The sequence below is a fragment of the Amblyraja radiata genome, chromosome 5 (genome assembly GCF_010909765.2).
Source record: "Amblyraja radiata isolate CabotCenter1 chromosome 5, sAmbRad1.1.pri, whole genome shotgun sequence".
Classification (NCBI taxonomy): domain Eukaryota; kingdom Metazoa; phylum Chordata; class Chondrichthyes; order Rajiformes; family Rajidae; genus Amblyraja; species Amblyraja radiata.
Window position 1 is genome coordinate 108474694 of NC_045960.1, and position 114626 is coordinate 108589319.

The 114626-nt window shown below is 43.9% G+C and overlaps 3 protein-coding genes across 8 annotated transcripts; 2 read left to right on the top strand and 1 right to left on the bottom strand.

The window, feature by feature from the left end:
- Positions 1-51241: 51241 nt before the first annotated feature.
- LOC116973663 (BEN domain-containing protein 3-like) lies at positions 51242-64053 on the bottom strand. Of its 3 annotated transcripts, none has more exons than XM_033021933.1 (4): positions 63867-64053; positions 60947-61056; positions 59007-59215; positions 51242-53899 (listed from the first exon to the last, which is right to left on the bottom strand). In XM_033021933.1, exons 1-4 carry the CDS (start codon positions 64016-64018, stop codon positions 51674-51676), a joined length of 2697 nt encoding a protein of 898 aa, XP_032877824.1. In that variant the 5' UTR covers positions 64019-64053; the 3' UTR covers positions 51242-51673. The 3 variants fall into 3 exon arrangements, with proteins under 3 accessions (XP_032877824.1, XP_032877826.1, XP_032877825.1); XM_033021935.1 differs by having other exon boundaries at positions 51243-53899; positions 59007-59209; XM_033021934.1 differs by having other exon boundaries at positions 51243-53899; positions 59007-59212.
- A 10485-nt stretch (positions 64054-74538) lies between these two features.
- LOC116973669 (BEN domain-containing protein 3-like) lies at positions 74539-89090 on the top strand. The gene is made up of 4 exons (XM_033021949.1): positions 74539-74679; positions 77492-77598; positions 82987-83192; positions 86550-89090. The coding sequence occupies exons 2-4, from the start codon at positions 77499-77501 to the stop codon at positions 88779-88781; spliced, it is 2538 nt and encodes an 845-aa protein (XP_032877840.1). The 5' UTR covers positions 74539-74679; positions 77492-77498; the 3' UTR covers positions 88782-89090.
- LOC116973666 (BEN domain-containing protein 3-like) lies at positions 74594-112050 on the top strand. Of its 4 annotated transcripts, none has more exons than XM_033021946.1 (4): positions 74594-74679; positions 100817-100926; positions 107058-107266; positions 109097-111724. In XM_033021946.1, exons 2-4 carry the CDS (start codon positions 100824-100826, stop codon positions 111353-111355), a joined length of 2571 nt encoding a protein of 856 aa, XP_032877837.1. In that variant the 5' UTR covers positions 74594-74679; positions 100817-100823; the 3' UTR covers positions 111356-111724. The 4 variants fall into 4 exon arrangements, with proteins under 4 accessions (XP_032877837.1, XP_032877836.1, XP_032877838.1 ...); XM_033021945.1 differs by lacking the exon at positions 74594-74679 and adding an exon at positions 98133-98321 and having other exon boundaries at positions 109097-112049; XM_033021947.1 differs by lacking the exon at positions 74594-74679 and adding an exon at positions 98136-98321 and having other exon boundaries at positions 107061-107266; positions 109097-112047.
- The last annotated feature ends 2576 nt before the right edge of the window (positions 112051-114626 follow it).

Here is a 114626-nt window from a genome sequence, read left to right on the forward strand (position 1 = left end):
GCCCCCGCTGGCGGCAGGGGGAGGGACTATAAAACCCAGAAGTGTAGTGCATCACTCAGTCTCTGCCAGACCCAGGAAGCGAGAGGGTCACGGCTCTCTGAGCTGTGAATAACACTGAACGCACGTCTATACCACAGTGAATCCGCTCGATGCGGCTGGAAAGTGCATGCATCCAATTGATTGCCACGCTTTTTAAAAAAAGTTTGTGTTCACAAAATGAATTTTGGTTGTCAGGTGGCTGCAGCCCAATTGTTTGCCATGCCTTTTTAAATGTTTGAGTTCACAAAATGAAATTTGGTTGTCAGGTGGTTGCAGCCCAATTGTTTGCCACGCCTTTTAAAATGTTTGTGTTCACAAAATGAATTTTGGTTGTCAGGTGGCTGCAGCCCAATTGTTTGCCTCACCTTTTTAAAAATCTTGTGTTCACAAATGAATTTAGGTTGTCAGGTGGCTGCAGCCCAATTATTTGCCACACCTTTTTAAATGTTTGTGTTCACAAAAAGAATTTTGGTTTTCAGGTGGCTGCAGCCCAATTGTTTGCCTCGCCTTTTAAATAAGTTTGTGTTCACAAAATGAATTTTGGTTTTCAGGTGGCTGCAGCCCAATTGTTTGCCTCGCCTTTTTAACAAGCTTGTGTTCACAAAATGAATTTTGGTTGTCAGGTGTCTGCAGCCCAATTGTTTGCCTATCCTTTTTAAAAAGTTTGCGTTCACAAATGAATTTTGGGTGACAGGTGGCTGCAGCCCAATTGTTTGCCATGCCTTTTTTGTGTTCACAAAATGAATTTCGGTTGTCAGGTGGCTGCAGCCCAATTGTTTCCCTCGCCTTTTTAACAAGTTTGTGATCACAAATGAATTTTGGTTGTCAGGTGGCTGCAGCCCAATTGTTTGCCTTGCCTTTTTAACAAGTTTGTGTTCACAAAAATGAATTATGGTTGTCAGGTGGCTGCAGCCCAATTGTTTGCCTCTTCTTTTTTTTAAAGTTTGTGTTCACAAATGAATTTTGGTTGTGAGGTGGCTGCAGCCAAATTGTTTGCCACGCCTTTTTAAATGTTTGTGTACACAAAATGAATTTTAGATGTCAGGTGGCTGCAGCCCAATTGTTTGCCACGCCTTTTTAAAAAAGTTTGTGTTCACAAAATGAATTTTGGTTGTCAGGTGGCTGCAGCCCAATTGTTTGCCTTGCCTTTTTAACAGGTTTGTGTTCACAAAATGAATTTTGGTTGTCAGGTGGTTGCAGCCCAATTGTTGTGTCGCCTTTTTTAACAAGTTTGTGATCACAAAATGAATTTTGGTTGTCAGGTGACTGCAGCCCAATTGTTTGCCTCGCCTTTTTTTAACAAGTTTGTGTTCACAAAATGAATTTTGGTTGTCAGGTGCCTGCAGCCCAATTGTTTGCCTCTCCTTTATTTATATGTTTGTGTTCACAAATTAATTTTGGTTGTCAGGTGGCTGCAACCCAATTGTTTACCACGCCTTTTTTTTAACAAGTTTGTGTTCACAAAATGAATTTTGGTTGTCAGGTGGCTGCAGCCCAATTGTTTGCCACGCCTTTTGAAATGTTTGTGTTCACAAAAAGAATTTTGGTTTTCAGGTGGCTGCAGCCCAATTGTTTGCCTCGCCTTTTAAATAAGTTTGTGTTCACAAAATGAATTTTGGTTTTCAGGTGGCTGCAGCCCAATTGTTTCCCTCGCCTTTTTAACAAGTTTGTGATCACAAATGAATTTTGGGTGACAGGTGGCTGCAGCCCAATTGTTTGCCATGCCTTTTTTGTGTTCACAAAACGAATTTCGGTTGTCAGGTGGCTGCAGCCCAATTGTTTCCCTCGCCTTTTTAACAAGTTTGTGATCACAAATGAATTTTGGTTGTCAGGTGGCTGCAGCCCAATTGTTTGCCTTGCCTTTTTAACAAGTTTGTGTTCACAAAAATGAATTTTGGTTGTCAGGTGGCTGCAGCCCAATTGTTTGCATCTTCTTTTTTTTAAAGTTTGTGTTCACAAATGAATTTTGGTTGTGAGGTGGCTGCAGCCAAATTGTTTGCCACGCCTTTTTAAATGTTTGTGTACACAAAATGAATTTTAGATGTCAGGTGGCTGCAGCCCAATTGTTTGCCACGCCTTTTAAAAAAAGTTTGTGTTCACAAAATGAATTTTGGTTGTCAGGTGGCTGCAGCCCAATTGTTTGCCTTGCCTTTTTAACAGGTTTGTGTTCACAAAATGAATTTTGGTTGTCAGGTGCCTGCAGCCCAATTGTTTGCCTCTCCTTTATTTATATGTTTGTGTTCACAAATGAATTTTGGTTGTTAGGTGGCTGCAACCCAATTGTTTACCACGCCTTTTTAAATGTTTGAGTTCACTAAATGAACTTTGGTTGTCAGGTGGCTGCAGCCCAATTGTTTGCCATGCCTTTTGAAATGTTTGTGTTCACAAAATGAATTTTGGTTGTCAGGTGGCTGCAGCCCAATTGTTTGCCTCTCCTTTATTTATATGTTTGTGTTCACAAATGAATTTTGGTTGTCAGGTGGCTGCAGCCCAATTGTTTGCCACGCCTTTTTAAATGTTTGAGTTCACAAAATGAAATTTGGTTGTCAGGTGGCTGCAGCCCAATTGTTTGCCACGCCTTTTGAAATGTTTGTGTTCACAAAATGAATTTTGGTTGTCAGGTGGCTGCAGCCCAATTGTTTGACACACCTTTTTTTTAACAAGTTTGTGTTCACAAAATGAATTTTGGTTTTCAGTTGGCTGCAGCCCAATTGTTTGCCTCGCCTTTTTAACAAGCTTGTGTTCACAAAATGAATTTTGGTTGTCAGGTGTCTGCAGCCCAATTGTTTGCCTATCCTTTTTAAAAAGTTTGCGTTCACAAATGAATTTTGGGTGACAGGTGGGTGCAGCCCAATTGTTTGCCATGCCTTTTTAAATGTTTGTGTTCACAAAATGAATTTTGGTTGTCAGGTGGCTGCAGCCCAATTGTTTGCCTCGCGTTTTTAACAAGTTTGTGTTCACAAAATGAATTATGTTGTCATGTGGCTGTTGCCGAATTGTTTGCCTCGCCTTTTTAACAAGTTTGTGTTCACAAAAATGAATTTTGGTTGTCAGGTGGCTGCAGCCCAATTGTTTGCCACGCCTTTTTAAATGTTTGAGTTCACAAAATGAAATTTGGTTGTCAGGTGGCTGCAGCCCAATTGTTTGCCACGCCTTTTGAAATGTTTGTGTTCACAAAATGAATTTTGGTTGTCAGGTGGCTGCAGCCCAATTGTTTGACACACCTTTTTTTTAACAAGTTTGTGTTCACAAAATGAATTTTGGTTTTCAGTTGGCTGCAGCCCAATTGTTTGCCTCGCCTTTTTAACAAGCTTGTGTTCACAAAATGAATTTTGGTTGTCAGGTGTCTGCAGCCCAATTGTTTGCCTATCCTTTTTAAAAAGTTTGCGTTCACAAATGAATTTTGGGTGACAGGTGGGTGCAGCCCAATTGTTTGCCATGCCTTTTTAAATGTTTGTGTTCACAAAATGAATTTTGGTTGTCAGGTGGCTGCAGCCCAATTGTTTGACACACCTTTTTTTAAACAAGTTTATGTTCACAAAATGAATTTTGGTTGTCAGGTGGCTGCAGCCCAATTGTTTGCCTCGCCTTTTTAACAAGTTTGTGTTCACAAAATGAATTTTGATTGTCAGGTGGCTGCAGCCCAATTGTTTGCCTTGCCTTTTTAACAAGTTTGTGTTCACAAAATGAATTTTGGTTGTCAGGTGGCTGCAGCCCAATTGTTTGCCTCGCGTTTTTAACAAGTTTGTGTTCACAAAATGAATTATGTTGTCATGTGGCTGCAGCCGAATTGTTTGCCTCGCCTTTTTAACAAGTTTGTGTTCACAAAAATGAATTTTGGTTTGTCAGGTGGCTGCAGCTCAATTGTTTGCATCTTCTTTTTTTTAAATGTTTGTGTTCACTAAATGAACTTTGATTGTCAGGTGGCTGCAGCCCAATTGTTTGCCTCGCCTTTTTAACAAGTTTGTGTTCACAAAATGAATTTTGGTTGTCAGGTGTCTGCAGCCCAATTGTTTGCCTATCCTTTTTAAAAAGTTGTGTTCACAAATGAATTTTGGGTGTACAGGTGGCTGCAGCCCAATTGTTTGCCATCGCCTTTTAAGTTTGTGTTCACAAAATGAATTTCGGTTGTCAGGTGGCTGCAGCCCAATTGTTTCCCTCGCCTTTTTAACAAGTTTGTGATCACAAATGAATTTTAGTTGTCAGGTGGCTGCAGCCCAATTGTTTGCCTTGCCTTTTTAACAGGTTTGTGTTCACAAAATGAATTTTGGTTGTCAGGTGGCTGCAGCCCAATTGTTTGCCTCGCCTTTTTAACAAGTTTGTGTTCACAAAATGAATTATGTTGTCAGGTGGCTGCAGCCGAATTGTTTGCCTCGCCTTTTTAACAAGTTTGTGTTCACAAAAATGAATTTTGGTTGTCAGGTGGCTGCAGCCCAATTGTTTGCATCATCTTTTTTTTAAGGTTTGTGTTCACAAATGAATTTTGGTTGTGATGTGGCTGCAGCCAAATTGTTTGCCACGCCTTTTTAAATGTTTGTGTACACAAAATGAATTTTGGTTGTCAGGTGGCTGCAGCCCAATTGTTTGCCTCTCCTTTATTTATATGTTTGTGTTCACAAATGAATTTTGGTTGTCAGGTGGCTGCAGCCCAATTGTTTGCCACGCCTTTTTAAATGTTTGAGTTCACAAAATGAAATTTGGTTGTCAGGTGGCTGCAGCCCAATTGTTTGCCACGCCTTTTGAAATGTTTGTGTTCACAAAATGAATTTTGGTTGTCAGGTGGCTGCAGCCCAATTGTTTGACACACCTTTTTTTTAACAAGTTTGTGTTCACAAAATGAATTTTGGTTTTCAGGTGGCTGCAGCCCAATTGTTTGCCTCGCCTTTTTAACAAGTTTGTGTTCACAAAATGAATTTTGGTTGTCAGGTGGCTGCAGCCCAATTGTTTGCCTCGCCTTTTAACAAGTTTGTGTTCACAAAATGAATTTTGGTTGTCAGGTGGCTGCGCCAATTGTTTGCCTTCCCTTTTTAAATGTTTGTGTTCACAAAAAGAATTTTGGTTTTCAGGTGGCTGCAGCCCAATTGTTTGCCTCGTCTTTTAAATAAGCTTGTGTTCACAAAATGAATTTTGGTTGTCAGGTGGCTGCAGCCCAATTGTTTGCCTATCCTTTTAAAAAAGTTTGCATTCACAAATGAATTTTGGTTGTCAGGTGGCTGCAGCCCAATTGTTTGCCTCTCCTTTTTAAAAAGTTTGTGTTCACAAAATGAATTTTGGTTGTCAGGTGGCTGCAGCCCAATTGTTTGCCTCGCCTTTTAACAAGTTTGTGATCACAAAATGAATTTTGGTTGTCAGGTGGCTGCAGCCCAATTGTTTGCCTCGCTTTTTTAACAAGTTTGTATTCATAAAATGAATTTTGGTTGTCAGGTGGCTGCAGCCCAATTGTTTGCCTCGCTTTTTAACAAGTTTGTGTTCACAAAATGAATTTGGTTGTCAGGTGGCTGCAGCCCAATTGTTTGCCTCGCCTTTTTAACAAGTTTGTGTTCACAAAATGAATTTTGGTTGTCAGGTGGCTGCAGCCCAATTGTTTGCCTCGCCTTTTTAAAAGTTTGTGTTCACAAATGAATTTTGGTTGTCAGGTGGCTGCAGCCCAATTGTTTGCCTCGCCTTTTTAAAGTTTGTGTTCACAAAATGAATTTTGGTTGTCAGGTGGCTGCAGCCCAATTGTTTGCCTCGCCTTTTTAAAACGTTTGTGTTCACAAAATGAATTTTGGTTGTCAGGTGGCTGCAGCCCAATTGTTTGCCTTCGCCTTTTTAACAGGTTTGTGTTCACAAAATGAATTTTGGTTGTCAGGTGGCTGCAGCCCAATTGTTTGCCTTGCCTTTTTAACAAGATTGTGTTCACAAAATGAATTTTGGTTGTCGGGTGGCTGCAGCCCAATTGTTTGCCTCTCCTTTATTTATATGTTTGTGTTCACAAATGAATTTTGGTTGTCAGGTGGCTGCAGCCCAATTGTTTGCCACGCCTTTTCAAATGTTTGAGTTCACTAAATGAACTTTGGTTGTTAGGTGGCTGCAGCCCAATTGTTTGCCACGCCTTTTGAAATGTTTGTGTTCACAAAATGAATTTTGGTTGTCAGGTGGCTGCAGCCCAATTGTTTGCCTCACCTTTTTAAAAATTTTGTGTTCACAAATGAATTTAGGTTGTCAGGTGGCTGCAGCCCAATTATTTGCCACGCCTTTTTAAATGTTTGTGTTCACAAAATGAATTATGTTGTCATGTGGCTGCAGCCGAATTGTTTGCCTCGCCTTTTTAACCAGTTTGTGTTCACAAAAATGAATTTTGGTTGTCAGGTGGCTGCAGCCCAATTGTTTGCATCTTCTTTTTTTTAAAGTTTGTGTTCACAAATGAATTTTGGCTGTGAGGTGGCTGCAGCCCAATTGTTTGCCTCGCCTTTTTAACAAGCTTGTGTTCACAAAATGAATTTTGGTTGTCAGGTGTCTGCAGCCCAATTGTTTGCCTCTCCTTTTTAACAAGTTGCTGTTCACAAATGAATTTTGGTTGTCAGGTGGCTGCAGCCCAATTGTTTGCCTCGCCTTTCTAACAAGTTTGTGTTCACAAAATGAATTTTGGTTGTCAGGTGGCTGCAGCCCAATTGTTTGCCTCCCTTTTTAACAAGTTTGTGATCACAAATGAATTTTGGTTGTCAGGTGGCTGCAGCCCATTGTTTGCCTCGCCGTTTTAACAAGTTTGTGATCACAAATGAATTTTGGTTGTCAGGTGGCTGCAGCCCAATTGTTTGCCTTGCCTTTTTAACAAGTTTGTGTTCACAAAATGAATTTTGGTTGTCAGGTGGCTGCAGCCCAATTGTTTGCCTCGCCTTTTTAACAAGTTTGTGTTCACAAAAATGAATTTTGGTTGTCAGGTGGCTGCAGCCCAATTGTTTGCATCTTCTTTTTTTTAAAGTTTGTGTTCACAAATTAATTTTGGTTGTGAGGTGGCTGCAGCCAAATTGTTTGCCACGCTTTTTTAAATGTTTGTGTACACAAAATGAATTTTGGTTGTCAGGTGGTTGCAGCCCAATTGTTGTGTCACCTTTTTTTAACAAGTTTGTGATCACAAAATGAATTTTGGTTGTCAGGTGACTGCAGCCCAATTGTTTGCCTCGCCTTTTTAAATGTTTGTGTTCTCAAAATGAATTTTGGATGTCAGGTGGCTGCAGCCCAATTGTTTGCCACGCCTTTTAAAAAAAGTTTGTGTTCACAAAATGAATTTTGGTTGTCAGGTGGCTGCAGCCCAATTGTTATGTCGCCTTTTTTTTAACAGGTTTGTGTTCACAAAATGAATGTTGGTTGTCAGGTGGCTGCAGCCCAATTGTTTGCCTCTCCTTTATTTATTTGTTTGTGTTCACAAATGAACTTTGGTTGTCAGGTGGCTGCAGCCCAATTGTTTGCCACGCCTTTTGAAATGTTTGTGTTCACAAAATGAATTTTGCTTGTCAGGTGGCTGCAGCCAAATTGTTTGCCTCACCTTTTTAAAAATTTAGTGTTCACAAATGAATTTAGGTTGTCAGGTGGCTGCAGCCCAATTATTTGCCACGCCTTTTTAAATGTTTGTGTTCACAAAATGAATTATGATGTCATGTGGCTGCAGCCGAATTGTTTGCCTCGCCTTTTTAACAGGTTTGTGTTCGCAAAATGAATTTTGGTTGTCAGGTGGTTGCAGCCCAATTGTTGTGTCACCTTTTTTAACAAGTTTGTGATCACAAAATGAATTTTGGTTGTCAGGTGACTGCAGCCCAATTGATTGCCTCGCCTTTTTTTAACAAGTTTGCGTTCACAAAATGAATTTTGGTTGTCAGGTGGCTGCAGCCCAATTGTTTGCCATGCCTTTTTAAATGTTTGAGTTCACTAAATGAACTTTGGTTGTCAGGTGGCTGCAGCCCAATTGTTTGCCACGCCTTTTGAAATGTTTGTGTTCACAAAATGAATTTTGTTTGTCAGGTGGCTGCAGCCCAATTGTTTGCCTCGCCTTTTAAATAAGTTTGTGTTCAAAAAATGAATTTTGGTTTTCAGGTGGCTGCAGCCCAATTGTTTGCCTCGCCTTTTTAACAAGCTTGTGTTCACAAAATGAATTTTGGTTGTCAGGTGGCTGCAGCCCAATTGTTTGCCTATCCTTATTAAAAAGTTTGCGTTCACAAATGAATTTTGGGTGACAGGTGGCTGCAGTCCAATTGTTTGCCATGCCTTTTTATATGTTTGTGTTCACAAAATGAATTTTGGTTGTCAGGTGGCTGCAGCCCAATTGTTTGACATACCTTTTTTTTAACAAGTTTGTGTTCACAAAATGAATTTTGGTTGTCAGGTGGCTGCAGCCCAATTGTTTGCCTCTCCTTTATTTATATGTTTGTGTTCACAAATGAACTTTGGTTGTCTGGTGGCTGCAGCCCAATTGTTTGCCATGCCTTTTTAAATGTTTGAGTTCACTAAATGAATTTTGGTTGTCAGGTGGCTGCAGCCCAATTGTTTGCCACGCCTTTTAAAAAAAGGGTGTGTTCACAAAATGAATTTTGGTTGTCAGGTGGCTGCAGCCCAATTGTTTGCCTCACCTTTTAAAAAAATTTGTGTTCACAAATGAATTTAGGTTGTCAGGTGGCTGCAGCCCAATTATTTGCCACGCCTTTTTAAATGTTTGTGTTCACAAAATGAATTTTGGTTGTCAGGTGGCTGCAGCCCAATTGTTTGCCTCTCCTTTATTTATATGTTTGTGTTCACAAATGAATTTTGGTTGTCAGGTGGCTGCAGCCCAATTGTTTGCCACGCCTTTTAAAATGTTTGAGTTCACAAAATGAAATTTGGTTGTCACGTGGCTGCAGCCCAATTGTTTGCCACGCCTTTTGAAATGTTTGTGTTCACAAAATGAATTTTGGTTTTCAGGTGGCTGCAGCCCAATTGTTTGCCTCGCCTTTTTAACAAGCTTGTGTTCACAAAATGAATTTTGGTTGTCAGGTGTCTGCAGCCCAATTGTTTGCCATGCCTTTTTAAAAAGTTTGCGTTCACAAATGAATTTTGGGTGACAGGTGGCTGCAGCCCAATTGTTTGCCATGCCTTTTTAAATGTTTGTGTTCACAAAATGAATTTTGGTTGTCAGGTGGCTGGAACCCAATTGTTTGACAACCTTTTTTTTAACAAGTTTGTGTTCACAAAATGAATTTTGGTTGTCAGGTGGCTGCAGCCCAATTGTTTGCCTCGCCTTTTTAACAAGTTTGTGTTCACAAAATGAATTATGTTGTCATGTGGCTGCAGCCGAATTGTTTGCCTCGCCTTTTTAACAAGTTTGTGTTCACAAAAATGAATTTTGGTTGTCAGGTGGCTGCAGCCCAATTGTTGTGTCGCCCTTTTTAACAAGTTTGTGATCACAAAATGAATTTTGGTTGTCAGGTGACTGCAGCCCAATTGTTTGCCTCGCCTTTTTTTAACAAGTTTGTGTTCACAAAATGAATTTTGGTTGTCAGGTGGCTGCAGCCCAATTGTTTGCCTCTCCTTTATTTATATGTTTGTGTTCACAAATGAATTTTGGTTGTCAGGTGGCTGCAGCCCAATTGTTTGCCACGCATTTTTAAATGTTTGAGTTCACTAAATGAACTTTGGTTGTCAGGTAGCTGCAGCCCAATTGTTTGCCACGCCTTTTGAAATGTTTGTGTTCACAAAATGAATTTTGGTTGTCAGGTGGCTGCAGCCAAATTGTTTGCCTCACCTTTTTTAAAATTTTGTGTTCACAAATGAATTTAGGTTGTCAGGTGGCTGCAGCCCAATTATTTGCCACGCCTTTTTAAATGTTTGTGTTCACAAAATGAATTATGTTGTAATGTGGCTGCAGCCGAATTGTTTGCCTCGCGTTTTTAACAAGTTTGTGTTCACAAAATGAATTTTGGTTGTCAGGTGGTTGCAGCCCAATTGTTTGCCTCGCCTTTTTAACAGGTTTGTGTTCACAAAATGAATTTTGGTTGTCAGGTGGTTGCAGCCCAATTGTTGTGTCACCTTTTTTAACAAGTTTGTGATCACAAAATGAATTTTGGTTGTCAGGTGACTGCAGCCCAATTGTTTGCCACGCCTTTTGAAATGTTTGTGTTCACAAAATGAATTTTGTTTGTCAGGTGGCTGCAGCCCAATTGTTTGCCTCGCCTTTTAAATAACTTTGTGTTCACAAAATGAATTTTGGTTTTCAGGTGGCTGCAGCCCAATTGTTTGCCTCGCCTTTTTAACAAGCTTGTGTTCACAAAATGAATTTTGGTTGTCAGGTGTCTGCAGCCCAATTGTTTGCCTAACCTTTTTAAAAAGTTTGCGTTCACAAATGAATTTTGGGTGACAGGTGGCTGCAGCCCAATTGTTTGCCATGCCTTTTTAAATGTTTGTGTTCACAAAATGAATTTTGGTTGTCAGGTGGTTGCAGCCCAATTGTTTGCCTCGCCTTTTTAACAAGCTTGTGTTCACAAAATGAATTTTGGTTGTCAGGTGGTTGCAGCCCAATTGTTGTGTCACCTTTTTTTTAACAAGTTTGTGATCACAAAATGAATTTTGGTTGTCAGGTGGCTGCAGCCCAATTGTTTGCCACGCCTTTTTAAATGTTTGTGTTCACAAAATGAATTTTGTTTGTCAGGTGGCTGCAGCCCAATTGTTTGCCTCGCCTTTTAAATAACTTTGTGTTCACAAAATGAATTTTGGTTTTCAGGTGGCTGCAGCCCAATTGTTTGGCTCGCCTTTTTAAAAAGTTTGCGTTCACAAATGAATTTTGGGTGACAGGTGGCTGCAGCCCAATTGTTTGCCTCGCCTTTTTTAACAAGCTTGTGTTCACAAAATGAATTTTGGTTGTCAGGTGGCTGCAGCCCAATTGTTTGCCTATCCTTTTTTAAAAGTTTGCGTTCACAAATGAATTTTGGGTGACAGGTGGCTGCAGCCCAATTGTTTGCCATGCCTTTTTAAATGTTCGTGTTCACAAAATGAATTTTGGTTGTCAGGTGACTGCAGCCCAATTGTTTGCCTCGCCTTTTTTTAACAAGTTTGTGTTCACAAAATGAATTTTGGTTGTCAGGTGGCTGCAGCCCAATTGTTTGCCTCTCCTTTATTTATATGTTTGTGTTCACAAATGAATTTTGGTTGTCAGGTGGCTGCAGCCCAATTGTTTGCCACGCCTTTTTAAATGTTTGAGTTCACTAAATGAACTTTGGTTGTCAGGTGGCTGCAGCCCAATTGTTTGCCACGCCTTTTGAAATGTTTGTGTTCACAAAATGAATTTTGGTTGTCAGGTGACTGCAGCCCAATTGTTTGCCTTGCCTTTTTAACAAGTTTGTGTTCACAAAATGAATTTTGGTTGTCAGGTGGCTGCGGCCCAATTGTTTGCCTCGCGTTTTTAACAAGTTTGTGTTCACAAAATGAATTATGTTGTCATGTGGCTGCAGCCCAATTGTTTGCCTCGCCTTTTTTTAACAAGTTTGTGTTCACAAAATGAATTTTGGTTGTCAGGTGGCTGCAGCCCAATTGTTTGCCTCTCCTTTATTTATATGTTTGTGTTCACAAATGAATTTTGGTTGTCAGGTGGCTGCAGCCCAATTGTTTGCCACACCTTTTTAAATGTTTGAGTTCACTAAATGAACTTTGGTTGTCAGGTGACTGCAGCCCAATTGTTTGCCTCGCCTTTTTTTAACAAGTTTGTGTTCACAAAATAAATTTTGGTTGTCAGGTGGCTGCAGCCCAATTGTTTGCCTCTCCTTTATTTATATGTTTGTGTTCACAAATGAAATTTGGTTGTCAGGTGGCTGCAGCCCAATTGTTTGCCACGCCTTTTTAAATGTTTTAGTTCACTAAATGAACTTTGGTTGTCAGGTGGCTGCAGCCCAATTGTTTGCCACGCCTTTTAAAATGTTTGAGTTCACTAAATGAATTTTGGTTGTCAGGTGGCTGCAGCCCAATTGTTTGCCTATCCTTTTTTAAAAGTTTGCGTTCACAAATGAATTTTGGGTGACAGGTGGCTGCAGCCCAATTGTTTGCCATGCCTTTTTAAATGTTTGTGTTCACAAAATGAATTTTGGTTGTCAGGTGGCTGCAGCCCAATTGTTTGACACACCTTTTTTATAACAAGTTTGTGTTCACAAAATGAATTTTGGTTGTCAGGTGGCTGCAGCCCAATTGTTTGCCTCGCCTTTTTAACAAGTTTGTGATCACAAAATGAATTTTGGTTGTCAGATGACTGCAGCCCAATTGTTTGCCTCGCCTTTTTTTTAACAAGTTTGTGTTCACAAAATGAATTTTGGTTGTCAGGTGGCTGCAGCCCAATTGTTTGCCTCTCCTTTATTTATATGTTTGTGTTCACAAATGAATTTTGGTTGTCAGGTGGCTGCAGCCCAATTGTTTGCCACGCCTTTTTAAATGTTTGAGTTCACTAAATGAACTTTGGTTGTCAGGTGGCTGCAGCCCAATTGTTTGCCACGCCTTTTGAAATGTTTGTGTTCACAAAATGAATTTTGGTTGTCAGGTGACTGCAGCCCAATTGTTTGCCTATCCTTTTTAAAAAGTTTGCGTTCACAAATGAATTTTGATGTGATAGGTGGCTGCAGCCAAATTGTTTGCCATGCCTTTTTAAATGTTTGTGTTCATAAAAATGAATTTTGGTTGTCAGGTGGCTGCAGCCCAATTGTTTGACACACCTTTTTTTAACAAGTTTGTGTTCACAAAATGAATTTTGGTTGTCAGGTGGCTGCAGCCCAATTGTTTGCCTCGCCTTTTTAACAAGTTTGTGTTCACAAAATGAATTTTGATTGTCAGGTGGCTGCAGCCCAATTGTTTGCCTTGCCTTTTTAACAAGTTTGTGTTCACAAAATGAATTTTGGTTGTCAGGTGGCTGCGGCCCAATTGTTTGCCTCGCGTTTTTAACAAGTTTGTGTTCACAAAATGAATTATGTTGTCATGTGGCTGCAGCCCAATTGTTTGCCTCGCCTTTTTAAAAAGCTTGGATTCACAAATGAATTTTGGTTGTCAGGTGGCTGCAGCCCAATTGTTTGCCTCGCCTTTTTAACAAGTTTGTGTTCACAAAATGAATTTTGGTTGTCAGGTGGCTGCAGCCCAATTGTTTGCCTCTCCTTTTTAAAAAGTTTGTGTTCACAAAATGAATTTTGGTTGTCAGGTGGCTGCTGCCCAATTATTTGCCTCGCCTTTTTAACAGATTTGTGTTCACAAAATGATTTTTGGTTGTCAGGTGGCTGCTGCCCAATTGTTTGCCTCTCCTTTTTAAAAAGTTTGTGTTCACAAAATGAATTTTGGTTGTCAGGTGGCTGCAGCCCAATTGTTTGCCACGCCTTTTTAAATGTTTGTGTTCACAAAATGAATTTTGGTTGTCAGGTGGCTGCAGCCCAATTGTTTGCCACGCCTTTTTAAATGTTTGAGTTCACTAAATGAATTTTGGTTGTCAGGTGGCTGCAGCCCAATTGTTTGCATCTCCTTTTTTTCAAAGTTTGTGTTCACAAATTAATTTTGGTTGTGAGGTGGCTGCAGCCAAATTGTTTGCCACGCTTTTTTAAATGTTTGTGTACACAAAATGAATTTTGGATGTCAGGTGGCTGCAGCCCAATTGTTTGCCACGCCTTTTAAAAAAAGGGTGTGTTCACAAAATGAATTTTGGTTGTCAGGTGGCTGCAGCCCAATTGTTTCCCTTGCCTTTTTAACAGGTTTGTGTTCACAAAATGAATTTTGGTTGTCAGGTGGTTGCAGCCCAATTGTTGTGTCACCTTTTTTTAACAAGTTTGTGATCACAAAATGAATTTTGGTTGTCAGGTGACTGCAGCCCAATTGTTTGCCTATCCTTTTTAAAAAGCTTGGATTCACAAATGAATTTTGGGTGACAGGTGGCTGCAGCCCAATTGTTTGCCTCGCCTTTTTAAATGTTTGTGTTCACAAAATGAATTTTGGTTGTCAGGTGGCTGCAGCCCAATTGTTTGACACACCTTTTTTTTAACAAGTTTGTGTTCACAAAATGAATTTTGATTGTCAGGTGGCTGCAGCCCAATTGTTTGCATCTTCTTTTTTTTAAAGTTTGTGTTCACAAATGAATTTTGGTTGTCAGGTGACTGCAGCCCAATTGTTTGCCACGCCTTTTTAAATGTTTGTGTACACAAAATGAATTTTGGATGTCAGGTGGCTGCAGCCCAATTGTTTGCCACGCCTTTTTAAAAATGTTTGTGTTCACAAAATGAATTTTGGTTGTCAGGTGGCTGCAGCCCAATTGTTTGCCTTGCCTTTTTAACAGGTTTGTGTTCACAAAATGAATTTTGGTTGTCAGGTGGCTGCAGCCCAATTGTTTGCCATGCCTTTTTTAACAAGTTTGTGATCACAAAATGAATTTTGGTTGTCAGGTGGCTGCAGCCCAATTGTTTGACACACCTTTTTTTTAACAAGTTTGTGTTCACAAAATGAATTTTGGTTGTCAGGTGGCTGCAGCCCAATTGTTTGCCTCGCCTTTTTAACAAGTTTGTGTTCACAAAATGAATTTTGATTGTCAGGTGGCTGCAGCCCAATTGTTTGCCTTGCCTTTTTAACAAGTTTGTGTTCACAAAATGAATTTTGGTTGTCAGGTGGCTGCAGCCCAATTGTTTGCCTCGCGTTTTTAACAAGTTTGTGTTCACAAAATGAATTATGTTGTCATGTGGCTGCAGCCGAATTGTTTGCCTCGCCTTTTTAACAAGTTTGTGTTCACAAAAATGAATTTTGGTTGTCAGGTGGCTGCAGCCCAATTGTTTGCATCTTCTTTTTTTTAAAGTTTGTGTTCACAAATGAATTTTGGTTGTCAGGTGGCTGCAGCCCAATTGTTTGCCACGCCTTTTTAAATGTTTGTGTACACAAAATGAATTTTGGTTGTCAGGTGGCTGCAGCCCAATTGTTTGCCTCGCCTTTTTAAAAATGTTTGTGTTCACAAAATGAATTTTGTTGTCAGGTGGCTGCAGCCCAATTGTTGCCTCGCCTTTTAACAAGTTTGTGTTCACAAAATGAATTTCGGTTGTCAGGTGGCTGCAGCCCAATTGTTTGCCTCGCCTTTTAACAAGTTTGTGTTCACAAAATGAATTTTGGTTGTCAGGTGGCTGCAGCCCAATTGTTTGCCTCGCCTTTTTAACAAGTTTGTGTTCACAAAATGAATTTTGTTGTCAGGGTGGCTGCAGCCCAATTGTTTGCCTCGCCTTTTAAACAGTTTGTGTTCACAAAATGAATTTTGGTTGTCAGGTGGCTGCAGCCCAATTGTTTGCCTCGCCTTTTAACAAGTTTGTGTTCACAAATGAATTTTGGTTGTCAGGTGGCTGCAGCCCAATTGTTTGCCTCGCCTTTTTAACAAGTTTGTGTTCACAAAATGAATTTTGGTTGTCAGGTGGCTGCAGCCCAATTGTTTGCCTCGCCTTTTTAACAAGTTGTGTTCACAAAATGAATTTTGGTTGTCAGGTGGCTGCAGCCCAATTGTTTGCCTCGCCTTTTAACAAGTTTGTGTTCACAAAATGAATTTTGGTTGTCAGGTGGCTGCAGCCCAATTGTTTGCCTCGCCTTTTTAACAAGTTTGTGTTCACAAAATGAATTTTGGTTGTCAGGTGGCTGCAGCCCAATTGTTTGCCTCGCCTTTTTAACAAGTTTGTGTTCACAAAATGAATTTTGATTTTCAGGTGGCTGCAGCCCAATTGTTTGCCTTGCCTTTTTAACAAGTTTGTGTTCACAAAATGAATTTTGGTTGTCAGGTGGCTGCAGCCCAATTGTTTGCCTCGCCTTTTAACAAGTTTGTGTTAACAAAATGAATTTTGGTTGTCAGGTGGCTGCAGCCCAATTGTTTGCCTCGCCTTTTTAACAAGTTTGTGTTCACAAAATGAATTTTGATTGTCAGGTGGCTGCAGCCCAATTGTTTGCCTTGCCTTTTTAACAAGTTTATGTTCACAAAATGAATTTTGGTTGTCAGGTGGCTGCAGCCCAGTTATTTGCCTCGCGTTTTTAACAAGTTTGTGTTCACAAAATGAATTATGTTGTCATGTGGCTGCAGCCGAATTGTTTGCCTCGCCTTTTTAACAAGTTTGTGTTCACAAAAATGAATTTTGGTTGTCAGGTGGCTGCAGCCCAATTGTTTGCATCTTCTTTTTTTTAAAGTTTGTGTTCACAAATGAATTTTGGTTGTCAGGTGACTGCAGCCCAATTGTTTGCCACGCCTTTTTAAATGTTTGTGTACACAAAATGAATTTTGGATGTCAGGTGGCTGCAGCCCAATTGTTTGCCACGCCTTTTTAAAAATGTTTGTGTTCACAAAATGAATTTTGGTTGTCAGGTGGCTGCAGCCCAATTGTTTGCCTTGCCTTTTTAACAGGTTTGTGTTCACAATATGAATTTTGGTTTTCAGGTGGCTGCAGCCCAATTGTTTGCCTCGCCTTTTTAACAAGTTTGTGTTCACAAAATGAATTTTGGTTGTCAGGTGGCTGCAGCCCAATTGTTTGCCTCGCCTTTTAACAAGTTTGTGTTCACAAAATGAATTTTGGTTGTCAGGTGGCTGCAGCCCAATTGTTTGCCTCGCCTTTTTTAACAAGTTTGTGTTCACAAAATGAATTTTGGTTGTCAGGTGGCTGCAGCCCAATTGTTTGCCTCGCCTTTTTAACAAGTTTGTGTTCACAAAATGAATTTTGGTTGTCAGGTGGCTGCAGCCCAATTGTTTGCCTCGCCTTTTTAACAAGTTTGTGTTCACAAAATGAATTTTGGTTGTCAGGTGGCTGCAGCCCAATTGTTTGCCTCGCCTTTTTAACAAGTTTGTGTTCACAAAATGAATTTTGGTTGTCAGGTGGCTGCAGCCCAATTGTTTGCCTCGCCTTTTTTAACAGTTTGTGTTCACAAATTGAATTTTGTTGTCAGGTGACTGCAGCCCATTGTTTGCCCTCTCTTTTTAACAAGTTAGTGGTTCACAAAAAAATGAATTTTGGTTGTCAAGTGGCTGCAGCCAAATTGTTTTGCCTCGCCTTTTAAACAATTTGTGTTCACAAAATGAATTTTGTTGTCAGGTGGCTGCAGCCCAATTGTTTGCCTCGCCTTTTTAAACAAGTTTGTGTTCACAAAATGAATTTGTTGTCAGGTGGCTGGAAGCCCAATTGTTTGCCTCGCCTTTTTAACAAGTTTTGTGTTCACTAAATGAATTTCGGGTTGTCAGAGTGGCTGCAGCCCAATTGTTTGCCTCGCCTTTTTAACAAGTTTGTGTTCACAAATGATTTTGGGGTGTCAGGTGGCTGCAGCCCAATTGTTTGCCTGCTCTTTAACAAGTTCGTGTTCACAAAATGAATTTCTGGTTGTCAGGTGGCTGAAGCCCAATTGTTTGACCTCGCTTTTTTAACAAGTTTGTGTTCACAAAATGAATTTTGGTTGTCAGGTGGCTGCAGCCCAATTGTTTGCCTCGCCTTTTTAACAAGTTTGTGTTCACAAAATGAATTTTGGTTGTCAGGTGACTGCAGCCCAATTGTTTGCCTCGCCTTTTTAACAAGTTTGTGTTCACAAAATGAATTTTGGTTGTCAGGTGGCTGCAGCCCAATTGTTTGCCTCGCCTTTTTAACAAGTTTGTGTTCACAAATGAATTTTGGTTGTCAGGTGGCTGCAGCCCAATTGTTTGCCACGCCTTTTTAAATGTTTGAGTTCACTAAATGAAATTTGGTTGTCAGGTGGCTGCAGCCCAATTGTTTGCCACGCCTTTTGAAATGTTTGTGTTCACAAAATGAATTTTGGTTGTCAGGTGACTGCAGCCCAATTGTTTGCCTTGCCATTTTAACAAGGTTGTGTTCACAAAATGAATTTTGGTTGTCAGGTGGCTGCAGCCCAATTGTTTGCCTCGCCTTTTTAAAAAGTTTGTGCTCACAAAATGAATTTTGGTTGTCAGGTGGCTGCAGCCCAATTGTTTGCCTCGCCTTTTTTTAAAGTTTGTGTTCACAAAATGAATTTTGGTTGTCAGGTGGCCGCAGCCCAATTGTTTGCCTCGCCTTTTAACAGGTTTGTGTTCACAAAATAAACTTTGGTTGTCAGGTGGCCACAGCCCTATTGTTTGCCTCGCCTTTTTAACAAGTTTGAGTTCACAAAAGAATTTTGGTTGTCAGGTGGCCGCAGCCCAATTGTTTGCCTCGCCTTTTTTAAATGTTTGTGTTCACAAAATGAACTTTGGTTGTCAGGTGGCTGCAGCCCAATTGTTTGCCTCGCCTTTTTAACAAGTTTGTGTTCACAAAATGAATTTTGGTTGTCAGGTGGCTGCAGCCCAATTGTTTGCCTCGCCTTTTTAACAAGTTTGTGTTCACAAAATGAATTTTGGTTGTCAGGTGGCTGCTGCCCAATTGTTTGCCTCGCCTTTTCAAAAAGTTTGTGTTCACAAAATGAATTTTGGTTGTCAGGTGGCTGCTGCCCAATTGTTTGCCTCGCCTTTTTAAAAAACGTTTGTGTTCACAAAATGAATTTTGGTTGTCAGGTGGCTGCTGCCCAATTGATTGCCTCGCCTTTTTAGATAGTTTGTGTTCACAAAATGAATTTTGGTTGTCAGGTGGCTGCTGCCAAATTGTTTGCCTCACCTTTTTTAAAGTTTGTGTTCACAAAATGAATTTTGGTTGTCAGGTGGCTGCAGCCCAATTGTTTGGCTCACCTTTTTCCAAACTTTGTGTTCACAAAATGAATTTTGGTTGTCAGGTGGCTGCTGCCCAATTGTTTACCTCGCCGTTTAAAAAAGTTTGTGATCACAAATGAATTTTGGTTGTCAGGTGGCTGCAGCCCAATTGTTTGCCTTGCCTTTTTAACAGGTTTGTGTTCACAAAATGAATTTTGGTTGTCAGGTGGCTGCAGCCCAATTGTTTGCCACGCCTTTTTAAATGTTTGAGTTCACTAAATGAACTTTGGTTGTCAGGTGGCTGCAGCCCAATTGTTTGCCACGCCTTTTTAACAAGTTTGTGTTCACAAAATGAATTTTGGTTGTCAGGTGGCTGCAGCCCAATTGTTTGCCTATCCTTTTTAAAAAGTTTGCGTTCACAAATGAACTTTGGTTGTCAGGTGGCTGCAGCCCAATTGTTTGCCACGCCTTTTTAAATGTTTGAGTTCACTAAATGAACTTTGGTTGTCAGGTGGCTGCAGCCCAATTGTTTGACACACCTTTTTTTTAACAAGTTTGTGTTCACAAATGAATTTTGTTTGTCAGGTGGCTGCAGCACAATTGTTTGCCTCTCCTTTATTTATATGTTTGTGTTCACAAATGAATTTTGGTTGTCAGGTGGCTGCAGCCCAATTGTTTGCCTCACCTTTTTAAAAATCTTGTGTTCACAAATGAATTTTGGTTGTCAGGTGGCTGCAGCCCAATTATTTGCCACACCTTTTTAACAAGTTTGTGTTCACAAAATGAATTTTGGTTGTCAGGTGGCTGCAGCCCAATTGTTTGCCTCGCCTTTTTAACAAGTTTGTGTTCACAAAATGAATTTTGATTGTCAGGTGGCTGCAGCCCAATTGTTTGCCTCGCCTTTTTAACAAGTTTGTGTTCACAAAATGAATTTTGGTTGTCAGGTGGCTGCAGCCCAATTGTTTGCCTCGCCTTTTTAACAAGTTTGTGTTCACAAAATGAATTTTGGTTGTCAGGTGGCTGCAGCCCAATTGTTTGCCTCGCCTTTTTAAAAGTTTGTGTTCACAAAATGAATTTTGGTTGTCAGGTGGCTGCAGCCCAATTGTTTGCCTCGCCTTTTTAACAAGTTTGTGTTCACAAAATGAATTTTGGTTGTCAGGTGGCTGCAGCCCAATTGTTTGCCTCGCCTTTTTAACAAGTTTGTGTTCACAAAATGAATTATGGTGTCAGGTGGCAGCACCCCAATATTTTGCCTCGCCTTTTTAAATGTTTGTGTTCACAAAATGAATTTTGCTTGTCAGGTGGCTGCAGCCCAATTGCTTGCCTCGCCTTTTTAACAAGTTTGTGTTCACAAAATGAATTTTGGTTGTCAGGTGGCTGCAGCCCAATTGTTTGCCTCGCCTTTTTAAAAAGTTTGTGTTCACAAAATCAATTTTGGATGTCAGCTGGCTGCAGCCCAATTGTTTGCCTTGCCTTTTAACAAGTTTGTGTTCACAAAATGAATTTTGGTTGTCAGGTGGCTGCAGCCCAATTGTTTGCCTCGCCTTTTTAACAAGTTTGTGTTCACAAAATGAATTTTGGTTGTCAGGTGACTGCAGCCCAATTGTTTGCCTCTCCTTTTTTAAAAGTTGTGTTCACAAATGAATTTTGGTTGTCAGGTGGCTGCAGCCCAATTGTTTGCCTAGCCTTTTTAAATGTTTGTGTTCACAAAATGAATTTTGGTTGTCAGGTGGCTGCAGCCCAATTGTTTGCCATCCCTTTTTTAACAAGTTGTGTTCACAAAATGAATTTTGGTTGTCAGGTGGCTGCAGCCCAATTGTTTGCCTCGCCTTTTTAACAAGTTTGTGTTCACAAAATGAATTTTGGTTGTCAGGTGGCTGCAGCCCAATTGTTTGCCTCGCCTTTTTAACAAGTTTGTGTTCACAAAATGAATTTTGGTTGTCAGGTGGCTGCAGCCCAATTGTTTGCCTCGCCTTTTTAACAAGTTTGTGTTCACAAAATGAATTTTGGTTGTCAGGTGGCTGCAGCCCAATTGTTTGCCTCGCCTTTTTAACAAGTTTGTGTTCACAAAATGAATTTTGGTTGTCAGGTGGCTGCAGCCCAATTGTTTGCCTCGCCTTTTTAACAAGTTTGTGTTCACAAAATGAATTTTGGTTGTCAGGTGGCTGCAGCCCAATTGTTTGCCTCGCCTTTTTAACAAGTTTGTGTTCACAAAATGAATTTTGGTTGTCAGGTGGCTGCAGCCCAATTGTTTGCCATGCCTTTTAAAATGTTTGTGTTCACAAAATGAATTTTGATTGTCAGGTGGCTGCAGCCCAATTGTTTGCCTCGCCTTTTTAACAAGTTTGTGTTCACAAAATGAATTTTGATTGTCAGGTGGCTGCAGCCCAATTGTTTCCCTCGCCTTTTTAACAAGTTTGTGTTCACAAAATGCATTTTGGTTGTCAGGTGGCTGCAGCCCAATTGTTTGCCTTCGCCTTTTTAACAAGTTTGTGTTCACAAAATGAATTTTGGTTGTCAGGTGGCTGCAGCCCAATTGTTTGCCTCGCCTTTTTAACAAGTTTGTGTTCACAAAATGAATTTTGGTTGTCAGGTGGCTGCAGCCCAATTGTTTGCCTCACCTTTTTTAACAAGTTTGTGTTCACAAAATGAATTTTGGTTGTCAGGTGGCTGCAGCCCAATTGTTTGCCTCGCCTTTTTTAACAAGTTTGTGTTCACAAATGAATTTTGGTTGTCAGGTGGCTGCAGCCCAATTGTTTGCCACGCCTTTTTAAATGTTTGTGTTCACAAAATGAATTTTGGTTGTCAGGTGGCTGCAGCCCAATTGTTTGCCTCAGCTTTTTAAAAAATTTGTGTTCACAAATGAATTTTGGTTGTCAGGTGGCTGCAGCCCAATTGTTTGCCTCACCTTTTTAAAAATTTTGTGTTCACAAATGAATTTTGGTTGTCAGGTGGCTGCAGCCCAATTGTTTGCGTCTTCTTTTTTTTAAAGTTTGTGTTCACAAATGAATTTTGGTTGTGAGGTGGCTGCAGCCAAATTGTTTGCCACGCTTTTTTAAATGTTTGTGTACACAAAATGAATTTTGGATGTCAGGTGGCTGCAGCCCAATTGTTTGCCACGCCTTTTAAAAAAAGGTTGTGTTCACAAAATGAATTTTGGTTTTCAGGTGGCTGCAGCCCAATTGTTTGCCTTGCCTTTTTAACAGGTGTGTTCACAAAATGAATTTTGGTTGTCAGGTGGTTGCAGCCCAATTGTTGTGTCACCTTTTTTAACAAGTTTGTGATCACAAAATGAATTTTGGTTGTCAGGTGACTGCAGCCCAATTGTTTGCCTATCCTTTTTAAAAAGTTTGCGTTCACAAATTAATTTTGCGTGACAGGTGGCTGCAGCCCAATGGTTTGCCATGCCTTTTTAAATGTTTGTGTTCACAAAATGAATTTTGGTTGTCAGGTGGCTGCAGCCCAATTGTTTGACACACCTTTTTTTTAACAAGTTTGTGTTCACAAAATGAATTTTGGTTGTCAGGTGGCTGCAGCCCAATTGTTTGCCTCGCCTTGTTAACAAGTTTGTGTTCACAAAATGAATTTTGGTTGTCAGGTGGCTGCAGCCCAATTGTTTGCCTCGCGTTTTTAACAAGTTTGTGTTCACAAAATGAATAATGTTGTCATACCATATAACCATATAACAATTACAGCACGGAAACAGGCCATCTCGACCCTTCTAGTCCGTGCCGAACACATAATCTCCCCTAGTCCCATATACCTGCGCTCAGACCATAACCCTCCATTTCTTTCCCATCCATATAACTATCCAATTTATTTTTAAATGATAAAAACGAACCTGCCTCCACCACCTTCACTGGAAGCTCATTCCACACAGCTACCACTCTCTGAGTAAAGAAGTTCCCCCTCATGTTACCCCTAAACTTCAGTCCCTTAATTCTCAAGCCATGTCCCCTTGTTTGAATCTTCCCTACTCTCAGTGGGAAAAGCTTTTCCACGTCAACTCTGTCTATCCCTCTCATCATTTTAAAAACCTCTATTGTCCCCCCTTAACCTTCTGCGCTCCAAAGAATAAAGCCCTAACTTGTTCAACCTTTCTCTGTAACTTAGTTGCTGAAACCCAGGCAACATTCTAGTAAATCTCCTCTGTACTCGCTCTATTTTGTTGACATCCTTCCTATAATTAGGCGACCAAAATTGTACACCATACTCCAGAATTGGCCTCACCAATGCCTTGTACAATTTTAACATTACATCCCAACTTCTATACTCAATGCTCTGATTTATAAAGGCCAGCACACCAAAAGCTTTCTTTACCACCCTATCTACATGAGATTCCACTTTCAGGGAACTATGCACAGTTATTCCCAGATCCCTCTGTTCACCTACATTCTTCAATTCCCTACCATTTACCATGTACGTCCTATTTTGATTTGTCCTGCCAAGATGTAGCACCTCACACTTATCAGCATTAAACTCCATCTGCCATCTTTCAGCCCACTCTTCCAACTGGCATAAATCTCTCTGTAGACTTTGAAACTCTACTTCATTACCCGCAACCCCACCTATCTTAGTATCATCTGCATTCTTACTAATCCAATTTACCACACCATCGTCCAGATCATTGATGTACATGACAAACAACAGTGGACCCAACACAGATCCCTGTGGCACCCCACTCGTCACTGGCCTCCAACCTGACAAACAACCATCCACCATTACTCTCTGGCATCTCCCATTCAGCCACTGTTGAATCCATCTTGCTACTCCACCATGTGGCTGCAGCCCAATTGTTTGCCTCACCTTTTTAAATGTTTGTGTTCACAAAAATGAATTTAGGTTGTCAGGTGGCTGCAGCCCAATTATTTGCCTCGCCTTTTTAATAATAATAATAATAATATATCTTTTATTGTCATTGCACGTCAGTGCAACGAGATTTAGTGTGCAGCTCCACTGATGTCCAGGAAAGGTAAATAAATACAATACATAAATAAACAAGCTGAATTGATTGACGTGACCATCTGAGGGAGACTGTCCAAAGGGGGTGGGTGGGGGGGCACTCATTAGGGCCGGTTCAGAGCCGCTATAGCTCTTGGGATGAAACTGTTCCTGAGTCTGGAGGTTCGGGCGTAGAAGGCCTTGTAACGTCTGCCGGAGGGAAGTAGTTGAAACAGACCGTGGCAGGGGTGTGATGAGTCCTTATGGATGCTGAGGGCCTTCCTGAGGCACCGCGTGTGGTAGATGCCCTCCAAGGCTGGTAGCTCTGTCCCGATGATCCTCTGCGCTCTGTTGACGACGCGCTGAAGAGCTCTCCTCTCCGCCTCCGTGCAGCTGAGATACCACACAGAGATGCCATACGTTAGTATGCTCTCTGTGCTGCAGCGGTAGAACGTTGTCAGCAGCTGTTGGGGCAGACCAGTCTTTTTTAATGTCCTCAGGAAGAACAGTCGTTGCTGTGCCTTCTTGACCAGCGCGGCGGTGTTTGTGGACCATGTGAGGTCTTCTGAAATGTGAGTGCCCAGAAACTTAAAGCTGGACACTCTCTCCACACTTTCCCCATAAATGGAGATTGGGTCGTATTCTCCAGAATGGGACCTCCTGAAGTCAATGATCAGCTCCTTGGTCTTGGAGGTGTTTAGTGCCAAGTTGTTATTGGCGCACCAGTCCGCCAGGTTCTGCACCTCCGCTCTGTATTTTGTTTCATCACCGTTAGTGATCAGCCCAATCACTGTTGTGTTATAACAAGTTTGTGTTCACAAAAATGAATTTTGGTTGTCAGGTGGCTGCAGCCCAATTGTTTGCATCTTCTTTTTTTTAAAGTTTGTGTTCACAAATGATTTTGGTTGTGAGGTGGCTGCAGCCAAATAGTTTGCCACGCTTTTTTAAATGTTTGTGTACACAAAATGAATTTTGGATGTCAGGTGGCTGCAGCCCAATTGTTTGCCACGCCTTTTAAAAAAAGGTTGTGTTCACAAAATGAATTTTGGTTGTCAGGTGGCTGCAGCCCAAATGTTTGCCTTGCCTTTTTAACAGGTTTGTGTTCACAAAATGAATTTTGGTTGTCAGGTGGTTGCAGCCCAATTGTTGTGTCACCTTTTTTTAACAAGTTTGTGATCACAAAATGAATTTTGGTTGTCAGGTGACTGCAGCGCAATTGTTTGCCTCGCCTTTTTTTAACAAGTTTGTGTTCACAAAATGAATTTTGGTTGTCTGGTGGCTGCAGCCCAATTGTTTGCCTCTCCTTTATTTATATGTTTGTGTTCACAAATGAATTTTGGTTGTCAGGTGGCTGCAGCCCAATTGTTTGCCACGCCTTTTTAAATGTTTGAGTTCACTAAATGAACTTTGGTTGTCAGGTGGCTGCAGCCCAATTGTTTGCCACGCCTTTTGAAATGTTTGTGTTCACAAAATGAATTTTGTTTGTCAGGTGGCTGCAGCCCAATTGTTTGCCTCGCCTTTTAAATAAGCTTGTGTTCACAAAATGAATTTTGGTTTTCAGGTGGCTGCAGCCCAATTGTTTGCCTCTCCTTTATTTATATGTTTGTGTTCACAAATGAATTTTGGTTGTCAGGTGGCTGCAGCCCAATTGTTTGCCACGCCTTTTTAAATGTTTGAGTTCACAAAATGAAATTTGGTTGTCAGGTGGCTGCAGCCCAATTGTTTGCCACGCCTTTTGAAATGTTTGTGTTCACAAAATGAATTTTGTTTGTCAGGTGGCTGCAGCCCAATTGTTTTCCTCACCTTTATTTATATGTTTGTGTTCACAAATGAATTTAGGTTGTCAGGTGGCTGCAGCCCAATTGTTTGCCACGCCTTTTTAAATGTTTGAGTTCACAAAATGAAATTTGGTTGTCAGGTGGCTGCAGCCCAATTGTTTGCCACGCCTTTTGAAATGTTTGTGTTCACAAAATGAATTTTGTTTGTCAGGTGGCTGCAGCCCAATTGTTTGCCTCGCCTTTTAAATAAGTTTGTGTTCACAAAATGTATTTTGGTTTTCAGGTGGCTGCAGCCCAATTGTTTGCCTCTCCTTTATTTATATGTTTGTGTTCACAAATGAATTTTGGTTGTCAGGTGGCTGCAGCCCAATTGTTTGCCACGCCTTTTTAAATGTTTGAGTGCACAAAATGAAATTTGGTTGTCAGGTGGCTGCAGCCCAATTGTTTGCCACGCCTTTTGAAATGTTTGTGTTCACAAAATGAATTTTGTTTGTCAGGTGGCTGCAGCCCAATAGTTTGTCACTCCTTTTTAAATGTTTGTGTTCACAAAATGAATTTTGGTTTTCAGGTGGCTGCAGCCCAATTGTTTGCCTCTCCTTTATTTATATGTTTGTGTTCACAAATGAATTTTGGTTGTCAGGTGGCTGCAGCCCAATTGTTTGCCACGCCTTTTTAAATGTTTGAGTTCACAAAATGAAATTTGGTTGTCAGGTGGCTGCAGCCCAATTGTTTGCCACGCCTTTTGAAATGTTTGTGTTCACAAATGAATTTTGGTTGTCAGGTGGCTGCAGCCCAATTGTTTGCCACACCTTTTTAAATGTTTGAGTTCACAAAATGCAATTTGGTTGTCAAGTGGCTGCAGCCCAATTGTTTGCCACGCCTTTTGAAATGTTTGTGTTCACAAAATGAATTTTGTTTGTCAGGTGGCTGCAGCCCAATTGTTTGCCACGCCTTTTTAAATGTTTGAGTTCACTAAATGAACTTTGGTTGTCAGGTGGCTGCAGCCCAATTGTTTGCCTCTCCTTTATTTATATGTTTGTGTTCACAAATGAATTTTGGTTGTCAGGTGGCTGCAGCCCAATTGTTTGCCACGCCTTTTTAAATGTTTGAGTTCACAAAATGAAACTTGGTTGTCAGGTGGCTGCAGCCCAATTGTTTGCCACGCCTTTTGAAATGTTTGTGTTCACAAAATGAATTTTGTTTGTCAGGTGGCTGCAGCCCAATTGTTTGCCTCGCCTTTTAAATAAGTTTGTGTTCACAAAATGAATTTTGGTTGTGAGGTGGCTGCAGCCAAATTGTTTGCCACGCCTTTTTAAATGTTTGTGGACACAAAATGAATTTTGGATGGCAGGTGGCTGCAGCCCAATTGCTTGCCTCTCCTTTATTTATATGCTTGTGTTCACAAATGAATTTTGGTTGTCAGGTGGCTGCAGACCAATTGTTTGCAACTTCTTTTTTTTAAAGTTTGTGTTCACAAATGAATTTTGGTTGTGAGGTGGCTGCAGCCAAATTGTTTGCCACGCCTTTTTAAATGTTTGTGTACACAAAATGAATTTTGGTTGTCAGGTGGCTGCTGCCCCATTGTTTGCCTCCCCTTTTAAAAACGTTTGTGTGCACAGAATTAATTTTGGTTATCAGTTGGCTGCTGCCCAATTGTTTGCTTCGCTTTTAAAACACGTTAGTGTTCACAAAATGAATTTTGGTTGTCAGGTGGCTGCAGACCAATTGTTTGCCTCGCCTTTTAAAAAAGTTTGTGTTCACAAAATGAATTTTGGTTGTCAGGTGGCTGCAGCCCAATTGTTTGCCTCGCCTTTTTAAAAAGTTTGTGTTCACAAAATGAATTTTGGTTGTCAGGTGGCTGCTGCCCAATTGTTTGCCTCGCCTTTTTTTAAAGTTTGTGTTCTCAAGACGAATTTTGGTTGTCAGGTGGCTGCAGCCCAATTGTTTGTCTCGCCTTTTTCAAAACTTTGTGTTCACAAAATAATTTTTTTGTTGTCAGGTGGCTGCTGCCCAATTGTTTACCTCGCCTTTTTTAAATGTTTGTGTTCACAAAATGAATTTTGATTGTCAGGTGGCTGCAGACCAATTGTTTGCCTCACCTTTTAAAAAAGTTTATGTTCACAAATGAATTTAGGTTGTCAGGTGGCTGCAGCCCAATTAGTTTGCCACGCCTTTTTAAATGTTTGAGTTCACAAAATGAACTTTGGTTGTCAGGTGGCTGCATGCCCAATTGTTTGCCACGCCTTTTAGAAATGTTTGTGTTCACAAAATGAATTTTGGTTGTCAGGTGGCTGCAGCCCAATTGTTTGCCTCGCCTTTTAAATAAGTTTGTGTTCACAAAATGAATTTTGGTTGTCAGGTGTCTGCAGCCCAATTGTTTGCTTCGCCTTTTAAAAAGTTTGTGTTCACAAAATGAATTTTGGTTGTCAGGTGGCTGCTGCCCAATTGTTTGCCTCGCCTTTTTTAAAAGTTTGTGTTCACAAAATGAATTTTGGTTGTCAGGTGGCTGCAGCCCAATTGTTTGCCTCGCCTTTTTAAAAAGTTTGTGTTCACAAAATGAATTTTGGTTGTCAGGTGGCTGCAGCCCAATTGTTTGCCTCGCCTTTTAAAAAAGTTTGTGTTCACAAAATGAATTTTGGTTGTCAGGTGGCTGCAGCCCAATTGTTTGCCTCGCCTTTTTAAAAGTTTGTGTTCACAAAATGAATTTTGGTTGTCAGGTGGCTGCAGCCAATTGTTTGCCTCGCCTTTTTAAAAGTTTGTGTTCACAAAATGAATTTTGGTTGTCAGGTGGCTGCAGCCCAATTGTTTGCCTACGCCTTTTTAAAAAGGTTTGTGTTCACAAAATGAATTTTGGTTGTCAGGTGGCTGCAGCCCAATTGTTTGCCTTGCCTTTTTAAATGTTTGTGTTCACAAAATGAATTTTGGTTGTCAGGTGGGTGCAGCCCAATTTTTTGCCTCGCCTTTTTAAAATGTTTGTGTTCACAAAATGAATTTTGGTTGTCAGGTGGCTGCAGCCCAATTGTTTTCCACGCCTTTTTAAATGTTTGAGTTCACTAAATGAACTTTGGTTGTCAGGTGGCTGCAGCCCAATTGTTTGCCTCTCCTTTATTTATATGTTTGTGTTCACAAATGAATTTTGGTTGTCAGGTGGCTGCAGCCCAATTGTTTGCCACGCCTTTTTAAATGTTTGAGTTCACAAAATGAAACTTGGTTGTCAGGTGGCTGCAGCCCAATTGTTTGCCACGCCTTTTGAAATGTTTGTGTTCACAAAATGAATTTTGTTTGTCAGGTGGCTGCAGCCCAATTGTTTGCCTCGCCTTTTAAATAAGTTTGTGTTCACAAAATGAATTTTGGTTTTCAGGTGGCTGCAGCCCAATTGTTTGCCTCGCCTTTTAAAAAAGTTTGTGTTCACAAAATGAATTTTGGGTTGTCAGGTGTCTGCAGCCCAATTGTTTGCCATGCCTTTTTAAATGTTTGTGTTCACAAATGAATTTTGGTTGTCCGGTGGCTGCTGCCCAATTGTTTGCCTCGCCTTTTTAAAAAGTTTGTGTTCACAAAATGAATTTTGGTTGTCAGGTGGCTGCTGCCCAATTGTTTGCCTCGCCTTTTAAAAAGTTTGTGTTCACAAAATGAATTTTGGTTGTCAGGTGGCTGCTGCCCAATTGTTTGCCTCGCCTTTTTAAAAGTTTGTGTTCACAAAATGAATTTTGGTTGTCAGGTGGCTGCTGCCCAATTGTTTGCCTCGCCTTTTTAAAAAGTTTGTGTTCACAAAATGAATTTTGGTTGTCAGGTGGCTGCTGCCCAATTGTTTGCCTCGCCTTTTTAAAAAGTTTGTGTTCACAAAATGAATTTTGGTTGTCAGGTGGCTGCTGCCCAATTGTTTGCCTCGCCTTTTTAAAAGTTTGTGTTCACAAAATGAATTTTGGTTGTCAGGTGGCTGCTGCCCAATTGTTTGCCTCGCCTTTTAAAACGTTTGTGTTCACAAAATGAATTTTGGTTGTCAGGTGGCTGCAGCCCAATTGTTTGCCACGCCTTTTTAAAAAGTTTGTGTTCACAAAATGAATTTTGGTTGTCAGGTGGCTGCAGCCCAATTGTTTGCCTTGCCTTTTAACAGGTTTGTGTTCACAAAATGAATTTTGGTTGTCAGGTGGTTGCAGCCCAATTGTTTGCTCGCCTTTTTTAAAATGTTTGTGATCACAAAATGAATTTTGGTTGTCAGGTGACTGCAGCCCAATTGTTTGTCCTCGCCTTTTTTAACAAGTTTGTGTTCACAAAATGAATTTTGGTTGTCAGGTGGCTGCAGCCCAATTGTTTGCCTCGCCTTTATTTATAATGTTTGTGTTCACAAATGAATTTTGGTTGTCAGGTGGCTGCAGCCCAATTGTTTGCCACGCCTTTTTAAATGTTTGAGTTCACTAAATGAACTTTGGTTGTCAGGTGGCTGCAGCCCAATTGTTTGCCACGCCTTTTGAAATGTTTGTGTTCACAAAATGAATTTTGGTTGTCAGGTGGCTGCAGCCCAATTGTTTGCCTCACCTTTTTAAAAATTTTGTGTTCACAAATGAATTTAGGTTGTCAGGTGGCTGCAGCCCAATTATTTGCCACGCCTTTTTAAATGTTTGAGTTCACAAAATGAAACTTGGTTGTCAGGTGGCTGCAGCCCAATTGTTTGCCACGCCTTTTGAAATGTTTGTGTTCACAAAATGAATTTTGTTTGTCAGGTGGCTGCAGCCCAATTGTTTGCCTCGCCTTTTAAATAAGCTTGTGTTCACAAAATGAATTTTGGTTGTCAGGTGTCTGCAGCCCAATTGTTTGCCATGCCTTTTTAAATGTTTGTGTTCACAAAATGAATTTTGGTTGTCAGGTGGCTGCAGCCCAATTGTTTGACACACCTTTTTTTTAACAAGTTTGTGTTCACAAAATGAATTTTGGTTTTCAGGTGGCTGCAGCCCAATTGTTTCCCTCGCCTTTTTAACAAGTTTGTGATCACAAATGAATTTTGGTTGTCAGGTGGCTGCAGCCCAATTGTTTGCATCTTCTTTTTTTTAAAGTTTGTGTTCACAAATGAATTTTGGTTGTGAGGTGGCTGCAGCCAAATTGTTTGCCACGCCTTTTTAAATGTTTGTGTACACAAAATGAATTTTGGATGTCAGGTGGCTGCAGCCCAATTGTTTGCCACGCCTTTTTAAAAAGGTTTGTGTTCACAAAATGAATTTTGGTTGTCAGGTGGCTGCAGCCCAATTGTTTGCCTTGCCTTTTTAACAGGTTTGTGTTCACAAAATGAATTTTGTTTGTCAGGTGGCTGCAGCCCAATTGTTTGCCTCGCCTTTTAAATAAGTTTGTGTTCACAAAATGAATTTTGGTTTTCAGGTGGCTGCAGCCCAATTGTTTGCCTCGCCTTTTAAATAAGCTTGTGTTCACAAAATGAATTTTGGTTGTCAGGTGTCTGCAGCCCAATTGTTTGCCATGCCTTTTTAAATGTTTGTGTTCACAAATGAATTTTGGTTGTGAGGTGGCTGCAGCCAAATTGTTTGCCACGCCTTTTTAAATGTTTGTGGACACAAAATGAATTTTGGTTGTCAGGTGGCTGCAGCCCAATTGTTTGACACACCTTTTTTTTAACAAGTTTGTGTTCACAAAATGAATTTTGGTTTTCAGGTGGCTGCAGCCCAATTGTTTGCTTCGCCTTTTTAACAAGTTTGTGTTCACAAAATGAATTTTGATTGTCAGGTGGTTGCAGCCCAATTGTTGTGTCGCCTTTTTTAACAAGTTTGTGATCACAAAATGAATTTTGGTTGTCAGGTGACTGCAGCCCAATTGTTTGTCTCGCCTTTTTTTAACAAGTTTGTGTTCACAAAATGAATTTTGGTTGTCAGGTGGCTGCAGCCCAATTGTTTGCCTCTCCTTTATTTATATGTTTGTGTTCACAAATGAATTTTGGTTGTCAGGTGGCTGCAGCCCAATTGTTTGCCACGCCTTTTTAAATGTTTGAGTTCACTAAATGAACTTTGGTTGTCAGGTGGCTGCAGCCCAATTGTTTGCCACGCCTTTTGAAATGTTTGTGTTCACAAAATGAATTTTGGTTGTCAGGTGGCTGCAGCCCAATTGTTTGCCTCACCTTTTTTAAAATTTTGTGTTCACAAATGAATTTAGGTTGTCAGGTGGCTGCAGCCCAATTATTTGCCACGCCTTTTTAAATGTTTGAGTTCACAAAATGAAACTTGGTTGTCAGGTGGCTGCAGCCCAATTGTTTGCCACGCCTTTTGAAATGTTTGTGTTCACAAATGAATTTTGTTGTCAGGTGGCTGCAGCCCAATTGTTTGCCTCGCCTTTTAAATAAGCTTGTGTTCACAAAATGAATTTTGGTTGTCAGGTGTCTGCAGCCCAATTGTTTGCCATGCCTTTTTAAATGTTTGTGTTCACAAAATGAATTTTGGTTGTCAGGTGGCTGCAGCCCAATTGTTTGACACACCTTTTTTTTAAACAAGTTTGTGTTCACAAAATGAATTTTGGTTGTCAGGTGGCTGCAGCCCAATTGTTTGCCTCGCCTTTTTAACAAGTTTGTGTTCACAAAATGAATTTTGATTGTCAGGTGGCTGCAGCCCAATTGTTTCCCTCGCCTTTTTAACAAGTTTGTGATCACAAATGAATTTTGGTTGTCAGGTGGCTGCAGCCCAATTGTTTGCCTTGCCTTTTTAACAAGTTTGTGTTCACAAAATGAATTTTGGTTGTCAGGTGGCTGCAGCCCAATTGTTTGCCACGCCTTTTTAAATGTTTGAGTTCACAAAATGAAATTTGGTTGTCAGGTGGCTGCAGCCCAATTGTTTGCCACGCCTTTTGAAATGTTTGTGTTCACAAAATGAATTTTGGTTGTCAGGTGGCTGCAGCCCAATTGTTTGCCTCGCCTTTTAAATAAGTTTGTGTTCACAAAATGAATTTTGGTTGTCAGGTGGCTGCAGCCCAATTGTTTGCCTCGCCTTTTAAATAAGCTTGTGTTCACAAAATGAATTTTGGTTGTCAGGTGTCCGCAGCCCAATTGTTTGCCATGCCTTTTTAAATGTTTGTGTTCACAAAATGAATTTTGGTTGTCAGGTGGTTGCAGCCCAATTGTTGTGTCGCCTTTTTTAACATGTTTGTGATCACAAAATGAATTTTGGTTGTCAGGTGACTGCAGCCCAATTGTTTGTCTCGCCTTTTTTTAACAAGTTTGTGTTCACAAAATGAATTTTGGTTGTCAGGTGGCTGCAGCCCAATTGTTTGCCTCGCCTTATTTATAATGTTTGTGTTCACAAAATGAATTTTGGTTGTCAGGTGGCTGCAGCCCAATTGTTTGCCACGCCTTTTTAAAATGTTTGAGTTCACTAAATGAACTTTGGTTGTCAGGTGGCTGCAGCCCAATTGTTTGCCACGCCTTTTGAAAATGTTTGTGTTCACAAATGAATTTTGGTTGTCAGGTGGCTGCAGCCCAATTGTTTGCCTCACCTTTTTTAAAAGTTTGTGTTCACAAATGAATTTAGGTTGTCAGGTGGCTGCAGCCCAATTAGTTTGCCTCGCCTTTTTAAAATGTTTGTGTTCACAAAATGAATTTGGTTGTCAGGTGGCTGCAGCCCAATTGTTTGCCTCGCCTTTTTAAAAGTTTGTGTTCACAAAATGAATTTTGGTTGTCAGGTGGCTGCAGCCCAATTGTTTGCCTCGCCTTTTAAAAAGTTTGTGTTCACAAAATGAATTTTGGTTGTCAGGTGGCTGCAGCCCAATTGTTTGACTCACCTTTTTAAAATTTTGTGTTCACAAATGATTTTAGGTTGTCAGGTGGCTGCAGCCCAATTATTTGCCTCGCCTTTTTAACAAGTTTGTGTTCACAAAATGAATTTTGGTTTTCAGGTGGCTGCAGCCCAATTGTTTGCCTCGCCTTTTTAACAAGTTTGTGTTCACAAAATGAATTTTGGTTGTCAGGTGGCTGCAGCCCAATTGTTTGCCTCGCCTTTTTAACAAGTTTGTGATCACAAATGAATTTTGGTTGTCAGGTGGCTGCAGCCCAATTGTTTGCCTTGCCTTTTTAACAAGTTTGTGTTCACAAAATGAATTTTGGTTGTCAGGTGGCTGCAGCCCAATTATTTGCCACGCCTTTTTAAATGTTTGAGTTCACAAAATGAAACTTGGTTGTCAGGTGGCTGCAGCCCAATTGTTTGCCACGCCTTTTGAAATGTTTGTGTTCACAAAATGAATTTTGTTTGTCAGGTGGCTGCAGCCCAATTGTTTGCCTCGCCTTTTAAATAAGTTTGTGTTCACAAAATGAATTTTGGTTTTCAGGTGGCTGCAGCCCAATTGTTTGCCTCGCCTTTTAAATAAGCTTGTGTTCACAAAATGAATTTTGGTTGTCAGGTGTCCGCAGCCCAATTGTTTGCCATGCCTTTTTAAATGTTTGTGTTCACAAAATGAATTTTGGTTGTCAGGTGGCTGCAGCCCAATTGTTTGACACAAGCCTTTTTTAACAAGTTTGTGTTCACAAAATGAATTTTGGTTGTCAGGTGGCTGCTGCCCAATTGTTTGCCTCGCCTTTTTAAAAAGTTTGTGTTCACAAAATGAATTTTGGTTATCAGTTGGCTGCTGCCCAATTGTTGCTTCGCTTTTAAAAAACGTTAGTGTTCACAAAATGAATTTTGGTTGTCTGGTGGCTGCTGCCCAATTGTTTGCCTCGCCTTTTTTTAAAGTTTGTGTTCACAAAATGAATTTGGTTGTCAGGTGGCTGCTGCCAATTGTTTGCCTCGCCTTTTTAAAAAGTTTGTGTTCACAAAATGAATTTTGGTTGTCAGGTGGCTGCTGCCCAATTGTTTGCCTCGCCTTTTTTTAAAGTTTGTGTTCACAAAATGAATTTTGGTTGTCAGGTGGCTGCTGCCCAATTGTTTGCCTCGCCTTTTTAAAAAGTTTGTGTTCACAAAATGAATTTTGGTTGTCAGGTGGCTGCTGCCCAATTGTTTGCCTCGCCTTTTAAGAAAGTTTGTGTTCACAAAATGAATTTTGGTTGTCAGGTGGCTGCAGCCCAATTGTTTGCCTCGCCTTTTTCAAAAGTTTGTGTTCACAAAATGAATTTTGGTTGTCAGGTGGCTGCTGCCCAATTGTTTGCCTCGCCTTTTTAAAATGTTTGTGTTCACAAAATGAATTTTGGTTGTCAGGTGGCTGCAGACCAATTGTTTGCCTCGCCTTTTTAAAAATGTTTGTGTTCACAAAATGAATTTTGGTTGTCAGGTGGCTGCAGCCCAATTGTTTGCCTCGCCTTTTAAGAAAGTTTGTGTTCACAAAATGAATTTTGGTTGTCAGGTGGCTGCTGCTCAATTGTTTGCCTCGCCTTTTTAAAAAGTTTGTGTTCACAAAATGAATTTTGGTTGTCAGGTGGCGGCAGCCCAATTGTTTGCCTCGCCTTTTTAACAAGTTGGTGTTAACAAAATGAATTTCGGTTGACGGTGGCAGCAGCCCAATTGTTTGCCTCGCCTTTTCAACAAGTTTGTGTTCCCAAAATGAATTTTGGATTGTCAGGTGGCTGCAGCCCAATTAGTTTGCCTCACCTTTTTAAAAAGTTTGTGTTCACAAAAATGAATTTGGTTGTCAGGTGGCTGCAGCCCAATTGTTTGCACTTCCTTTTTTAAAAGTTTGTGTTCACAAATGAATTTTGGTTGTGAGGTGGCTGCAGCCAAATTGTTTGCCACGCCTTTTTAAATGTTTGTGTACACAAAATGAATTTTGGATGTCAGGTGGCTGCAGCCCAATTGTTTGCCACGCATTTTAAAAAAAGTTTGTGTTCACAAAATGAATTTTGGTTGTCAGGTGGCTGCAGCCCAATTGTTTGCCTTGCCTTTTTAACAGGTTTGTGTTCACAATATGAATTTTGGTTGTCAGGTGGTTGCAGCCCACTTGTTGTGTCACCTTTTTTAACAAGTTTGTGATCACAAAATGAATTTTGGTTGTCAGGTGACTGCAGCCCAATTGTTTGCCTCGCCTTTTTTTTAACAAGTTTGTGTTCACAAAATGAATTTTGGTTGTCAGGTGGCTGCAGCCCAATTGTTTGCCTCTCCTTTATTTATATGTTTGTGTTCACAAATGAATTTTGGTTGTCAGGTGGCTGCAGCCCAATTGTTTGCCACGCCTTTTTAAATGTTTGAGTTCACTAAATGAACTTTGGTTGTCAGGTGGCTGCAGCCCAATTGTTTGCCACGCCTTTTGAAATGTTTGTGTTCACAAAATGAATTTTGGTTGTCAGGTGGCTGCAGCCCAATTGTTTGCCTCACCTTTTTTTAAATTTTGTGTTCACAAATGAATTTAGGTTGTCAGGTGGCTGCAGCCCAATTATTTGCCACGCCTTTTTAAATGTTTGAGTTCACAAAATGAAACTTGGTTGTCAGGTGGCTGCAGCCCAATTGTTTGCCACGCCTTTTGAAATGTTTGTGTTCACAAAATGAATTTTGTTTGTCAGGTGGCTGCACACAAATATTGTTTGCCTCGCTTTTTAAAAAAAGTTTGTGTACACAAAATGAATTTTGGTTGTCAGGTGCCTGCAGCCTAATTGTCTGCCTCGCCTTAAAAAAAAAAGAATTGTGTTAAAACAATGAATTTTGGTTGTCAGGTGGCTGCAGACCAATTGTTTGCCTCGCCTTTTAAAAAGTTTGCGTTCACAAATGAATTTAGGTTGTCAGGTGGCTGCAGCCCAATTGTTTGCCTCTCCTTTTTAAAAAGTTTGTGTTCACAAAATGAATTTTGGTTGTCAGGTGGCTGCAGCCCAATTGTTTGCCTCGCCTTTTTAACAAGTTTGTGTTCACAAAATGAATTTTGGGTTGTCAGGTGGCTGCAGCCCAATTGTTTGCCTCGCCTTTTTAAACAAGTTTGTGTTCACAAAATGAATTTTGGTTGTCAGGTGGCTGCTAGCCCAATTGTTTGCCTCGCCTTTTAACAAGTTTGTGTTCACAAAATGAATTTTGGTTGTCAGGTGGCTGCATGCCAATTGTTTGCCTCGCCTTTTTAAAATGTTTGTGTTCACTAAATGAACTTTGGTTGTCAGGTGGCTGCAGCCCAATTGTTTGCCTACGCCTTTTGAAATGTTTGTGTTCACAAAATGAATTTTGGTTGTCAGGTGGCTGCAGCCCAATTGTTTGCCTCAGCCTTTTTAAATGTTTGTAGTTCACAAATGAATTTTGGTTGTCAGGTGGCTGCAGCCCAATTGTTTGCCATCGCCTTTTTAAAATGTTTGTGTTCACAAAATGAATTTTGGTTGTCAGGTGGCTGCAGCCCAATTGTTTGCCTCACCTTTTTTAAAATTTTGTGTTCACAAATGAATTTAGGTTGTCAGGTGGCTGCAGCCCAATTGTTTGCCATCACCTTTTTAAAATGTTTGTGTTCACAAAATGAATTTGGTTGTCAGGTGGCTGCTGCCCAATTGTTTGCCTCGCCTTTTAAAAAAGTTTAGTGTTCACAAAATGAATTTTGGTTGTCAGGTGGCTGCAGCCCAATTGTTTGCCTCGCCTTTTAAGAAAGTTTGTGTTCACAAAATGAATTTTGGTTGTCAGGTGGCTGCTGCCCAATTGTTTGCCTCGCCTTTTTAAAAAGTTTGTGTTCACAAAATGAATTTTGGTTGTCAGGTGGCTATGATCAATTGTTTGCCTCGCCTTTTTAAAAAGTTTGTGTTCACAAAATGAATTTTGGTTGTCAGGTGGCTGCTGCCCAATTGTTTGCCTCGCCTTTTTAAAAAGTTTGTGTTCACAAAATGAATTTTGGTTGTCAGGTGGCTGCTGCCCAATTGTTTGCCTCGCCTTTTTAAAAAGTTTGTGTTCACAAAATGAATTTTGGTTGTCAGGTGGCTGCTGCCCAATTGTTTGCCTCGCTTTTTTTAAAAGTTTGTGTTCACAAAATGAATTTTGGTTGTCAGGTGGCTGCTGCCCAATTGTTTGCCTCGCCTTTTTAACAGGTTTGTGTTCACAAAATGAATTTTGGTTGTCAGGTGGCTGCAGCCCAATTGTTTGCCACGCCTTTTTAAATGTTTGAGTTCACTAAATGAACTTTGGTTGTCAGGTGGCTGCAGCCCAATTGTTTGCCACGCCTTTTGAAATGTTTGTGTTCACAAAATGAATTTTGGTTGTCAGGTGGCTGCAGCCCAATTGTTTGACTCACCTTTTTTAAAAATTTTGTGTTCACAAATGAATTTAGGTTGTCAGGTGGCTGCAGCCCAATTATTTGCCACGCCTTTTTAAATGTTTGTGTTCACAAAATGAATTTTGGTTGTCAGGTGGCTGCAGCCCAATTGTTTGCCATGCCTTTTAAAATGTTTGTGTTCACAAAATGAATTTTGATTGTCAGGTGGCTGCAGCCCAATTGTTTGCCTCGCCTTTTAAATAAGCTTGTGTTCACAAAATGAATTTTGGTTGTCAGGTGTCTGCAGCCCAATTGTTTGCCATGCCTTTTTAAATGTTTGTGTTCACAAAATGAATTTTGGTTGTCAGGTGGCTGCAGCCCAATTGTTTGACTCGCCTTTTTTAAAAGTTTGTGTTCACAAAATGAATTTTGGTTGTCAGGTGGCTGCTGCCCAATTGTTTGCCTCGCCTTTTTAAAAAGTTTGTGTTCACAAAATGAATTTTGGTTGTCAGGTGGCTGCTGCCCAATTGTTTGCCTCGCCTTTTTAAAAAGTTTGTGTTCACAAAATGAATTTTGGTTGTCAGGTGGCTGCTGCCCAATTGTTTGCCTCGCCTTTTTAAAAAGTTTGTGTTCACAAAATGAATTTTGGTTGTCAGGTGGCTGCTGCCCAATTGTTTGCCTCGCCTTTTTAAAAGTTTGTGTTCACAAAATGAATTTTGGTTGTCAGGTGGCTGCAGCCCAATTGTTTGCCTCGCCTTTTTAAAAAGTTTGTGTTCACAAAATGAATTTTGGTTGTCAGGTGGCTGCTGCCCAATTGTTTGCCTCGCCTTTTAAAACAGTTTGTGTTCACAAAATGAATTTTGGTTTTCAGGTGGTTGCAGCCCAATTGTTTGCCTCGCCTTTTAAATAAGCTTGTGTTCACAAAATGAATTTTGGTTGTCAGGTGTCTGCAGCCCAATTGTTTGCCATGCCTTTTTAAATGTTTGTGTTCACAAAATGAATTTTGGTTGTCAGGTGGCTGCAGCCCAATTGTTTGACACACCTTTTTTTTAACAAGTTTGTGTTCACAAAATGAATTTTGGTTTTCAGGTGGCTGCAGCCCAATTGTTTGCTTCGTCTTTTTAACAAGTTTGTGTTCACAAAATGAATTTTGATTGTCAGGTGGCTGCAGCCCAATTGTTTCCCTCGCCTTTTTAACATGTTTGTGATCACAAATGAATTTTGGTTGTCAGGTGGCTGCAGCCCAATTGTTTGCATCTTCTTTTTTTTAAAGTTTGTGTTCACAAATGAATTTTGGTTGTGAGGTGGCTGCAGCCAAATTGTTTGCCACGCCTTTTTAAATGTTTGTGTACACAAAATGAATTTTGGATGGCAGGTGGCTGCAGCCCAATTGTTTGCCACGCCTTTTTAAAAAGGTTTGTGTTCACAAAATGAATTTTGGTTGTCAGGTGGCTGCAGCCCAATTGTTTGCCTTGCCTTTTTAACAGGTTTGTGTTCACAAAATGAATTTTGATTGTCAGGTGGCTGCAGCCCAATTGTTTGCTTCGCTTTTAAAAAAAGTTTGTGTTCACAAAATGAATTTTGTTTGTCAGGTGGCTGCAGCCCAATTGTTTGTCTCGCCTTTTTCAAAACTTTGTGTTCACAAATAAATTTTTTGTTGTCAGGTGGCTGCTGCCCAATTGTTTACCTCGCCTTTTTAAAATGTTTGTGTTCACAAAATGAATTTTGATTGTCAGGTGGCTGCAGACCAATTGTTTGCCTCACCTTTTAAAAAAGTTGGTGTTCACAAAATAAATTTTGGTTGTCTGGTGGCAGCTGCCCAATTGTTTGCTTCGCCTTTTTAAAATGTTTTTGTGCACAAAATGAATTTTGGTTGTCAGGTGGCTGCAGCCCAATTGTTTGCCTCTCCTTTATTTATATGTTTGTGTTCACAAATGAATTTTGGTTGTCAGGTGGCTGCAGCCCAATTGTTTGCCACGCCTTTTTAAATGTTTGAGTTCACAAAATGAAACTTGGTTGTCAGGTGGCTGCAGCCCAATTGTTTGCCACGCCTTTTGAAATGTTTGTGTTCACAAAATGAATTTTGTTTGTCAGGTGGCTGCAGCCCAATTGTTTGCCTCGCCTTTTAAATAAGTTTGTGTTCACAAAATGAATTTTGGTTTTCAGGTGGCTGCAGCCCAATTGTTTGCCTCGCCTTTTAAATAAGCTTGTGTTCACAAAATGAATTTTGGTTGTCAGGTGTCTGCAGCCCAATTGTTTGCCATGCCTTTTTAAATGTTTGTGTTCACAAATGAATTTTGGTTGTGAGGTGGCTGCAGCCAAATTGTTTGCCACGCCTTTTTAAATGTTTGTGGACACAAAATGAATTTTGGATGGCAGGTGGCTGCAGCCCAATTGCTTGCCTCTCCTTTATTTATATGTTTGTGTTCACAAATGAATTTTGGTTGTCAGGTGGCTGCAGACCAATTGTTTGCCACGCCTTTTGAAATGTTTGTGTTCACAAAATGAATTTTGGTTGTCAGGTGGCTGCTGCCTAATTGTTTGCCTCGCCTTTTTTTTAAAGTTTGTGTTCACAAAATGAATTTTGGTTGTCAGGTGGCTGCTGCCCAATTGTTTGCCTCGCCTTTTAAAAAAGTTTGTGTTCACAAAATGAATTTTGGTTGTCAGGTGGCTGCTGCCCAATTGTTTGCCTCGCCTTTTTAACAAGTTTGTGTTCACAAAATGAATTTTGGTTGTCAGGTGGTTGCAGCCCAATTGTTTGCCTCGCCTTTTTAACAAGTTTGTGTTCACAAAATGAATTTTGGTTGTCAGGTGTCTGCAGCCCAATTGTTTGCCTATCCTTTTTAAAAAGTTTGCGTTCACAAATGAATTTAGGTTGTCAGGTGGCTGCAGCCCAATTGTTTGCCTCTCCTTTTTAATAAGTTTGTGTTCACAAAATGAATTTTGGTTGTCAGATGGCTGCAGCCCAATTGTTTGCCACGCCTTTTGAAATGTTTGTGTTCACAAAATGAATTTTGGTTGTCAGGTGGCTGCTGCCCAATTGTTTGCCTCGCCTTTTAAAACAGTTTGTGTTCACAAAATGAATTTTGGTTGTCAGGTGGCTGCTGCCCAATTGTTTGCCTTGCCTTTTTTTAAAGTTTGTGTTCACAAAATGAATTTTGGTTGTCAGGTGGCTGCTGCCCAATTGTTTGCCTCGCCTTTTTTAAAAAGTTTGTGTTCACAAAATGAATTTTGGTTGTCAGGTGGCTGCTGCCCAATTGTTTGCCTCGCCTTTTTAAAAAGTTTGTGTTCACAAAATGAATTTTGGTTGTCAGGTGGCTGCAGCCCAATTGTTTCCCTCGCCTTTTTAAAAAGTTTGTGATCACAAATGAATTTTGGTTGTCAGGTGGCTGCAGCCCAATTGTTTGCCTTGCCTTTTTAACAAGTTTGTGTTCACAAAATGAATTTTGGTTGTCAGGTGGCTGCAGCCCAATTATTTGCCACGCCTTTTTAAATGTTTGAGTTCACAAAATGAAACTTGGTTGTCAGGTGGCTGCAGCCCAATTGTTTGCCACGCCTTTTGAAATGTTTGTGTTCACAAAATGAATTTTGTTTGTCAGGTGGCTGCAGCCCAATTGTTTGCCTCGCCTTTTAAATAAGTTTGTGTTCACAAAATGAATTTTGGTTTTCAGGTGGTTGCAGCCCAATTGTTTGCCTCGCCTTTTAAATAAGCTTGTGTTCACAAAATGAATTTTGGTTGTCAGGTGTCTGCAGCCCAATTGTTTGCCATGCCTTTTTAAATGTTTGTGTTCACAAAATGAATTTTGGTTGTCAGGTGGCTGCAGCCCAATTGTTTGACACACCTTTTTTTTTAACAAGTTTGTGTTCACAAAATGAATTTTGGTTTTCAGGTGGCTGCAGCCCAATTGTTTGCTTCGCCTTTTTAACAAGTTTGTGTTCACAAAATGAATTTTGATTGTCAGGTGGCTGCAGCCAATTGTTTGCCCTCGCCTTTTTAAAAGTTTGTGTCACAAATGAATTTTGGTTGTCAGGTGGCTGCAGCCCAATTGTTTGCCTTCGCCTTTTTAACAAGTTTGTGTTCACAAAATGAATTTGGTTGTCAGGTGGCTGCAGCCCAATTAGTTTGCCTCGCCTTTTTAAATGTTTGTGTTCACAAAATGAATTTTGGTTGTCAGGTGGCTGCAGCCCAATTGTTTGCCACGCCTTTTGAAATGTTTGTGTTCACAAAATGAATTTTGTTTGTCAGGTGGCTGCAGCCCAATAGTTTGTCACTCCTTTTTAAATGTTTGTGTTCACAAAAAGAATTTTGGTTTTCAGGTGGCTGCAGCCCAATTGTTTGCCTCGACTTTTAAATAAGCTTGTGTTCACAAAATGAATTTTGGTTGTCAGGTGGCTGCAGTCCAATTGTTTGCCTTGCCTTTTTAACAGGTTTGTGTTCACAAAATGAATTTTGGTTGTCAGGTGACTGCAGCCCAATTGTTTGCCACGCCTTTTAAAAAAAGTTTGTGTTCACAAAATGAATTTTGGTTGTCAGGTGGCTGCTAGCCCAATTGTTTGCCTCGCCTTTTAAAAAGTTGTGTTCACAAAATGAATTTTGGTTGTCAGGTGGCTGCATGCCCAATTGTTTGCCTCGCCTTTTTAAAAGTTTGTGTTCACAAAATGAATTTTGGTTGTCAGGTGGCTGCATGCCCAATTGTTTGCCTCGCCTTTTAAAAAGTTTGTGTTCACAAAATGAATTTTGGTTGTCAGGTGGCTGCATGCCCAATTGTTTGCCTCGCCTTTTTAAAAAGTTTGTGATTCACAAATGAATTTTGGTTGTCAGGTGGCTGCATGCCCAATTGTTTGCCTCTCCTTTTTTAAAAGTTTGTGTTCACAAATGAATTTTGGTTGTGAGGTGGCTGCAGCCAAATTGTTTGCCACGCCTTTTTAAATGTTTGTGTACACAAAATGAATTTTGGATGGAAGGTGGCTGCAGCCCAATTGTTTGCCACGCCTTTTTAAAAAGGTTTGTGTTCACAAAATGAATTTTGGTTGTCAGGTGGCTGCAGCCCAATTGTTTGCCTTGCCTTTTTAACAGGTTTGTGTTCACAAAATGAATTTTGATTGTCAGGTGGCTCAAGCCCAATTGTTTCCCTCGCCTTTTTAACAAGTTTGTGATCACAAATGAATTTTGGTTGTCAGGTGGCTGCAGCCCAATTGTTTGCCTTGCCTTTTTAACAAGTTTGTGTTCACAAATGAATTTTGGTTGTCAGGTGGCTGCAGCCCAATTGTTCGCCACACCTTTTTAAATGTTTGAGTTCACAAAATGAAATTTGGTTGTCTAGTGGCTGCAGCCCAATTGTTTGCCACGCCTTTTGAAATGTTTGTGTTCACAAAATGAATTTTGTTTGTCAGGTGGCTGCAGCCCAATTGTTTGCCACGCCTTTTTAAATGTTTGAGTTCACTAAATGAACTTTGGTTGTCAGGTGGCTGCAGCCCAATTGTTTGCCTCTCCTTTATTTATATGTTTGTGTTCACAAATGAATTTTGGTTGTCAGGTGGCTGCAGCCCAATTGTTTGCCACGCCGTTTTAAATGTTTGAGTTCACAAAATGAAACTTGGTTGTCAGGTGGCTGCAGCCCAATTGTTTGCCACGCCTTTTGAAATGTTTGTGTTCACAAAATGAATTTTGTTTGTCAGGTGGCTGCAGCCCAATTGTTTGCCTCGCCTTTTAAATAAGTTTGTGTTCACAAAATGAATTTTGGTTTTCAGGTGGCTGCAGCCCAATTGTTTGCCTCGCCTTTTAAATAAGCTTGTGTTCACAAAATGAATTTTGGTTGTCAGGTGTCTGCAGCCCAATTGTTTGCCATGCCTTTTTTAAATGTTTGTGTTCACAAAATGAATTTTGGTTGTCAGGTGGCTGCAGCCCAATTGTTTGACACACCTTTTTTTTAACAAGTTTGTGTTCACAAAATGAATTTTGGTTTTCAGGTGGCTGCAGCCCAATTGTTTGCCTCGCCTTTTTAACAAGTTTGTGTTCACAAAATGAATTTTGATTGTCAGGTGGCTGCAGCCCAATTATTTGCCTCGCCTTTTTAACAAGTTTGTGTTCACAAAAATGAATTTTGGTTGTCAGGTGGCTGAAGCCCAATTGTTTGCATCTTCTTTTTTTTAAAGTTTGTGTTCACAAATGAATTTTGGTTGTGAGGTGGCTGCAGCCAAATTGTTTGCCACGCCTTTTTAAATGTTTGTGTACACAAAATGAATTTTGGATGGGAGGTGGCTGCAGCCCAATTGTTTGCCACGCCTTTTTTAAAAAGTTTGTGTTCACAAAATGAATTTTGGTTGTCAGGTGGCTGCAGCCCAATTGTTTGCCTTGCCTTTTTAACAGGTTTGTGTTCACAAAATGAATTTTGGTTGTCAGGTGGTTGCAGCCCAATTGTTGTGTCGCCTTTTTTTTAACAAGTTTGTGATCACAAAATGAATTTAGGTTGTCAGGCGGCTGCAGCCCAATTGTTTGCCTCTCCTTTTTAAAAAGTTTGTGTTCACAAAATGAATTTTGGTTGTCAGGTGGCTGCAGCCCAATTGTTTGCCTCTCCTTTATTTATATGTTTGTGTTCACAAATGAATTTTGGTTGTCAGGTGGCTGCAGCCCAATTGTTTGCCACGCCTTTTTAAATGTTTGAGTTCACTAAATGAACTTTGGTTGTCAGGTGGCTGCAGCCCAATTGTTTGCCACGCCTTTTGAAATGTTTGTGTTCACAAAATGAATTTTGGTTGTCAGGTGGCTGCAGCCCAATTGTTTGCCTCACCTTTTTAAAAATGTTGTGTTCCAAAGAATTTAGGTTGTCAGGTGGCTGCAGCCCAATTATTTGCCACGCCTTTTTAAATGTTTGAGTTCACAAAATGAAACTTGGTTGTCAGGTGGCTGCAGCCCAATTGTTTGCCACGCCTTTTGAAATGTTTGTGTTCACAAAATGAATTTTGTTTGTCAGGTGGCTGCAGCCCAATTGTTTGCCTCGCCTTTTAAATAAGTTTGTGTTCACAAAATGAATTTTGGTTTTCAGGTGGCTGCAGCCCAATTGTTTCCCTCGCTTTTTTAACAAGTTTGTGATCACAAATGAATTTTGGTTGTCAGGTGGCTGCAGCCCAATTGTTTGCCTTGCCTTTTTAACAAGTTTGTGTTCACAAAATGAATTTTGGTTGTCAGGTGGCTGCAGCCCAATTGTTTGCTTCTTCTTTTTTTTAAAGTTTGTGTTCACAAATGAATTTTGGTTGTGAGGTGGCTGCAGCCAAATTGTTTGCCACGCCTTTTTAAATGTTTGTGTACACAAAATGAATTTTGGATGGCAGGTGGCTGCAGCCCAATTGTTTGCCATGCGTTTTTAAAAAAGTTTGTGTTCACAAAATGAATTTTGGTTGTCAGGTGGCTGCAGCCCAATTGTTTGCCTTGCCTTTTTAACAGGTTTGTGTTCACAAAATGAATTTTGATTGTCAGGTGGCTGCAGCCCAATTGTTTCCCTCGCCTTTTTAACAAGTTTGTGATCACAAATGAATTTTGGTTGTCAGGTGGCTGCAGCCCAATTGTTTGCCTTGCCTTTTTAACAAGTTTGTGTTCACAAAATGAATTTTGGTTGTCACGTGGCTGCAGCCCAATTGTTTGCATCTTCTTTTTTTTAAAGTTTGTGTTCACAAATGAATTTTGGTTGTGAGGTGGCTGCAGCCAAATTGTTTGCCACGCCTTTTTAAATGTTTGTGTACACAAAATGAATTTTGGATGGCACGTGGCTGCAGCCCAATTGTTTGCCACGCCTTTTAAAAAAAGTTTGTGTTCACAAAATGAATTTTGGTTGTCAGGTGGCTGCAGCCCAATTGTTTGCCTTGCCTTTTTAACAGGTTTGTGTTCACAAAATGAATTTTGGTTGTCAGGTGGCTGCAGCCCAATTGTTTGCCTCGCCTTTTTAACAAGTTTGTGTTCACAAAATGAATTTTGGTTGTCAGGTGGCTGCAGCCCAATTGTTTGCCTCGCCTTTTTTTTAACAAGTTTGTGTTCACAAAATGAATTTTGGTTGTCAGGTGGCTGCAGCCCAATTGTTTGCCTATCCTTTTAAAAAAGTTTGCATTCACAAATGAATTTTGGTTGTCAGGTGGCTGCAGCCCAATTGTTTGCCTCGCCTTTTTAAATGTTTGTGTTCACAAAATGAATTTTGGTTGTCAGGTGGCTGCAGCCCAATTGTTTCCCTCGCCTTTTTAACAAGTTTGTAATCACAAATGAATTATGTTGTCATGTGGCTGCAGCCGAATTGTTTGCCTCGCCTTTTTAACAAGTTTGTGTTCACTAAATTAACTTTGGTTGTCAGGTGGCTGCAGCCCAATTGTTTGCCTCTCCTTTATTTATATGTTTGTGTTCACAAATGAATTTTGGTTGTCAGGTGGCTGCAGCCCAATTGTTTGCCACGCCTTTTAAAAAAAGTTTGTGTTCACAAAATGAATTTTGGTTGTCAGGTGGCTGCAGCCCAATTGTTTGCCTTGCCTTTTTAACAGGTTTGTGTTCACAAAATGAATTTTGGTTGTCAGGTGGTTGCAGCCCAATTGTTGTGTCGCCTTTTTTTAACAAGTTTGTGATTACAAAATGAATTTTGGTTGTCAGGTGACTGCAGCCCAATTGTTTGCCTCTCCTTTATTTATATGTTTGTGTTCACAAATGAATTTTGGTTGTGAGGTGGCTGCAGCCCAATTGTTTGCCTCTCCTTTATTTATATGTTTGTGTTCACAAATGAATTTTGGTTGTCAGGTGGCTGCAGCCCAATTGTTTGCCACGCCTTTTTAAATGTTTGAGTTCACAAAATGAAATTTGGTTGTCAGGTGGCTGCAGCCCAATAGTTTGCCACGCCTTTTTAAATGTTTGTGTTCACAAAAAGAATTTTGGTTTTCAGGTGTCTGCAGCCCAATTGTTTGCCTCGCCTTTTAAACAAGTTTGTGTTCGCAAAATGAATTTTGGTTTTCAGGTGGCTGCAGCCCAATTGTTTGCCTCGCCTTTTTAACAAGTTTGTGTTCACAAAATGAATTTTGGTTGTCAGGTGGCTGCAGCCCAATTGTTTGACACGCCTTTTTTTTAACAAGTTTGTGTTCACAAAATGAATTTTGGTTGTCAGGTGGCTGCAGCCCAATTGTTTGCCTCGCCTTTTTAACAAGTATGTGTTCACAAAATGAATTATGTTGTCAGGTGGCTGCACCCCAATTTTTTGCCTCGCCTTTTTAAATGTTTGTGTTCACAAAATGAATTTTGCTTGTCAGGTGGCTGCAGCCCAATTGTTTGCCTTGGCTTGGCTTTTAAAATCGTTGCAACAGTTGGATGCCAGCCCAAGAATCCATTCGGCCCACAATGTCTATACTAGCCCTCTGGAAACCAGTACCTTCGGCCCGCAACACCTATACTAGCACAACAGACAGCCCCCCCTGGCGAGCAATATTGGAATTGGCGGAGGGGTGGAATATTGCGTTGGTGACCAGCCCTCCCATGTGATGCTGTGACCCAACGGGTCCCACTTAGTCTAGTACATATTGTAAATAGCTGGGGTCCCAGCACTGAGCCTTGCGGTACCCCACTATTCACTGCCTGCCATTCTGAAAAGGACCCGTTTACTCCTACTCTTGGCATCCTGTCTGCCAGCCAGTTCTCTATCCACATCAATACTGAACCCCCAATACCGTGTGCTTTAAGTTTGTATACTATTCATTTATTTATTTATTTTATTTATTTATTTTACTTTTCTTTTTCATCGGTTGGAGCTGCATACTAAATCTCGTTGCACTGATGTGCAATGACAATAAAAGATATTATTATTATTATTAATCTCTTGTGTGGGACCTTGTCGAAAGCCTTCTGAAAGTCCAGATATAACACATCCACTGGTTCTCCCTTATCCACTCTACGAGTTACATCCTCAAAAAATTCTATAAGATTCGTCAGACATGATTTACCTTTCATAAATCTATGGTGACTTTGTCCAATGATTTCACCACTTTCCAAATGTGCTGCTATCCCATCTTTAATAACTGACTCTAGCAGATTCCCCACTACCGATGTTAGACTAACTGGTCTGTAATTCCCCGTTTTCTCTCTCCCTTTTTAAAAAGTGGGGTTACATTAGCTACCCTCCAATCCTCAGGAACTATTCCAGAATCTAAATAGTTTTCAAAGATTATCACTAATGCATCCACTATTTCTGGGGCTACTTCCATAAGTACTCTGGGATGCAGCCTATCTGGCCCTGGGGATTTATCGGCCTTTAATCCATTCAATTTACCTAACATCACTTCCCGGCTAACCAGGATTTCACTCAGTTCCTCCATCTCATTTGACCCCCGTCCCCTGCTATTTCCGGCAGATTATTTATGTCTTCCTTAGTGAAGACAGAACTAAAGTAGTTATTCAATTGGTCTGCCATGTCCTTGTTCCCCATGATCAATTCACCTATTTCTGATTTCAAGGGACCTACATTTGTTTTAACTAATCTTTTTCTCTTCACTTATCTATAAAAACTTTTGCAGTCAGTTTTTATGTTCCCTGCCAGTTTTCTTTCATAATCTATTTTCCCTTTCCTAATTAAGCCCTTTATCCTCCTCTGCTGGACTCTGAATTTCTCCCAGTCCTCTGGTAGGCTGCTTTTTCTGGCTAATTTGTATGCTTCATCTTTTGTTTTGATACTATCCCTGATTTCCCTTGTTATCCACGGATGCACTATCTTCCCTGATTTATTCTTTTGCCAAACTGGGATGAACAATTGTTGTAGTTCATCCATGCCGTCTTTAAATGCCTCCCATTGCATATCCACCGTCAACCCTTTAAGAATCAATTGCCAGTCTATCTTGGCCAATTCACGTCTCATACCCTCAAAGTTACCTTTCTTTAAGTTCAGAACCCTTGTTTCTGAATTAATTATGTCACTCTCCATCCTAATGAAGAACTCAACCATATTATGGTCACTCTTGCCCAAAGGGCCACACACAAGACTGCAAACTAACTCTTCCTCATTACTCAATACCCAGTCTAGAATAGCCTGCTCTCTCGTTGGTTCCTCTACATGTTGCTCACACCCTGCCAATTTGATTCACCCAATCTATATGTAGATTAAAGTCACCATATTCTATCAACATATGACGGTCCCGCCATCGCAGGAATTAATCTCATCAACCCACGCTGCACTCCCTCAATAGTAAGAATGTCCTTCTTCAAATTTGGTGACCAAAACAGCACACAATACTCCAGATGTGGTCTCACTAGGGCCCTGTACAAATGCAGAAGGACCTCTCTGCTCCTATACTCAACTCCTCTTGTTATGAAGGCCAACATGCCATTCGCTTTCTTCACTGCCTGCTGTTACCTGCATCCTTACTTTCAATGAGTGATGAACAAGGACCCTCAGATTGCTTCAGATCCCCTTTTCCCAACTTGATACCATTAAGATAATAATCTGCTGTCCTGTTTTTGCTACCAAAGTGGATAACCTCATATTTATCCACATTAAACTGCACCTGCCATGCATCTGCCCACTCCCCCAACCTATCCAAGTCACCCTGCATTCTCATAGCATCTCCTCCCAGTTCACACGGCCTCCAGCTTTGTGTCATCTGCAAATTTGCTAATGTTACTTGAATCCCTTCATCTAAATCATTGATGTATATTGTAAATAGCTGCGGTCCCAGCACCGAGCCTTGCGGTACCCCACAAGTCACTGCCTGACATTCTGAAAAGGACCTGATAATCCCTACTCTCTGTTTCCTGCCTGCCAACCAATTTTCTATCCATGTCAGTACCCTACCCCCAATACCATGTGCTCTACGTTTTCCCACTAATCTCCTGTCAAGTTGCATATGACAGTCTTTAATACTGTCATACTTTAATATTGTGACAAATGTGAAGGATTTTGGCGACTATTTTCACATAGAGAAGATGTACAATTTTATTTTCTAGATAGGCAATAAATCTATTTAAAACATTATCTGTGTGAGTTGGTTATAGATAACTGACATACACAAATATACCTAAACGATATATAGCTATATAGCATATCCAAGTGTCATGTGTAGGAAGGAACTGCAGATGCTGGTTTACACCAAAGATAGACACAAATTGCTGCAGTCATTCAGTGGGACAGGCAGCATAACTGGAGAGAAGGAATGGGTGACGTTTCAGTTCGACCCAAAATGTCACCCCTCCCTTCTCTCCAAAGAAGCTGCTTGACCCGCTGATTTACTCCAGCATTTTGTGACTATCTATATCCAAGTGTCAGGTGATAATCAAATCCCAAAATTTGTGTTGGTTTTAGCAGTCAAAATGCATAAACTGTATAAAATTAAAAAGAAAAAGGCCTGGATAGAGTGGATGTGGAGAGGATGTTTCCACTAGTGGGAGAGTCTAGGACTAGAGGACATAGCCTCAGAAAATAAGGACATACCCTTAGAAAATAGATGAGGAGGAATTTCTTTAGTCAGACGGTGGTGAATCTATGGAATTCATTGCGTCAGAAGGCTGTGGAGGCAGTCAATGGATATTTTTAAGGTGCAGTTGACAGATTCTTGATTAGTACAGGTGTCAGGGGTTATAGGGAGAAAGGGGTATGAGGGATAGATCAGCCATGATTGAATGGCAGAGTACATTTGATGGGCCGAATGGCCTAATTCTGCTCCCTGAATTTATGAATATTTAGATTACGTCTTTTTCAAATCACTAAAATTGAACTCTTTCAGTACAAAAATCGACAAACTAGTCGCATGGGAGTTAGTTTGTTAATAATAATTAATATTTTTTGTATATTTATCTATTCAAAATGTTTCCTCTGAGTAAACAATCAGGACAAAGCGATGAGTTTGTCAACGGAGAATCATTCAAGTATCTCAGAAATTAGCAGTTACACTCTCATTCTCATAGAAGCAAAGTACTGCAGATGCTGCTTTATACCAAAGATGGGCACAAAGTGCTGGAGTAACTCAGCGGGACAGGAAGTAGCTCTGGAAAAGATAAGATGACGTTTCAGATCGCAACGCTTCTTCAGACAAAGGGTCTTGACTCGAATTGTCACTTACCCTTTCTCTCCTGAGATGCTGCCTGACCCGCTGAGTTACCCCAGCACTTTGTGTCTATCCTCTCATGCTCTTTCATCCCAGTATAGTGGGAACCATTTTCCAATGTCAGCATATGGGAATCTTGACATCCCAACTATACCAGACTCCAGTCCCCACTCCCATCGAGGGAAATGAGCAGCCCTGCTTGGTGGGAAGGGAAGAGAAGAGGACCAAGCATACCCATTGCTCAGTGGTCCCTACTCCCAGTGAGGAACCAACTCCACTCCATCTCTTCTAGACGACCCCATTCCATTGAGAGACTAACACCACTCCATTTCTTCCATACAACTTCATTCCATTGAAGAACCAACTCCACTCCATCTCTTCCAACAGACCCCACTCCCAAATAGTGAAAGGCCTGGATAGAGTGAATGTGGAGAGGATGTTTCCACTAGTGGGAGAGTCTACGTCTAGAGGTCATAGCCTCGGAATATAAGGACATAACTTTAGAGAGCAGAAGAATTGGAATTTCAGAGGGTGGTGAATCTGTGGAATTCATTGCCACAGAAGGTTGTGGAGGCCAAGTCAATGGATATTTTTAAGGCGCAGATTGACAGATAATTGATTAGTATGGGTGTGTTTGTAGGTGAATTGACTTCTGTAAATTGTCCCTCGTGTGTAGGATAGAACTAATGTGTTCAGGTGATGGCTGGTGATCTCCAGGTGCTCTGGTGTTCGCTGGTCGGCGTGGGCTCAGTGGGCCGAAGGTCCTATTTCCGCGCTGTATCTCTAAACTAAACTAAGATGAAACAATCAGGTGGGTGGTAACTCCCTCTGTGGGTTCTCCATAGAGCCGGCACTCATGAATCTTTTGAATTTAAAACAAATATTCACAGCTTATCTGCCCTGTGGTCAACTTTACAAATGAGTCACTATTTTGTGGTGAACCTCCTTATAGAGAAGAGAAAATGCCAGTTTGATATTTCGAAGGAGAGGACTGAGGGAGAAACGTTTAACGTTTGAAAGTGTGAAGAAGGGTCTCGACCCTTCCTTCTCTCCAGAGATGCTGCCTGTCCCGCTGAGTTACTCCAGCTTTTTGAGTAGTGTGTCACGTTTAGCGTTACTTATCCTTGGAGTCTGCGGTCACCTTGGACTTCCTCCAGTTGGGTCTTCTACACCTCTCGTCGATGCTGGGAATACACTCCAAGTTCCACACCTGATCACTCTTGGCCCGAGGGTAAACTGCCTTCACATAGTGGCGGATCAGCCTCAGGCGCACTGGGTCCAGTTGCTTCTTGTTACACGCCCCCGAATGGTTGTACTGCACTCTGAGGTTTTCGGACGTAAACAGCTCAGGGAAGATCCTGACCAGAAGCCGGGCGCACATGTTCGCGACTGACAGACTGTCCTGGACTATGTCCTTTAGATCCTCGGTGGACACTAAATGCTTGGTGGCCACGGGGAAGTCGACAGTGGGGACTTTGAGTTGGTGAAGGGGGACTTTGCAGAAGTTTCGGTAGTAGCGTTCAGCACGGTCTGGCACTGGCTGTGGTTGAACTGAGTCCCTCTTGACCTGCTCTGGCTGGGTTGCTGCAAGCATCTGCTCTTCCCTCACTCCGTCGCTGTAGGCGATGGACTTCTTCCTCTCCTGCCGATAGACGTGCCGTTGCTCCATGTCCCTGCGGCGGCAGCGTTCGTCCAACTTGGACATAAATTCGTGTTTCCAGGTCTTGTCGCGTTTGGCCCTGGGGCAAATCAGCTGCACGTAGTGGCGGATGAGCTTGATCCTCACGGGGTCCAGTTGCTTCTTGCCCAGGGTCCCGCTGCAGTTGTACTGCTTCCTCAGGTTCTCCGGAGTGAAGAGCTCGGGGAAGAACTGCACAAACAGGCGGGAGGCAAAGTTGCCATTAGACTGGCTTTTCTCGTAGATATTCTTCAACTGGTGTCTATCGAGGATGTGTTGCGGGCAGGGCACCTCAAAGTCCGGAGCAGGTATCTCCAACCGGTTGAAGTTCACGGGCTTCAGCCAGAACTTCTTCAACCAGGGCGTGGACCTTTCGAAGTTCTCTTGGCTGCCCACCATTAAGGCGTTGGAGGTCCCAATGCTCTCGTCCCTCTGCCTGTCCGAGTCGCTGTCGTCAGAGTGGACGCACTCCAGCTCCTGGTCGAGCCGTCGCTCCACCAGCTCCGTCCATGCCTCCTCGTCCCGCACCTCGGGGTAGTAGATCTCGCAGTATCTCCTCACCACCTGCATCTTCTGGGGGTCCAGGGCTAGCTTGCCCGGAGAGCCGCAGCAACTGTATTGCGACGCCAAGCGCCTGGAGTCAAAGAGCTCCGGGAAGAGGCGGTGGAGGAGCAAGGCAGCAAATTCACTGGGCGACGAGGCCCCCTCTAGGTACTCACTGATCTCCTGGGCTTCCAGCACCAAGTCCGAGTTGATGCTGCTGAAAGAGTCCAAGGACAGGGCTTCCTCATGCGGGTTGTCCTCCACAGAGCTGTTAGACTGGGCTTGCCCCATGTCATGGTCTTCCCAGTCGATGCTGACCACCTTGTAGATCTGCAGACTGCTCTCCATCTCCCTCTGTGCCCAGAAGCTGTTGAAGAAGTCGTTGAGCTGCGGGAGGCAGTCCGACCTCCACACGTCGCCATTCCCGCCCGACGGGTAGCAAACCTCCACGTAGTTTCGGATGAGCTGGAGGTGGAGGGTGTCCAGCTTCCTCGTGGGCGTGGCGCTGCACGCTCGGCAACCCACGTCAGCCTGGTCTTCGGCCAAGAGCTCCGGGAAGAGCTGGAGGAGCAGGCGGCAGGAGAGGTCCCCCGGGGACGAGCTCTGCTCCAGGAGCTGCTTCAGCTCGCTGTTGTTCAGTCGGTACTCGGCCGGTGGTGGGAAGTCCACCACCGACTCTCCTTGGCTGACGTGCCTCTTGATGCGGCCCACCTCCAGCGACAACAGGTCGATCTTGCTGTGGAGCTGGGTCATGGTGGAGTTCAGCGTGTTGAGGGTGAAGAACATCTTGTGAATCAGGGAGTAGAGGGTGGGCTCGGCTCCAGTGGCCTGGGGCGACAGGTTGCTAGAGTAGTTCTTGTGGCCATCGGTCAGGTGGTGTTGCTGGAGGAGGCTGTTGAAGAAACCTCCTTCAGTGGCCGACTGCTGCTCTCCCTTTAGCAGGCTCCGTCGGTCCGAGATCTTGTGCGTGATGCCGTACAGGGGCTTCCTGAAGGAGGGTCCAGCCCGCACAGTCTCGTCGTTCTCCAGCAACGGAGCGTCACTGGTTTCCCTTATCCTGCTTGTACCCTCCAGGAACCTCTGGGAAGAGCTGGAGCCCCTCAAACTGGCAAGCATGTCCTTGGGAAAACAAAGTGAAAAAGCTTCAATGAACCTCGACCTACACAATCTTCACGTTGCTAAACATTTTAACTTCCCTTGCATTCACACACTGACCTTTCTGTCCTGGGCCTCCTCCACTGTCAGAGTGAGGCCCAGCGCAAAGTAGAGGAACAGCATCTTGTATTTCGCTTGGGCAGCTTACGCCCCACCCTATTCTAGACTGGGTATTGAGTAATGAGGAAGGGTTAGTTAACAGTCTTGTTGTACGTGGCCCCTTGGGCAAGATTGACCATAATATGGTTGAGTTCTTCATTAGGATGGAGAGTGACATTGTTAATTCAGAAACAAGGGTCCTGAACTTAAAGAAAGGTAACTTTGAGGGTATGAGACGTGAATTGGCCAAAATAGACTGGCAATTGATTCTTAAAGGTTTGACGGTGGATATGCAATGGAAGGCATTTAAAGACTGCATGGATGAGCTACAACAATTGTTCATCCCAGTTTGCCAAAGAATAAATCAGTGAAGGTAGTGCATCCGTGGATAACAAGGGAAATCAGGGAGAGTATCAAAACAAAAGATGAAGCATACAAATTAGCCAGAAAAAGCAGCCTACCAGAGGACTGGGAGAAATTTAGTCCAGCAGAGGAGGACAAAGGGCTTAATTAGGAAAGGGAAAATAGATTACGAAAGAAAACTGGCAGGGAACATAAAAACTGACTGCAAAAGTTTTTATAGATATGTGAAGAGAAAAAGATTAGTTAAAACAATGTAGGTCCCTTGCAGTCAGAAACAGGTGAATTGATCATGGGGAACAAGGACATGGCAGACCAATTGAATAATTACTTTGGTTCTGTCTTCACTAAGGAAGACATAAATAATCTGCCGGAAATAGCAGGGGACCGGGGGTCAAATGAGATAGAGGAACTGAGTGGGCTGCATCCCAGAGTACTTAAGGAAGTAGCCCCAGAAAACATCGGTAGTGGGGAAACTGCTAGAATCAGTTATTAAAGATGGGATAGCAGCACATTTGGAAAGTGGTGAAATCATTGGACAAAGTCAGCATGGATTTATGAAAGGTAAATCATGTCTGACGAATCTTATAGAATTTTTCGAGGATGTAACTAGTAGAGTGGATAAGGGAGAACCAGTGGATGTGTTATATCTGGACTTTCAGAAGGCTTTCGACAAGGTCCCATATAAGAGATTAGTATACAAACTTAAAGCACACGGTATTTGGGGTTCAGTATTGATGTGGATAGAGAACTGGATGGCAGACAGGAAGCAAAGAGTAGGAGTAAACGGGTCCTTTTCACAATGGCAGGCAGTGACTAGTGGGGTACCGCAAGGCTCAGTGCTGGGACCCCAGCTATTTACAATATATATTAATGATTTGGACGAAGGAATTGAATGCAACATCTCCAAGTTTGCGGATGACACGAAGCTGGGGGGCAGTGTTAGCTGTGAGGAGGATGCTAGGAGGCTGCAAGGTGACTTGGATAGGCTGGGTGAGTGGGCAAATGCATGGCAGATACAGTATAATGTGGATAAATGTGAGGTTATCCACTTTGGTGGCAAAAACAGGAAAGTAGACTATTATCTGAATGGTGGCCGATTAGGAAAGGGGGAGATGCAACGAGACCTGGGTGTCATGGTACACCAGTCATTGAAAGTAGGCATGCAGGTGCAGCAGGCAGTGAAGAAAGCGAATGGTATGTTAGCATTCATCGCAAAAGGATTTGAGTATAGGAGCAGGGCGGTTCTACTGCAGTTGTACAGGGTCTTGGTGAGACCACCCCTGGAGTATTGCGTACAGTTTTGGTCTCCTAATCTGAGGAAAGACATTCTTGCCATAGAGGGAGTACAGAGAAGGTTCACCAGATTGATTCCTGGGATGTCAGGACTTTCATATGAAGAAAGACTGGATAGACTCGGCTTGTACTCGCTAGAATTTAGAAGATTGAGGGGGGATCTTACAGAAACTTACAAAATTCTTAAGGGGTTGGACAGGCTAGATGCAGGAAGATTGTTCCCGATGTTGGGGAAGTCCAGAACAAGGGGTCACAGTTTAAGGATAAGGGGGAAATCTTTTAGGACCGAGATGAGGAAAACATTTTTCACACAGAGAGTGGTGAATCTCTGGAATTCTCTGCCACAGAAGGTAGTTGAGGCCAGTTCATTGGCTATATTTAAGAGGGAGTTAGATGTGGCCCTTGTAGCTAAAGGGATCAGGGGGTATGGAGAGAAGGCAAGTACAGGATACTGAGTTGGATGATCAGCCATGATCATATTGAATGGGGGTGCAGGCTCAAAGGGCCGAATGGCCTACTACTGTTTCTATGATATGAATATTAATCTCTCCAACTTCATGTAATCCTTGCTTTCCGTCTCTCTCCATCCCTCCTCCATTCTAGTTCTCCGACGTTTGACTGTCTCCCGATTACATTTTATCTTAGTCTCCCCTGTTGTCTCCTTCCCCGAGCTAACAATGATCTATACTTTTTCTGTGAGCCTCATCCCCTTTGATTTCTCTTTTTCACACCTTGCCTTTCCATATTTCTTGTTTCACTCTCCCATGACTCTCAGTCTGAATGGTCTCGACCTGAAACGTCACCCATTCCTTCTCTCCAGAGATGCTGCCTGTTCCGCCGAGTATGAATATTGATTTCTTTAATTTCAAGTGACCCTTGCATTCCCTCTCTCCCCCACCCTAGTCATCCTGCTAGTTTCACTGCTGTCCTGCTTAGTTTCACTGTTCCTACCCCCTCGTTATCACGTTCTCCACAGCCAACAATAGACCATTGTGGGCTCCACCATTCCTTGATCATCCTTGCTGGCCTTGATTTGTTCTTTTCATACGTACCCGAAACGTCACCCATTCCTTCCTTTCATTTATCATCGTTACCTTTTTGATAACTTTCATTCATTGTTCTTTATCTCTCTACATCACCATCTATATTTCTCATTTTCCCTTATCCCTAACCAGTCTGAAGAAGGGTCTCGAACCAAAACGTCACCCATTCCTTCTCTCCAGACATACTGCTTGTCCCACCGAGTTACTCCAGCATTTATTGTCTATCTACTCATACGTGCAGCCACTGGTTCCCAATATTCACTGAAGCTTGACACAAAATGCTGGAGTAACTCAACGGGACAGGCAGAGTCTAGAGATATGGAAGAGTAAGATGTGAAAAGGACAGATCAAAGCAGATGCTGCTCATGGAAATGTACAATGGTCATTGTTGGCTGAGGGGAAGGTGACAACGTGGAAACAAACAGTAAAATTAATCAGAAGGATAGTGAAACTAGTCAGAGAACTAGGGTGGGGGAGGGATGGAGAGAGAGGGAAGACAAGGCTTGTATGAAGTTAGAGAAGTCAATATTCATACCGCTGGGGTGTAAACTGCCCAAGCGAAATATGAGGTGCTGTTCCTCCAATTTGCATTTGGCCTGGAGGAGTATATAAGGTCAGCTATATGATTTTACCATTGTACGCAAAACAAAGCATTTCACTGTACCAAGGTACATGTGACAATAAAGTATAATTGAATCATTGATTATATTTAATCGTGACAGCCAAATAAAAAAAGTTCTGGATAGAGCAGATGTAGAGAGGATGTTTCCACTAGTGGGAGAGTCTAGGACCACAGATCCTCAGAATTAAAGGACGTGTCTTATGAAAGGAGATGAGGAGGAATTTCTTTAGTCAGAGGGTGGTGAATCTATGGAATTCATTGCCACAGACGGCTTTGGAGAACGTCTATAGGTATTTTTAAGGCAAGGTTTGACATATTCTTGAGTAATACGGGTGTCAGGGGTTATGGGGAGAAGGCAGGAGAATGGGGTTAAAAGGGAAAGATAGATCAGATATGATTGAATGGCGGAATAGACTTGATGGGCTGAACGGCCTAATTCTGCCCATGTGTCTGATGAACATGAGCAAGTAACACACACCAGTCTTCTTCTTGCGTATGGCGTGCACCATCTAAAGTTGCAGGACAACTTGTTCTATTTGATCATATTTGATTGTGCACGCCAGGTTGATTGCATTCGTTGAATCAGGGCGGACCACGTGAAGGTTGCAATCACCCACCCCAACACACAGACACCAGTGTTAAACGTATAAATAAAGAACTGCAGATGCTGTTTAACAAAAGAAAAAGAGACAAAGTGCTGGAGTAACTCAGCGGGTGAAGCAGCATCACTGAAGAACATGGATAGGTGATGTTTCGGGTTGGGACCCTCCTTCCAACTGATTGGGGTGGGGGAATGAAATCTGGATGAGAGGTGTGGGCAGGACAAATTCTGGCAAGTAATAGGAAGATACTGCATTTGTTTGTGTCAAAGATCATTAAGACTAAAAGATCTTTGTACGGTTAAAATACATTGCAATATTCATGATCTAGTGGTGCTGTCCGTGTGGAGTTTGCACGTTCTCCCCGTGACAATGTGTGTTTTCTCCGTGTGCTCCCACACTTCAATGACGTACAGGTTTGCAAGGTTAATTTAGTTTTGGTAAAACTGTCTCTATTGTGTAGGATAGTGTTGGTGTACAGGGTGATCGCTGGTCGGTGCAGACTCGGTGGCCAGAGGGCCTGTCTCCGTGCTGTATCTTTAATAGAAACCATGGAGAGCTGACCATTTGGGTCGGGACCCTTCATCAGACTGATTGTTTAGTTTAGGTTAGTTTAGAGATACAGCGCAAATCCACACCAACCAGCGATCCCCGTACACTAGCACCACCTTACAAACTACGGACAATTTACAATCTTTACCAAACCCAATTAATCTACAAACCTGTACGTCTTTGGAGTGTGGGAGGAAACCAGGGAACCCAGAGAAAACCCATGCGGTCACGGGGAGAATGTACAAACTCCGTATAGGCAGAACCAGTAGTCAGGATGGAACCCGGGTCTCCGATGCTGTGAGGCAGCAACTCTACCGCTGCACCATCGTGATGCCCATGTTTGTGGTGATTGTGGTGGGGCAATAAAAGATGGAAGAGAGACGAGGCCAGGACAAAAACAGGCAAGTGATAGGTGGATGCTGCATTTGTTCGTGTCAAAGAGCATTAAGATGAAAATAACTTTGTACGGTTAAGCTAGATTGCAGTGTGGATGACATTACCTCACAGTTAAGTCTTCTCCATTTATGGCTGATGGGGCTTTCATGGTCTATGGTTGTCTCACCAAAACCATTGTGTATCTGTTTCCGTTTTAGTGCGTTGGGTACACTGCTGTTTTCTGCAGCTGTGTCTGGGCTAAAACCACCTTCATCTTCATCATCTTCCATCTTTACTTCGGTCTTGACCACCTCAATATTGACGTTTGCTACTGCAAGAGAGAGAGGGACGGTCAAAAAGCACCAGCCCATTATTCTGATCATTCCACTATAAGGGCGGCACAGTGGCACAGTGGTAGAATTGCTGCCTTACAGTGCCAGAGTCCCAGGTTCGATTCTGACTACGGGGCTGTCAGTACGGAGTTTGTACATTTTTCCTGTGACATGCGTGGGTTTTCTCCAAGCTCTTCGGTTTCGTCCCACACTCCAAAGTTGTACAGATTTGTAGGTTAATTGGCTTGGAATAAATGTAAATTGTCCCTAGTGTAAATAGGATAGTTTTAACGTGCGGGGATTGCAGGTTGGCGCGGACCCGATGGGCCGAAGGGCCTGTTTCCACGGTGTATCTCTAAACTAAACTATAACATGCATTTATTTCTCAGTTATATCCATTATTGAATTCAGATTTCACTTCACTCTGATGCCTCGTAGAAAGTCTACAGTGGAGGCTTTGGAAGTTGAGTTTAGTTTATTGTCACGTGTACCGAGGTATAGTGAAATGTTTTTTTGTTGCGTACCATCCAGACAGGGGAAAGACTATACATGATTCCAATCGATCCATTTACAGTGTAGTCACACAGCGTGGAAACAGACCCTTCGGCCCAAATTGCCCACACAGACCAAAGTGCCTCGGGTGCTGTCTGTATGGAGTTTGTACATTCTCCAAGTGAACTGTGTGGGTTTTCTCCGGGAGCTCTGATTTCCTGCCACACTTCAAAGATGTTTGTAGTTATCTACATGTTTGTAGGTTCATTGGCTTCGGTAAAGATTGTAAATTGTCCCTACCTCTCAGGTTCCTATCACAAGCTGCCAGAGGAGGTAGTTGAGACAGGGACTATCGCAACGTTTAAGAAACAATTAGACAGGCGCGTGGATAGGACAAGTTTGGAGGGATAAGGGCCAAACGTAGGCAGATGGGACTAGTGTGGATGGGACATGTCGGTCGGTGTGGGCAAGTTGGGCTGAAGGGCCTGTTTCCACGATGTACGACTCTATGCAAAATAAAGCTTTTCACTTTACCTCATGACACTTGACAATAATAAACCTAAAGCCAGTACAAAGAAAGACTAATGTAACTGCATGTTACTTTGAGCTCTTACAAATAAATGGAGTCTGAAAATAAAGCCATTCATGTCTCTGCCTCATAATCCATGCCCACACATTACCGACTCTCTCTCTATGAGAATGTCCGAAAATCTCTATTTTCTCTCTGACCTTGCTTGGCATGAGTCCCATTACATTAAAAAACTCCTTTCCATTGACTCCATCTGCACCTCACGCTGCCTCGGCAAGGCCAGCAGCATAATCAAGGAGGACTCGCACCCTGGCCACTCCCTCTTCTCTCCTCTCCCATCGGGCAAAAGGTGTAGAAGTGTGAAAACACACACCTCCAGATTCAGGGACAGTTTCTTCCCAGCTGTTATCAGACAACAGAACCATCCTATCAACAACTAGTGAGCAGTCCTGAGCTACTATCTACCCCATTGAAGACCCTCTGACGATCTTTGATCGAACTTTACTGGCTTTACCTTGCACTAAATGTTATTCACGTTATTCCCTTCAACATGTATCTGTACACTATGGATGGTTTAATTGTAATCATGTATAGTCTTTCTGCTGACTGGTTAGCACGCAACAAAGGCTTTTCACTGTGCCTCGGTACATGTGACAATAAACTAAACTCATTATTCTCATCATCAAAAAACAATGTGTGTAAAGGGATTTACCAGTGTCTTCATTTTCCAATTCTTCATCCTTGCTGACTGAAGGGTTTAGACCTCTGAATGGTGTTCTGAATTCACTCTCATCGTCCTTTTCTGTGCTGTTCATTGTAAACCTGTAATAAAGAATTCCACAGATAAACGACAACTCCATTCAGTTGAGTTTATTGTCAGGTGTACCGAGATACAGTGAAAAGCTTTTGTTGTGTGCTAACCAGCCAGCGGAATGACAATACATGATCACAATCGTGCCGTCCGTAGCGCCATATCAAACGAGCTTGAAAAAGCTCAATTAAACTCTTCAGATTAAAAATCAACAGTCTATAAGGCGGTAGAGTTGCTATTTTATAGCGCCAGAGACCCGGGTTCCATCCTGACTATGGGTGCTATCTGTACGGAGTTTGCACATTCTCTCCGTGACCCCGTGGGTTTTCTCCGGGTGCTCTGGTTTCCTTCCACACTCCAAAGACGTGCGGGCTTGTAAGTTAATTGGCTTTGATAAAGATTGTATATTGTACCTGGTGTGTAGGATAGTGGTAGTGTGCGGGGATCGCTGTTTGGTGCAGACGTGATGGGCTACAGGGCCTGTTTCTGCACTGTATCTCTAAACTTTACTAAACAGCCCTACATTTTCCACATGGAAACTCTTCAGAAATTAATGCACTAGAATTAAAAACGTCAATGGGCATAAAACTACTGCTGACTAATCACTGCTTTGCAGGGATAGATCTGTCCAAGACCGCAAGAAACTGCAGAGAGTTGTGGATGTAGCCCAGTCCATCACACAGACCAGACTCCCCCCCCCCCCCCCCCCCCCCCCATCGACTCCATCTGCACTTTACGCTGCCTCGGGAAAGCAGACATCATCATAGACTTGTCCCACCACGGTCATTCCTTCTTCTCTCCGCTCCCATCCAGCAGAGGTACAGAAGCTTGAAAACGCGCACCACCAGACTCAGGAACAATTTCTTCCCCTCTGTTATCAGGCTTCTGAACGGTCCTTCCATAAGCTAGGGTACTGTCCGATTCACCTCTACCCCATTGTGGACATTGGACTTTGTCTGTGGAACTGATGCGCTACAATGCTGAGAACTATATTCTGCACTATATCTTTCCCTTTGTACCCATTCGTACCTTTAGAATGGAGATGAGAAGGAATTTATTTCAGTCAGTAGATGGTGAATCTGTGGAATTCATTGCCACAGACGGCTGTGGATGCCAAGTCAATGGATACTTTTAAAGCAGAGATTACTAGATTCTTGATTTGTGCGTGTGTCAGGGGTTATGGGGAGAAGGCAGGAGAATGAGGTTGAGAGGGAAAGATAAATCATTGAATGGCGGAGTAGATGCGATGGGCCAAATGGCCTAATTATGCTCCTATCACATGACCTTATGAACTTATTTGATCTACCTATTGTACTTGAGTTTGACTTGATTGTATTTATGTATGGTGTTATCTGATCTGAGTGAATAGAATGCAAAACACTCCCTGTACAATGCAGTAATAAATCTAAACCTGCTCTCAGTGCATCTCAAGATTTCGGGTTGCCTGACAACAGTAAATAACATCAAAACTGTTGCCTGAGCTGTCTAAAGATGTCAGCACAGTGGTCAGGCCATCACACTAAATGCATTCCTTGAAAATGATTTCCAATGAAATCTGAAACAATTCTGCTGTTGTTTCTTGGTCTCAGGCAGCAGCGGTAGAGTTTAATAAATAAATAAAGGGATATAGATAAATAACAAGATAAATAAATAAATCGCTTAATCAATCAATAAATGGATGGATAAACAAATTCATTCTTTTATTCTTTTGAAACTTTTTTCTTTTGAGAGGGGATAGAGGGAGTGCAGAGAAGGTTCACCAGTGATTCCTGGGATGTCAGGACTGTTTTACGAAGAAAGACTGGATAGACTTGGTTTATACTCTCTAGAATTTAGGAGATTGAGAGGGGATCTTATAGAAACTTACAAAATTCTTAAGGGGTTGGACAGGCTAGATGCAGGAAGATTGTTCCCGATGTTGGGGAAGTCCAGGACAAGGGATCACAGCTTAAGGATAAGGGGGAAATCCTTTAAAACCGAGATGAGAAGAACTTTTTTCACACAGAGTGGTGAATCTCTGGAACTCCCTGCCACAGAGGGTAGTCAAGGCCAGTTCATTGGCTATATTTAAGAGGGAGTTAGATGTGACCCTTGTGGCTAAGGGGATCAGAGGGTATGGAGAGAAGGCAGGTACGGGATACTGAGTTGGATGATCAGCCATGATCATATTGAATGGCGGTGCAGGCTCGAAGGGCCGAATGGCCTACTCCTGCACCTAATTTCTATGTTTCTATGAGAGAAAAACTTTATTTTCTCTACTTATTCTGTACTTAAGCTGCTGCCTGTGTTTGTGTCTGTTTGTACGTGTCTGTGTATTCCTGTGTCTATGTGTGTGTGTGTGTGTGTGAGAGTGTGTGTGTGTGTGTGTGTGTGTGTGTGTGTGTGTGTGTGTGTGTGTGTGACCTTTCATGTGACGCTGCCTGTGAGTGATCACGATTCGTGCTGCGGGCTAAATGCAGAGCTGGGGGCGGGCTGGTTCTGTGACCGCCCCGACTGGCAGCGGGAGGGGAGGGGGAGAGAAAGAGAGGAGAGGAGAAATAGAGGAGATAGTTACACTATGTGCCCGACGGTAGCGCCAAGGCTGTCTGCCCGGGCTAGAGGGAGCGTGAGGGGGAGGTGAGAGTGAGTGAGAGGGTGATGGGGAGTGAGCCGACTGCACTGTGATCACAAACTGATGGCAGGAGCGGGTGAAATGCGAAGGGAAGCCGATGCCGTGACACGTAGTGCGTGGCGCCATGAGGCTGCGGGACGTGTCGTTGGTCGCACACAATCCTCTGTCTCTGGCCCCTGAAAGGTGCATCGGAGCGGGGCCGACACTTACCTGCTGCACACCTGTCCCACAGTGGGTGGGTGAGGACGGGCGGGCGGGCGGGAGCTCCCTGTAGCGCAGCGATCACTGTCTCTGTGTTTCTCTCTTTCTCTCTCTCGCGTGTTTTTTTCCTCCGTGGTTTCCGCTCCGTGAGTTTGTGTCATTTCCGCTGCCTTGGGAGGGAGGGAAGGAATGAAGGAAGGAGGGAGGGAGAGAGAAGGAAGGAAGAGAGTGAAAGGAGAGAGAGGGAGGGAGAGAAAGGGTGAAAGGAGAGAGAGGGAGGGAGAGAAAGGGTGAAAGGAGCGAGGGAGAGAAGGTGTAAGGAGAGGGAGGAAAGGAGAGAGGAAGGGAGGGAGAGCGAGAAGGGAGGGTGAAATGAGAGGAAAGGAGAGAGGGAGAGGGTGAAACAAAACAGAAAATAGGTGCAGGAGGAGGCCATTTGACCCTTTGAAACAATATTTTCAATGAAATTTTCATTGGCATATTTAATCATTTTCTATAAAGGAGACCACTCAATATAATGTGAGGTAGACAAAAGTGCTAGAGAAACTCAGCGGGTGCAGCAGCATCTATGGAGCGAAGGAAATAGGCAACGTTTCGGGTCTGAAGAAGGGTTTCGGCCCGAAACGTTGCCTATTTCCTTCGCTCCCCAGATGCTGCTGCACCTGCTGAGTTTCTCCAGCAATTTTGTCTACCTTGGATTTTCCAGCATCTGCAGTTCCTTCTTAATCACTCAATATAATGTCAAGTTGCATATGACGGTCTTTAATACTGAATATCATACTTCAATATTGAGACAAATTTGAAGGATTTTTTCGACTATGTTCACAGTTCCACGAGAAGATGTACAATTTAACTTCTATTTGTAATACAGATTTTTTCTAGATGGGCAATAAATCTATTTAAAACATTATCTGTGTGAGTTGGTTATAGATAACTGACATACACAAATATACCTAAACGATATATACCGTATTTCCCGGCAATGAAGACCCACCCCACCACCTCCACCAGTTGCGCCTGTGCCGAAGGACACCGTGGCTGGCTGGCGGGCCGGCAGAAGGCGCTGAGATGGCGGCTGGTTCCGCTGTCCGGTCCCAGCGGCCGCTCGCAACCAACCGAGCTACTTCCCTCCCTGGCCACAATGCGCGGCCTCCGCGCCCCGGAGCGTCGCGGCAGCGGTGAGTGAGTGAGTTTATGACATGATCTCGGACCCCTTCAACGATCCTGCCTTCTCCGCAAGTTCACGCCTGGCGCGGCCCAGCCAAGTTTACTACTTTGTGCAGCCCAGGCCGTGCTGACCCGGGCCAGACTCCCCACAAGCTGTGGAAAGGAACACTTCCCCCTCTGCTTCCCACTTCACTCAGTTCCAGGGTCGAAGGCGTGGCAGTTTCCGCAGAGCAGTCGCTACGAGATTGGCATTGCTCGGCCTAACCTTCGGCCTCCAAGACGCAGGTACATTTTCGGGCCTTATTTTACAGTAGAAAATAGCATCTTGGACGCTGGGAAATATGGTAACATATAGCTATATAGCATATCCAAGTGTCATGTGTAGGAAGGAACTGCAGATGCTGGTTTACACCGAAGATAGACACAAAATGCTGGAGTAATTCAGAGGGACATGCTGCATCAATGGAGAGAATGAATGGGTGATGTTTCGGGTCAATCCGAACCGTCATCCATTCCTTCTCTCCAGAGATGCTGCCTGACCCGCGGAGTTACTCCAGCATTCTGTGACTATCTATATCCAAGTGTCAGGTGATAATCAAATCCTAAAATTTGTGCTGGTTTTGGCAGTCAAAATGCATAAACTGCATAAAATTAAAAAGGAAAATGACTGGATAGAGAGGATGTTTCCACTAGTGGGAGAGGCTAGGACCAGAGGAAAAGACCAGAAAAAAAAAGCTCAGAATAAAAAGACAAACCTTTAGAAAAGAGACGAGGAGGAATTTCTTCAGACAGAAGGTGGTGAATCTGTGAAATTCATTGCCACAGAAGGCTGTAGAGGCTGTCAATGGATATTTTTAAGGCGCAGATTGACAGATTCTTGATTACTACGGGTGCCAGGGGTTAAAGCAGGAGAATGGCGTTAGATAGATCAACCATGATAGAATGGCAGAGTACACTTGATGGGCCGAATGGCCTAATTCTGCTCCTTGAACACATGAACATTCAGATTATGTCTTTTCAAAATCACTAAAATTGAACTCTTTCAGTACAAAAATCGACAAACTAGGCAAGGCAAGGCAAGTTTATTTGTATAGCACCTTTCAACAACAAGGTAATTCAGTGCTTTACATAAAACATTAAAAGCATTGGATAAAAACACATAGAAAATGACATTTAGATGTTAAAACGATTATTAGATTATTCAGATAGAATAATTACAAAATTAAAAGCAATCAAATAAAATATTTAAAATAGAATAAAACCAGGAATAGAAGTTGCAGTGCAGTATAGGTAATTAATAAATTGTATTGTTTACTGAAAGGCAGCGGCAAACAGAAAAGTCTTCAGTCTAGATTTAAAAGAGCTGAGAATTGCAGCAGACCTGCAGTTTTCTGGGAGTTTGTTCCAGATATGTGGTGCATAAAAACTAAATGCTGCCTCCCCATGTTTAGTTCTGACTCTGGGGACACAGAGCAGACCTGTCCCAGACGATCTGAGAGGTCTGGGTGGTTCGTAGCTAAGCAGAAGATCAGAAATGTATTTTGGCCCTAAACCATTCAGTGCTTTGTAAACCAACAGTAGTATTTTGAAATCAATTATTTGACAGACAGGAAGCCAGTGTAAAGACCTCAGTGTAAAGAACTAGTCTCAAGGGAGCTGGTTTGTTACTGGTAGCTTTGGTACATAATCATTTTTGTATATTTATCCATTCAAAATGTTTCCTCTGTGTAAACAATGAGGCCAAACGCAATAAGTTTGCCAACTGAGAAACATTCAAGCTTCTCAGAAATTAGCAGTTACACTCTCATTCTCGTCGGAGCAAAGTACTGCAGATACTGCTTTATACCAAAGATGGGCACAAAGTGTTGGAGTAATTCAACGGGGCAGGCAGCAGCTCTGGAAAAGATAGGTGATGTTTCAGATCACAACACTTCTTCACACAAAGGATCTAGACTCGAATTGTCACTTACCCTTTCTCTCCTGAGATGCTGCCTGACCCGCTGAGTTACTCCAGCACTTTGTGTCTATCATCTCATGCTCTTTCATCCCAGTATAGTGGGAACCATTTTCCAATGCCAGTATATGGGGACCTTGACATGCCAACTATACCAGACCCCGGTCCCCACTCCCATCGATGGAAATGAGCAGCCCTGCTTGGTGGGAAGGGAAGAGAAGAGGGCCAAGCACACCCATTGCTCAGTGGTCCCTACTCCCAGTGAGGAACTAACTCCACCATCTCTTCCACAAGACCCCATTCCATTGAGGGATAAACTCCACGCCATCTCTTCTAGATGAGCTAATTCCATTGAGGAACTAACTCCACTCCATTCCTTCCAACAGACCCCACTCCCAAATGTTTTTTTATTTCTAAATAGACTTTATTCAGGTAATAAATATATATAATACATGAACCGTGCAAAAAATTCATCCAACATTTTCGGAGGCTATACAAATTATTCAATAATGTCTACATATATTGGTCAAATTTCACAAATTACCCTCCACCCTTGCCACTTATGTGGCCCACTGGCATGGGTTACCTTCCCTTATTTTGAGGGACTTCTCCACCACACCCTGTCCCCCATGTCCAGCAGCAGAAGAACCCTAGGCTGTGGTTCACCCCCACTGAACCTTGGCGTTGGCTGCACCGAGCTTCATTGCGTCCCTCAGCACGTACTCCTACAGTCTGCAGCGGGCCAGTCGGCAACATTCCCCGACGGACATCTCGCTCTGCTGGGTGGTGAACAACGCTCGGGCAGACCAAAGAGTGTCTTTCACCGAGTTGATGACCTTCCAGCAGCGCTCGATGTCAGTCTCTGAACGCATCCCTGGGAACAGTCTGTAATTCACAGAGTCCTCTGTGACGGAGCTGTTCGGAATAACCCTTGCATACCTCTCCAGACTCTCTTTGCGAATCCACACTCTGCAAAGAGGTGGGCAACCGTCTCCTCTCCGAAGCAGCCATCCCGAGGGCAGCGTGTGCTGGTAGTGAGGTTCCGACGGTGCAGGAAGGATCTGACTGGGAGGGCTCCCCTCACCGCCAGCCAAGCCAGGTCTTGGTGCTTGTTGGTGAGTTCTGGTGATGAGGCATTTTGCCAGACAAGCTGGACATGCTGCTCTGGGAACCACGCCACCGGATCCATGGAGTCATTTCCCTGCAGAGCCTGCAGGACGTTCCATGCTGACCACTGCCCGATGGACTTGTGGTCAAAGCTGTTGGTCCGGAAGAACCTTTCCATGAATGACAGATGGGGCGGCAATGTCCAGCTGACTGACACATTGCATGGCATCTGCGCCAGGCCCATCTTTCGCAACACCCGGGACAGGTAGAACCTCAGCAGGTAGTGACACTTGATGCCCACGTGCCTTGGCTCTACGCTCCGCCTGATGCAGCCACACACGAAGGTGGCCATCAGGGTGAGGGCGACGTTGGGCACGCTTTTACCCCCGTTGTCTGCCGACTTGTGCATTGTGGCCCGTCGCACCCGGTCAATCTTTGACCCCCAGATGAATTGGAAGACGGCCCTGGAGATCTCTGTGGCGTAGGAGGGAGGGACGGGCCACACTTGTGCTGAGTACAGCAGCCCCGAGAGCACCTCACACCTGATGACCAAAATTTTCCCAGTTATGGAGAGGGAGCGTTGCTTCCACAGCTCCAGCTTCTTCCCCACCTTGAGCAGCACAGGGGCTCCACAAGGAACTGTGCTGGCTCCGTTCCTGTTTACCATCTACACAGCGGATCTCCAATGGAACACCAACAACTGCTTTTTGCAGAAGTATTCGGATGATACAGCTGTTGTCGGCCTCATTAAAGGGGGCAATGAGGAGGAATACAGAGACATTATAAGTAACTTTGTGGAGTGGAGCGCACACAATAATCTCCATCTCAACACCAAAAAAACAAAGGAGATAGTGGTGGACTTTAGGAGGGGGAGGAGGAGGACTCAAGCAACGCCGATCAACATTAAGGGCACTGAGGTGGAGGTGGTTGCTAATCACAGGTACCTTGGGGTGCAGCTTGACAGTGAGCTGAACTGGAAGTGTCATATGGAGGCGGTGTACAGGAGGGGACAAAGCCGACTGTATTTTTTAAGGAGGCTGAGGTCTTTTAATATCTGCCAACCCCTACTGTGCAGTGTCTACCATTCAGTGGTGGCCAGTGCTCTGTTCTTTGCTGTGGCCTGTTGGGGAGATGGCGCCCGTATAGCGGATAAAAACAGATTGGACAAACTAATTAGGAAGGCCGGCTCAGTGGTTGGGGCTGAGCAACGAACGGTCCAGCAGGTGGCAGAGGCCAGAACTTTAAATAAACTAGGTTCCATAATGACAAACCCCACTCACCCACTCCATGCCCTGAAGGTGATCAAGAGCAGTATCTTCAGCAAGAGGCTGATTGCACCAATGTGCAAAACGGAGAGATACAGGAAGTCCTGTTTACCAGCTGCAATAAGACTTTTTAATGAGCACAAATAACTGCACTTTTTTTTAAATTAATTGTATTTTAACTTGTATTTTAACGTATTTTAACTTGTTATGTATGAAAGCGTGGTGTTATGTTATGTTTGTCTTGAAGCTGTCGTGGCAAATAATTTCCTGAAAAGGATTATTAAAGGAATATTCTATTCTATTGGTTATCCGCTCCAGCCAATTCTTCTCACCCGCCTCAGCCCCCCCAAACCAGATCCCCAGCACCTTCAAGGAGTCAGGCTTGATGGTGAAGGGAACGGAAGATCGGTCGGGCCAGTTGCCAAAGAGCATGGCCTCGCTCTTCCTGCGGTTCGCCCAGGCTCCCGTGGCCGACTCAAACTGGTCACAGATGCTGATCAATCTGCGGACCGACCCTGGATCCGAGCAGAAGACGGCGACATCGTCCATGTACAGGGAGGTCTTGACCTGAGTACCCCCACTGCCTGGCAATGTCACTCCTCTTTTGCTCGTGTCCTTCCTGATGGACTCTTCAAGGGGTTCAATACAACAGACGAACAAGACAGGGGAGAGAGGGCAACCCTGCCTGACTCCAGAACTGACGGGGAAGCTGTCTGATTCCCACCCATTGATTTGAACTGTACTACAGATAGAGCAGTTTGATCCAATTTCTGATTCCCTCCCCAAATTCCATTTCAAAGGTTCAAAGGTTATTTTATTGGTCACATACACCTAGGTGTAGCTTCTTGCCAATGCAGCATCCCCGGGCGCGTGCTCAGGGCCTGTGCTGCGCAGCTGACAGACGTCTGGACTGACATCTTCAACCTGTCACTTGCCCAAGTAGTTGTCCCCACGTGCCTTAAAACTACCTCCATCGTGCCAGTGCCAAAACACTCCACTGCGGCAAGCCTCAACGACTTCCGCCCAGTTGCACTTACCCCCATCATCACCAAGTGCTTCGAGAGGCTGGTCCTGGCACACCTCAAAAGCTGCCTACCCCCCACACTGGATCCTTATCAGTTTGCCTACCGCAAGAACAGGAGTACGGAGGATGCCATCTCAACGGCACTTCACTCCGCCCTCTCCCAGCTCGACAACAGAGACACTTACGTAAGAATGCTGTTCATCGATTACAGCTCAGCATTCAACACCATTATACCATCTAAACTGATCACCAAACTCGGTAACCTGGGCATCGATCCCTCCCTCTGCAACTGGATACTGGACTTTCTAACCAACAGATCACAGTCTGTTAGGTTAGACAAGCACACCTCTTCAACCCTCACACTGAACACCGGCGTTCCACAGGGCTGTGTGCTGAGTCCCCTCCTCTACTCCCTCTTCACCTATGACTGCACACCTGTATATGGTACTAACACCATCATCAAGTATGCAGATGATACAACGGTGATTGGCCTCATCAGCAACAACGATGAGTCGGCCTATAGGGAGGAGGTCCAGCTCCTAGCAGCATGGTGCGCTGACAACAACCTGGCCCTTAACTCCAAGAAGACCAAGGAGCTCATTGTAGACTTCAGGAAGTCCAGGGGCGGCACGCACACCCCCATCCACATTAACGGGACGGAGGTGGAACGTGTTTCTAGCTTCAGGTTCCTGGGTGTTAACATCTCCGATGACCTCTCTTGGACCCACTCTGATCAAGAAGGCTCACCAGCGTCTCTTCTTCCTGAGGAGACTGAAGAAGGTCCATCTGTCTCTTCAGATCCTGGTGAACTTCTACCGCTGCACCATCGAGAGCATCCTTACCAACTGTATCACAGTATGGTATGGCAACTGCTCTGTCTCCGACCGGAAGGCATTGCAGAGGGTGGTGAAAATTGTCCAACGCATCACCGGTTCCTCGCTCCCCTCCATTGAGTCTGTCCAAAGCAAGCGTTGTCTGCGGAGGGCGCTCAGCATCGCCAAGGACTGCTCTCACCCCAACCATGGACTGTTTACCTTCCTACCATCCGGGAGGCGCTACAGGTCTCTCCGTTGCCGGACCAGCAGGTCCAGGAACAGCTTCTTCCCGGCGGCTGTCACTCTACTCAACAACGTACCTCGGTGACTGCCAATCACCCCCCCCCCCCCCCCCCCCCCGGACACTCCTCCCACAGGAAAAACACTATGTCTGTATATATGCTAATGTAAATATTTATTCAAATCATATGCTATGTCGCTTTCCAGGGAGATGCTAAATGCATTTAGTTGTCTCTGTACTGTACACGGACAATGACAATTAAAGTTGAATCTGATACTGAATCTGAAAGAATAGACATAACAGTAATAAAGAAATTTAAACATAAAAACATCCCCTCACAATGGTTCCCATTATGAGGGAAGGCACAATGTCCAGTCCCCATCCCCAGTTCACCCATAGTCGGGCCTATTGAGGCCTCCATAGTCGCCTTTACGGAGGCCCGATGTTCCAGGCCGTTCTCGCCGGGTGATGGTGCTCCGGCGTCGGGAGAATCCTCTCAGCGGCTTGGGACACCTGGAACAGCTGCTTCCCTTACCGGATACCGCGGCTTCCGAAGCCAACAAGGCCGCACCGGATGGAGCTCCACTACTGGTGATCTCAGCGAGAGATCCCAGGCTCCCGATGAAAATTCAGCGCCGCAGCTGGCCGCTCCAGACCCACAGCTCCACGATGTTTCATCGGCGGTCTTCAGCTCACTGGAGCTCCAGGGTGGCGACCTGGGCAAGGCATCGCCCGCTCCGCAATAGCGCTCCAGCACTGTGCCGCCGCCGCCAAAGCCGAGGTTCTGGGCCGGTCCCCTCAGGAAACGCTGCTCCAGGCCCGCTGGTAGGCCATGAGGACGGGTCGAAAGTGCAGCCCGGAGAAAAGCTACCTCTCCGACCAGGTAGGGACCCTGAAAAGTAGTTTCCCCCTTCCTCCCCCCCACCCCCCCACATAAAAAAGACTAGAATTCCGAAAACAAAACACTAAAACTCACTAAAAAAAAGTGAAAAACGAACAGCTGCAGGCTGGGCAACCATACCACACAGGACGGCGCCCCCAGAGGAGTTGATTTTGGAGAGCACGTCCCTCATGTGCGTGTGCAATATCCTGTTGAAGGCCTTCTCCTGTTCCAAGCTGACTAGGCAGGCATCCACCCGTCTGTCCAGCACATAGGCAAAGTTATCTCTCAGCAGACTATTGTTATTATCTCACTATTATTGTTTTGTTTTTTTGTGTACGTGTGTGTAGGTAAATATATGATCTATGTATATGTGTATTTGTGAGTATGTGTATACACACACTGAACTTTTTTTTCTCGTTTATTATATTGTCACAGAGGCCGATGTCAGGAAATCCTTCAGAGGGGTGAACCCCCGAAAAGCACCTGGTCCTGATGGTTTACCCGGTCGTGTTCTAAAAACCTGTGCGGACCAACTGGCGGGAGTTTTTACGGACATTTTCAACCTCTCACTTCTGAGGTCTGAGGTCCCCACCTGCTTTAAAAGGGCATCAATTATACCAGTGCCCAAGAAGAGTAAGGTGACGTCCCTCAATGACTATCGACCAGTGGCACTAACGCCGGTGGTGATGACGTGCTTTGAGAGGTTGATCATGGAGCAAATCAACTCCTACCTCGACAAAAACATGGACCCACTGTAGTTCGCTTACCGCCACAACAGATCAACGGTGGATGCGATCTCGCTGGCCCTCCACTCCGCACTGGACCACTTGGACAACAAAAACTCATATGTCAGGCTGTTATTCATTGATTACAGCTCGGCATTTAACACAATCATCCCCTCCAAACTGGTTACCAAACTCGCAGAACTGGGTCTCTGCGCATCCCTCTGCAACTGGATCCTTGACTTCCTCATCCACAGACCACAGTCTGTTCGTATTAGTGGAAATGTGTCAGCCTCAATAACAATCAGCACCGGAGCACCTCAAGGCTGCGTGCTCAGCCCTCTGCTGTACTCACTCTATACCCATGACTGCGTAGCGAACCAGAGTGCGAACTCCATCATCAAGTTCGCTGACGACACCACTGTTGTGGGGCGTATCACTGATGGGGATGAGTCAGAAGAGAGATCGAGTAACTGTCCATATGGTGCCAGCGCAATAACCTGGCCCTCAACACCAGCAAAACCAAGGAACTGATTGTGGACTTTGGAAGGAGTAGGAGGGGGACCCACAGCCCCATTTATATCAACGGGTCGATGGTTGAAAGGGTCAAGAACTTCAAATTCCTGGGCGTGCACATCTCTGAAGATCTTTCCAGGTCCGAGAACACTAACACAATTATCAAAAAAGCTCATCAGCGCCTCTACTTCCTGAGAAGATTACGGAGAGTCGGATTGTCAAGGAAGACTCTCTCTAACTTCTACAGGTGCACAGTCGAGAGCATACTGACCGGCTGCATCGTGGCTTGGTTCGGCAATTTGAGCGCCCTGGAGAGGAAAAGACTACAAAAAGTAGTAAACACTGCCCAGTCCATCATCGGCTCTGACCTTCCTTCCATCGAGGGGATTTATCACAGTCGCTGCCTCAAAAAGGCTGGCAGTATCATCAAAGACCCACACCATCCTGGCCACACACTCATCTCCCTGCTACCTTCAGGCAGAAGGTACAGGAGCCTGAAGACTGCAACAACCAGGTTCAGGAATAGCTACTTCCCCACAGTCATCAGGCTATTAAACCTGGTTTGGACAAAACTCTGATTATTAATAACCACTTTCTGTTATTTGCACTTTACCAGTTTATTTATTCATGTGTGTATATATTTATATCATGGTATATGGACACATTTATCTGTTTTGTAGTAAATGCCTACTATTTTTTGTGTGCTTAAGCAAAGCAAGAATTTCATTGTCCTATGCAGGGACACATGACAATAAACTCACTTGTTTACAGTGTACTATGTTTACATATTCTGTTGTACTGCAGCAAGTAATCATTTCATTGTTCCATCTGGGACAAATTACAATAAAACACTCTTGACTCCATCTCTCTCCATGCGTCTCTCTCTCCTTCCCTACCACTCTCTCCTTTCACCCTCCTTCCCTCCCTTCGTCTCTTTCTTTCCCTCATTCTCTCCCTCCTTCCCTCCCTCCCAAGGCAGCGGAAATGACACAAACTCACGGAGCGGAAACCACGGAGGAAAAAAACCACGCAGAGCGAGAGGCAAACACAGAGACAGTGATCGCTGCGCTACAGGGAGCTCCCGCCCGCCCGTCCTCACCCACCCACTGTGGGGCAGGTGTGCAGCAGGTAAGTGTCGGCCCCGCTCCGATGCACCTTTCAGGGGCCAGAGACAGAGGATTGTGTGCGACCAACGACACGTCCCGCAGCCTCATGGCGCCACGCACTACGTGTCACGGCATCGGCTTCCCTTCGCATTTCACCCGCTCCTGCCATCAGTTTGTGATCACAGTGCAGTCGGCTCCCTCACCCTCCCCCTCACCCTCTCACTCTCCCTCTACCCCTCTCTCTTACTCGTATTCTCCCCTTGTCTCTCACTCTCCTTCTCTTCCCCCTCCCCCGCGCAGTCAGAAATCTCCTCTATTCCTCCTCTCCTCTCTTTCTCTCCCCCTCCCCTCCCGCTGCCAGTCGGGGCGGTCACAGAACCAGCCCGCCTCCAGCTCTGCATTTAGCCCGCAGCACGAATCGTGATCACTCACAGGCAGCGTCACATGAAAGGTCACACACACACAAACACACACACTCGCATACAGACACACACACACACACATTCACATACAGACACACACACACTCACATACAGACACACACACTCACATACAGACACTCACATACAGACGCACACACACTCACATACAGACACACACACTCACAGACACACACTCACATACAGACACACTCACAGACACACACACTCACTCACAGACACACACACACTCACAGACACACACACTCACAGACACACACACACTCACTCACATAGACACCCACACACACACACATTCACATACAGACACACACTCATACAGACACACACACTCACATACAGACACACTCACTCAGACACACTCACAGACACACACACATACACACACACACACTCACATACAGACACACACACACACACATAAACACACACACACACTCACATACAGACACACACTCACATACACACACACACTCACATACAGACACTCACACACTCACATAGACACACATACACACACTCACATACAGATACACACACACTCACACACTCACATAGACACACACTCGCACACACACTCACATACACACACACACACTCACTCACATACAGACACACACTCGCATAAACACATAGACAGACAAACACGCACAGGCGTGCACAGACACGCACAAACAGACACAAAAACAGGCAGCAACTTAAGTACAGATTAAGTAGAGAAAATAAAGTTTTTCTCTCAAAAGAAAATAGTTTCAAAAGAACAAAATAACTAATTGTATAAGGAACTGCAGATGCTGGAAAATCGAAGGTACACAAAAATGCTGGAGAAACTCAGCAGGTGCAGCAGCATCTATGGAGAGAAGGAAATAGGCAACGTTTCAGGCCGAAACCCTTCTTCAGATAACTAATTTGTTTATCTATCCATCCATTAATTGATTGATTAAGCGATTTATTTATTTATCTTTAGTTATTTATCTCTATTCAATTATTTAACTCTGCCATTGTTGCCTGAGACCAAGAAACAACAGCAGATTTGTTTCAGATTTCATTGGAAATCATTTTCAAGGAATGCATTTAATGTGGTCGCCTGACCACTGTGCTGACATCTTTAGACAGCTCAGGCAACAGTTTTGATGTTATTTACTGTTGTCAGGCACCCTGAAATCTTGAGATGCACTGAGAGCAAGTTTAGATTTATTACTGTTACGTGACCATTGCACAGGCTGTGTTTTGCATTCTATTCACTCAGATCAGATAACACCATACATAACTACAATCAAGTCAAACTCAAGTCCAATAGATAGATCAAATAAGTTCATAAGGTCATGTGAAAGGAGTAGAATTTGGCCATTCGGCCCATCGAGTCTACCCCGCCATTCAATCATGGCTGATTTATCTTTCCCTCTCAACCCCAATCTCCTGCCTTCTCCCCGTAACCCCTGACACGCACACTACTCAAGAATATCATTCTCCGCTTTAGAAGTATCCATTGACTTGGCCTCCGCAGCCGTCTGTGGCAATGAATTCCACAGATTCACCACCCCCTGACTAAAGACATTATTTTAATCTCCATTCTAAAGGTATGAAGGGAAGATACAGAGTGCAGAATATAGTTCTCAGCATTGCAGCGCATCAGTTCCATAGACAAAGTCCAATGTCCACAATGGGGTAGAGGTGAATCGGACAGTACCCTAGCTTATGGAAGGAACGTTCAGAAGTCTGATAACAGAGGGGAAGAAACTGTTCCTGGTGGTGTGCACTTTCAAGCTTCTGTACCTTCTGCCAGACGGGAGCGGGGAGAAGAAGGAATGACCGTAGTGGGACAAGTCTTTGATGATGTCTGCTTTCCCGAGGTAGCATGAAGTGCAGATGGAATCGATGGGAGGGGGTGGGGTGGGGGGGGAGGCTGGTCTGTGATGGACTGGGCTACATCCACAACTCTGCAGTTTCTTGCGGTCTTGGACAGATCTGTTCAGCAGTAGTTCTATGCCCATTGACGTTTGTAATTCATTTTAATTGATTAATTTCTGAAGAGTTTCCATGTGGAAAATTTAGGGCTGTTTAGTATAGTTTAGAGATACAGCGCAGAAACAGGCCCTGTGGCCCACCGAGTCCGAGACAAACAGCGATCCCCGCACACTAACACTATTCCTACACACTAGGAACAATTTACAATCTTTAGCAAAGACAATTAATCTATAAGCCCGCATGTCTTTGGAGTGTGGAAGGAAACCAGAGCACCCGGAGAAAACCCACGCGGGGGGGTATTGTCTTGTATTGCCACTCCGCTGGCTGGTTAGCACACAACAAAAGCTTTTCACTGTACCTCGGTACACCTGACAATAAACTGAACTGAACGAAGTTGCCGTTTATCTGTGGAATTCTTTATTGCAGGTTTACAATGAACACAGAAAAAGACGATGAGAGTGACTTCAGAACAACGTTCAGAGGTCTAAACCCTTCAGTCAGCAAGGATGAAGAATTGGAAAATGAAGACACTGGTAAATCCCTTTACACACATTGTTTTTGATGAGGAGAATAATGAGTTTAGTTTATTGTCACATGTACCGAGGTACAGTGAAAAGCTTCTGTTGCGTGCTAACCAGTCAGCGGAAAGACTATACACGATTACAATTAAACCATCCATAGTGTACAGATACACGTTGAAGGGAATAACGTGAATAACATTTAGTGCAAGGTAAAGCCAGTAAAGTTCGATCAAAGATCGTCAGAGGTTCTTCAATGGGGTAGATAGTAGCTCAGGACTGCTCACTAGTTGTTGATAGGATGGTTCAGTTTTCTGATAACAGCTGGGAAGAAACTGTCCCTGAATCTGGAGGTGTGCGTTTTCACACTTCTACACCTTTTGCCCGATGGGAGAGTGGATAAGTGGGAGTGGCCAGGGTGCGAGTCCTCCATGATTATGCTGCTGGCCTTGCCGAGGCAGGGTGAGGTGCAGATGGAATCAATGAAAAGGAGTTTTTTGATGTAATGGGACTCGTGCCAAGCAAGGGCAGAGAGAAAATAGAGATTTTCGGACATTGGTAAATGGTAGGGAATTGAAGAATGCAGGTGAACAGAGGGATCTGGGAATAACTGTGCACAGTTCCCTGAAAGTGGAACCTCATGTAGATAGGGTGGTAAAGAAAGCTTTTGGTGTGCTGGCCTTTATAAATCAGAGCATTGAGTATAGAAGTTGGGATGTAATGTTAAAATTGTACAAGGCATTGGTGAGGCCAATTCTGGAGTATGGGGCACAATTTTGGTCGCCTAATTATAGGAAGGATGTCAACAAAATAGAGAGAGTACAGAGGCGATTTACTAGAATGTTGCCTGGGTTTCAGCAACTAAGTTACAGAGAAAGGTTGAGCAAGTTAGGGCTTTATTCTTTGGAGCGCAGAAGGTTAAGGGGGGACTTGATAGAGGTCTTTAAAATGATGAGAGGGATAGACAGAGTTGACGTGGATAAGCTTTTCCCACTGAGAGTAGGGAAGATTCAAACAAGGGGACATGACTTGAGAATTAAGGGACAGAAGTTTAGGGGTAACATGAGGGGGAACTTCTTTACTCAGAGAGTGGTGGCTGTGTGGAATGAGCTTCCAGGGAAGGTGGTGGAGGCAGGTTCGTTTTTATCATTTAAAAATAAATTGGATAGTTATATGGACGGGAAAGGAATGGAGGGTTATGGTCTGAGCGCAGGTATATGGGACTAGGGGAGAATACGTGTTCGGCACGGACTAGAAGGGTCGAGATGGCCTGTTTCCGTGCTGTAATTGTTATATGGTTATTATATGGTATTCTCATTGAGAGACTCGGTAATGTGTGGGCATGGATAATGAGGCAAAGACATGAATGGCTTTATTTTCAGACTCCTTTTATTTGTAAGAGCTCAAAGTAACATGCAGTTTCATTAGTCTTTCTTTGTACTGGCTTTAGGTTTATTATTGTCAAGTTTCATGAGGTAAAGTGAAAAGCTTTTTTTACATAGAGTCATACATCGTGGAAAAGTTCAGCCCAACTTTTTTTTTCTTTTTTTTTGTTAGAAGTAAATACAATAATGTGGTACCACAGTACCTAATACTTGTTGACATATTACATTTCATATACAACTTCTTATTTTTAATTTAATAATAAAACAGGAATAAGGAAGGAAAGAATAGAAAAGGAGAGATTGACATAGAGTAGTGCGTGAAATAGAAAGATAGCAAGAAAGAAGAAAGAAGAAGTAGAAAGAGAAAGAAAAAGAGACGAAATAGAGGGGAAAAAAGCAAAAAGGAGATTGAAAGCGATATACCTATTTAATGTTCCTGACCACCCGTCACCTAATTCTGAAACATTTTATTTCTATGGTTTTGTTGCACCATATGCTTGTAAGAAGTCTATAAAAGGAGACCAAATCAATAAGAATTGGTCTACTTTACCTGCTAGAAGGAGTCACATTTCTTCAAGAGATGCCGTTTCCAACATGTTTGAAATCCACATTTTGAGCGTTGGCATTGGCGCATTTTTCCAACATTTAAGCATGAGTTTTTTTGCCATTATTAAACCATAACTAAGTAGAGATTTTTGAAACTTATTTAGCTGATTCCCATCGTCCATTGATCCAAAGATAATCATTTCTGTATTAGGTTCAAGTCTTCTATTAAATAGTTTTGTAAAAATTTCATTCCAGAATATATTAAGGTTTATACAGGAGACAAGAATGTGTTATAGTGGCATTCTCAGATAAGCATTTATCACAGATGGGAGAGATATTTGGATAGATTTTATTCAGTCTAGTTTTCGAGTAGTATAATCTATGTAAAATTTTAAATTGAATTAAATTATGTTTTGCATTAATCGAACATTTATGTATCAGGTATTTTTTCCATGTTTCTTTCGAAATTTTAATCTGTAATTCTCGTTCCCAATCTGCTCTGATTGCCTCTGTCGATGGTGATTCTATATTTAAAATGATATTATATGTATGATATTAAATTGCATGAATCTGCCTTAATATTCATTGCTTCATCTAATAAATCTAGAGTTAGAATTTGATATCCTTGTATGTGTTTTTTTAAATAATCTCTAATTTGAAGGTATTTAAAGTATTGGTTATTTTTCAAGTTGTATTTTAATTGTAATTGTTGAAATGATAAAAATGTTCCCATTTGATACAAGTCTCCAATCCTTTTAATTTCTAATCTTTCCCAATAGGTATACGTTTTGTCAGTGAGAGATCGTTTAAATGAGGGATTATTTACTATTGGAGATAAAAGCGATAAGTTTCTTAATTTCAAAGTTAGTTTTATTTGTTTCCAAATTCGAATTGTGTTGTGGATAATTGGGTTCTTCTTATATATTGTGTTGTTTAATTTTATCGGGGAGAAGAGGATCGCTCCTATATTAAAAGGAGAGCAATCCTCTTTCTCCATTCTTATCCATTCTACCTGTTGGGCAGAGCTGTCCAACCAATAAATTATGTTTTTAATATGTACTGCCCAGTAGTAGTATAAAAAGTTCGGAAGTGTCAATTCCCCAGATTCTTTAGGTTTACACAGGTGTTTTCTTTGGATTCTGTGTGATCTGTAGTCCCATATGAAGTTTCTAATATTGGAATCTAATTTTTTTAAGAAATTATTTGGTAAGTATTGATTGAAATAGATATAATATTTGTGGTAGAAAAATCATTTTTATAGCATTTATTCTGCCTATTAAAGACATCGGCAGGGGTTTCCAGAATTGATTCAACGCATTCAATTTAGTTAATAAAGGCATAAAATTTGCATTAAATAGTGATTTATATTTTCTAGTAATTTGGATACCCAAATACTTGAATTTTTCTGTTGCAATTTTAAAGGGAAATTTTAACAGATGTGCCGAGTCTTGGGGTTTTAACATCATAATTTCACTTTTATTCCATCTTTATTCCTTCAGCCCAACTTGCACACACCGACCAACATGTCCCATCCACACTTGTCCCATCTGCCTGCGTTTGGCCCACTTCCCTCCAAACCTGTCTTATCCAAGCACCTGTTTAATTGTTTCTTAAACGTTGCGATAGTCCCCGTCTCAACTACCTCCTCTGGCAGCTCCTAATAGGAACCTGAGACGTAGGGACAATTTGCAATCTTTACTGAAGATAATTAACCTACAAACCTGTAGTTAACTACAAACATATTTGAATTGTGGGAGGAAACCGGAGATCCTGGAGAAAACCCACACAAGTCAATGTACAAACTCCAAACATAGACAGCACCTGAGGCATGTTGGTCTGTGTGGGCAATTTGGGTGAAGGGTCTGTATCCACGCTGTGTGACTACACTGTAAATGGATCGATTGTAATCATGTATAGTCTTTCCCCTGACTGGACGATACGCAACATAAAAGCTTTTCACTGTACCTCGGTACACGTGACAATAAACTAAACTCAACTTACAAAGCCTCCACTGTAGACTTTCTACGAGGCATCAGAGTGAAGTGAAATCTGAATTCAATAATGGATATAACTGAGAAATAAATGCATGTTATAGTTTAGTTTAGTAATATAGTTTAGTTCAGGTGGGAGGAGCCATCTTGGGGAATGGCTGCTAACCAGCAGCCGTCCGTTTAATTCACTTTTTTTTTGCAGTTTTAGTTAGTCCTGTGCCCTGTTTGTGGGAGAGATAGTCTTTTTAATGTGGGGGGTAGGGGGTAATAATATTTCTAGGTCCCTACCTGGTCGGTGAGGCAGCTTTTTCTCCGGGCTGCCCCGTCGACCCGTCCTCGTGGCCTACCAGCGGGCGTGGAGCGCCGTTTCCTGCCGGGGACCGCCCAGCACCTTCAGCTTCGGTGGCAGCACAGCGCTGGAGCGCTATCGTGGAGCGGAGCGGGCGATGCCTTGCCTGGGTCGCCGCGCTGGATCGACGCGCTGGAGCTCCGGTGAGCTGTGACCGCCGAGATCAACACCTCCGGGCTGCGGGTCTGCGGAACGGAGCGGGCGGCGCCGACTTTAACATCGGGAGCCTGGGAGCTCCAAACCGGCGCGGCCCTGTCGGCTTCGGAAGCCGCGGTCCCCAGTTAGGAAGCGGCCGTTCCAGGTGGCCCAGCCGCTGAAAGGACTCTCCCGACGCCGGGGCAACAGCACCCGGCCAGAACGGCCAGGAACATCGGGCCTCCGTAGAGGCAATAGCGGAGGCCTCAATATGCCTGACTTTGGGAGAACTGGGGATGGGGACTGGACATTTTGCCTTCCCCCACAGTGGTATCCATTGTGGGGGGATGATTTTTTTGTGTGTAATGTGAATATGTTAGTTTGTGTCCAAGATGGCTGTCGGAAGGGAGAGTGGACGCTGGCGCGCTTTAGCTGCCGCTGCTCTCTCTTCACATTGTGTTTTTGATTTTTTGTCTTTGGAGCGAATTCTGTCTTTAATTTGTGTATTGGTGATGTCCTTATTATTTATTTTACTCCAAATATATGTTTTTTCTCTCTTGTTAATTTTCTGTAAGGTGTCCTTGAGACTTTGAAAGGCGCCCGCAAATAAAATGTATTATTATTATTATTATTATTATTATTATTATACACCGTGGAAACAGGCCCTTCGGCCCATCGGGTCTGCGCCAACCAGCAATCCTCGCACATTAAAACTATCCTATTTACACTAGGGACAATTTACATTTATACCAAGCCAATTAACCTACAAATCTGTACATCTTTGGAGTGTGGGAGGAAACCGAAGAGCTTGGAGAAAACCCATGCAGGTCACAAATGTACAAACTCTGTACTGACAGCACCCGTAGTCAGAATCTAACCCGGGGCTCTGGCACTGTAAGGCAGCAACTCCACTGCTGTGCCACTGTGCCGCCCTTATAGTGGAATGATAAGAATAATGGGCTGGTGCTTTCTGTCTCTCTCTCTCTCTCTCTTGCAGTAACAGACGTTAATATTGAGGTGGTCAAGACCGAAGTAAAGATGGAAGATGATGAAGATGAGGGTGGTTTTAGCCCAGACACAGCTGCAGAAAACAGCATTGTACCCAACGCACTAAAACGGAAACAGATACACAATGGTTTTGGTGAGACGACCATAGACCATGAAAGCCCCATCATCTATAAATGGAGAAGACTTAACTGTGAGGTAATGTCATCCACACTGCAATCTAGTTTAACCGTACAAAGTTATTTTCATCTTAATGCTCTTTGACACGAACAAATGCAGCATCCACCTATCACTTGCCTGACTTTGTCCTGGCCTCACCTCTCTTCCATCTTTTATTGCCCCACCACTATCACCACAAACATGGGCGTCACGATGGTGCAGCGGTAGAGTTGCTGCCTCACAGCATCGGAGACCCGGGTTCCATCCTGACTACTGGTTCTGCCTGTACGGAGTTTGTACATTCTCCCTGTGACCGCATGGGTTTTCTCTGGGTTCCCTGGTTTCCTCCCACACTCCAAAGATGTACAGGTTTGTAGATTAATTGGGTTTGGTAAAGATTGTAAATTGTCCCTAGTGTGTAATGTGGTGCTAATGTACGGGGATCGCTGGTTGGTGTGGATTTGCGCTGTATCTCTAAACTAACCTAAACTAACCAATCAGTCTGATGAAGGGTCCCGACCCAAATGGTCAGCTCTCCATAGTTTCTATTAGAGATACAGCACGGAGACAGGCCCTCTGGCCACCGAGTCTGCACCGAGCAGCGATCACCCCGTACACCAGCACTATCCTACACAATGGAGACAATTTTACCAAAACTAAATTAACCTACAAAGCTATACGTCATTGAAGTGTGAGAGCAAGGGGCGGAAATCCCGGGGGGGCGGGGTGGAACAGGTGGGACACGTCCCCCCCGTTTTGAGAGGTGGGGGACAGTCCCGTCCCTCCCCACATTTTATGTAATCCGTATTTTAAAACCCGGTGAAATCTCCGCTTTCCGCGAGACAGTGGGGGTGGGACTGCTGATGGACGATAGAGACGTCGGTCAGCAGGCAAAGGGGGCGGGACATGATAATTCAGCGCGGTGATTGGAGGAGGGAGACGTGCCAAAACATTCTTGGCACAGACCTGATCCGCAGCCAGGATCGATCCCGGCTCTCCGGCGCTGTCCCGTCCCCACTCGAGTGTCCCCCCACCCCCCCTCCACGCCCGGGGGTGGCCAGAGAATTCGGGAGTCAGACGGGAGCTGTGCCTCCAGGCCCACAGCCAGCGCAGAGAAGCTGCGCTAAACCCAGCTCAACTCTGCCTGTCCTGCCAGGTTAACCTACAGCCCTGCCTGGGCTTGCGGGAAATATGGCCAAGGTGTACAGCCAGCGCGGGGAAGCAGCGCTGGTGTCCCGTTAGTCCAGGCAGGGCTGTAGGTTACCCCGGCGAGACAGGCAGAGTTGTGCTGTATTTAGCGCTGGATTGAGCCTCCGAAGCCTCGCGTGTGAGTGTGCGTATGCGCGTGGGGCCGCCAAGAAATTGTGTCCCCCCTGTCCCCCCCATATTTTGATAGCAATTTCCGTGCCTGTGTGAGAGCACCCGGAGAAAACACACATTGTCATGGGGAGAACATGTAAACTCCACACAGACAGCACCCCTAAGACTTCATGTGGATCATGAACATTGCAATGTATTTTAACCGTACAAAGATCTTTTAGTCTTAATGATCTTTGACACAAACAAATGCAGTCTCTTCCTATTACTTGCCAGAATTTGTCCTGCCCTCAACTCTCATCCAGCTTTCATTCCCCCACCACAATCAGTTGTAAGGAGGGTCCCGACCCGAAACATCACCCATCCATATCCTTCAGTGATGCTGCTTCGCCCGCTGAGTTACTCCAGTCTTTTTTTGTTAACCAGCATCTGCAGTTCTTTATTTCTACGTTTAACACTGGTGTGTGTTACTTCCTCATGTTCATAAGACACAGGGGCAGAATTAGGTAATTTAGCCCATCAAGTCTACTCCGTCATTCAATCATGGCTGATCGATCTTTCCCTCTCAAACCCATTCTCCTGCCTTCTCCCCATAACCCCTGACACCCGTATTACTCAAGAATATGTCAAACCTTGCCTTAAAAATACCTATTGACATCCTCCACAGCCGTCTGTGGCAATGAATTCCATAGATTCACCACCCTCTGACTAAAGAAATTCCTCCTCATCTCCTTTCATAAGACACGTCCTTTAATTCTGAGGATCTGTGGTCCTAGACTCTCCCACTAGTGGAAACATCCTCTCTACATCTGTTCTATCCAGAACTTTTTTTATTTGGCTGTCACGATTAAATATAATCAATGATTCAATTATACTTTATTGTCACATGTACCTTGGTACAGTGAAATGCTTTGTTTTGCGTACAATGGTAAAATCATATAGCTGACCTTATACACTCCTCCAGGCCAAATGCAAATTGGAGGAACAGCACCTCATATTTCGCTTAGGCAGTTTACACCCCAGCGGTATGAATATTTCTTCTCTAACTTCATACAAGCCTTGTCTTCCCTCTCTCTCCATCCCTCCCCCACCCTAGTTCTCTGACTAGTTTCACTATCCTTCTGATTAATTTTACTGTTTGTTTCCACGTTGTCACCTTCCCCTCAGCCAACAATGACCATTGTACATTTCCATGAGCAGCATCTGCTTTGATCTGTCCTTTTCACATCTTACTCTTCCATATCTCTAGACTCTGCCTGTCCCGTTGAGTTACTCCAGCATTTTGTGTCAAGCTTCAGTGAATATTGGGAACCAGTGGCTGCAAGTATGAGAAGATAGACAATAAATGCTGGAGTAACTCGGTGGGACAAGCAGTATGTCTGGAGAGAAGGAATGGGTGACGTTTTGGTTCGAGACCCTTCTTCAGACTGGTTAGGGATAAGGAAAATGAGAGACATAGACGATGATGTAGAGAGATAAAGAACAATGAATATGATGATATGCAAAAAAGTAACGATGATAAATGAAAGGAAGGAATGGGTGACGTTTCGGGTATGTATGAAAAGAACAAATCAAGGCCAGCAAGGATGATCAAGGAATGGTGGAGCCCACAATGGTCTATTGTTGGCTGTGGAGAATGTGATAACGAGGGGGTAGGAACAGTGAAACTAAGCAGGACAGCAGTGAAACTAGCAGGATGACTAGGGTGGGGGAGAGATGGAGAGAGAGGGAATGCAAGGGTCACTTGAAATTAAAGAAATCAATATTCATACTCGGCGGAACAGGCAGCATCTCTGGAGAGAAGGAATGGGTGACGTTTCAGGTCGAGACCATTCAGACTGAGTCAGGGGAGAGGGAAACAAGATATGGAAAGGCAAGGTGTAAAAAGGAGAGATCAAAGGGGATGAGGCTCCCAAAAAATGTAGGATAGATCATTGTTAGCTAGGGGAAGGTGACAACGGGAGGAGGCCCAGGACAGACAGGTCAGTGTGGGAATGGGAGGGGGAGTTAAAATGTTTAGCAACGTGAAGATTGTGTAGGTCTAGGTTCATTGAAGCTTTTTCACTTTATTTCCCCAAGGACATGCTTGCCAGTTTGAGGAGCTCCAGCTCTTCCCAGGGGTTCCTGGAGGGTACAAGCAGGATGAGGGAAACCAGCGATGCTCCGTTGCTGGGGAACAACGAGACTGTGCGGGCTGGACCCTCCTTCGGGAAGCCCCTGTACGGCATCACGCACAAGATCTCGGACCGACGGAGCCTGCTAAAGGGAGAGCAGCAGTCGGCCACTGAAGGAGGCTTCCTCAACAGCCTCCTCCAGCAACACCACCTAACCGACGGCCACAAGAACTACTCTAGCAACCTGTTGCCCCAGGCCACTGGAGCCGAGCCCACCCCTTACTCCCTGATCCACAAGATGTTCTTTACCCTCAACACACTGAACTCCACCATGACCCAGCTCCACAGCAAGATCGACCTGCTGTCGCTGGAGGTGGACCGCATCAAGAGGCACGTCAGCCCAGGAGAGTCGGTGCTGGACTTCCCACCACCAGCCGAATACCGGCTGAACAACGGCGAGCTGAAGCAACTCCTGGAGCAGAGCTCATCCCCGGGAGACCTCTCCTGCCGCCTGCTCCTCCAGCTCTTCCCAGAGCTCTTGGCCGAAGACCAGGCTGACACAGGTTGCCGAGCGTGCAGCGCCACACCCACGAGGAAGCTGGACACCCTCCACCTCCAGCTCATCCGAAACTACGTGGAGGTTTGCTACCCGTCGGGCGGGAATGGCGACGTGTGGAGGGCGGACTGCCTCCCGCAGCTCAACGACCTCTTCAACAGCTTCTGGACACAGAGGGAGATGGAGAGCAGTCTGCAGATCTCCAAGGTGGTCAGCATCGACCGGGAAGACCATGTCTTGGGGAAAACCCAGTCTAACAGCCATGTGGAGGACAACCCGCATGAGGAAGCCCTGTCCTTGGACTCCCCCAGCAGCGTCAACTCGGACTTGGTGCTGGAAGCCCAGGAGATCAGTGAGTACCTAGAGGAGGCCTCGTCGCCCGGTGAATTTGCTGCCTTGCTCCTCCACCGCCTCTTCCCGGAGCTCTTCGACTTCAGGCGCTTGGCGTCGCAGTACAGCTGCCGCGGCTCTCCGGGCAAGCAAGCCCTGGACCCCCAGAAGATGCAGGTGGTGAGGAGATACTGTGAGATCTACTACCCTGAGGTGCGGGACGAGGAGGCATGGACGGAGCTGGTGGAGCAACGGCTCGACCAGGAGCTGGAGTGCATCCACTCTGATGACAGCGACTCGGACAGGCAGAGGGACGAGAGCATTGGGACCTCCAATGCCTCAATGGTGGGCAGCCAAGAGAACTTCGAAAGGTCCACGCTCTGGTTGAAGAAGTTCTGGCTGAAGCCCGTGGACTTCAACCGGTTGGAGATACCTGCTCCGGACTTTGAGGTGCCCTGCCCGCAACACATCCTCGATAGACACCAGTTGAAGAACATCTACAAGAAAAGCCGGTCCTTCGGCAACTTTGCCTCCCGCCTGTTAGTGCAGTTTTTCCCCGAGCTCTTCACACCGGAGAATCTGAGGCAGCAGTACAACTGCAGCGGGACTCTGGGCAGGAAGCAACTGGACCCCGTGAGGATCAAGCTCATCCGCCACTACGTGCAGCTGATTTGCCCCAGGGCCAAACGTGAGAAGGCCTGGAACCAACAGTTTGTGCCCAAGTTGGATCAACGATGCCGCCGCTTGGAGGATCGGCGTGTCTATGACCAGCAGATAAAGAAGTCCATCTCCTACAGCGAAGGAGTGAAGGAAGAGCAGATGCTTGCAGCAACCCAGCCAGAGCAGGCCAAGGAGGACTCCGTTCAACCGCAACCACAGGCAGCACAAGACCGGGCAGAACGCTACAACCGAAACTTCTGCAAAGTCCCCCTCCAACAACTCAACGTCCCCACTGTCGACTTCCCTGTGGCCACCAAGCATCTACTGTCCACCGAGGATCTAAAGGACATAGTCCAGGACAGTCTGTCGGTCGTGAATTTGTGCGCCCGGCTTCTGGTCAGGATCTTCCCTGAGCTGTTTACGTCCGAAAACCTGAGAGTGCAATACAACCATTCGGGGGCGTGTAACAAGAAGCAACTGGACCCAGTGCGTCTGAAGCTGATCCGCCACTATGTGAAGGCAGTTTACCCTCCGGCCAAGAGTGATCAGGTGTGGAACTTGGAGTGTATTCCCAGCATCGACGAGAGGTGTAGAAGACCCAACTGGAGGAAGTCCAAGGTGACTGCAGACTCCAAGGATAAGAAACGCTAAACGTGACACACTACTCAAAAAGCTGGAATAACTCAGCGGGACGGGCAGCGTCTCTGGAGAGAAGGAATGGGTGATGTTTCAGGTCGAGACCCTTCTTCAGACTTTCAAACGTTAAAAGTTTCTCCCTCAGCCCTCTCCTTCGAAACTGGGGTTTTCTCTTCTCTTTAAGGAGGTTCACCACAAAATAGTGACTCGTTTGTAAAGTTGACCACAGGGCAGATAAGTTACGAATATCTTCTATACTATTACTAAAACCACTTACTTGACCACTTACGGTCTTCGTTGTAAATAAATTTGCACAAAACCGCCTGCCTATATTGCTTGGATTTTTCCGCCATCTTACTCACCGTTCTGCTCTGCACCGATCGCCCCAAGTTTTGTTCCGATCGGTGGAATATTAGAAAAGTTATGAAGGTTTAGAAATATCATGAGATCAGCAGATTGGTCTTCCCTCCTGTCAGTCACCATGAAGGTAACGCCCCTTCCGGTACCTGCTGGAGAATAAAGCCCCGCAGGCGTGGCTGAGTCCACAGCCGTGCGCCCGCTGTGAGTTCCCATCACACCCCCAACACAAACCTTCTGGTCCCCCTCGCTGACTCCTGCCCCCCTCATCCGTAATACCGCACTCTCTTCCCCCGTCTTCTCTCCGAGCTCTCCAACTTGTCCCTACACCCTTCCCCTGCCCCACACCCCTCCCCCCCCACACCCCAACCCCCCTCTCACACACCCCTCCTTTCCACACACCCCTCACAACCCTTCCCCTGCCCACACGCACCCCTCTCCCACAAACCTCCCCTGCCCACACCTACCCCCACACACACCCCTTACCCCCCCCCCCACTTCCCATACATATCCCCCCACAACCCCTCCCACCCACAATCCCCCGCCCACGCACCTACACAATGCGCCCCCCCCCCCACAACGCCACACTCCCCTGTCAAAAATCTGTCAATCTGCGCCTTAAAAATATCAATTGACTTGGCCTCCACAACGTTCTGTGGCAATGAATTCCAGATTCGCCACCATCTAATTAAAGAAATTCCTCCTCATCTGCTCTCTAAAGGTATGTCCTTTTATTCCGAGGCTATGACCTCTAGCCTTATACTCTCCCACTAGTGGAAACATCTTCTCCACATTCACTCTATCCAGGCCTTTCACTATTTGGGAGTGGGGTCTATTGGAAGAGATGGAGTGGAGTTGGTTCCTCATTGGGAGTAGGGACCACTGAGCAATGGGTGCGCTTGGTCCTCTTCTCTTCCCTTCCCACCAAGCAGGGCTGCTCATTTCCCTTGTTGGGAGTGGGGACCGGGGTCTGGTATAGTTGGCATGTCAAGGTCCCCATATGCTGGCATTGGAAAATGGTTCCCACTACACTGGGATGAAAGAGCATGAGAGGATAGACACAAAGTGCTGGGGTAACTCAGCGGGTCAGGCAGCATCTCAGGAGAGAAAGGGTAAGTGACAATTCGAGTCAAGACCTTTTGACTGAAGAAGCGTTGCGAACTGAAACGTCACCTATCCTTTCCAGAGCTGCTGCCTGTCCCGCTGAGTTACTCCAGCACTTTGTGCCCATCTTTGGTATAAAGCAGCACCTGCAGTACTTTGCTCCTACGAGAATGAGAGTGTAACTGCTAATTTCTGAGATACTTAAATGTTTCTCAGTTGACAAACTCATTGCGTTTGTCCTCATTGTTTACTCAGAGGAAACATTTTTAATGGATAAATATGCACTAATTATTATGTACCAAACCTACCAGTAACAAATCAGCACCCTTGAGACTAGTTTGTCAATTTTTGTACGGAAAGAGTTCAATTTTAAAAAGACTTGTTCATAAATTCAAGGAGCAGAATCTGGCCATTTGGCCCATCAAGTCTACTCCACCATTCAATCATGGCTGATCTCTCTCTCCTAACCTCATTCACCTGCCTTCTCCCTATAACCCCTGACACTCGTTCTAATCAAGAATCTGCCAATCTGCACCTTAAAAATATCCATAATATCCTATAATATACAGTGGTATGCGAATTTGGAAACAATTAAATACCTTAAAATTGGATAATTTATCACTATCTCCCCATTGTGAACAATCCATTTAAACATTCTATGTTGGATAAAGGTTTTATACAATGGAAAAATTATGGAATTAAAAGGATGGGACAACTTTATAAGAAAGGCATCTTTCTTTCATTTCCGGAACGACAACAGACTTACGGACTCCACTCAAATGATTTTTTTTAGATATTTACAACTTAGAGATTATGTTAAAACAAATACCCAAAACATTAGAACTAGAGATCCAGAAATTCTTGATGATTGTTTGAATAAACATCCTAATACAGATAAATGAATATCTCATATTTATAATATTCTATTAGATAGTGAGATACCACCGACGGATTTATATAGACAAACATGGGAAAATGAACTAAGCCAATCAATAACGAAAGATATTTGGGATGAAAGTTTACAACATATACATCATTGTTCATTAAATGCCAGACACTCTTTAATACAATTTAAAGTACTACATAGATTACATTACTCCAAAACAAAACTAAATAGAATCTTCCCACATATCTCCCCTATCTGTGATAAATGTCAACATTTAGAGGCTAACCTAACTCACACATTCGCAAATTGTATAAAAATCAAAAGCTTCCGGACGGACATTTTTAGAATAATATCTAAAGTTGTCAACACTCAATTGGATCCGATTTAAAACTAATAATACTAGGAATATCAGAACAAAGCCTAACATTTACAACAACCCAAAGAAACTTTATCAACTATAGTATAATTGGGAAAAAATTAATATTAAGATTTTGGAAAGGTCCTATTACCCCCACAATTAAAATGTGGATTGTGGAAATGTCGGAGTCCTTACACTTGGAAAGAATCAGACTTGTCTTAATGGACAAACACAAACTTTTTATCAGGATATAGTCCCCATTCATTGACTACTTGAAGGGGCAGACTGGCTCGGCACGTGAACCTGACTGAAATTCGAATTAAGGATCAGATGAAAAGTTATACTTTATAATTTACAAACTCATCTCCAAAGTTGTATTTTTTAGTAAATTATTCCATTCTTCTTTATTATACTTTTTCCCTTTTTTATTTCTCTTTCTTATTTTCTATCTATATAAAAAAAATACTAGAAGCAGAGTTAATATCAATTGATAATATTGGTAATGTAGGAATGATATACATTAAATGTTTTTAATATATGTACCTGCCTCTAATAAAAAGATTATTGAAATTTTTTTTTTTTTAATCCATTGGCCTCCACAGCCTTCTGTCGCAATGAGTTCCTCAGATTCGCCACCGACTGATAATATATTCCTCCTCATCTATATAATTAAAAGTCTAAAATTGAACAATTCCTGTTTGTACTGTACATTATTTTTTGAAAAATCACTTACGGCTGCGATTTTTGGCCATCTTACTAAGATTTTCCTTCCATATGTTAGGGTCAGAGGATTTTTCTCATAGATGAAAAATAAAAGACTTATTAATGTTTTAAAAATGTTGAGATTCTCTCTCCTGTCAATAACGCCATGAAGGCCATGCCCCTCCGGTGGGAGGGGGAGGGAATATAAAACCCAGAAGTGTGGAAATGTCTCAGTATCTGCAAGATGGGGGAGCGATAGGTCACGACTCTCAGACTGAGCTGCGAATAACACTGAACACATGTCTACTAAACTGAGTGTGGTTTTACTAACCTGTGAGTGTCTTTAATGTGGTTTGAAAATAAAGTTTGAAAATGAAAATGTGCTTGGTTTGAAAATGGAAACTGCTGTTTCGAAAATGGAAACTATTTGGTTTGAAAATGGAAACTGCTTGGTTTGAAAATGGAAACTGCGCTTGGTTTGAAAATGGAAACTACGCTTGGTTTGAAAATGGAAACCGCTTGGTTTGAAAATGGAAACTGCGCTTGGTTTGAAAATGGAAAGTGCGCTTGGTTTGAAAATGGAAACTGCGCTTGGTGTGAAAATGGAAACCGCTTGGTTTGAAAATCTATATAATTAAAAGTCTAAACTTGACCACTTCCTGTTTGCACTGTATATTGATTTAAGAAAAAACGCTACCACTTACGGCTCTGATTTTTGGCCATCTTACTAAGAGTCCCCCTCCAGCTGTCAGGACCAGAGGATATTCCCATTGATGAAAAATAAATCTCTCCTGTCTATCATGCCACAAGGGTCACGCCTCTTCCGGTGGGTAGGGGAGAGACTATAAAACCCAGAAGTGTGGGCGTGCCTCAGTCTCTGCAAGATGGGGGAGCGAGAGGTCACGACTGTCTGAGCTGTGAATAACACTGAACACATGTCTACTAAACTGAGTGTGGTTTTACTGACCAGTGAGTGCCCTTAATGTGGTTTGAAAGTGAAGTTTAAAAATGAAAATGTGGTTTGAAAATGAAGTTTGAACATGAAAATGTGGGTTTGAAACTGTGCTTGGTTTGAAAATGAAAATGTGCTTGGTTTGAAAATGAAAATGTGCTTGGTTTGAAAATGAAAATGTGCTTGGTTTGAAAATCTATATAATTAAAAGTCTAATCTTGACCACTTCCTGTTTGCACTGTATATTGAGTTTGAAAAAACGAATTTGGTGGCCTTGCAGCCTGCTTGACATGGTATGAGACTGCACTTGAATTTGGTGGCCTTGCACACTGCTTGAAATGGCATGAAACTGCACTTGAATTTGGTGGCCTTGCACCCTGCTTGAAATGGCATGAAACTGCACCTGAATTTGGTGGCCTTGCACCCTGCTTGAAATGGCAAGAAACTGCACTTGAATTTGGTAGCCTTGCACCCTGCTTGAAATGGCATGAAACCACTTGAATTCGGTGGCCTTGCACCCTGCTTGAAATTGTATGAAACTGCACTTGAGTTTGGTGGCCTTGCACCCTTCTTGAATTGGCAGGAAACTGCCATTGAGTTCGGTGGCCTTGCACCCTGCTTGAAGTGGAATTTCAAGGAATAGCCGTGAGTCAACTACCAGCCCACCAGCCGTGAGTGAGTGAGCTGCCAGCACACCAGGCTTGAGTGACTGAGCTGCCAGCCCAAGAATCCATTTGGCCCACAATGTCCATACTAACTTTCAGGAAACCAGCCCTTCAGCCCACATCATCCATACTAGCCCCCCCCCCCCCCCCCACTGACCACCAGTATTGGAATTGGTGGAGAGGTGGAATATTGCGTTGGGGGACCAGCCCTCCTGTGTGAACATGGGACCCAACGGGTCCCAGTTATAGTCTCTTTTCTAAAGGTATGTCCTTTTATACTGAAGCTATGTCCTCTGGTCTTGGCTCTCCCACTAGTGGAAACATCCTCTCCACATCTACTCTATCCATCCTCTCCACATCTACTACTACAGCCATGATCATATTGAATGGCGGTGCAGGCTCGAAGGGCCGAATGGCCTACTCCTGCACCTAATTTCTATGTTTCTATCCGGGCCTTTTTCTTTTTAATTTTATACATTTTATGCATTTTGACTGCCAAAACCAGCACAAATTTTAGGATTTGATTATCACGACACTTGGATATAAATAGTCACAGAATGCTGCAGTAACTCAGTGGGTCAGGCAGCATCTCTGGGGAGAAGGAATGTATGACGTTTCGGGTCGACCCAAAATGTCACCCTATCCTCTCTCCAGTTCTGCTGCCTGCCCTGCTGAATTACTCCTGCATTTTGTGTCTATCTTCGGTGTAAACCACCATGAATGAATGAATTAATACGTTTATTGGCCAAGTATTCACATACAAGGAATTTGCCTTGGTGCTCCGCATGTAAGTGACGACATACAGTGACAGGAATGACACATAACACTTTAAAAATGAAACATTATTTATTAAACATGTGAATTAAATAAAATACCAGAGCAAAAGGAGACTACAGAAATTTGGTTATTGAGTCGAGCTACTACTAGACTAAGTGGGACCCATAGGGTCCCAGCTTCACGCGGGAGGGCTGGTCCCCCAACGCAATATTCCAACTCTCCACCAATTCCAATATTGCTGGCCAGTGGGGGTGTGGGTGTTCTGGAGTGCTAGTATGGGTTTTGTGGGCCGAAGGGACTGGTTTCTAGAGGGCTAGTATGGAAATTGTGGGCCGAATGGATTATTGGGCTGGCAGCTCAGTCACTGAGGCGTGGCAGCTGAGTCACTCAGGTTGGCAGCTCAATCACTCAGGCCTAGTTGGCTGGCAGCTCAGAAACTGCCAGAAATTCTGCTGAAAAAGGTGACAGACTCTGAGAGAGAAGGGGAGAGGGTGGTCAATCAATTTCAGACATTTTCATATTTTTTTACAGATCACAGCAATGAAGGAGGAAAGTCTATCCTTGCATGGATCTCTGGAGCGCTAGTATGGGTGTTGTGGGCTGAAAGGACTGGTTTCCAGAGGGCTAGTATGGACATTGAGGACTGAATGGATTCTTGGACTTGCAGTTCAGTGAGTCATGGCTGGTGGGCTGGCAGTTCACTAAGTCATGGCTGGTGCGCTGGCACTTCAGTCACTTACAGCTGGTGTGGTGGCAGTTCACTCAGTTACCCCTCTTCCCTTCACCCCCCAACTTTGCTCCCTGCCATCCCCCCCCCCCCCCCCCCCCCCCACACACATTCAGTCCTTCTCCCCTCAACCTCCCCCCCATGTACTCTTAGTGGCTCTCCGACAGCACAGCCATTCCTACCTATTAGGTAGGTACCTATTGTGATGAAGAACACACAGACATGGCAAGTGGAAAAAGGATTTATTATAGTTTAAAATGTAAATGAGTCTTAAAACATTACAGGTCCAACCTCACAGCACTCCAAGCAGAGCGCAGGCAGCAAGTCTAACCTTACAGCACTCCAAGCAGAGTGCAGGCAGCAAGTCCAACCCCACAGCACTCCTAAAATTTGTGCTGGTTTTGGCAGTCAAAATGCATAAAATGTATAAAATTAAAAAGAAAAAGGCCCGGATAGAAACATAGTAAGCTCTCTTGATTTACTCAAACGGTGTCTCCACTGGGCCTTCCGCACTCACCGCCACCTCTGAACTCACCGGAAATGACGCAATCAGCACCACCTCTCCATTAAGCGGAAATGACGCAATCAGCGTCACCTCTCCACTCAGCGGAAATCACGGAATAAGCGGCAATTTGCATTAAACACAGTCCTGATCTAATAAAATGTTTCTTCACGGTTTTTCCTTCGAAAAACTGTTGCACAGCAAGCCACATTTAAAATGCAAGCCACATTTAAAAAGCAAAACACATTTTAAAATAAAGGCACAGTCAATAGCCACACTTTTCAATTGGCCACACTTTTTAATTAGCCACAGTTAAAAGACACCGTTAAAAGATTCCTCCCACAGTTCCAAATAAACCACATAAAAGCACATAAAACCACATTCAGTTCAGTAGACATGTGTTCAGTTGATTCACAGCTCAGACTGAGTCGTGACCTCTCCATCCCCCATCTTGCAGCGACTGAGGCACGTCCACACTTCCGGGTTTTATAGTCCCGCCCCCTGCTACCGGAAGGGGTTTGACCTTCATGGCATGATTGACAGGAGAGAGAATCTGACCATTTTTTAAACCTTAATAAGTTTTATTTTTCATCTATGGGAAAAATCCTCTGGCACTGACAGCTGGAGGGGGACTCTGAGTAAGATGGCCAAAAATCACAGCTGTAAGTGGCAGCGATTTTTCTAAAATCAATATACAGCGCAAATAAGGAAGTGGTCAAGGTTTGACTTTCAATTATATAGATTTTGAAACTTCCTTTCTAACCAACCACATTTTGCTTGCTTTTCAAACCAACCACATTTTCAAACCAACCACATTTTGCTTGCTTTTCAAACCAACCACATTTTCTTTTTCAACCAACCACATTTTCAACCCAACCACATTTTCATTTTCAAACTTATTTTCCAAGAGGGGTGGCCAAGAACATTAAATGGGTATATCTCCCTCAATCTCCTTTTTTTTAAACTTCTTTTCTTTCTCTCTCTTTCTCTATTTCTTCTTTTCTCTCTCTTTCCCCTCTCCATTCTTCTGTACCTTTTTGTTTACTTCTCCCTTCTTTCGGACTACCTTACTATCTCACGCACCAATCTCTATGATAATTTCTCTTTTTCTACTCTTTTCTTCCTTACTCCTGTTTTACTGTTAATTTAAAAATGAGAAGGTGTACATGAAATGTAACATGCCAATATGTATTAGGTACTTTGGTACCACATTATTGTATTTACTTCTAACAAAAATAAAATTTAATTAAAAAAAAAAACAACTTCATTTTCAAACCACATTAAGGGCACTCACAGGTCAGTAAAACCGCACTCACAGTTTAGTAGACATGTGTTCAGTGTTGTTCACAGCTCAGACTGAGAGTCGTGACTTCTAGCTCCCCCATCTTACAGTGACTGAGCCATGTCCACACTTCCGGGTTTTATATTCCCTACCTCTCCCACTGGAAGGGGCGTGACCTTCATGGCATGATTGACAGGAGAGAGAATCTCAACATTTTTAAAACATTAATGTCTTTTATTTTTCATCGATGGGAAAAATCATCTTGTCCTGCGGATGGGGACTCTGGGTAAGGTTGCCAAATATTACAGCCGTAAGTGGTAGCGTATTTTCTAAAATCAATATGCAGTGCAAACAGGAAGTGGTCAAGATGAGACTTTTAATTATATAGATTAAATATGCCTGAATAAAAAAATAATTGACAATAGTTTTGAAGGGGCAAATGTCCTCCTCCGGCACCTATTTCTTTGTTTTATGTTTCACCCTCTCCCTCCCTCTCTTCCTCCCTCCTTGAACACTGCCCAGTCCATCATCAGCTCTGACCTCTCCACCATCGAAGGGATTTATCAGAGTCGCTGCCTCAAAAAGGCAGCCAGCATCATCAGAGACCCAAATCACACTGGCCACACTCTCATTTCACCCCTGCCATCGGGAAGGTACAGGAGTCTGAAAACTCTAACGTCCAGGTGCAGGAACAGCTTCTTCCTCACAGCCATGAGGCTATGAAACACTACAACCTCAAATAAACTCTGAACCACAATAGATTATTATTATTGCACTACCATTGTTTGTGTTTTGAGTATGTGTATATATATGTGTGTGTGTGTGTGTGTTTTTGTGAATATGTATATACACACTGAACTTTTCTTTTCTCGTTTATTATATTGTTTACAGTGTACTATGTTTACATATTCTGTTGTGCTGCAGCAAGTAATAACTTCATTGTTCTATCAGGGACACATGACAACAAAACACTCTTGACTCTCTCCTTCCCTACCTCTCTCTTCTTTCACTCTTCCTTCTTTCACCCTCTCCCTCCCTCCCTCCCTCCCCCCTTCCTTCCTTCCCTCCCTCCCAAGGCTGCGGAAATGACACAAAGTCGCGTCACGGAGCGGACACCACGGAGGAAAAAAACACGCAGAGAGAGAGCGAGCGAGAGGCAAACACAGAGACAGTGATCGCTGCGCTACAGGGAGCTCCCGCCCGCCCGCCCTCACCCACCCACTGTGGGGCAGGTGTGCAGCAGGTAAGTGTCGGCCCCGCTCCGATGCACCTTTCAGGGGCCAGAGACAGAGGATTGTGTGCGACCAACGACACGTCCCGCAGCCTCATGGCGCCACGCACTACGTGTCACGGCATCGGCTTCCCTTCGCATTTCACCCGCTCCTGCCATCAGTTTGTGATCACAGTGCAGTCGGCTCACTCCCCATCACCCTCTCACTCACTCTCCCTCTACCCCTCTCTCTTACTCGTATTCTCCCCTTGTCTCTCACTCTCCTTCTCTTCCCCCTCCCCCGCGCAGTCAGAAATCTCCTCTATTCCTCCTCTCCTCTCTTTCTCTCCCCCTCCCCTCCCGCTGCCAGTCGGGGCGGTCACAGAACCAGCCCGCCCCCAGCTCTGCATTTAGCCCGCAGCAAGAAATCGTGATCACTCACAGGCAGCGTCACATGAAAGGACACACACACACACACACACAGGAATACACAGACACGCACAAACAGTCACAAACACAGGCAGCAACTTATGTTGATTGAGTAGAGAAAATAAAGTTCTCTCAAAAGAAAAGTTTCAAAAGAACAAAATAACTAATTTGTTTATCCATCCATTTATTGATTGATTGATTAAGCAATGTATTGATTTATCTTTAGTTATTTATCTATATTTATTTATATATTTATTAAACTCTGCCACTTCTGCCTGAGATCAAGAAACAACAGAGGAATTGTTTCAGATTTCATTGGAAATCATTTTCAAGGAATGCATTTAGTGTGATCACCTGACCACTGTGCTGACATCTTTAGACAGCTCAGGCAACAGTTTTGATGTTATTTACTGTTGTCAGGCCCCCCCGAAATCTTGAGATGCACTGAGAGCAGGTTTAGATTTATTACTGTTACATGACCATTGTACAGGGTGTGTTTTGCATTCTATTCACTCAGATCAGATAAAACTATACATAAATACAATCAAGTCAAACTCAAGTACAATAGGTAGATCAAATAAGTTCATAAGGTCATGTGATAGGAGCAGAATTAGGCCATTTGGCCCATCAAGTCTACTCCGCCATTCAATCATGGCTGATTTATCTTTCCCTCTCAACCCCATTCTCCTGCCTTCTCCCCATAACCCCTGACACCAGCACTAATCAAGAATCTATCAATCTCTGTTTTAAAACTATCCATTGAATTGGCCTCCACGAATGGCAACGAATTCCACGGATTCACCACCATGACAAAATTAATTCCTTCTCATCTCCATTCTAAAGGTACGAATGGTTACAAAGGGGAAGCATTGTAGCGCATCAGTTCCACAGACAAACTCCAATGTCCCCAATGGGGTAGAGGTGAACCGTTCTGAAGCCTGATAACAGAGGGGAAGAAACTTTTCTTGAGTCTGGTGGTGCGCACTTTCAAGCTTCTGTACCTTCTGCCGGACGGGAGCGGGGAGAAGAAGAAATAACCGTAGTGGGACAAGTCTTTGATGATGTTGTCTGCTCTCCCGAGGCAGCGTGAAGTGTAGATGGAGTCGATGGGGGGGGGGGGGGGGGGGGGGGGGGAGTCTGGTCTGTGTGATGGACTGGGTTACATCCACAACTCTCTGCAGTTTCTTGCGGTCTTGGACAGATCTGTTCCCCGCAAAGCAGTGATTAGTGAGCAGTAGTTTCATGTCCATTGACGTTTTTAATTCTAGTGCACTAATTTCTGAAGAGTTTCCATTTGGAAAATTTAGGGCTGTATAGTATAGTTTAGAGATACAGTGCAGAAACAGGCCCTGTAGCCCACCACGTCCGCACCAAACAGCGATCCCCGCACACTACCACTATCCTACACACCAGGTACAATATACAATCTTTATCAAAGCCAATTAACTTACTTTTTTTTTCTCAGACATTCGTAATTCATTTTAGTTGATTAAAGGTTGACCAAGAGTCAGTTAACTCTCTTGGCTAAGTTACTCAAGGAGTGAGTTATCCTCTGGAAACCAATTTCTGAAGAGTTTCCATGTGGAAAATTTAGGGCTGTTTAGTATAGTTTAGAGATACAGCGCAGAAACAGGCCCTGTGGCCCACCGAGTCCGCGCAAAACAGCGATCCCCGCACACTAACACTATCCTACACACTAGGAACAATTTACAATCTTTACCAAAGCCAATTAATCTACAAACCTGCATGTCTTTGGAGTGTGGAACGAAACCAGAGCACTCGGGGAAAACCCACGTGGTCACGGGGAGAATGTGCAAACTCTGTACAGACAGTCAAGATGGAACCAGGGTCTCTGGCGCTGTAAGGCAGCAACTCTCAAGCTGTGCCGCCACGACTATGTTGATATTTAATCTGAAGAGTTTGATTGAGCTTTTTCAAGCACGTTTGATATGGCACTGAAGACGGCTCGATTGTATCATGTATTATCTTTCCGCTGGCTGGTTAGCACGCAACAAAAGCTTTTCACTGTACCTCGGTACACCTGACAATAAACTGAACTGAATGGAGTTGTCGTTTATCTGTGGAATTCTTTATTGCAGGTTTACAATGAACAGCACAGAAAAGGACGATGAGAGTGAATTCAGAACAACGTTCAGAGGTCTAAACCCTTCATTCAGTAAGGATGAAGAATTGGAAAATGGAGACACTGGTAAATCCCTTTACACACATTGTTTTTTGATGAGGAGAATAATGAGTTTAGTTTATTGTCACATGTACCGAGGTACAGTGAAAAGCTTTTGTTGCCTGCTAACCAGTCAGCGGAAAGACTATCGATTATTACAATTAAACCATTCATAGTGTACAGATACATGATGAAGGGAATAGAATGAATAACATTTAGTGCAAGGTTAAGCCAGTAAAATCCGATCAAAGATAGTCCGAGGGTCTTCAATGGAGTACATGGTAGCTCAGGACTGCTCACTAGTTGTTGATAGGATGGTTCTGTTGTCTGATAGCAGCTGGGAAGAAACTGTCCCTGAATCTGGAGGTGTGTGTTTTCACACTTCTACACCTTTTGCCCGATGGGAGAGGAGAGAAGAGGGAGTCGTCCTTGATTATGCTGCTGGCCTTGCCGAGGCAGCGTGAGGTGCAGATGGAGTCAATGGAAAGGAGTTTTTGATGTAATGGGACTCGTGCCAAGCAAGGGCAGAGAGAAAATAGAGATTTTCGGACATTCTCATTGAGAGAGACTCGGTAATGTGTGGGCATGGATTATGAGGCAGAGACATGAATGGCTTTATTTTCAGACTCCATTTATTTGTAAGAGATCAAAGTAACATGCAGTTACATTAGTCTTTCTTTGTACTGGCTTTAGGTTTATTATTGTCAAGTGTCATGAGGTAAAGTGAAAAGCTTTATTTTGCATAGAGTCATACATCGTGGAAACAGGCCCTTCAGCCCAACTCGCCCACACCGACCGACATGTCCCATCCACACTAGTCCCATCTGCCTGCGTTTGGCCCTTATCCCTCCAAAACTGTCATATCCACGCACCTGTCTAATTGTTTCTTTAACATTGTGATAGTCCCTGTCTCAACTACCTCCTCTGGCAGCTCGTGATAGGAACCTGAGAGGTAGGGACAATTTACAATCTTTACTGTCGACAATTAACCTACAAACTTGTAGTTAACTACAAACATCTTTGAAGTGTGGGAGGAAACCGGAGCTCCTGGAGAAAACCCACACAGTTCACTTGGAGAATGTACAAACGCCATACAGACAGTACCTGAGGCATGTTGGTCTGTGTGGGCAATTTGGGTGAAGGGTCTGTTTCCACGCTGTGTAACTACACTGTAAATGGATCGATTGTAATCATGTATAGTCTTTCTCCTGACTGGATGGTACGCAACTAAAAAGCTTTTCACTGTACCTCGGTACACGTGACACTAAACTCAACTTCCAAAGCCTCCACTGTAGCCTTCCTTTGAGGCATCAGATTGAAGTGAAATCTGAATTAAATAACGGATATCTGAGAAAAGCATGTTATAGTTTAGTTTAGAGATACAGCGAAGAAACAGGCTCTTCGGCCCATCGGGTCCGCGCCAACCAGCAATCCCCGCACGATAAAACTATCCTACCCACACTAGGGATAATTTACATTCATACCAAGCCAATAAAGCTACAAATCTCTACATATTTGGAGTGTGGGAGGAAACCGAAGAGCTTGGAGGAAAACCCACGCCTGTCACGGGAAACATAGAAAATAGGTGCAGGAGTAGGCCATTTGGCCCTTCGAGCCTGCACCGCAATGGCTGATCATCCAACTCAGTATCCTGTACCTGCCTTCTTTCCATACCCCCTGATCCCTTTAGCCACAAGGGCCACATCTAACTCCCTCTTAAATATAGCCAATGAACTGGCTGTGAGAATTCCAGAGATTCACCACTCTCTGTGTGAACAATGTTTTTCTCATCTCGGTCCTAAAAGATTTCCCTCTTATCCTTAAACTGTGACCCCTTGTTCTGGACTTCCCCAACATCGGGAACAATCTTCCTGCATCTAGCCTGTTCAACCTCTTAAGAATTTTGTAAGTTTCTATAAGATCCCCCCTCAATCTTCTAAATTCTAGCGAGTACAAGCCGAGTCCATCCAGTCCTTTTCTTCATATGAAAGTCCTGACATCCCAGGAATCAGTCTGGTGAACCTTCTCTGTACTCCCTTTATGGCAAGAATGTCTTTCCTCAGATTTGGAGACCAAAACTGTACGCAATACTCCAGGTGTGGTCTCACCAAGACCCTGTACAAATGCAGTAGAACCTCCCTGCTCCTATACTCAAATCCTTTTGCTATGAATGCTAACATACCATTCGCTTTCTTCACTGCCTGCTACACCTGCATGCCTACTTTCGATGACTGGTGTACCATGACACCCAGGTCTCGTTGCATCTCCCCTTTTCCTAATCGGCCACCATTCAGATAACATTCTACTTTCCTGTTTTTGCCACCAAAGTGGATAACCTCACATTTATCCACATTATACTGCATCTGCCATGCATTTGCCCACTCACCCAGCCTATCCAAGTCACCTTGCAGCCTCCTTGCATCTTCCTCACAGCTAACACTGCTCCCCAGCTTCATGTCATCCGCAAACTTGGAGATGTTGCATTCAATTCCTTCGTCCAAATCATTAATATATATTGTAAATAGCTGGGGTCCCAGCACTGAGCCTTGCGGTACTCCACTAGTCACTGCCTGCCATTCTGAAAAGGACCCGTTTACTCCAACTCTTTGCTTCCTGTCTGCCAGCCAGTTCTCTATCCACATCAATACTGAACCCCCAATACCGTGTGCTTTAAGTTTGTATACTAATCTCTTATGTGGGACCTTGTCGAAAGCCTTCTGAAAGTCCAGATATAACACATCCACCGGTTCTCCCTTATCCACTCGACTAGTTACATCCTCTAAAAATTCTATAAGATTCGTCAGACATGATTTACCTTTCGTAAATCCATGCTGACTTTGTCCAATGATTTCACCACTTTCCAAATGTGCTGCTATCCCATCTTTAATAACTGACTCTAGCAGTTTCCCCACTACCGATGTTAGACTAACTGGTCTGTAATTCCCTGTTTTCTCTCTCCCTCCCTTTTTAAAAATTGGGGGTACATTAGCTACCCTCCAATCCTCATGAACTACGCCAGAATCTAAAGAGTTTTGAAAAATTATCACTAATGCATCCACTATTTCTGGGGCTACTTCCTTAAATACTCTTGGATGCAGCCTATCTGGCCCTGGGGATTTATTGGCCTTTAATCCATTCAATTTAACTAACACCACTTCCCAGCTAATTTCACTCAGTTCCTCCATCTCATTTGACCTGCGGTCCCCTGCTATTTCCGGCAGTTTATTTATGTCTTCCTTATTGAAGACAGAACCACAGTAGTTATTCAATTGGTCTGCCATGTCCTTGTTCCCCATGTTCAATTCACCTGTTTCTGACTGCAAGGGACCTACATTTGTTTTAACTAATCTTTTTCTCTTCACATATCTATAAAAACTTTTGCAGTCAGTTTTTATGTTCCCTGCCAGTTTTCTTTCATAATCTATTTTCCCTTTCCTAATTAAGCCCTTTGTCCTCCGCTGCTGGACTTTGAATTTCTCCCAGTCCTCTGGTAGGCTGCTTTTTCTGGCTAATTTGTACGCTTCATCTTTTGTTTTGATACTATCCCTGATTTCCTTGTTATCCACGGATGGACTACCTTCCCTGATTTATTCTTTTGCCAAACTGGGATGAACAATTGTTGTAGGTCATCCATGCATTCTTTAAATGCCTTCCATTGCATATTCACCGTCAACCCTTTAAGAATCAATTGCTAGTCTATCATGGCCAATTCACGTCTCATACCCTCAAAGTTCCCTTTCTTTAAGTTCAGGACCCTTGTTTCTGAATTGACAATGTCACTCTCCATCCTAATGAAGAACTCAACCATATTATGGTCACTCTTGCCCAAGGGGCCACGCACAACAAGACTGCTAACTAACCCTTCCTCATTACTCAATACCCAGTCTATAATAGCCTGCTCTCTCGTTGGTTCCTCTACATGTTGGTTTAGAAAACTATCCCGCATACATTCCAAGAAATCCTCTTCCTCAGCACCCCTGCCAATTTGATTCACCCAATCTATATGTAGATTGAAGTCACCCATTATAACTGTTTTACCTTTGTTGCACGCATTTCTAATTTCCTGTTTGATGCCATCCCCAACTCCACTACTACTGTTAGGTGGCCTGTACACAACTCCCACTAGCGTTTTCTGCCCCTTAGTGTTTCGCAGCTCTACCCATATCGATTCCACATCCTCCAAGCTAATGTCCTTCCTTTCTATTGCGTTAATCTCCTCTCTAACCAGCAACGCTACCCCACCTCCTTTTCCTTTCTGTCTATCCCTCCTGAATATTGAATATCCCTGGATGTTCAGCTCCCAGCCTTGGTCACCCTGGAGCCATGTCTCCGTGATCCCAACTATATCATAGTCATTAATAGCTATCTGCACATTCAACTCATCCACCTTATTACAAATGCTCCTTGCATTGAGACACAAAGCCTTCAGGCTTGTTTTTGCAACACTCTTACCCCTTATACAATTATGTTGAAAAGTGGCCCTTTTTGATTTTTGCCCTGGATTTGTCTGCCTGCCACTTTTACTTTTCACCTTGCATATATTGCTTCTACCCTCAATTTACACCCCTCTGTCTCTCTGCTCATGCATTTAAGAAACCTACCACCTCTTATTCTCTGTTTATTATTTTTTTCTTCTTTCCCCCCTACATGTTGGTTCTGAGTGCTTCCCTTCTCTGCCTCCTGCCTCACACACTGTCCACTAGCTTTCTCTATTTGAGTACCTCCCCCTAACCGTTCTAGTTTAATGTCTCCGCAGTATCCTTTGCAAATCTCCCCGCCAGGATATTGGTCCCCCTTGGGTCCAAGTGCAACCCGTCCTTTTTGTACAGGTCACACCTTCCCCAAAATAGGTCCTAATGATCCAGAAACTTGAATCCCTGCCCTCTGCACCAGTCCTTCAGCCACGCATTTATCCTCCATCTCGCACCATTCCTACTCTCACTGTCGCGTGGCACAGGCAGTAATCCTAAGATTGTTACCTTTGCGGTCCTTCTCCTTAACTCTCCTCCTAACTCCCTAAATTCTCCTTTCAGGACCTGTTCTCTTTTTCTACCTATGTCATTGGTACCTATATGTACCACGACCTCAGGCTCCTCTCCCTCCGATTTCAGGATATCTTGGACACGTTCAAACACATCCCAGACCCTGGCACCAGGGAGGCAAACTACCTGCGGGTCACCTGACTGCGTCCACAGAATCGCCTGTCTGACCACCTAACTTTCGAGTCTCCTATTACTACTGCACCTCCTCTTCTTTTCCTTACCCTTTTGAGCAACAGGGACGGTCTCTGTACTGGAGGCCCGGCCGCTGTTGCTACCCCCAGGTAGGCTGTCCGCCCCAACAGTACTCAAACAGGAGTACTTATTGCCAAGGTGTACAGCCACCGGGGTACTCTCTAGTCCCTGCCTCTGCCCCTTGCCCCTCCTAACCGCGACCCACTTGTCTGCCTCCTGTGGTCCTGGAGTGACCACCTCTCTATAACTCCTCTCTATGACCTCCTCGCTCTCCCTGACCAGACAGAGGTCATCGAGCTGCTGCTCCAGGTTCCTAATACGGTCCCTTAGAAGCCCCATCTCGATGCACCTGGCGCAGATGTGGACGTCTGGAAGGCTATCAGACTCCTTGACCTCCCACATCTGACATCCAGAACAGTAAACTGCCCTGGCCCTCATTCTCCCCCCTTATCCTGGCTACAATACAAAGTACAATACAAACTGCTGGAAGCAATCAGCCGGGATCTGACTCCCAATCAGCTGCTTCCTCTAGTCTGCTTACACCAATCATCGGCTTCCTCAAGCCCACTTGTTTTGAAATGCGAATGGAACGTTGGAACGTTACAGATTTGGGTTCTCCTCCCTCTGTGACCGCTCCAACGGCTCCTGGGCCTCTGTAAAAACAAAGCTCCGCACTCGGGTTTTAAGCCTGCCGCTCGGACGTTGCTCCTCCCTCTGCGACCACTCCAACGGCTCCTGGGCGTCTGTACTGTACGTAAAAACGTACTAACTCTGTACTGACAGTATCCGTAGTCAGAATCGAACCCGCGACTCTGGTACTGTAAGGCAGCAACTCTACCACTGCGTCACCGTGCCGCCCTTATAGTGGAATGATCAGAATAATGGACTGGTGCTTTCTGTCTGTCTGTGTCTCTCTCTCTCTTGCAGTAACAGACGTCAATATTGAGGTGGTCAAGACCGAAGTAAAGATGGAAGATGATGAAGATGAGGGTGGTTTTAGCCCAGACACAGCTGCAGAAAACAGCATTGTACCCAATGCACTAAAACGGAAACAGATACACAATGGGTTTGGTGAGACGACCATAGACCATGAAAGCCCCATCATTCATAAATGGGGAAGAGTTAACTGTGAGGTAATGAGCTGCTGGCTGCTCTTGAAAAGGAGGCGCAGTCGTCTTTCTTACAGTTTGGCTTTCTTCCCAACCAATTGTTCAAGCGCTTTTGATTGCAACATGCGCCTTAATTTAGTTCAACAAAGAAACTGACAAGTTACTAAAGAACCTGCAATCTAGCTTAACCGTACAAAGATCTTTTAGTCTTAATGCTCTTTGACACGAACAAATGCAGCATCCACCTATCACTTGCCTGACTTTGTCCTGGCCTCACCTCTATTCCAGCTTTTATTGCCCCACCACAATCACCACAAACATGGGCGGCACGGTGGGCAGCGGTAGAGTTGCTGCCTTACAGCATCGGAGACCCGGGTTCCATCCTGACTACTGGTTCTGCCTGTACGGAGTTTGTACGTTCTCCCTGTGACCGCATGGGTTTTCACTGGGATCTCCGGTTCCTCCCACACTCCAAAGACGTACACGTTTGGTGATTAATTGGCTTCGGTAAAGATTGTAAATTGTCCCTAGTGTGTAAGGTGGCTAGTGTACGAGGATCGCTGGTTGGTGTGGATTTGCGCTGTATCTCTAAACTAACCTAAACTAAACAATCAGTCTGATGAAGGGTCCCGACCCAAATGGTCAGCTCTCCATGGTTTATTTTAGAGATACAGCACGGAGACAGGCCCTCTGGCCACGAGTCTGCACCGACCAGCGATCACCCCGTACACCAGCACTATCCTACACAATGGAGACAGTTTTACCAAAACTAAATTAACCTACAAACCTGTACGTCATTGAAGTGTGGGAGCACACGGAGAAAACACACATTGTCACGGGGAGAACGTGCAAACTCCACACAGACAGCACTCCTAAGACTTGATGTAGATCATGAACATTGCAATGTATTTTAACTGTACAAAGATCTTTTAGTCTTAATGTTCTTTGACACAAACAAATGCAGTATCTTCCTATTACTTGCCAGAATTTGTCCTGCCCTCAACTCTCATCCAGCTTTCATTCCCCCACCACAGTTGGAAGGAATGTTAGGTCATTCGGCCCATCATGTCTACTCTGCCATTCAAACATGGCTGATCTATCTCTCCCTCTCAATCCTATTCTCCTGCCTTCTCCCCATAACCCCTGACACCCACACTACTGAAGAATATGTCAAACCTTGCCTTAAAAATACCCATTGACGTCCTCCACAGCCGTCTGTGACAATGAATTCCACTGATTCACCACCCTCTGACTAAAGAAATTCTTCCTCATCTCCTTTCAAAAGGCATGTCCTTTAATTCTGAGGCTATGACCTCTGGTCCTAGACTCTCCCAATGGTGGAAACATCCTCTACATCTGCTCTATTATTGGCTGTGGAGAAGATGATAACGAGAGGGTAGGAACAGTGAAACTAAGCAGGACAGCAGTGAAACTAGCAGGATGACTAGGGTGGGGGAGGGACGGAGAGAGAGGGAATGCAAGGATTACTTGAAATTAAATAAATCAATATTCATACCGAAGATAGACACAAAATACTGGTGTATCTCAGCGGGACAGGCACCATCTCTGGACAGAAGGAATGGGTGACGTTTCAGGTCGAGACCCTTCAAACTGAGAGTCGGGAGAGGGAAACAAGAAATATGGAAAGGCAAGGTGTGAAAACAAGAGATCAAAGGGGATGAAGCTCAAAGAAAATGTAGAATAGATCATTGTTAGCTAGGGGAAGGTGACAACGGGAGGAGGCCCAGGACAGACAGGTCAGTGTGGGAATGGGAGGGGGCGTTAAAATGTTTAGCAACGTGAAGATTGTGTAGGTCTGGGTTCATTGAAGCTTTTTCACTTTGTTTCCCCAAGGACATGCTTGCCAGTTTGAGGGGCTCCAGCTCTTCCCAGAGGTTCCTGGAGGGTACAAGCAGGATGAGGGAAACCAGCGACGCTCCGTTGCTGGAGAACGACGAGACTGTGCGGGCTGGACCCTCCTTCAGGAAGCCCCTGTACGGCATCACGCACAAGATCGCGGACCGACGGAGCCTGCTAAAGGGAGAGCAGCAGTCGGCCACTGAGGGAGGTTTCTTCAACAGCCTCCTCCAGCAACACCACCTGACCGACGGCCACAAGAACTACTCTAGCAACCTGTCGCCCCAGGCCACTGGAGCCGAGCCCACCCTCTACTCCCTGATCCACAAGATGTTCTTCACCCTCAACACGCTGAACGCCACCATGACCCAGCTCCACAGCAAGATCGACCTGCTGTCGCTGGAGGTGGACCGCATCAAGAGGCACGTCAGCCCGGGGATGAGCTCTGCTCCAGGAGCCAGCTCGGTGCTGGACTTCCCACCACCGGCCGAGTACCGACTGAACAACGGTGAGCTGAAGCAGCTCCTGGAGCAGAGCTCGTCCCCGGGGGACCTCTCCTGCCGCCTGCTCCTCCAGCTCTTCCCTGAGCTCTTGGCCGAAGACCAGGCTGACGTGGGTTGCCCAGCGTGCAGCGCCACACCCACGAGGAAGCTGGACACTCTCCACCTCCAGCTCATCCGAAACTACGTGGAGGTTTGTTACCCGTCGGGCGGGAATGGCGACGTGTGGAGGTCGGACTGCCTCCCGCAGCTCAACGACTTCTTCAACAGCTTCTGGGCACAGAGGGAGATGGAGAGCAGTCAGCAGATCTCCAAGGTGGTCAGCCTCGACTGGGAAGACCATGACATGGGGCAAGCCCAGTCCAACAGCTATGTGGAGGACAACCCGCAAGAGGAAGCGCTGTCCTTGGACTCCCCCAGCAGCGTCAACTCGGACTTGGTGCTGGAAGCCCAGGAGATCAGTGAGTACCTAGAGGGGGCCTCGTCGCCCGGTGAATTTGCTGCCTTGCTCCTCCACCGCATCTTCCCGGAGCTCTTTGACTTCAGGCGCTTGGCGTCGCAGTACAGCTGCCGCGGCTCTCCGGGCAAGCAAGCCCTGGACCCCCAGAAGATGCAGGTGGTGAGGAGATACTGTGAGATCTACTACCCCGAGATGCGGGACGATGAGGCATGGACGGAGCTGGTGGAGCGACGGCTCGACCAGGAGCTGGAGTGCGTCCACTCTGACGACAGCGACTCGGACAGGCAGAGGGACGAGAGCATTGGGACCTCCAACGCCTCAATGGTGGGCAGCCAAGAGGACCTCGGAAGGTCCACGCCCTGGTTGAAGAAGTTCTGGCTGAAGCCCGTGGACTTCAACCGGATGGAGATACCTTCTCCGCACTTCAAGGTGCCCTGCCCGCAACACATCCTCGATAGACACCAGTTGAAGAATATCTACGAGAAAAGCCAGTCCATCGGCAACTTTGCCTCCCTACTGTTGGTGCGGCTCTTCCCCGAGCTCTTCACGCCGGAGAACCTGAGGAAGCAGTACAACTGCAGCGGGTCCCTGGGCAAGAAACAACTGGACCCCGTGAGGATCAAGCTCATCCGCCACTACGTGCAGCTGATGTGCCCCAGGGCCAAGTGCGACAAAACCTGGAAACACGAATTCATGTCCAAGCTGGACGAACGCTGCCGCCGCATGGACATGGAACAACGGCGCGTCTACCACCAGCAGAGGAAGAAGTCCATCGCCTACAGCGAAGGAGTGAAGGAAGAGCAGATGCTTTCAGCAACCCAGTCAGAGCAGGCCAAGGGGGACTCCGTTCAACCACAACCACAGGCAGCACAAGACCGGTCAGAACGCTACAACCGAAACTTCTGCAAAGTCCCCCTCGAACAACTCAACATCCCCACTGTCGATTTCCCTGTGGCAACCAAGCATCTACTGTCCACCAAAGATCTAAAGGAGATAGTCCAGGACAGTCAGTCGGTCGGGAACTTCAGCGCCCGACTTCTGGTCAGGATCTTCCCTGAGCTGTTTACATCCGAAAACCTGAGAGTGCAGTACAACCATTCGGGGGCGTGTAACAAGAAGCAACTGGACCCAGTGCGCCTGAGGCTGGTCCGCCACTATGTGAAGGCAATTTACCCTCGGGCCAAGAGTGATCAGGTGTGGAATTTGGAGTGTATTCCCAGCATCGACGAGAGGTGTAGAAGACCCAACAGGAGGAAGTCCAAGGTGACTGCAGACTCCAAGGATAAGAAACGCTAAACGTGACACAGACACAAAAAGCTGGAGTAACTCAGCAGGACAGGCAGCGTCTCTGGAGAGAAGGAATGGATGACGTTTCAGGTCGAGACCTTTCTTCAGACTTTCAAACATTAAGCGTTTCTCCCTCAGCCCTCTCCTTCGAAATATCAAACTGGTGTTTTCACTTCTCTATAAGGAAGTTCACCACAAAATAGTGACTCGTTTGTAAAGTTGACCACAGGGCAGATAAGCTGTGAATATTTGTTTTAAACTTCAAAAGATCAATGAGTGCTGGCTCTATGGAGAACCCACAGAGGGAGTTACCACCCACCTGATTGTTTCATCTTAGTTTAGTTTAGAGATACAGCGCGGAAATAGGTCCTTCGGCCCATGCCGACCAGCGATCACTCCGTACATTAGCACTATCCTACACAATTTACTGAAGCTAATTAGTCTGCAAACCTGTACGTCTTTAGAGTGTGGGAGGAAACCAGAGCACCTGGAGAAATCCCAGGCTACAGTTTGGGTTTGGAGATCTGGTTTCAGATACAAGAGGGAAAGATGGAGTAAAGCTGGTCCTTCAATGGGAATTTCCTTAATGCACATGTTCATAAGTTCTAGGAGCAGAATAAGTTTTCTAGACAGCCCATCAAGTCTACTCCGCCATTCAATCATGGCTGATCCATCTTTCTCATTCAATCATAGCTAATCCATCTTTCCCTCTTAACCCATTCTCCTGCCTTCACCCCATAACCCGTGACACCTGTACTAATCAAGAGTGGAAGGTAAGACCTTTTTTTCATCCAGTTTTATTCCACCAGGGAGGTCTTACCTTCCACTACCTGCAACCTCCGGCAAACACCTTCAACTAGCATCGCAACTGGCTTCGACTAAAAAATTACCGATTTTTAAAACGGCAAGATATTTTTAGTCGCGGCCGGTTTCGAATTTTTTGAAATAATCACCGGAACATAGAAGAAGCGGAAACCACTTTCGACCATTAGGGAGACTGACAAAAACCTCCAGGAACTTCCGGAAACCTCCGGAAACCGCACGGAAACCTTGGGTGGGGCGCAAAGTCTCCAGAGGTTTCCATTCAGGTCTCCTAAGTGGGACAGGGGCATAAAGGTATGTCCTTTTATTCCGAGGCTATGACCTCTAGACTTAGACTATCCCATTAGTGGAAACATCCTCTCCAAATTCACTCAATCCATGCCTTTCACTATTTGGGAGTGGGGTCTACTGGAAGAGATGGAGTGGAGTTGGTTCCTCATGGGAGTAGACCACTGAGCAATGGGTGAGCTTGACCCTCTTCCCTTCCCACCAAGCAGGGCTGCCCATTTCCCTCGATGGGAGTGGGGACCAGGGTCTGATACAGTTGCGATGTCAAGGTCCTCATATGCTGGCATTGGAAAATGGTTCCCACTATACTGGGATGAAGGAGCATGAGAGGATAGACACAAAATGCTGGAGTAACTCAGCGGGTCAGGCAGCATCTCAGGAGAGAAAGGGTGACAATTCGAGTCAAGATCCTTTGTATGAAGAAGCGTTGCGACCTGAAACATCACCTATCCTTTCCAGAGCTACTGCCTGTCCCGCTGAGTTACTCCAGCACTTTGTGCCCATCTTTGGTATAAAGCAGCATCTGCAGTGCTTTGCTCCTACGAGAATGAAAGTATAACTGCTAATTTCAGAGATACTTCAATATTTCTCCGTTGACAAACTCATTTTTGTACTGAAAGAGTTCAATTTTAGTGATTTAAAAAAGACGTAATCTGAATGTTCATAAATTCAAGGAACAGAATTAGGCCATTCGGCCCATCAAGTGTACTCTGCCATTCTATCATGGCTCAACATTAACTCAATCCAGGCCTTTTTCTTTTTAATTTTATACAGTTTATGCATTTTGACTGCTAAAACCAACACAAATTTTAGGATTTGATTATCACCTGACATTTGGATATAGATAGTCACAAAATGGTGGAGTAACTCAACGGGTCAGGCAGCATCATTGGAGAGAAGGAAGAGGTGACTTTTTGGGTCGACCCGAAACGTCACCCATTCCTTCTCTCCAGTCATGCTGCCTGTCCCACTGAATTACTCCAGCAATTTGTGTTCATCTTCGGTGGAAACCAGCATCTGCAGTTCCTTCCGACACATGACACTTGGATATGCTATATAGCTATATTTCCTTTAGATATATTTGTGTATGTCAGTTATCTATAACCAACTCACACAGGTTTTAAATAGATTTATTGCCTATCTAGAAAAATCTGTATTATAAAATAGACGTTAAATTGTACATCTTCTCGTGGAATTGTGAACATAGTTGCCAAAATCCTTCATATTTGTCTCAATATTAAAGTATGACATTCAGTAATAAAGGCCGTCAAATGCAACGACATTATATTGAGTGGTTTTTACTTTATAAAAAATGATTAAATATGCCTGAATGAAAAATTCATTTAAATATTGTTTCGAAGGGCCAAATGGCCTCCTCCTGCACCTATTTCTTTATGTTTCACCCTCTCCCTCCCTCCCTCTCTCCTTTCCTTGCACTTTACCCTCTCTCTCTCACTCCATCTCCTTCCCTCCCTGGCTCCTTTCACCCTCTCCCTCTCTCTCTCACCCTCCCTTCCTTCCACTCTCTCACCCTCTCCTTTCCTCCTTCCCTCTCCCTCCCTCCCAGTTGTGAACACTGCCCAGTCCATCATCGGCTCTGACCTCCCCACCATCGAAGGGATTTATCGGAGTTGCTGCCTCAAAAAGTCAGCCAGCATCATCAGAGACCCACATAACCCTGGCCACGCTCTCGTCTCACCACTGCCATCGGGAAGGTACAGGAGTCTGAAAACTGTAACGTCCAGGTTCAGGAACAGCTTCTTCCTTGCAACCATGAGGCTATGAAACACAACAACCTCAAATAAGCTCCAAACTACAGGAGACTTATTATTGCACTACTATTGTTTTTTTTGAGTTTGAGTATGTGTATGTATCTATATATTAAAACTCTGTGTGTGTGTTTGTGGGTTTATGTCATTCGATTTTCAGATATTTTTTCAATTAGATTTTTGCCTTTGATTCCTTGGTCCGCCAAAACCACACGCTGAAACTCCAAGATTTTTTCCATTTCGCTAGCGATTTCGCTTTTACATTTGCTAATCCACTCCTCATTACATTTAGACGTTTTTATGTACACATTTTTAAATAAAATTCTTCTCCCCCCCCACCCCCCCCAAACTCACTCATTTAAAAAATCTAAACGGGACTCACGAGCTGCTGAAGTCACAAT

Coding starts and splice junctions, on each gene's coding strand:
- LOC116973663 (XM_033021933.1), bottom strand. CDS start 64,018: ATGACACAAACTCACGGAGCGGAAACCACGGAGGAAAAAAACACGCGA. Junction 59,216..60,946: donor ATTGGAAAATGAAGACACTG/GTAAATCCCTTT, acceptor CTCTCTCTCTTG/CAGTAGCAAACGTCAATATT. Junction 53,900..59,006: donor GGAGAAGACTTAACTGTGAG/GTAATGTCATCC, acceptor TGTTTTCCCAAG/GACATGCTTGCCAGTTTGAG.
- LOC116973669 (XM_033021949.1), top strand. CDS start 77,499: ATGAACACAGAAAAAGACGATGAGAGTGACTTCAGAACAACGTTCAGA. Junction 77,599..82,986: donor ATTGGAAAATGAAGACACTG/GTAAATCCCTTT, acceptor TCTCTCTTGCAG/TAACAGACGTTAATATTGAG. Junction 83,193..86,549: donor GGAGAAGACTTAACTGTGAG/GTAATGTCATCC, acceptor TATTTCCCCAAG/GACATGCTTGCCAGTTTGAG.
- LOC116973666 (XM_033021946.1), top strand. CDS start 100,824: ATGAACAGCACAGAAAAGGACGATGAGAGTGAATTCAGAACAACGTTC. Junction 100,927..107,057: donor ATTGGAAAATGGAGACACTG/GTAAATCCCTTT, acceptor CTCTCTCTCTTG/CAGTAACAGACGTCAATATT. Junction 107,267..109,096: donor GGGGAAGAGTTAACTGTGAG/GTAATGAGCTGC, acceptor TGTTTCCCCAAG/GACATGCTTGCCAGTTTGAG.